Genomic DNA, 141,675 nt, shown 5'->3' on the forward strand with positions numbered 1-141,675 from the left:
CCCCACCCCCAATTTAAAATGCTAGTAGGAGAGGAAAAAGGGGGCAAGGGGTAGGGGGCAAGACCGGAAGGCAGGAGGGTAAGAAGGGCACAGTAAAGCTAAGGTGAGCAAGCTTATTAATGCACAGGGACTCAAGGCCACGAACAGAGCGGCCTTCCGGACATGTGGCAACCATATTTCCCAGACCAGCGTGGGGACATGGGATTCATAAAGAGCATTCCATTTTCTTTTAATGCCTTTAAAACACCTTTCCGAGTTGAGCCGTCTCTGGGGGAGGCTATATTTAGTTGCGTGTTTTAATAACAGCAGTTCATGAAAAATAATAAAATCAAAGTCTATGAACCTGGGACCTGGGGAGCCGCCTGTGCCTGCCCTTTACTTGAAGGCTGAGCCCCCACAGTTCCCTCGTGGAGACTGAGCCAGCCTATCCTGACAGGGTCTTGGGGGTGTGGTCAAATCCCTCATTGTCACTCATTAAAGACATTTCAGTATGTTCAAATATGGGGCTGAGTCGACGAACGACTTTGACACACAGTGACCCTGAGTTGTCCCCAGAATTGAAGGTATGTTTTAAATTTTTTTAAAAAAGTAATAATAATAGTTCACATGTAATAATTGTGTTTTCTTAATCTCATGCATGTGTGCGGATGTGCGTGTGCCATGGCACACGTGGAGTTCAGAGGACGATCTCAGGGTTTGTCGTCCACCTTGTGTGAGACGAGGTCCCCTGGCCATGTGTTGCTTCCCTTCCAGATCTCTCCTGAGGCGATTGGCACGTGCTGCTACTGTGCCTGGTTACAGATGGGTTCAGAGGATTCGAACTCGGGTTCTCAAGCTTCTGCAGCAAGTGCTCTGCGCACTAAGCCATCTCCCCGGCCTGATAGTTGTATTTATGTATAGGATACAGTGTAACCTTTGAATAGAAGTATTGTAGAAGCGATACTCCCTGGTGGTCTAGTGGTTAAGAGTCAACGCTTGGTCAGGCTTGCACACAATGTGTTCTCATCACATCAGGGTAAAATTCGCTGCCTGCTTGCCTTGGAGCAGAATTGAGCCTCCTTCTCAGAGACTGTGTAGCTCACGGAACCTAGAATAGCTACTCTCTGCCCTTGAAGGAAAAAATCCATCAACCCATGTATCCGTTTGCTTTCTTGTGGTGAGACAAAAGACCTGATGGGCACAACTTCAGGCTGGGAAGCAGGAAGGGTTTATTTGACAGGCAGTTTTAGGGTACCATCCATCATGGTGGGGAAGGCATGGCGGCAGGACCGTGAAGCGGCTGGCCTCAGCACGTCTGAAGTCAGGAAGCAGAGAGAGATGGATGCTGGGACCCCAGCCTCTGGGATGATGCTACCCACATTTGTGGGTCTCCCATCTTCAATTGAGTCTTTCTGGCAATTAAACCATAGATACCCCCCCCATGGGTGTCTCCTAAGTCCAGCCAAGTTGACAATCTTTGTTTTTTGTGTGCCCCCCAACCCCCATGCCCTGGTGATGGCCTCCATGATCATTAGTGCTGACTTGGATTCTGTCTTAATTTCAGTATAGATAAATCAACATGTAGTTAACACTGTCATTAATTAAAAACAGCCAGTAGTTGTTTGGGTATTTTTTAAAAAATGAAAATAACAAATCACTACACAACATAAAAGATGTCTTCTTGGGGCTGGAACAATGGTTTAGTGATTAAGAGTGTTTGCTGATCTTGCAGAGAGCCAAGTTTAGTTCCCAGCACCCACATCTGGTGACTCACAGGGTATCCAGTGCTCTCTCTTCTGGCCTCTGGGGGTACTGCACTCACATTCTCCTGCACACATACAAATAATAATTATAAATAAACACGTTTTAAAAGATGTCTTCCACCTGCACACCACTTTCTCTGTTCCCTTTCTAGAAGCTGCAATTACTGTTGGTTGGTTTTTGAGACAGGGTTTCTCTGCATAGCCCTGACTGTCCTGGAACTCGATGTGTAGACCAGGCTGGCCTCAAACTCAGAGATCTACTTGCCTCTACCTCCTGAGTGCTGGGCATGCTGGGTGTGTGCCACCACACCTGGTGGCTAATGTCATTGTTAAAGGTTGACTATAAACCTGGTGGTGGTGGTGCTGGTGGTGGTGGCCCACGCCTTTAATCCCAGCACTTGGGAGGCAGAGGCAGGTGGATCTCTGTGAGTTTTAGGCCAGCCTGGTCTACCTAGTGAGTTCTAGGACAGCCAGGGCTATGTAGAGAGACCCTGTCTCAAAAAAAAATGTGAAAAAAGGTTAGAAAACACTTAGGAATTGAGATCCTCCTAACTAACATTGAGTGCCACATGGGGGAACCTTATTTGGAGACAGGGTCTCAGAGTTGATTGAGTTGAAATGGAATCATTAGTTCCCCTGGAGAAAGGGCAAGGTGTGCAGAAGGAGAATGCAGTGAGATGTGGGGAGGCAGGGACGAAGATGGGAGCTAAGGAACACTAGACATTGAGCTAGGCAGTGCCCTGTGAGGAGGAGGAGAGAACCAGGAGATGTAGCTGTCTAAATGCCAGACTGCCATGTGCTGGAGCCCACTAGGTTTCCTCGTGGCTGTACCCAGCAGGACTGCATGGGAGGTTGATTGGACCACGGGCCTGAGTACCAGGTGTTTGTAAGAGTCTAGCTAGCAAGGGGGAGGTCTTTTGCTCCACCCCTTGGCATTGTTATAAATAGCCCTTTGGAATAAACCTCTCCGCCGGTGGATAAGGATCTAGACCCACCCAAGGCTATCCTGTATTTTTTATCTTTTTCTCTCCCCTCTTTATTTTTTTTTTTAGATTTATTTATTATGTATACGATGTTCTGTCTGCATGTATCCCTGCAGATCAGAAGAGGACATCAGATCTCATTATAGATGGTTGTGAGCCACCATGTGGTTGCTGGGAATTGAATTCAGGACCCCTGGGATAGCAGCCAGTGCTCTTAACCTCTGAGCCACCTCTCCAGCCCCTATTTCTTTCTTTCTTTTTTTTAAGATTTATTTATTTATTTATTTGTATACATTGTTCTGTCTGCACATATTCCTGCATGCCAGAAGAGGGCACCAGATCTCATTACAGATGGTTGTGGGCCACCATGTGGTTGCTGGGAATTGAACTCAGGCTCTCTGGAAGAGCTGCCCGCTGGTGCACTTAACCTCTGAGCCATCTCTCCAGCCCTCCCCTCTTTATTTCTAACTAAGTCTCATATTCCTCATTCCTCAAGAGTCCCTCGGGTAAATAAATGTGGGGGCTGGTCCTCCACAGCCATGGCAAACAAAGACAGCGCATGCCCTGTTTCCATGTCCTCTGCCCCTCCACTTGGAGGACAGTGGACATGACAGCCGTTGGTACTTGGTTGGCTTCTGTCTTCCCATATATCTTAGAGGTTTCCCTGTGGCCGTTCTCTAGTCGACCATCGATGCTCCTTCACCCTGCCTTGTGCCCCATCTGCATACCCCTGTCCTTGGTCAATGTGAGTTTGGATGAACATGGCCCCCATAGGTTTATATATTTGCATGGTTAGTCCACAACTGGTAAACTGTGTGGATGGATTAGAAGGTGTGTCCTTGCCGAGGTATGTCACTGGGAGCAGATGGAGGTTTCGAAAGCCCGTGGCAGGCCCAATCTCTCCTCTCTCTCTGTCTCTGTCTCTCTGTCTGTCTCTGTCACTGTCTCTGTCTCTGTCTGTCTCTCTCTCTCTCTGCCCATAGATCAGGATGTAGCTCTCGGCTACAACTCAATCACCATACCTGCTTGTGTACCACATGCTCCCTGCCATGATGATAATGGGCTAAGCCTCTGAAACTGTGGGCAAGGCACCAATTAAATGCTTTCTCTTTGTCAGAGTTGCCTTGGTCACGGTGTCTCTCCACAGCAATAGAACAGGGGCCAAGCAGGCACAAAGCCCCCAGATTCTGGTTGGATTGCGGGAATGGAGGGGAACAGGCAGACTGGACATGGCATTTAAAGCAGCCACATACCCCTCTGTAGCTCGGTGGTGACCCCATCTCTCTCCCCACAAGTCCTGGGAAACCACCCCAGCTGCCACGGCCCTGCCCTGTCCACTGCCCTTCAGAGACCCATTTGTGGGGGAGCGGACTGCTGGGCCCTGTGCTCTGGGGCGTGCTGTTTCTCCTGCTTTTAAAAACATTTTACTTATATTGTAAATAAGGTGTACATATGTGTGTCTGTGTGTAGTTTTGCACATGTCAATACCGTGCCTGTGGAGGCCAGACCAGGTTGCTGTCTCTCTCAGGTCTCTAGTGAGAAGCCTGAGATTATTTGTCCTCAGGGCCACGCCCCCTCTCAAGGCTTCTCTGCATACCTGGTCCAGTTTCTGGAGCTACCAGGCTTAGGTGACATCCACCCCATATCTGCCTCTATTTTTCCACCCAAGGAAACTTGTCAGGAGATCTAGGGCCACCCAGATCTCAGCTTAGGAGTAAGCTGACCTCACTTTTCAATCCCTTGTGACATGGCCGAATACCCTTTAACACAGGTCCCAGGGGACCAGGACAGGGGCATCTCTCAGGAGGGGCCATGCTGACCCACCACACCGCCCACATTCTAGCTCACCCCCCTGGAGATTATCTTCAGTTGAATCCCTTGGAATACCACATCTGCCTCCTGCTAACTTCACTCCAGACATAGCCACCTGGCTCCGTTCACAAACCACCCAGATGCCTGAAATATACCAGGCTGTGCCGGCAATTCGCATTCAATTAACAGCTGTTGATGACTCCACCTGGCTCCTGGTGGGGCGCATTGGGAAGATGGGTCTGATGAGGCCTCTTTGGAAGCAAAACGTGGGACAAGCAGGCTGCCTGGCTACAGATTGGAAATCAGCTGAATGTGTTTTTAAAAATTCACGAATGTGTATGTGTGTGTACATGTTTGTGTGTGGTGCATGTGTGTGCGCACATGTGTGTGTGGTGCGTGTGTGTGCACATGTATGCTGTGTGTGTGTGTGTGTGTGTGTGTGTACAAGCCAGAGGTCAGCCCCAGTGTCATCCTCAGGAAGGTGGTCCACCTCCTTTTGCAGGGTCTCTTCTGTCCTGGAGCACACTAATTAGTCTAGAATGGCTGGCCACGGAACCCCAGAGATCCATCTATCTCTGCCTTCGACCTCCCCAGCACAGGAGTTCCAAGCAGGAGCCACCCCAGCGGGCATCCGTCCATGGGTCCTGGGTGCTAACTCGGGTCCTCATCCTGGTGGGGCCAGCATTTTTCCGTCTGAGCCTTCTCCCCAGCCCCAGCAGTGACTTCTGCAGGCTCACAGTCTGATGGACACACGTCTCGTGGACACACGAGATCCTTGCACCTGGGACTTCCGCAAGGAAGATGCCGGTTCAGACACTGTGCTGGAGCTGGTCTTGGAGAGCAGAAGTGGGGTGGGTTCGGAGACAAAGATGGCTACCTCCACCAGCCAGCAGGGAGGTCCAAAGCAAAGCATCAGGCACAGCCAATCAGGACAGGTGCAATTAAAAAAAAATGAAAATCATAGAATAGGAAGTGAGAATTTGTACACACTACCCTCAGAAATACATAATGATGGGCTGGAGAGATGGCTCAGAGGTTAAGAGCACTGGCTGCTCTTCCAGAGGTGCTGAGTTCAATTCCCAGCATCCACAGGGTGGCTCACAACCATCTGTAATGAGATCCGGTGCCGCCTTCTGGCATCCAAGCATATGCCCAGGCAGAAGACTGTATACATAATAAACAACGGTTTATTTTTTTTTTTTTTAAAAAAGAGAGATACATAACGACGCAAACAGTTTGGAAAACTGTTCGCGAGTTCCTAAAGAGAGTTACGTATGACCCAGGAATCCCACCCCAGGACCGTGCCCACGAGAAATGAAAACACATGTCCACGTGAAGACACGCACACAGATGTCCTCAGCAACACACTTCACAATAGGCACGGAGTGGATCCATCTAGATGCCCTCATCTGAGGGTTGGACACACAAACATACTGGGGTCAGGCATCTAACACTAGTCAGGGGGAAAATGGAACAAAGAACGTTTGGGAAGGGACATGGGTGGAGCTTGAAAACAAGATGCCAAGGGAAATGAGCCAGGAAGGGAACACGTCCATAGAGAGGTAGATTCTAGGTTCCCAGGGGAAGAGAATGATGACAGGTGCCGGCCTTCTGTAAGAGGGGTTGAAAATGTCCTGGTCCCGTGCTTGTGTGTAATAGTTTCTGATTTTGTGTTTATAAGGTGTTTTGTGTGTGTTGGCTTCTTGTGTTTTGTCTTTGTTTTTCAATTCTAATTTGTTTGGGGGTTTTAGTTTGTTTGCCTGTTTGCTTTCTAAAGAGAGAGTGAGAAAGGGCTGAGAGTTGAGTTGGTGGGGAGGTGGGAAGGATCTGGGAGGGGTGAGGGAGGGGAAACCATGATCAAAATACATCCTACGAAAAACATTTTTTCAATAAAAATGTCCTGAGGTTGGTTGTGACGAGGATCGAAAGACTGTAAACATACTAAAGACCATCAAGAGGTACACTTTTTATTTATTTATTTAGTGTGTGGTGGGGTGCGTGCTATCACATGCACGTGGAGGGAGGTCTGAGGACAAACTTGCTGGCATTGCCTCTCTCCTCCCACTACGAGGGACCGAGGAGTAAAATTCAGGTTGTCAGGTTTGGCCACAAGCTCCTTTACCCTAAGAGCCATGTTGCCAACCAGAATCATACACGCTAAGTGGGTAAATATGTGGCATGTGAACTCTAGCTTAATAAAGTCGCCAACAGTAACAACAAAGGATATGGGGAGGTGGAGTGAAATGTCTTTTAGAAGAAAATCACAAAGGCTTTGGGGGAAGATCTGGGGTGCAGGCTGAGGCAGTGTGGCTAATGATAATAGATTTGCCCTTTCTGAAGAGAAAACGGGGGTCTCCACCTAAAACCTCCCCCACCCAAGAGCAGATCCAGCAAAGATTCCGAAGTGCATGTTAAGAACATGTTAAGAACTGAATAGTCTGACGCTCTTGGGCCCTAGGATAAAACCCGTCTAGTTGCAGCAGGCACAAGGCCCTCAGAGGCAAATCTGGCCAAGCACTCAACCCTCAGGCTGGCAGGTGAGGGGTTAAAAGCTCCCCAGACGCCGGGCGTTGGTGGCGCACGCCTTTAATCCCAGCACTCGGGAGGCAGAGCCAGGCGGATCTCTGTGAGTTCGAGGCCAGCCTGGGCTACCAAGTGAGCTCCAGGAAAGGCGCAAAGCTACACAGAGAAACCCTGTCTCGAAAAACCAAAAAAAAAAAAAAAAAAAAAGCTCCCCAGAGAGCTGTGGGATGCCCATAAGGTTGGAGTTGAAGCCCTTGGTAAGCACTATGGGGCTCTGGGTTCTCATCTGTGCCTTTCTACTTAGAACCTACATGACTTGAATCAAGCTGTTCAGCTAACTCATCAGGTCCTCGGTTCACTTGCCCACAAAACAGGGTGGTTATCGCCAACGCTCACACCCTATAACAATATCCAGGGGCACGATCAGCCATTGAGTCAGAGCCTGGCAGTTTCTCTAAGCCTCCAGTTTCTCTATCCTAAAAAGGAAGCAAGGGAGCTGGTGAGATGTCTCAGTCAATTAAAGGCCCTTGCCGCCAAGCCTGACGGTCTAAATTTGATCCCCAAGACCCACCAGGTGAACTCCTGCAAATTGTCCTCTGGCCATCACATGTGAACCTGGAACATGTTCATACACACACACACACACACACACACAATATATATATATATATATATATATGTATATATATATATATATGTATATATATACATACATATATATACATGTTCATATATATGAACATGTTCACACACACGATATATATTCATATATGCATATATATTTATATATGCACAATAAACAAATAAATGAATTTGTAAAAAGGTTTTGTTTTGGTTTTTGCTGTTTCGAAACAGGGTTTTTCTGTGTAACAGCCAGAGAACTCGCTCTGTAGACCAGGCTGGCCTCGAACTCACAGAGATCCGCCTGGCTCTGCCTCCGGAGTGCTGTGTGTGCCACCACCGTCCGGCCAACAACAACAACAAACATTTTTCTTAAGCAAAAATCCCTACTTCTTCCCAGGGGGTCATCCTGCGAGCGTTGCGCACCAGCGCCCCCTGCCGGCCTTACCAGGCATTGGCGTCTCCAGGACCCGGAGGAGAAACTGCGCCTGCGCAGAATGCAAGCGCTGCGTTCTCCCCCCCGCCCCCCTCCCTCTTGAGGGTGTGACTTCCCCGGAGAAGATCCAAGGAGGCCACACCCACTTCCGGGTGGAAACCTGGCGGAGGCCACGTGACTCGCCAAAGATGGCGGCGCCCAGTGAGGTGGCGTGAAAGTTGTGGGAAGTCGGCGTCGCGGGGTTCGGGGATCAGAACCGAGGGGGGCCCGGGAGCCATGTCGCGACTGATCGTGAAGAACCTCCCTAATGGGGTGAGCAGGAGCCGGGGGAGGGGTCCGGAAGGGAGGGCGGGAGTCCGGAGAACGAGGCCGAAGGATGGAGGTTAAAGTCTGGTGCCGGAGTGCGGAGGTCCGGAACCCAGCGGGGTGGGACCCTGTTCTGACCTCTGCAAAGCAGAGAGAGTGGCTCTTATCGTTATCATTATCGCTGTGGATTATTGCCACCGCGGGTGCCTGGCTCCAAACCCGACAGTCCGGCTGCAGGCAGATGTCAGCCTCCACCTTATGCCTCGGACCCCGGACCCCTCGATGCAGTTGTTGACCCGGGTGGATCCACGTGGGTTCTCCCTCCCACTCCCGAGACTGTTGGGGGAAACAGGATGGGAAGTGACCCTGAGGACCTGGGTGGCGGGAACGGCATTCCGTGGTTTCTCCTTCAGTGGAGACGGGGCAACCCAGCCGTGATCACAGAACCTGGCACCCGGCAGGCAGGCATTCGGTAGCTGCGTGCCATGCCGGGTAAAGGAGGAAGCCGGCTCACGTATGTGGTGATAGGCGACTAGATGGGCACTCAGAGGACCCCCCTTGTTGTGCTGGTTAACTCTGGTCAACTTAACCCAAACCGAAGTCCCATAGGAAGAGGAAACCTCAACTGATGAAGTGATTCCGTAGGGGTTGCCCCTGTGGACAAGTCTGTGAGACATTGAGGAGTGACTGACGTGGGAGGGCCCCGCCCACTGTGGGTGGTGTCACCCCTCAGCAAGTGCTCCTGGGCTGTATAAAAATTCTAGTTGAGCAAATGAGTCTGCAGAAGGTCTCTGCTTCAGTTCCTGACTTGCCTTCTTCTCTGGATGACAGGCTGTTATTGGGACCCCCTAAGCCAAATAAGCCGTTTTCCTCCCCCGAGTTGCGTTTGGTTTTGCTGTGTACGGGCAACAGCGGGAAGCAGACTAAAACACGGTGTCACTATGACAGAGCAAGCTCAGCTACGGACTCGTTTCAAAGCCAAGCGTGTTGGCACGCACCCGTTGTCAGCTTTCAGTGTGGGCTGAGGCAGAGGGTGGCAAGTTCGAGGCCAGCCTGGGTTACAGAGCAAGATGATGTGGCAAATAAGTACATACATACATAAATAAATTTATTTTGGCTGTTGGCGGGGCCATATGCCCCTAGACCAGTGGTTCTCAACCTTTCTAATGCTGCGACCCTTTAACACAGTTCCTCATGTTGTGCTGACCCCCCCAACCATAAAATTATTTCGTTGCTACTTCATAACTGTCATTTTGCTACTGTTATACATTGTAATGTAAAGATCTGATATGTGTCCTTGGGGGGGTCGCGACCCACAAGTTGAGAACCGATGCCCTAGAGCCACGTGAAAATCCGGCTGGTGTGAGGACAGTAGGAGCCAGGTGTCTACACTGTGGGACTTTTAAAGCCACATTATAGTGTAGCATGATAATTTCCCATTACTTCCTTGGTAAGGTAGTTGAAACAATGTTGGTATTTTGTTGGTGTTTTGTTTTTATCGTTTCCCCGAGGTCAACGAGACTAAGGTCAGGGTGTTGTCAGACACTGGCAGCAGGCATGGAGTGTGTAACCTTTTGACATGACAGCATCATGGCTGTGGGCTGCAAGGCTGGACCTGGCTGTCAGCCTATTTTCTTAGGTTTCTTCAGCATCTGCTGGCCATTGCATGGCTACTTCTGTTACCCACCCTTCTCCGTCCAGAAGGATTCTGATTCTTTCCCTACCGTCTTAACCCCATCTGGTCTTCCTCACTCTGAGCCTCCTACCTCACTGACGGCGTTGAAGTACCAGAAGATCCAGGATGCTCTCCCCCATTGGGATTTTAGTTTTGGAGGGTCTTTTGAAAAACAGGATCTTAGTTTGTTTGGCCAGGCTGACCTTGAACCTGCCTCACCATACCCAGCTTTCATCTTGGAATTCTTTGGTTTTTTTTGAGACAGGGTCTGGTTAGTAGCCCTGGCTGGCCTGGAACTTGACATGTAGACCAGGGTGGCCTGAGACTAAAGAAATCCGCCTGCCTAAGCCTCCAGAGTGCTAGGATTAAAGGTGCGCATCACCATGCCTGGCTTCATCACTTTTTGGATTTTCGAGACAGGGTTTTGCTGTGTAGCTTTGGAGCCTGTCCTGGAACTTGATCTTGTAGACCAGGAGGCTGGCCTTGAACTCACAGAGATCCACCTGCCTCTGCTTCTGCCTCCTGAGCACTGGGATTAAAGGCGTGTGCCACCACCACCCATCTCATCATCAGATTTTTAAGCACATCTGAAAACCCCTTTTTGAAATAAATATCTGGGTGTGGTGGAGCACGCCTGTGGGGCTGGGAAAGGAGGCAGGTGGATCTCTATTTTGAGGCCAGCCAGGGCTACATACGCCCCTTTGCAGTGTACCACAGTGCAGTCCCAGGTGCTGGGCATCAGGGTGTGAGCATCTTTAATGGGCTCCATTATTCTCTCCCATGGTTGGTAACCGTTTATGCAGTTTCCCTTATCTATCTGTTTATTTGGACAAGCCTCAGCCGCAGATGGATGCTGTAGTTGATATGGTCTTCACAGGGGACAGGATAAGATGGAGAGCATTTGAGGTGCCCTGGGGTCTCATTTCCTCACCAAAGAAGTGAGTAGCCTGCTCAGCTGGTATCCGGCTCTGAGCTGGGACCTGGCCGCCCTAAATATGTGCATACAGATAGCCATCTTTTCATCTCAGGTCAGCCTCCAGGACCTCTGGGCTTCCATCTCCTCTGTCCCTTTGCTCTGGGGACCCCCAGCTCCTCTCATGATGCCCCTTCTGCTCTAGATGAAGGAAGAGCGATTCCGGCAGCTCTTTGCCGCCTTCGGCACGCTGACCGACTGCAGCCTCAAGTTCACCAAAGATGGCAAGTTCCGCAAGTTCGGCTTTATAGGCTTCAAGTCAGAGGAGGAGGCCCAGGCGGCCCTGAGCCATTTCAACCGGAGTTTTATTGACACGTCCCGGATCACAGTGAGTCTGAGGGAGTCCCATCCCGCCTGCCCTAGAGAGCCTGCCTTACCTCAGGGCTACGCAAGCTTTCAGGTGCCCAGGCATCATTCCCGGAGAGTCTGCTACCTATTCCCTGGGCCCTCTCCAGAGTGTCTGATGAATTAAAGCATTTAAATTTCACAGTACTCTTTTCTATGATCTGACCTTTGTGCCCTGAACACGTTATAATTATGGTAGAATGGATAGAAACAGTTACTTCTGCAGGGATGCCACTGGGATAAAGTGGTTTGCTGACCAATAATAGCTTGGAATGTATGGGGGTGGCTCATGGGAGTGTCCTCCCGAGGCTGCCTCTGAGAGTGTATCTGAGGTGCCGGGGCTGAGGGATGCATCCGTTTATGCGTGGTCCCTGACATTCTTCCACACTCCCGTGGTCATCCTGTTGTCCCTGTTACCCTGGACTTGTTTTCTGCTGTGACTGAGCCTGCCTCGTGGTGAACAGTCACCCTGACAGCCATCACTCCCTGCTGCCCTGTGCCAGGCAGGCGCCACCTCCCCGACATCGTTTGTTAGCCTAGGAGGTGAATGTGTACTCCCAATCCCCATGTGCCCTGAGTTCTGTCTCTGCCCTGTCGTCACCTGCTTCCTGGGCCACCCAATCTCTGCTCTAACCTTTTGGTCTGAGCAGAGGGGACCGGAGCATTTGCTGTCCCCTTCTACCAGAGAGCACGGGAGGCAGAGCTAGTCCTCTGGAAATGGCAGTGGCCAGGATGACTCTTGGAGGACGATGTCTAGGTTGGGTGATTTTCGCTTTAAATGCACTCAGCAAGTCAGTGACCACTGCATTCTGGGAAAACCATGCTCCTGGTGCTGAAGGGGGCACACTTGCGCCTGGGTACCGCAGCAGCTGTGGAAAACAGCGCTCTTTCCCATGCAGGTGGAATTCTGCAAGTCCTTTGGAGACCCAACAAAACCCCGAGCCTGGAGCAAACATGCCCAGAAGCCAGGTCAGCCCAAGCAGCCGCCGCAAGGCTCCGCTCCCTCAGGCACTAAAAAAGTACGTAAGCGGTGCCCCCAGCCAGCCCTGTGCCCAGGGTTGGCAGGGTGGTCTCTGGCTGGCAGGGAGTTGGGAGTATCTTTTGGATGGTTTTGGAAGGTGGGTGCACCCAGGGCAGTTCACTTTGGTCTTCCCTCCCCCCGTCATCGGTGTGACCCTGTCTGCCTTCCACTTCCAGGACGACAAGAAGAAAAAGGTGCCCAGTGACCTGGCAAAGGTGAATGTTGTGCGGGTGGCGAGGGAAGGCTGTGAACATCGAGAGGGTGGCGGGCTGGAGATCGGAGCCTCCTAAGCCTCTGCCTCATCTCCCTCCTTCCTGCCCCTCCCACCCGGCTGCACTGCCACAGCTGAAGGAAGATGCCGAGTTCCAGGAGTTCCTGTCGATTCACCAGAAGAGGACCCAGGTGGCCACGTGGGCCAACGACGCTTTGGACACTGAGCTCCCAAGAGCAAAAACCAAGCCAACAAGTGACTATCTGAACTTTGACTCCGACTCTGACTCAGGGCAGGAGAGTGAGGAGGAGCCGGCTGGAGAGGAGCCTGAAGGTGAGTGTGCACCGCGGGTCCACATAGGACTTTGCTGGCCCTGACCTGATGGGCACAAGGACGCTTTGTGCGACACTCTCCGGTGACACAGGAAAGGGACAACCAGGTGCTTCCCTCTAGCCATCTTGGGGAGGAGTAGCCCACCCACAGGTGTCTCTCCCCGAGGCAGATCTGGTCACCTGACTCAGCCAGTAGTCACCGAGCATGTGCAGTGTGCCAGGCACAGCTCTGGAGACTGTGGACACCGCAGTGAGAAAAGACCCCAAGAGTCCCTGTACCCGTAGAGTGGGCCTCCCAGTAAGAGCAGAGGGACGGAGGCAGGTAGTTCCCAGTGGAGCATGTGTGGTGACGGTGTGCCAAGGAGGCAGGACAGGGCATGTGTGGGAAAACTTCCTGGAAGGGCTCCTGCAGCTCGAGGGGATAGCGGTAGGGTGTCTTGTCCTCATGGGCCCTGCTGTGCCTGGTAAATACCAATCACCATAGAGCGTAGGCCCTAAGTGCTGTGGTCCACCGTAAGAGCTGTTCTGGTTTATCGGTGAGGATGTGGGACTAACTCAGCTCAGCCTGGTAAAGTCTGCTGGGCTGAGGACTGTGGGCCTGAGGGTGGAGAGGCCCAGGAAGTAGGGGACAGACAGACAGACAGCCTTGGAAAGGCTCAAAGGAAAGGATGACCCAGGGGCTGGTTAAAGCAGAGGGAACTGGGGGGAGGGAGGTGGAACTTTTCACCCTGAGCGCTGGCAACCGCTGCAGGGTGCTGGCCAGAGCCGCGGCCCCACAGTGTGCTCAGTGGGTCATGCAGGCTGCAGTGAGGGATGGCCGTCCCTCCTCTGCTCAGGCGGGCTTTTCTTTCCTGCTCCCTCCCCCCCAACCCTTGTCATTGAGTGTGTCACACCAGGTGTCCTTTGTACTTTAGTGCAAACTGTACTGTTCACCGGGGACACCAAGAGCAAAGGACACAGTGGCAGGAGTGCAGCACAGACACACGCAGAAGCCTAGTGTCTGACAAGGACTGTAGTCAGCACTTGAGGATTTTGCTGAAACAGTAGATTATAGCGGCCTCTGCCGTGAGCTGTGTTGTGTGTATTATTTTAATACTGTTGAAAGATGAACGTAAAGGGGGGATCTTGGGGAGCTGGGGAGATTGGCTCAGCAATCGAGTGCACGTACTCCTCATCCAGATCTGAGTTCAGGTCCCAGCATCCACAACAGTGGCTCACATTTGCCTGTAACTCCAGCCCAAGGGGCTCCAGTGCCCTCATCTGGCCTCTGTGGGTACTGCACTCTTGTGCACATATCCACACACAGACACACATGTAACTAAATCTCATGGGGGAGAGGGGGCTGGAGTGGGCCAGGGGAGTGAAAGGAGTGAGCGACACAGCTCCATGTGTCACGGGCAGTGTGTGTGTGGAAAGACATGCCCAGTCGAGTGCAGCCTGATTCACCGCCAGCTGTCGCTCATCAGAGAATTGGCTGGAGTTGATTTGTGTGAGGGCCTTGGCCATGGCGGGCGCGTTGTCTCTGCCCGCTAAGGTCGCTGACCCCCTGTCTCCCCAGAGGAACAAGGCGGCCTGCAGCCAAAGGCGGCCACACAGAGGGAGCTGTCCGACATGGACTACCTGAAATCCAAGATGGTGCGGGCCGAGGAGTCCTCCGCGGACGAGGATGAAGAGGACAGTGAAGACGAGGCGGTGAACTGCGAAGAAGGCAGTGAGGCTGAGGAAGAGGAGGGCCCCCCTGCCTCCCCAGCCCAGCAGGAGAGTGGGAGCCGGGGAGCCGAGCCTGGGAGCCGGAGACCTCAGGACGCCGCTGGCAAGGTGTGTGTTGGTCTGTGAGGGCGGAGGGAGAGGCTGGGCCTGGTCAGCAGGGTCACTGCAGCCCCTTCCCTAGGGGACTGACTTGGAGGGAAGGCCACTTGCCCCCAGGGTTGTCTATGCAGCCTAGGCTTCTGAACCGGTGGGGAAGGTGCCTGTTGTCTGGAGTTGTATCTGGGTGTCGATGAGCTGGATGGGTCTTGCCGTGTGCATTAGCAACAAGACGGATAGATGTGAGGAAGCTTTCCACCGACAGCTGAGGTCGGTGAGGGCTCATTGCACGCTGGGTAACGTCCCTGGCAAGTCACTGACTGGTTCTTGTCACAGTCCTCTGTACAGGTGACGAAGCAGGTCTTGGGAGGGCCAGTGGCTCACCCACGGTGATGGCTGGGAGATGGCGGGGCCTGAAGCTGAGATTTCGAAGATGGCTGAGGCCTTGAGGATAGCCCCACAGTGTCCCACAGGAGGTCCTCTCTGCTGTAGCGACAGGCTACTTGGACACTTAAGGGGGACCACATCTCCTCCCCAGGGCATCCCGTCTCCTGCCCTGCTCTTTATCAGATCTGCAGTGGGAGGGAGAGAGGCCTCCATTCCTCATTTCATTGGCCGCCAGTTCAGACCAGCATGCCCTGTCCAGGACATGTGGCAGTGTGGAGGTCACATCCCACACTGACTCTCAGTACCTGTCACCCCTGGGTGAGACGCATCCACCCCACAGGCCTCTAATCTCCACCTCGCCTCATGGCGTGTGTCCCTGTGGTGCCAGGGTTGGGTCATTCAGATTCATGAGGATGACTATGGTGTCGTCACTATGCATGCGTCCTTCAACTGAAGCCAGGGCAGCCCTTGGGGTTCGTGTGGTGAAGGAAGTCGGGGGTACCCAGCAGCCCAGGGCAGGCATTGCCAGGAAAGGAGTTCCAGCAAGGGCAGGTTTGCGCTTCAAAGGAGAAACCAAGAGCAGAGGCTCTCTGGAGTTGTTGGAACTCCAGAGCGCTGGGCCTGATCTCAGTGCCCCTGTGGAATTGCACTGCCCAGCCGGGCACCGGAAAGTGCTGGGCAGTGTGTGTCACAGGGCAAGCTCCGCCTCAGTGGTACGTCTCGTTTTTCCTGGGGGCCAAGGCCTCTGTTGGTTTGCCGACGGCTTCCCAGGCTCTACACGCGGCCCTCGTGTCAGGTGCGGTAAAGACTCTGCAGCTGCCTCCTCCTCCACCTCCATCGCCTCCACAGCAGGCATGGATTCCCGTGGAGTTGTCCAGCTCCAGCCCAGCAGCAGGCGCCCCTTCCAGCTCCAGGTCGTCCCAGCCACCACCTGCCGTGTGGGTATCAGGTCCTCGCCCCAACCATTTTCTCTCCGTGATCACTCAGGTAGAGAAGCCGGCCGGCAAGAAGGAACCCACCACGCCCTACACCGTGAAGCTCCGGGGAGCCCCGTTCAATGTCACTGAGGTGTGTGTTCATGAAGACAGGATGCGGGGGGGTGGGGGTGGGGTGCCAGGATGAGGTGGAAGTGAGTGTGAGTGAGCTAGAAGTGGCCGTGGAGGCTGCTGAGTAACGCCCCAGGCACTGGCACGGGAAGGAGAGGGATGGCGGTGTGAAGACTGGCTCCACCCCTCACGTTGGTACGGGGGGGGGGGGGAGGGACACGGACACAGGCTGACTAGGGTCACTGTTTAAAAGGGCGGGGGCACGGGGCTGGAGGGAGAGCTCAGTGGACACAGTGCCTACTGCGCAAGCAGGAGGAACTCAGTTCAAACCCCAGGAAGGAGAAAACTAAGCCAGATCCAGGACGTTGATCCTGCCTTAGCAGGCACAATGAGACCAGTCACAGGTGCTGATTTCTCTGCTCTGAGGAACTGCGCGGGGCAAGCACTCGGCCGCTGAGCTATGTCCATGGTCTGGTTGTCAAGGTCTTGGAATCCTAAGAGAAAACATTAGAGAATTGTTAACCGTCCAGTTACTAATTGTTAATTGTCCAACGAAATATTTCATTTGTTAAAAAAAAAAAAAAAAAAGACAGAAGGGGAAACACATTTCTTTTCCTTCCAGAAAAACGTCACGGAGTTCCTGGCGCCCCTGAAGCCAGTGGCCATTCGGATAGTGAGAAATGCTCACGGGAACAAAACAGGTAAGGCAGGCCAGGCCGCACCACAGCGCCGAGGCTGCCCACCGCAGGCTGCCCACCGCAGCCTGCCTCACAGACACCCATGTCCTTTTTTGCCGTCTCTTGCCCTCAGGTCGGCATAGTTCATCTGCAAAGACCAGGGTCTCCTGTCCCTGCGTCTGGTGGCCTGGCACAGTGACTCCTTCCTGGCCGTGTCTCCCTCCCTCTCGGCCCCTACTGCACTGACAGGCTCACGTGCTCTGTTGGTCGATGCGAACGGGCCCAGGGTTGGCTGCGCTGTCCATGGGCACCTCTGACAGAGGACAGTTCTACCTTGTTGAGTGTATGTGGCGTGGAATTGGGCTGTGTCTTCCCAGGATTCCACTCTGGTCCGCCAGGGTCTCCTCCTGGCCTCAGAGCACTGGGCTGGGCCGTCATAAGGCAGAGAGTCTGGTGATCGGCCAGAGTTGGAGCTGGGGGAGGCCGGCAGGTGTGGGGCCTGCCTGCTGGCCAGGCCAGGAGGCTCGGGGAGACGGAGCAGCAGGAATGTAGCCGCATCTTGCAGAGCCACGCCAAGGCCCTGTGGGGTGGGAATCCACAGCCTTGGCAGGAAGAGGCCACCTGGGCAGAGCGCTGGGGGACAAAGTGCCCAGGTATCAGGGACAGTCAGGTCACTGTCCCGTGTCTCCCTTCTTCCCCAACGCCCCTCTTGGCTTTATCACATCTTGTACCAAGTTCTCCTCATGTTTCATGCTGAAGAGGGCAGTGGGGGGGGGGGGGGCAAAGGGGCTCCATCCCAGCTTAGCAGCCCAGGAGCCGTCCCCTCAGTCCCCGGGTGCAGTGGGCTGGGCCTGTCACCCAGGAGCGAGGAGCCGAGGGGCTGACGCCGAGAGCGGCCTCGCCAGCTCCATGAGAGCTGCTGCTGTGGGTGGTGCCCCTGGCTTACGGCACTTTAGAGACTGGGCAGGGAGCAGGGAAGAGTGTGTGTGTCACAGCCGAGAGAGCCCACTGGGTCTGCAGCTGGGAGACACCAGCCTGGAGCACGGCGCTCTCAGGGGCAGCCAGCGGGGCTGCAAAAGTGCTGGGGAGCGGGGCTCAGTGACGCAGGGACGTCAGTCAGTGTGTTCTCCAGCATAGGCCCGTGGGGTTGGGGCTGGGGACGCCATAGTGGTCCCTCAGCTGGCCTGGCAGGGTGTGGGCCAGTGCCCCCCAGAAGACTCATGAAGAGGGTGAAGTAGGTTTGTGGGTAGGTGACGTCCCTGCAGAGAACAGAAAGAATTCCTTAGGGTGCGTGTGGAAAACCCTTGGCCTTTGGGCCACGTTGTGGCATTGCCATCAGACAGCCATGTGACATCGGGCACGTGACTTAACTCCTCTAGGGAAGGGTGGCCCTGCTCTGACACCTCACAGGGTCAGGCTCCCCCTCGGGAAGGATCCCAGGCCTGGTTCTGAGCTCCAGGGACAGTGGTCGTGGAGGTGGCCCTGACTCCTGAACTGAGTCACAGCACTACCTACACCAGCACGTCTCCAGAGACTGTTCAGGGACAGGGTGGGGCCGGCACGGGCAGGAAGGCCGTGCTCTTCACTCCTGGGATCCACATCTCCATTCACAGCCAGCCCTGTGGTCTGAAGCTGCTGGGGGGTGCGGGGGCGTCTGTGTCCTGGGGAGTGACAGACAGGTTTCCCAGCTCTGCCTGTGACTCTGCTTATCGCCATCCTCTCTCAGGCTATGTCTTCGTGGATCTCAGCAGCGAGGACGACGTGAAGAAAGCTCTGAAGTGCAACCGGGAATACATGGGTAAGGGCTCGTGGGACACCAGCGTGGGCCGTCCCTAGGCCGACAGTGCGCGTTGGTGCTGAGATACTTCGGGGCCTGGGGACCCAGCAGGGAGCAGAGAGTCCACAGTCCCTCCCTCTGGAGCAGCACTGAGTGAACACAGGAAAGAGACAGGAGAAGTGGGCACATTTCTCCTGAGTGGCGTGCAGAGGGGCAGGCTGCGTTGACCTGAGCTCTGGCTCCCTGGAACAGCTTTTCGGGTCTCGAGAACAGCCTGTGACGCTGGCTGACTTGGGAGGTCACTGGCCTTACCCATCCCGGCATGGTCAAGTGGCTCAGATGCAGGGGTGGGCCACTGACAGAAGAGTCGCACTGAGGGAGGATGGGAGGGAGCCCTGTAAGCAGGTCAGGTGATGGTTCCTGATGGAGCACCCAGTGGATGAGGGCGAAGTGGGGTGGGCACCTGGCCTGAGTGGTGCATGCCATGATTCACTCGCTCAACGTCCCGGGTCGGGTTGTCATGTGAAGCCTTCCCAAGGCAGAGCAGCCAGTGGGGGGAGTGGGGAGGCCCCAGAACCCAGCTGCTGACTCCTGCGTTCTGGGATGGCCCTGCAAGCTCCTCGGGGCTGTGGCAGCCCTGCCAAGGTGAGTGAGATCCCAGTGGATCCAGCTGCAGCCTGGGGAACCGTCTACTGCAGACAGGATCATACATAGAGACAGCGGGCTCCGGACAGCAGCAGAGCAGTGGCTAACGGGACTCTCGGGAGGCTCGGCCACCCTCGGGCACCCACAGCCATGACCCCTGTCTTCATGCAGGTGGACGTTATATCGAGGTCTTCAGGGAGAAGGCCCCCACGGCCCACGGTCCCCCAAAGAGCAGCTCCGCACCCTGGCAGGGCCGCACGCTCGGGGAACATGAGGAGGAGGAGGACCTGGCTGACTCGGGGAGGCTCTTCGTGCGGAACCTGTCGTACACCAGCTCTGAGGAAGACTTGGAGAAGCTCTTCTCTGCCTATGGTGGGTACTGCCTCCAACTGGTCCTGGGTGGTATCTGCATCTGTCAGCTAGAGGCTTCTCTGTAGAACCCCAGCACCTCTACCATGTGGACGGGCCTCTCTTTACTCTCTCAGAACGTGGAGTAGATGGGAGAGTGGTGTCTCCCTCAGGCTGTTCACACTGCGGCCCTGTCCTTACGAGACACCGAGGCACCTGGCTGTCAAGTCTTTTTTTGTTGTTGTTTTAGAAACAAAATCTTAGCTATATAGCCCAGGCTGGCCTTGAATTCGCAGCAATCCTCCTGCCTCAGCCTCCTGAGCGCAGGCGTTACTAGCATGTACTACAGTGCATTTTTTTCTTCTAAGACAGGATTTCTCTATGTAGCCTTCCCTGTCCTAGAACTAGCTCTGTAGACCAGGCTGGCCTCAAACTCACAGAGATCGGCCTGCCTCTGCCTCCCCAGTGCTGGGATTAAAGGCGTGCGCCGCCACTGCCCGGCATGAGGGTGGTCTTTTTGTTGGATGTGTGATGCTGTTATTAAAGGGAGCCTTCATTTTCAAATTCTTGCCTTTAAAAGAGAATTCAGATGCAGCACACACATCTAGCAGTTGGGGGTTTAGTTAGAATAACAGGAAGCAGGAATACTACCTACCCGTTAGCAGTGAAGGGGCCAAGCCCAGCAGCAGGGGTCCTGGTCCTAGCGGACATGACTGATAGCCCCTCCTCCTCTGCTGCTCTCTCCTCCGCGCTCCCCCAGGGAGAGCACTCCCAGGAGAAGGGCACGTTCTCCTTAGAAGCCCGGATCTCAGGCTGTTGTAAGTAGATGCATTAACTATGGCCGGGCACAGAGGCACACGCCTCTAGCCTTTAATCCCAGCACTCAGGAGGCGGAGGCAGGTGGATCTCTGTGAGTTCGAGGCCAGCCTGGGCTACATGGTGAGACCTTGTCTCAAGGGGTAAAAAAGACACAAGACTATGCCAGGGAGTTAAGGTACCCCTGAACTTGAAGAGTTCACTAGGGGAAAGGTTAACACCCTCTCTACATGTGCTCCCCTTGCGAGGACACCCCCGAAGCCAGCTTGAGCTGTCTCAGCCAGTTGACCACCTATTCCATCCTCTTTTCATTGACACCCCCACCCCACCCCACTTTCAGAACCCTGAGCTGGCTCGGCTAGAGAGACCACCACTATGTTTTTTGTGTCCTGTTTTGGGGACCAGTTGGGCCGTCCCTCCCAGAGCTAACTTTGTTACTATCAGTGCTGGGGCTGGACCCAGGGCCTTGCGTGCGACAGGCAAGCACTTGGTCACCGAGCTGCACCCCAGCGCAGAGGAACTGTTCTTCCTGTTGCCGCTGTTGTGGTGAAAACTCACCGGCCAGCGGGTCGTCTGGTCACGGGGGCCGTGTTTGCCCCTGGGGTCAGGATTATTGTACAAAGGGCAGCAGGGCTCTGAATGGGGCCGAGACAATGACACCTGCAACATGCCTGAGGTAGCTCTTCCAAGGACAGCCTGAGTGTGGAGCTTCAGAGACGGGAGGACCAAGGAAGGACGAGGAGGAGGAGGACCCGAGAGTAGGCAGGGTAGTGAAACCTCCCAGTGTGCCCACAGCTGTCCTGCCAGCCATACCCTCCTGTCTCCTGCTGACACGGCCAGACTGGACAGGAGAGGGGTGGTCTAGACTGTAGGTGTCCGTTTGAGAAGACAGGCTCATGCCAAGGACATGATCGTGCCCTGTGTTCAGAGTGGGAAGCACTGCCTAGCTTGTGTGGTGATGCCATGGTCCTTCCATGCCACCACCTGTAGGAGGCACCTCTTGTGTTAGCACAGCTTACCCCACACCCGTCCTGTGAGCCAGGGGTCTTGTGGCATTTTACAGGTGAGCAAACAGTCCTGTGCATGTTAAGTGACCTGTCCATACAGGGACAAGGGAAGGCCGCGTATAGAGCAGGTAGCAGAGCAGGTCTGTAGCCCACCTCCCCTCTGAAGGTTGACACACAGAGTACCTTTAACACTGGCCTGGTAAGCAGACTGGCACTCGCCATGCTCTCTGTGGGACCCAGCCGCCTGGACTGGTCCACAATAGCCATTTGCTGATCTCACCAGTCCGGACCTTTGCCTGGCCAAGGCCCAGCACGAGTGCTCTGGCCCACGGCTGACTGATGTCTCTCCCATCTCCAGGTCCCCTGTCAGAACTCCACTATCCAATCGACAGCCTGACCAAGAAGCCCAAGGGCTTTGCCTTCGTCACCTTCATGTTCCCTGAGCATGCAGTGAAGGCCTACGCTGAGGTAGACGGGCAGGTATTCCAGGTAAGTTTGCTCAGGACTAGTCGGGCTGCTGGGCTCAAGGGAGCAGGTGTGTGTGTGTGTGTGTTTGTACACGCGCGTGCACCTGCCCTAGTCCCAGGCTGCTTGTTCGGCTTATTTGTTCATGGCTTATAGATGTCATTGTTACCTGGTTTATAGATGTCATTGTTATCAGGCTAGACCTGCGCCCACCTGTGTAGGCCTCATGTTCTCTCGCTGTGTAGGGACAGACAGACAGGACAGGATGTAGGTTTGTGGGGCTGTGGGGCTGCAGCTGTGCTTTATAAAGTAAACAGTTTGCAGAGTCGGAAAGATGGCTCAGCAGGGAAGAGCACTTCCTGGGCCCACAGCACTCAGGAGGCAAAAGCAGGTGGATCGCTATGAGTTCCAGGCCAGCCAGGGTTATATAGTGAGACCCTGTCTCAAAAGACGGGAACAAACAAAAAGAACAGAAGAGAAACGTGGACATTTCCTGCTCTTCCAGAGGACCAAAGCTCAGTTCCTAGAAGTCATGTCAAACCACACACAACCACCTGTACCTCCAGCTCCAGAAAATCTGGCGTCCTCTTCTGGCCTCCAAAGGCACCAGACACACACGGTGCACATACATACACACACTCAGGCTCAGGCACACACTCGTCTACATAAATAAAGTTACATCTTTTTAAAGGTGAACAGCGTCTCCTGCACACAGCGGCATCAGCTGGCCTCACCACAGTGGCAGGCCCCTGTGTCACGTGGCTGTCTTAAACTTATAAAGAAAGAGTTTACTGGGGGCTCCCAGCTTCAGAGCATGTCTGACCACATGGTGGGGAGCATGAGGACAGGCAGGCGTGGCACTGGACCAGTAGCTGAGAGCTTACGTCTACATCTACCAGCACGAGGCAGAGAGAGCTAACTGGAAATGGTGTGGGCTTTTCCAACCTCAGAGTCTGCCTCCTAATCCTTCCAAATAGCTCTGCAAACTGGGGACCCGATGTTGGACACTGTGAGCCTGTGTTCACATCCTCCTCCCATCCCCTCCAGGGCAGGATGCTCCATGTCCTACCTTCCACCATCAAGAAGGAAGCCAGCCAGGAGGCAGATGCCCCAGGATCCTCTTACAAGAAGAAGAAGGAAGCCATGGACAAAGCCAACAGCTCCAGGTCCTAGTCAGCCCACAGTGGCCGCTGTGCCCCAGTCCTAGGGTCCGCTGCCCATGGCCCCGTCTTTCATGTGGCGCTCTTAGTCCCTGACTTCTCAGGGCCTCAGTTTTACCATTTGCGGGGTGCAGAGAGCAGAAACAGCGTCTCCCCACCACCCAGAGCACAGTGTGGATCGTAGGAGAGAGTGTGTGCAGAGTCCCTGCCCCAGCTAGGGCTGAGACTTGGCTTGAGAGCCCGTTGGTGCCCCCCCCCCCTCAGTCTCCTAGTCTTCAGGCCTGGTGGACTTGGCCTGTGGGAGGGGATGGGAGGGCGGGGCTGCCATGTGACGTCTGTCCTGCCCCTGCTCCTCAGCTCTCACAACTGGAACACACTGTTTATGGGACCAAATGCCGTAGCTGACGCCATTGCTCAGAAGTACAATGCCACCAAGAGTCAAGTGTTTGACCACGTGAGTATTGCTGATCTCATAGCAGCTCTTTCCTGGGCCAGGTGTCAGGACCTGGACAGCTGCTGAGCTGTCCTAGGCCAGACCTGAGGTGGGAGCGCACTTGTCACCCTGACGGCAGAGGATGCCTGTTGATTTTGCTCATAGCTCCACCCCACCCCCCCTTGTCATTTCCCCGGCCCCAAGACGTGCGTCAGCACTGTCCCTGGACACTGAGCACACCACCACAGATGAGGTAGTGATGGTGTTTCAGAGAAGCAAGGGGAAGCGGGCAGGGCTCGTTTTCATGGCATCTGAAGTCAGCCTGTCTGAGGTACTGCTGTTAGAACATGTGCCCAGGATGAGAACGGCCTGAGCCGTTTTTTCCTCCTCCGTCCGCTGCGGCTGTGTATTTAACACTTGGCACGGGGCCGAATTGAGCGGGCTGCATTTTCGTGGCACTGGCCACAGCCTGACCGAAGTTAAGAGGGACCGTTGCCGTGGCTCAGATGCCAGGAGCCCAGCGGTGCCCAGGACAGAAGGGGACCAGCTCTTCTGGTGCCCTCTAGTGGAGGGAGATGCAAATGAGAGGTCGGTCATAGCCACAGTGGGCGGCTCAGCGAGGTGACAGGTGACACAAGAGGCTGGGGTAGGAGCTGGCCGAGGCTGAGGTGGGTGACTCTGAAGCCCCTGCAGGCAGTGAGCTGAGCGAAGAGCACCAGGGCATCTACCTGAGGAAAGCCAGGGAAGGAAGGGCATTGTGAGCCATGGGGACAAAGCTGGAAAAGGACCAAGGGGTCCAGGGTTTACAGCACAAGTCCCGAGGAGTCTTAGTCCTGGGAGCCTCCAGTATGGAGGACGATGGGTGTGGACCACATGCATTTTCCTCTGAGCCACCTCCTGACAGCACCAGGCCTCTTCTCCCACAGGAGACCAAGGGCAGCGTGGCTGTGCGTGTGGCTCTGGGGGAGACCCAGCTGGTCCAGGAGGTCCGCAGCTTCCTTATTGACAATGGCGTCAGCCTGGACTCTTTCAGCCAGGTGAGTCCTTAGCGCACACAGTGGGTCTCTTAATGCTCTAGCCAGTGGCTGCTGCAGAGCTGGGAAAGGGTTTCCTGGGAGGCTGGAGAGATGTGGGTGGGTCTTGTGGGTGATGGGAGCCTGAACCAGGAGGAGGCCTGAGGAGTGGCCCCTTAGAATATCCCCTCAGAGGGTAGGGTGCACCCAGCAGTGAAGATCCCCAGCTATTCCTGCCGTCCACACCTGGGCAGCAGGTCTGTGATGCCAGGAAGGAGTCTGGGCACTGAGATGTGGCTCTTGTCCTTTGGAAGCCCATGGGGCCACCCTGGGAGTGCCAGTCTGGGTTGAGGTTGGGGACTATTGGAATCAGTGTGACTTGGGGTGATTTGGGGGAGGTGTGGTCCAGGAGCTGTCTGTGGGGCATGGAGTGAGCAAGACATCAGCGTGTGAGCTCCCTCCCCCTGCCCAGCCACTCAGCTCTGCTTTCCAAGCCTGTCCACCAGGGGCCCCGATGGGGGCCCTCCCCTGGAGGCCACCGCCAACGGTCAGTGCCAAAACCATGCTGAGGTGACCGTCCTCTCGTCCCGCACACGTTCATCTCTTCTCCTCAGGCCGCAGCAGAGCGAAGTAAGACTGTGATCCTGGCTAAGAACCTCCCGGCGGGTACGCTGGCAGCGGAGCTACAGGAGATCTTTGGCCGCTTTGGCAGCTTGGGCCGTGTGCTGCTGCCTGAAGGTGGCATCACGGCCATCGTGGAGTTCCTGGAGCCCCTGGAGGCCCGCAAGGCCTTCAGGCAGCTGGCCTATTCCAAGGTATGGCCGCTGATCTTGGTGGGGCCCTAGAGAGACACCAAGAGCTGGAGTCGCCCTCAGGCTGGCGTGGGCCTGGCACACATAGACTCTGCCCAAACCCACATTCCCTCTTGGAGCTTTGCCCTGCGCTGGCCATGAGCCGGCCATCACTGCGGTACCCGAGGCTGCCTGCCTCCTGACTTCCGAGTAAAGAAACATTAGCAGGTGTGAGCTTCCCGGGCTACTGTGACAAGTGGCCACCAACTTGGTGGCATCAGACAGCCCAGTCTGGGCTCTCCAATGCTGGCAGCCAGAAGCCCAGGTCACCACACAGCAGGTTCTTTGCCTCCGCCAGCTGCAGGGCAGAGTCTGTCCCCTACTTTTCTTGCTTCTGATGGTCCTGGTGGCCCTTGGCCTGATTGTCACTCCAGTCTCACCCGGTCACCTTTGCTCATCCCATGCCTCCCTCTGGATCTTTTCTTTCCTTTTCTTTCCTTCTTTCTTTCTTTCTTTCTTTCTTTCTTTCTTTCTTTCTTTCTTTCTTTCTTTCTTTCTTTCTTTCTTTCTTTCTTTCTTTCTTTCTTTCCTCCCTCCCTCCCTCCCTCCCTCCCTCCCTCCTTTCTTTCTTTCTTTTTTTTTTTTTTTGGTTTTTCAAGACAGGGTTTCTCTGTGTAGCCCTGGCTGTCCTATAACTCGCTCTGTAGACCAGACTGGTCTCAAACTCACAGAGATCCACCACCAGCCTTGGCCTCCCGGGTCCTGGGATTATGGGTGTGTTATACACACACACACACACACACACACACACACACACACACACACACACACACACACACACCGGCAGGGACTACTTTATTAAACTTAGAGCACACCTAGATAGCACAGGACAGTCTCACTCCAGGATCTGCCTCATATTACCAAAAAGGTCACAGTCGCAGGCTTCGGGGCTCAAAGTCAAGACGTGGCCGTGTCTTGGGAAGCCACCATTCAGCCCAGGACAAGGAATTTCTGTCTGTCTGAGACCTTTATGCTTCATAGACCTCAGTGTCACATCAGTCTCTGCAGACTATACCCTGGCATCTGGCTGTATGAAGGGCTCTGTGCCTGGCTTCTGGTGGCTCTGTCACCTCTGACCCTCAGGCGCTTCTGTCAGGTGGCGCTGAGTCTCACAGCCAGCTCTGTGATGGGGACCTACAACCTGGGCACCCCTGTCTCTGCAGTTTCATCATGTCCCTCTCTACCTGGAATGGGCTCCAATTGGTGTCTTTGGTGCAGCCCCCCAGAAGAAAGATTCCCAACCTGCACAGACTGCAGAGAAAGCCGAGGCAGAGCCAGAGACGGGTAAGAGCCGAGTCTGGGGTCACCGTGCCGTGGGCAGCTGTGGGAGGAGGGCGAGGGGCAGCTGAGACCGTCATTAGGCCACTGGCCAGATGTCCTTCATTCTTCCTGCAGATAGATTGTGTCAAACGCCCTTTAAAAAGTGGACCATTGGGGTCCTGTCACACGAGGTGGCCAACTTTTAGTTTCTTGGTGGAAGGTTATGGGGACAGAATCTTTGAGTCTGTCAACCGGGATGAAAGAGGCTGTGGGAACCTTGTCTCCATCATCAAGGTGGCTGCTGGAAGAGATGATCCCTCTGTAGCCGCTTGGGTATCACAGTGCCCCCTGGTGTCCAATGGCTGCATGGTCAGGAAAGGAAAAGGCTGCGGTCCCCTTAGCTGGTGCCTCACTCCGGGGATGGAGCGGACGCATCCTTGACAGCAGGGCCAGGATAGCTCTCCCCTGCAGACTGATGGCTCAGGAGTGCCTGTCACTCTGAGAGCCCGGAGCATCCGGGTAACATCCCAGGTGCAGCCTGGGCAGTGGAGCCCGCAAGTGTGAGGACTGTTATGAGACGGCTGTGGCGGTCAAGATGTTGTGTGGAGTTTATTGTCTTTTGTTTTGACATTCGCATGTAGCTCGAGGAGGTCTCAAACCTCCCATGTAGTCGAGGATGATCTTGAGCCTCAGATCCTCCACTCCTGAGTGTCGGGACTACAGGCTGGGGTTACAGGTCTGTGCCACCACACCATTTCCCGTGGTCTTGGTATATAAACATCTGTGGGTGCAGGAATATATTGCAGCAAGAATAGGAAAGGCGGGTAACGAGGTTGGCAGACGGGGGTCCGGATCCTTGCCCAGGTCCAATGACATCTCTGCTCACTGTCCACTGAGGGTCTTCCAGAGGCTGTAGTTCCAGATGGGAAGTCACTTCTGTCTCTGCCCTTTGACCCTGACACTTTCTGGTTGTCAGGTTTGTGTAGCTGGTGAGACCTTCTACATACCCTTTCCTAGCCTCTGCTAGGAGGCAGCATGTTGTCTGTCGGACCACAGGTTCCCTGAAGCCTGCTCATGATAAGTCAAGACGTCCCTTCTCGTGGTCTCTCGTTGGTTTTCCATTACTGTTGGAGGCTGGAACCTCAGGTGGTGGATGGTCTGCAAGTGTTTAGCTTTGAGCTGCCTACCTCTGCCTGGGTTAGTTCTAACCCCACGTCACCCCAGACCTCCACTGCCTTCCCTCTTGGCTCTGTACTACACTTGAACCTGGGTACTACGTTTTGGCATAAAGCAAGCACGCATTGTCAAACATGAAACGTAGCCTAGCCAGGGCCTGGGTTCCTGAAGACACACCCTAGGAGGCCCATCTCCCGGCTGGGCAGCAGTGTCAGCCTGTGAGACCACCCAAGAAGATGTTGTGTGGCTTTGCTCACCTGTCCTGACGCAATACCCCCAAGGTGATACTGGCAAACACTGGAATTTGCACTCTGGTTCCTCCCTTTTCATTTCTATCTTGGCCAGGCTATCACTGCACTCCGGTGTTCAGCATCCCGTGCGCTCAGCATCCCGTGTGCTCAGCATCCCGTGTGCTCAGCACCCTGAGCGCTCAGCACCCCGTGCAGCCGTAGGCGTAGGGCAGGACGGCTGCAAAGATAGATGTCAAAGCAGTGAAAACTGTGGGAAGGATGCGACTCCATCCCTCTGCAGGGAGGGCTGGCTTATGGTGGTGCTTGTGTCCTGAGTCTCGGGCACACGTGAGGTTTGAAAGTGGCTTCAGGTGTTTGGTGGCCCCAGCCCGTGAGTGGTCAGTGACATTGAGGTGCGAAGGTGACTTGAGGTGATTGTGACCCGAGCCCGTGAGTGGTCAGTGGAATCCTGAGTCACAGTTACAGCAGTGGCGCTGTTCTGAGGCAGACGCACGTGCTGTCCAGTGCATGGGCAGCCCTCTGTTCCTTGCCAGGGCTGGGGGAGCGTCTCCGTTCCCTGAGCTCTGTCTTTGTGTCTGCAACGTGGGTGATGGCCGCCAGGATAACCAAGGTCACTGTTGTCACCCACACTGGGAGCCAGGTGGCATTACCCCAAGTGCTCTTGTAGCCACCTACCACAGAGCCAGCTCCCCAGAGCTTCTAGCTGGCCTGGTGTGGGGGTGGGGGTGGGGCTGAGTGGTACCCATTGGGGCCTTGGGTGCAGACATTTCTCTGGACCTAGAGCCGTTTCTTGACACCGGTGTCCAGGGTCTGGAGTTGGTGCTCTGTTGCCTTGTCCCCACCAGGCTCTGATCCTGGGAAGGGTTGGTTTCCAGGGTCACAGTCTGTGACTTGCACCAAGGTCCCCAGATCTAGGAGAAGGGCCCAGCTACCCACCCAGATCTGGACTGGGAAGCTGTACCGGGCTGAACCCCTGCCCAGACCACTGTGTCCACATCGTCCTCACTGCCACTTCCTAGAGCCGTCTTGGCCTCCTGAGGCTCTTCCTTGTTTTTCCACACAGTCCCTCTTCTGTCCCAGTCCTCTGAGTTTCGTCCTGCGCCCCCTTCCCGCCTCCTCACCCCCTGCCCGTTGCACAGTTGCACATTGTTCCTGAGCTACCACCAGCTCCCGCATCCCTGTTGGGCGGGGACCTACAGTGCTGGGGACCCAGACTAGGATTTCACAGGCTAGGAGGAGGGGGATGGGCAGGCTTTTCCCAGGCCCCCCCCCCTGCTTTTCTGCAGCGAGCTTCTGTTCCCCGCATGGGTCCCGAGGGAGAGGAACAGCGTGTTTTATCTTCCCACAACCAAGACCCTCACCTCCAGATAAAGGCCTGTGAGTCAGGGGAGGTCCCACAAAGCTGCTTGCTGCTGATAACAGGCTGTCGCTGTGGGCCTCCCAGGAGCCCGGAGTGGGGAGGGGCAGGGGAATCCTGCAGCCTGATTATAGTGACGCCCCCTGTGGCCACCCATGACTGGCTGTCATTGTAGTGACTGAGGTGGAGGCGCCCCTCTGGTCTCCGTAGCCCACCTTGCATCTAGCTTCTCACCGCGACCCCGGCCCTTGCCCAGCCTCCGCCTTTCTGACTCCTTCCCTCTCTCTGGTTCTTCTTTTTTTGTCTTTCTTTTGTCCCTCGGGGCTAAAGCATAGGCAGTGTTTAAAAAGACCTTGTTTTCATCCCCGTGGTCCTCAAGCCACCTCCAGCCCTTCCTTGGGCCCCGGCGCAGTTCACGGCAGGGCTGGTGGTTAGGCACACAAGGTGGCTGGATGAGGTCAGGTTCCCTGGATGTGTGATGCCAGCAGGCTTTCTCAGAACCCCACAGAGAGGAGACGGGGGGTGGGGGGTGTTTGTAGGGGGCTGGGGATGTCACCTCAGAATTATAGGGACTCACAGCTTTTCCTTCGGCAGCTGCAGGAGGCCCGCCAAGAAACAGTCATCTTGGATGCTTGTAGCAGGCAGATTCCCTGGTCTCCCCTTGACCTTCCTCAGACCCTTCTGCAAGCAGAGCCTCTGTTGACCCTCTTTGTAGACCCCCTTCATAGAGAAAGAGGGGAGCCCGGAGAGGTTGCAGGGCCTGGGTGATGGATGTCGCCCATGTGGATAGTGTGACTCAGAGTAGTCAGGCCAGTGTCTAAGCTTACGTCTGTGGCCCCACAGCAGCTCAGAAGCACAGTCAGCGTGGTTGCTGGCCCTGTGTTCCACAGGTGTTTTGAAAGTGGAGATCATTCTCCCAGGCCCAGCCCCACGCTTGGTGAGCTCCCCTCATACTTGAGACCCACAGACATGAACCAGAGGGGAAGGTGTTTCACAGTGGGGCCGGGACTCTGAAAAGAAGAAGGTAGAGGAGAGTGATAGAGAGCAGCTGAGTCCTTTGTAACACGGTAGGCAGGAAGAGCTCTCGGGGAGAATGCCTGTGCTGTGACCTGATGGGGATCTGGAAGAGGAACAGAGTGGGCAGGGGCAGCATGTGCAAAGGTCCCCTGGCAGATTGGGTTTGGTAGGCCTGGGAGTCACCAAAGAGGCCTGCACAGTCAGTGTGAGTGGAACAGAGAGAAGCCAGGGATGAGGCCTGAGTAGCTGATAAACCAGGGGCTAGCGCTAGGTGGGGGAGGGACCAGCACCCAGGTATCCAGTGACGATATCCAGGCATGTTGATGAGGTCATGGGCACATGTACTTCACAACAGCCCAGTGCTGGGTGCAGGCGTGTGTGCACATGTACACTGTGTGTACGTGTGTACATGTGTGCGTATATATGCATGTGTGCCCTGTGCCTGTGTACTGTGCTCAGTCTCATTAAACGCCACACTAAGACAAGGTGCTAAGGTAGGGATTCGGCCACTGGCCCCTGCACAGCTAGTGCCTGGCAGGACCAGTGTGGCCTGCACACGTCATAGCCCCAGTGTGGATCGGGATAAGCGTAGGGAGGCTGGTAGCCCTGTCTGAGCTGTGGGAAGAAGGCCTGTAGTACCAAAGCGTGTCTTGCATTTCCAGTGAGGTGTCCTTCCTGATGCTGGGGGAGGGTGTAGGTTGACTCATTGGAAGTTGGGGCGGCCATTGTAACTGTTCTGGCCAGGCCAGCTGCGCACATAGGAGTAGATGCCAGCCATTCTAAAAAGTCCTCTGCCTTCTGAGGCTGAGACCAGGAGCAGCTGGCCTGCAAGAGAGGGTCCTGCCCATCTTGGATGGTGACCACAACCTTTCTTAGCTCAGCTTGTTGCTAAAGCTGAGAGTGTCTTCCTGTGACTGTCTGAACATGCTCCGAGGCACAGGTCAGGGCAGAGTCCCAGGCACACATGCCAGGCTCCTGTCTGGATGCTGCTAAGAGCTGACTGAGACCGGACCAGGGACGGGAGGAGGGCAGGGTCAGCAGTGTGGCACAGGCCAGGGCATAGAGTATGGGGCTAGCAAACCGGTTCCTTTGCTGGCCCCAGCTGAGGGTGGAAGCCAAGTGCTGCCAATTGAAGCTGCAAGGACTGGTAAGCTGGCTTTTTAAAAACAGCTGCATTTTCTCCTTCTCGAAAACTCCACCTTTCTGATCGCACTGAGGTAACCTCCCCTAGTGTCACACATCAGCCAGTTCAAGAAGGGACACCCACTCTATAGTGGGCCACACACCTCATCTGCCCTGCCATTTTCTTCCTGCGAAAATGTCTTTCCCGACTCTGATGAGCCAACTCTGATACACCAACGTGAGGCTGCCTGGGGTTTAGGGTTCAGATGCAGACCTCCAGAATATTCTGTAGGCTCGCATGTTTCGTGATGCAACACCTCATCGAGGTCTTGGCACATGTGTTAGAGATGCCACACGCCTCTTCTTTGGGGCTGAGGCGAGCTAGCGGGTGGGACTGCCATCTCTCCAGGGTCGTGCTTCTCCTGAGTTTCCCCAGGACCTGATGTCCCCACTCCCAGTTACGAGTCACGCTTCTCCGCCGCTCTGCTTTGCAAGCCCAGGCAGCCGCTCTGTGGTGGCATTGCTGGGAGACACGCCTGTTTGCCAAGGCTTGAGCCTGGGTTCTGGGCTGGGCTCGCGGAGAGTCTCGGGCACAGCTGCCTCTCCCACTGTCGCAGAGAGGTGACAGCGTCACCGCGTCATTGCCATGCAGCGTACAGGGCTGGGTTTGTGGTGTTGACGCTCGGTTGCAACTAGTTTGAGGCTTTCAGAAAGGGTGGGAAGATGGACAGAACTGAGCACCAGGACGGAAGCCCCACCCACCAGCTGCAGCTGGACCGAGAGCTGCCAGCCTCACTGGGGCTCGAATCTCTGACATCATGCTTCTGGGGGCTTTGCGTGGAATCCCGTGGGTCCGGGGTTATTGAGAATGGTCTGTGTCACCCCCGTTCTGTAATTTTGAGAATTTTAAAATTGGATTTTAGTCTGAAAGTTCATTAAGCACCCTGGGTTTTTGTTTGTTTGTTTTTGTTTTTAAGGGAAAACAACATTTTGCTTAGGTTCATGGTTAAAGAAAATGGTTCACATAGTAATTTAAAGTGAAGTTAGTGTGGCCTGGGACTGTTGAACACTTAGTTTTGTGTTCAGTATTCTGTTCTCTCTCAAATGGGGCCAACAGCAGGGTGTCTGTGTGTCTGCTTGCCTGTCTTCTACACCTCTCCCTGCCCCCTTCTCTCCCTCCCTCTCTCTCCCCCTGCTGAAGCCCAGCAGCACCGACCGGACTCCTTTAATCTAGCAGATTCTGTGCTTTGTTTAGTCTTGGGGACTTGTGTGCCCTTGCAGTGACTCCATGTAACGCACTGATTTGTTCGTTGATGGGGCTAGGACTCGACCCAGAAAGTGAAAAGGCTTCAGGGGAAGGAGCAGAGACCCCCACAGGCAACACGGAAGAGGAAGAGGAAGATGAGGAAGAGGAGGAAAGTGTCCCAGGATGCACTTTGTTTATTAAGAACCTCAACTTCAGCACCACAGAGGAGACACTGAAGGAAGTGAGTGAGATGGGGGGGGGGGGCGGAGGGATGTGTACCCCAGTCTCCGGCATGCTGTAGCTCTTGGGCCCCCTCATCCACCTCAGGGGTGGGTCCTCACGTCAGGGAGTGGTGGCAGCTTCGGACTACCTGTCTAGAAGGCAGCTGGTGACAGGAATCTGTCTTTGCAGGTGTTTTCCAAAGTGGGGGCTGTGAAGAGCTGCACCGTGTCCAAGAAGAAGAATAAAGCAGGTATTTATCCCAACTCGGCAGGAGCACTTCCTGAAGGAGCCTGTGACAGAGGAGATGGACGGCCACCAAGGCATCTCCTCTTGGCTTTCCAAGTGTCTCCACCCTCCTGTCTGAACTGGTCCCTGGTCTGCTTCAGGCCTCCTGCTCTGGGGCAGACCCAGCTGACCACATTGGACTCTTCTCTCTCTAGAACTTTCCCTAACAGTGAGTGGCTTTGAAACAGTTCCACAGGGGCAGCAGTATGGAGCAGAAGCCTCTGCTTCCTCCTTTATTTACCTCTGTGTTCTGGAACTTTTCCAGGCATGTCAAGGAATGGCTGGCCTTGGGTTTTCCCTCCTGTTTTCCAAGGGAAATACCCAGAGACAAGTTCTAGAGCATTCTAACAACTCATTAATCCCGTGCCTCCACGGCCAGTGGGCACGTAGGCCTCATGTCTGACTTTGGCCCAAGGATTATCTCAGAGTCCCCTGGTGGTCCTCCTCCTGGCTTCCTGCAAGGCACGGGCAGGGCTAGGCCATCTCCATCCAGAGTCCCTTTGGTTAGGCAGGGTTGGTGGGGATACCATGTGGGCTGGCCCAGCATGCTCCTGGGTAGTGATGGATAGCCATGATACCCACTGCTCAGTGTCCCTCAGACAGGTCCCGAGATCCTCCCCATAGATGGCAAGCAAACCATTAGTTATAAGGTACCTGTCCCCAGAGTGACCAGATTCCCTGGGGGACTGATGAACCAGTGACTACAGCACAGTGCTGAGGACTGCGGTAGGGAGAAGCCCTGCACAGCGGTGCTCTTGACAGGCGGCACCTCAAGAGAGACAGAGCCGTCAGATGGCAGAGACCTCAGGCTCAGAGCACCGAGAACTTGTAGAGGAAGCGGTAGGAGGAGGTCTGGAAGGGTGGGCAGGGTCCAAGAAATGAGGTGACTCATGTTAGCGGGGGGGCCACTAGGGAGTAAGCGGACGTCCAGCAGAGTCAGGGGTCCGTTGCACCCTTCCGCTTAGTCACCAATGTATCATCTCATTATGGTTGAGACTGGAAAACCAAGATCAATGTGCCTGCTGGCAGGTGTGGTTCCTGTGGGGAAGGAGCTGTCCAGCCCCCCACTGTAGCTAGAGTTTTCCTGCCTGGCCCACAGTCAGGACAAATCTCTGTCACCCGCCAGTCCCACAGCCACTCAGACCCAACCAAGTAAACACAGAGACTTATATTGCTTACAAACTGTATGGCCGTGGCAGGCTTCTTGCTAACTGTTCTTATAGCTTAAATTAATCCATTTCCATAAATCTATACCTTGCCACATGGCTGGTGGCTTACCGGCATCTTCACATGCTGCTGGTCATGGCGGCGACTGCAGTGTCTCTCTGCCTCAGCCTTCTACTTCCCAGAATTCTCCTCTCTCCTTATCCCACCTACTTCCTGCCTGGCCACTGGCCAACCAGTGTTTTATTTATTGACCAATCAGAGCAATTTGACATACAGACCATCCCACAGCACCCCACTCTCCCCACCTCCCATCTCCTAGCCTGTAGGTAGCCATCTCCAGGTCCATATGGCATTTTGGTTGTGTATGCCTGTCCTGGGTTCAGCTTGTTTTTGAGGCAGGGTCTCTCCGCGTAACCCAAGCTGGCCTTGAATACACACTCCCGCTATAGCCTACCAAGTGTTGGGATTACAGGCATGGATCACGATGTCTGCCTTCTCCCCAGTTGGTAAAGGGACCCCACCTGTGCTGGATCAGGGCGCACTATGATGACCTCACTTTACTTGATTACCTCAGTCAAGCACATGTCTCAAGCAAGGTCCCGCTCAAAGGAACGTGGGCTTCCACACGAGAGCCTACGGCACCCGGTACTGCCTGCCATCCCCGTCTTCAGGGGCTTCAAACCAAGTGTGGGACACGGGCACGTACAGCGGTGTACACATACAGACGCGTGTGCTAAGGGCATGAGTCTGATAGAGTGTCCTCGAGAGCTCCTGCTACCCAACCATTGCTCCTTGTACTCTAGAACAGGAAAGAACCGTGGTCAGCCTCCCTGTCTGGACTTTGTTACCTAGGAACCAGGTGTAGTCAGATGTCAGATGCATGTAGAAGAAGAGAGGCCTCACTGTCCACAGCTGTCCTCACCTCTGCCTTAGGCATGGCGGCACCCTGGCCAGGTTGAGGCTTCGCTGCCTGTTGCAGCCATGGCCGGCCATCCCTGTTACTTCCCACTCCCTCTGAGAGGCACTCCGATTAGGAAGTTAATTCTCGTATTGGTTATCTGCGAGTTACTAGTCAAGCAGGCCCCAAGGGGCAGCCCTGTAGCCCCACTGCGATTCACCTTCCTGCCTGGTCCTAAGTCTCAGCACGAGCTGAGGTCCTCTTTTGAAGGAAGAGGGGTGTGAGAAGGGAAGAGACTCTAAGTGTGGGTCAGAGTCTTCACAAGTGGTCTGGACTGTACTGAGCTCCGCCCACACCCCCTTTCTCTCTCCCTCTTTCCCTCAGGAGTGCTACTTTCGATGGGGTTTGGGTTTGTGGAATACAAGAAGCCGGAGCAGGCCCAGAAAGCCCTCAAGCAGCTCCAGGTAAGCCGGGGATCCTGGGCCATCACGGTGAGACCATGGCCCAAGAAAGATTAAGGCCTTTCTCACCCCTCCGTGGTCACTCCGACTCATTTATTCTTTTACCGTGGTTCCAAACATACTCTCTCTAGTTTGCAGGCTCTTTATGGAATGTTCTAACCCAGCAGAGCCACCCATAAGCTAGGCTCTGACTGCAGTCCCTAGACGCAGAGCTGGCGCATTAGCAGAATGACCCTGGGAAATCCCTCAGCTATCCCAGGAAATACAGCACGTGGGGCAGTATACACACTCAGGCCGTCTGCCTATCAGATACTCTGGCGGACCATGACTGTGAACTAGACTCACTCCGTCCTCTGCTGGGAAAGACAGGCTTCTGACCTGAACGAACGTGCAGGAGCAGGGTCACAGGTACTCCGTGAAAATCCCGCCTCCCCCGGGGACTGCTTCAGAAAACACAGAGAGGGTGAGCCGATGCCTGTCCTGGCCGATGCCTGTCCTGGCCGAGCCCTCAATGCTCAGAGCTCTAGGAGGGAGCAGCTGGGAGGTGAGGCTAGGAAGTGCAGAGGCCTGAGGCGGGAGCTCCAGGTGTGATGGGGCAGGATGGGGGGCAGCGTTCTGGGGAGGAGGTGAGGAGAGAGGTGTGGAAGGCTAGACCTTCGTATAGGCCCTTTGGAGGGCTAGCATCTGGCCCAAAGGCAGTGGGAGACTGAGGCTCTGAGTTGTTTTTTAAGACAGTTTCCTGTCTGCTGTGAGGAGCATGGATAATTCGGAAGCGACTGGGGAACCCTTGCACCCCTCACAAGACATCACCCTAGCTTGGACCAAGGTGGAGTTAGGAGAAGGGCTGAGAAGTGTCTAGACGACGAAGTGGACTAGGGCCTGTGGCAGCCCTAGAGGGGCCTGAGCCTCGCTCAAGAAGACAGCCACAGGCCTAACACTCAGGAGGATCTCTGAGTTCCAGACCAGCCTGGTCTACATACCAGGTCATAGGCTAGCCCATGTAGTATCATATGCAGGTCATAAGCTAACTATATAGTATCCCTGTGTCAAAAAAAAAAAAAAGAAAAAAAAAAAGACAGCTTTCTGCATTGGCAATCATCGCAGGCCATGCAGGGTAGAGGACACAGCTCGGCATGTGCCTTGTGAAGTTTTGTGGGATTTGTTTGTTTGTTTGTTTTTTAGCTAGAAAGTCTACTTTGTTCCTGCACCCCATGTCCTCATTTAACTCACATTGAACTCTGCAAACAGTGGTCCATATTTTCTCTTTCATGTTTCTCAAGAGTTGGTAGCCGGGCATTTGTATGCATGCCGTGTGCTGGTCTGTGCACGAGCGTGTGTGCACATCACTGTCAGGGATCGTGCGTCCAGAGCCCCACACGCTATATTTCCTGGGATAGCTGAGGGATTTCCCAGGGTCATTCCGCTAATGCGCCAGCTTTGCAGCTGGGGACTGCAGTCAGAGCCTAGCTTGCACATGGCTCGGGTGGGTTAGGACGTTCCATAAAGAGCCTGCAAACAAGAGTGAGCCGTCTGCATGCTGGACCTGCAGGCTCCTCTCTGAGAACGCCACTAATGGTAGAAACGGCTCCCTGGGCCACCGGAAGATCAGAAGTGCATTAGGAGGCTGGGTCTCTGGCCACCTGCTGCGTGTCAGCCTTTCTGTTAAAGCTGTCTCTGACCTTGATCTCCACCAAACCCTCTGGGTGGCTGGAGAAGGGCAAGCATGGGTAAGTGACCAGGCCTGGTCATTTTGTGTTCTAGGGTCACGTCGTGGACGGCCATAAACTGGAAGTGCGGATCTCCGAACGAGCCACTAAGTGAGTCCTCAGGAGTCTCCTCTGTCCTTGGATGGGTGGCAGCTCTCTATGTCTGACCTTGGTGCCGATGGTTAAATGCCTCCACACACCCCAACTCCTCTACCATCTGGGGTTCTTCCCAACTGACGTTTCACTTGTCAGCTTTGCTACCACCTCCCTGCCCGACCGAACCAGTCAGTGTCCATCCCCTGGGTAGTGAGCTTAGACGTGCAGACACGTTCTTATAATTGAGGAGCGGGTGGGACCGGGAGTGTAGCTCAGGGGCAAGGTGTTAGCCCAGAAGGCACAAGGCCCCTCCCTCATGGGGTTCCTTCTCATGGTCCTCCTTATGGGACAGCAGCAGTGGGCTGCATTGATCAGGGAGCCCCAGGAGTTTGGGAGAGAAGGTGACTTCCGCCCCTGTCACCCCGAAGTGGAAGATAGGCTGACTTCCCCTGTTTCCATCATGGCCCCTTCCGTAGGCCACCTGAAGTGACGGGGAGGTGTGTTTTGTTGGGGAAGGTGGCAACAGCGGTCTAGGTATGAGCAGTTCACACCCCCCAAATAACCTGTTGTTCCTCCATCCCGCCCCAGGCCTGCCTTGACATCCACCCGTAAGAAACAGGTCTCCAAGAAGCAGACGACCTCAAAGATTCTGGTGCGGAATATCCCCTTCCAGGCCAACCAGAGGGAGATCCGGGAGCTTTTCAGGTGGGTCCACGCGCTGGGCTGTGGGCACAGCGCCCCCTGGAGGCTGGGAGGCCGCCCAGGTCCTGACGGTGCTGCTGTAGCCCAGTGGAACTTTCCAAATTGCCCTGGAAGCTTGAGTACCCTGGCCTCCTCTCTCAGAGGCAAGAGGGTGACCAGGTGTGTGCCCGCACCCCAGGGCTGTCACCAGACGTCAGGAGGGACAGCAGTCCTAGCGGCTGCAGCCTGTGCTTCCTCTGTGGGATTTACTAACGTCCCAGAGAGTCAGTGCCTTCAGAGAGGGGCGAGAGCTAACGGGACCCTCACCTCAGCTCCCAAAGGGGCCAGGAGCTGATGTCCTGACGGTAGAAAACGCTTGATCTCGGTTGCTCTCTGGCAAAAGCCATTTGGGGAAGACGTTGGATGTCCTACACACAGAACACAGACCATGGTCTCTGTTAGCATAGGAGGCCGACTTGGGGGCCAGGCAGGTGGTGAGACTTGGAGACAGACTGTCTGGGACAGAGGGGAAGCTGCAGGGCTCTTCTCTCCCGGCCATGACGCCAGGCAGGAACCTAGATTTAGTCAGGCCCATTCTGCTCATGGTTTGGAAGATTTGAGGTCTTTTCAAGTTTGAATCCCTTCTCCCCCGCCCCCGCCGTGAACTTTTTTGTTTTATGTCTGTGAGTCGCTTTCGCTTGTGAACCATGTGCATGCAGTGTTTCCAGAGGTCAGAGAAGAGCATCAGATCCCCCAGAACTAGAGTTACAGATGGTTTTGAGCTGCCATGTGTGGGGGCACTAGAAAAGAACACAGATCCTCTGGAAGAGCAATAGTGCTCTCAACCACTGAGTCATCTCCCTGACCCCCCATCAGTCTGAATTCTCACAGGGGATCCCCGGAGGACCGATGGATTCTTTAAAAACAAACCACACAGGCCTCTGGCTGCCCCCGCCCCCCATATATGCACAGTAGAGCATTTTGATTGGGAAGTTGCTTAGATGGTCCTGCACTGAACCCCAAGTTGAAGGAGACGTTTCTGTGACCCCATAAGAAGGGGGTGCTGTGTGTCTTCAGAACATCAGTGGGACGAGTTCACCCCTCCATGCAGATTGCCGAGGCTCAGCTAGGGTCTTAGGGTGCTTATGGGCCTTAAGTCCCCGTCTCATCTGCCCCGTCAGTGGCGTGCAGCCCCTGCTTGTCACTTTCTCAGGTGACGTGTCTGGTAGAGTGACCCGCCAGTGTCTCACGAGGCACAGTGGCTGCAGGCGGGAGCGCCAAGTTGGAGAGGGGTCTGACTTTGGGAGGCTTGCGTCTTTACTCTTGCTGTGAGGTTAAGAGAGAGGGATGCTGTTTGGGGACCCGGCTTCAAAACGCCTCCCTTGTCTCCGCGTTCTCCACCGTCCCCCCGGGTGGGGGCGTTCAAGCCGCGGTCAGCGTACCTTCCCTCTAATGTCGGAGCTGGGGTGCCTGGTGAGACGGGTCACAGCTGGGGGCGAGGGGGCGGTTTTCCTGAACCCTCATCCCGAGCGTCAGCCAAAAGGGGAGTGAGAGCGTTGGCTCGGTGCTTGCCTGCCGTGACTCCGCTTCTAAAAGGAGTCCAGTCTCACGGCCGCCACATCCAAAGGAGTGCTTAAGGATGGTGCGTGGTGAAGGGAACACATCCCTCGGAGATGACAGCGTCACTTGGTCCCACGGTGTATTGGGGATGACATTTATCCAGGGAAACAAAAGACGGACGGCAAAGCAGGGGAAGGGCTTTGTTTGATCTGTGCATTATACGTCTGTTTAGTAGACAGGGAATTAGTGTCTGCTGGATGTACTTACATGTGGCATCTCTTCCTCTCCGCCATTGTTCTGTCTGGGCAGTCATAAACCCTGAAGCTGGAACCCTCCTCCTCCAGGACAGGCCCTGCCCTGCTTTTGTTAGCCTCCCAGCAGACTGAGATCTGAGGCCATCGCAGTGGTGGACAGTAGGGGTCACTGTGAGCCTTCCCTGGGATGCGAGGCTTGCGCTTCAGGCCTGAGTCTAGACAAAGCCGCTGGCCAGCCAGAGGTCACTAACTGACGGAAGGCTTCGGGATTGACCTACTGTGTCGAGCAGGATTTGGGGGGCTTTTCCTGATAGGTGTGATCAAACTCACAACCCACATTCCAGGTATGTACCTGTGTGCTGGTCCCTGTGCCGGGCGCCTGCCATGCTGGATCTGCTTGGCGCTTGCAGCCCTGGACATGGGAGGGCTTCTGCTATGCCCAAAGGAAACTCAAGACACAGTCTACCCAAGGTTGCACATCTGGGCTAGCATATGACTTCCAGGACCCTGGCCCAGAACTTGTTTTTTTCGAATCTGTTGTCCGCCCAGGTCTAGGAGGATTTGTCACCCCCGGGTTGTCGTGGTGGGGATACTGTGTGGCAAATGTGTGATTATATGAGGCACCGTGCTAGATGCCAGGGAACTCAGCGGTATCAGGAGGGTCCTGAGTCTCCTCTCTCCTGCCAGGGCCTGCAGAGGACCAGGGCAGAGGCATGTGAGAACACAGGGCCAGTGTGGCAGGTCTTAGCACCATCTGCTGGGGCAGGACAGCATTTACTGGCCCCTATCTGGAGGCCCCACTGTCCCCTGGACTCCATCAGTTCCTGCAGTACCTGGGCAGGAGGCACTGTGGGGCCCCGTGCCTGTGGGAACCCCACCAGGAGTGATTTAAGAGTCATCTTCAGACTGAGCCATCAGTGGTGCCTCTCTGGTGTGCACGCTCTGGGCCTCCGTGTCTCGTCATACAATAACTGTGCCAATGCTGGTGGTGTGCATATAGTAACTGTGCCGTGTCGTAACATGTAATGATTGTCACCGTAGAGGGTACCAGGCACTGGGGCTGAACACTTCAAGTTACCAACATCCCCTGCTGCTACAGTCTGCAGTCGTTACAAGAGCATCCGTTTGTTTCCCAGGGAGAAACTGCTCCCAAGCCCAGATCTAAGCCACACACTGGTCAAGTGCCTCCAGCTGCCTCAGTTCCCTCCCCACCCAGGTGGCTTCCCCAGGGGCTGTTAGAGGCTCTGTGAGGTCACCCAGAGGCAGCAGTCACAGTGGGTGGCCCAAGCGTTGACCGGTCCAGCATCACCAGAACAGTAGGAGCAGGATTTGATTGAATCCAGGGCCTGGCTCCGGCCAGAGCCTGTGTCTTTACCCGCAGTGCAGACTCCTCGAAGGTTCTCTGTAGCTTTCTCACTGTCTCCTCCTTTCCCTGCGTCCTTGCCTCCCACACTGCCATTCCCTCTGCCCCTTCAGCCCACAGGGATGCCTGAGGGGCCCGTCTGCTGCCCCTCCACCCTGTAGACCAGTGGTTCTCAACCTTCCTAATGCTGTCACCCTCTAATGTAGTTCTTCATGTGGTGGGGACCCCCACCCATACCATTGGTTCATTGCTATTTCATAACTATAATTTTTGCAACTGTTATGAATTGTAAATACCTGATGTGCATGATATCTGATATGCAATGTTTGACACACACACCCCAAGGGGTCAAGGCCAACAGGTTGAGAACCACTGCTGTAGAAAGACTAGCAGGGCTGCTCCAGACTGTCTGTGCACCTTGTGTGTGTGCACACACTGTCGCTCAGACTTTGCAGCTGCAGCCATAGGCACAAGCTCCAAGTCCCCCATTGTCTCCCTTAGCGAGGCCTTGTCTACAGTCACCAGTTTCAGGAAAGCAAGAGTCTCCCCTCCCAGGAAGGAGGTCCTGTGGGGCTGGTCTTGTGGACACATGGCCTGCAGAGTCACATGAGGCTCCACACCCGGTTTGGTGTCTGTTGCGAAATCTGGTAAAGTGGTTTTCACGGGGCACAGGGACCTGGCAGCTGTGTGGCAGGAAGATTAGGATGTTTGGAGCCAGAGCGCAGTTTGGCAGTCAGCCGGCCTCCATTTTCTCATCCATAAGAGAGGAACCATAACTTGACTCCTGCTAAATCCCTGCTCTGGCAGCAAAGGGCATGGCCTGGGGGAGGGGTGGACAGACAGACAGGAGGGAGGGAGGGAGGGTCGCCAGTGTCATCTTCAGTCTGGTGGGCAGGTTTCAGAACTGTAGGTGGACTTTTCTGTTCCTCCAGCCAGTTCCCAAATAACCACACACAGATTTATTATTAATTATAAATGTTCAGCCAGTAGCTCAGGCTTATTACTAGCTAACTCTTACATTTAAATTAACCCATATTTTTTAATCTTTGCTCTGCCACCTGGCTCGATTCCTTTTCTCAATACAGCAAGTTCATCTGCTTCCTCTGCATCTCCTCACGACTCCCGAGACTCCTCTTCTTCTTCTTTGTGCTCTCTTTTTGTCTGCCAGTACCACCTAACCTCTACCTGTCCAGCAGTAGGCCAGTCAGCTTCTTTATTAACCCAGTCACAGTGAGATATATTCACACAGTGTAAAGGCATATTCACACACCACTGCCCCCTGGCCAAAGACTAGGCTTCCCAATGGTTCCTTTTCTCCTCCTGAGTGACTGCAGTGCCCTTGAGGCCTCAGCTCTCCTCACTTTAGGATGGAGATGGAGAGCATGTCCAGTAGAGCTACAGACCTGAGAGAGGAGCCAGAGGCTCCCCTTGGGTCACTGTGGATTTCACAAAGCCATGGCCTGAGGCTTGGGAAGACCATTGTCATGGGTCCGAGGTGGTGACACGCAGTGAGAATGTGCAGCCACAGCCTCTAACGGGCCTCCACACTGCCCATAAGTTTCCATCCTCTTTTCCGAGGTGTAGAAACAAAGCTGTCTGTTTCCTGCCCACGTCTGCTTCCTGCACTTCCGCTCTCTGCCCCTTGCACACAGGTCCTTTACTTTGCCTCCCTAGCCGTGGGGCACAGGTGGCCATCCGTGTGAGGACAGACTTAACTTCTTAAGCTGAGAGGTGTTCCCTGGAGCTGAACCCAGGCCTGCACGCTGTCTGCTTCCCTCCTGAAAGGACCAGGTGTCTTCAAAGACAGCACGCTGACGCTACAGACTGGGTAGCTAACGGGACATCTTATAGACAGGGAGCCCAAGCCTGGAGAGCCTGAGGGCCTCCCTAGTCACCAGCCAGTCACTGTAGAACTGTAGAAACTGTTGTTTCTCCCACCTCCTTCCAGCCTACCCGCCAGCTCCCCTTTGACCTCTGCCCATGTGGTTACCTCTTTATTGAACAAAACCCTCCAGACTGTAAGGTCAGGTGCCACTGGAGTCACACTGTGCATGGGAGGCTGGTACCCAGCGGGCACTCAGAAGACGCTCAGCGTATGTAGACCTACTGTGCAGAACCTCACTCTAGAATGCTGATGAAATCGAAGCTTGGGAGGCACAGAGTGGGTTAGCGGTTTGCCTAGGTCATACAGCTCCGTGGTGGTGCGGTGAGCCCACCATCCTGGAACCACCCCTGAAGGGCAGGGATGTCCGCCAGATTGGCCAGGCTCTGGCTCCAGATAGAACACAGCTTTTTTTCCCCCTGCTATTTCCTCCTCAGAGGTGTGAGCCACCTGCCAGGGTGTGAATGGGCAATTCACAACAGGTGTCCGGAGCCCTTAATTACACGCCTGGGTCTCCTGTGCCCTGCACACCTGTTGTGCTGACTCTGTGGACAGCGCAGTCCGTCCCTGTCGGCTCATTTCTTCTCACAGTCACCGTGACAGTGGAGGGAAGGCTGAGGGCAGCTGGTGGCCTCCCTCCCCTCCCCCGGCCTGGGAGCTCTGCTGCACTCGTTCCTGGGTCCCGGCAGTATTTTCTAGAAGCTTCAAGCTCTTTGAGCTGCTCTGCACAGAGTGGGTAGGGTGAGGGGAGGGGACTTCAGGTTTCCCTGGCTTTGGAAAGATGCCACACCCTGGACCAGTGGTGTCCCCACCTCACTGCTGGACCCACCTGTGCCCATCTGCACCTCATAGTGTCTGGTCCTTGCCACACGGGCCCCACGCCGGCTCCCTCTCTGTCTTGGATGATGTCTGCAGAGATCCAGTATCAGAATAAGATTGCAGGTTCTGGGCGGACGGGCATCTGGTCCAATGACCGTGCTGGAGGTTGACAGATGTGACCAGATACAGAGGTGTATGTGGATCACAAACTTAAGTGGCTGCACATCCACATCCCATGACCCCCACGTAGTTCCTGGTGCTGCCACCACCCAGCGAGAGTGGCCTGTGCGGACATGGCGTGTGAGGTACCACTTCCCACCCCTGGGCTTCCACGTTTGTCTGTGGGAGTGTGTCCATGCTGCCGTAAGGTGCGTCCGTGCTAGGTCAGTGAGCCATTGCTGGCTTGTTAATGCTGTGTCCTAGTCTGTCAGGGGCAGTGCTGCAGTGCGTCTCACTGCAGGACAGCGCAGTGTACATGGGACAGTGCTGCAGTGCATCTCACTGGAGCAGTGCGGCCTTTTGCAGGTCCTGGCTGATATGCATACTGCTTGTGGGGCACATGCCTGCTGGCTCTCTAAGTGCCACCACTGAGCAGGCTCCCGAGTAGCTCTGTCCCAGGTGCACTCAGCACCAGTGTACGAGTACTCACACCCCCCACGTACCCCACATCTGGCCAGCATACCCATGACTTGCCCACATTTGTGAGACTGTGCCTCAGTTCCCTATGGTTTTCTATTGTAGTTGTCTGACCTTTTTTCTATATGCATCCACGTGTGTCTTTGTGGGCGGGCATTTGCCCATAGGGGCCAGGAAAGGCCATTGGACCTCCTGGAGCTGGAGTTGCAGATGATTGTGAGCTGCCATGTGGGTGCTGGGAGCTGAACCCCATCCTCTGGAAGAGCAGCAAGGGCTCCTGGCCACTGAGCGCCACCCCCACCCACCCCCACCCCTGCCCCGGTTGCCTGACTATAAACTAACTTCTCTTACTAACTTTCTGATTGGCTCTGTCATTCTGTGTATTCTGGAACCGCATCCCAGGCTACATGATCGCGGTGTCTCTGTGGTGCTGTGGCAGTTCAGTGCCCGCTCACGCATCACTATCACTCAGTCGCCTCCTTCCCTGGAGTCTCTGCCTCCTCCCCGTGTTCTCCAGTGGAGCTTCCTGTGTTGGGCACAGTCCCTCTGGAGCCCACTGTACGTGGCTGAGGTAGAGGCATCACTGTTGAGTCAGCCCACCTGGCTGATAGTGATGCCCTGCCAGCCTGGCCCATCCATGCAGATCTTACACGCTTCCAGAACATTCTGGAATGTTCGTTCCCACCCACTGGGCCTTATGGTTCTCTGCACTTCCATCAGATCTCTGGATCTCATTGGCTAAGGCCATTTAAGGCCCTTTGGGAGAATGTAGCCTCTCACACACAAGTGGCCATGAAGGCCTTTTGTGTTCCCTGTACCTGTGGCTTGATCCAGCTAGCAGCTCTGGATGTGAGGTGCTGGCCACTTTGGGGTGTTCACATGGTTTTGGTGAGGGCCAGGACACAGGGGATCTAGGACAATAACAGGTACTATGCGGCCCGCAGGGTGGTGTGGTACACCCGGGGTGGAGCCAATGAGGCTGGCAGGGCCCCTCAGTCCCACCACACACTCCCTGGCTTCCATGTGCATCAAAGAGAATCTCAGCCAGGGCCGTGATCCAGAGTTGAGCCTTTTGGTTCTTCTATCCAGTACTGGCATAGGTTTGGGCTCCTGGTGAGCATTTCTGGTGGATCCGTGGGCATTAGCTGTGACGTTAACATTTGTTATGTCCCTCATCCTTACTGCCACAGGACAAGGTGCAATGGACAGTGTCTCCTGACCACAGCCCCTGCCAGGCCTGAACCAGTCTGTGCCTGGGGACCTCTTGATTCCTCTCTCTCCCTGGGAAACTGAGGCTTGCAATCTGATGGCCCCACAGCAGAGCAGGGTGCAGGGCCACACTGTCCCCCACATCTTTGTGTGATATGTTCAAGGCCAGCTGCGTGCACATCTGTGAATGACCTCAAATTTCAACTAGGAAATCAATACCCCAAACGGTGACAGATGGCAGTAGTGAGCTGCCTGTCGCAGGAGTAAGCAAGTGGCATCTGTGGCAGCTCTCTGTGGGGAAGACTTGAGAAGCTACTGAGTCATGCAGCAGCTGTCTGTGACCCAAGAAGGTCCAGGTCCAGATCAGTCACAGCCAGTCCGGTCTTTGCTCAGGAGTAAATCTCCCTCCATGGTCAACAGCCAGTGGAGAAGAAGCGGGGAGAGAGAAGTCACCCTGACTTCCACATGCTGCATAAACTTTAGTACTTAAATCTGTGCTAACGGATCTGAACCTGGCACCCTGGAGAGTTGGAAGTACCAACCCTCATTGTCTGTGGTGTGAAGGAACAAACACCGTGGGGGTCCAGGAGCGTCTCTAGACCCTCCCTGGAGGTCAGATGGGGTCTGCAGTGTTGGGTGCATATAGCCACGGTTCTAAGCCTGCCTCTCCTGGTGAGCCCCACCCCCTCAGAACTCAGGACAGTACCAAATATGGGTTCCTCTGCTGCTCCACCATGCCCAGCCCCTTGCTAAGAGGAGTGTTTGGAGGGTTATCTGGCATCCACTCAGGTATCAGAAGTTGGCTGTGAGCTTGGGAGGGAGCCAGTATGATTTTTCCGAGTCACACCACCAAGAAGGCTGAACTCCGGCCACTGCTTGACCTATCTTGACCCTCATTGGTTGAACAACTTCATGCAGTTGTTTCATCCATGGCAGAGAGCTTATGCCTTCCAAGGCAGCAAGACCCATTGGTTGTGGCTGCCTAGGATCCTGTAGTAGGGTTGTGGAGACTGCCTGGCTTTGCAGAAAGTGGCATTGCAATCGATTAGTGATGTCTGCCATGACTGCAGGAGCAGCAGCCTTGACATGTGAGCAACCACAGTTTGCACTAGAGATAATGGTGTTCATCTGCTACAAGGGTGTTTCCACCTGCCACCCTGCCAGAGCTCAGTCCCCTGCTTGTGGGGAAGCCAGCACTGGCTTGTGTCCTCTTTCTTCTCCTCCTTGCTGGAGACAGCCTTTCACTGTATCCAGGGAAGACACAGAGCTCCTTCTGAGGTGGGGTATCCTGGGCGATGGTTCCTCCCCCCGCAGGGGACAGTTGACTCACTGACTTGCCTCTGCACACAGTGGCTGTTCCAGCCGCCGCACTATCTGATCTTGCTGGTAGGTAACTGTTGGAGCCAGCACAGGGCTCAGCCTGTCTGTCTGTCTCCTGACATCCTGGGTGTGGAAGGCAGCGGGAGCCAAATGGCTTGGGGGATGTCCCCAGAGCATCTTCAGGCCCCTCCCACCTCACAGAGCTTTCAAGTGAGCACTACTCTGTGGGCCTCCATAGGGAGCCGGCCCTCACCAGGTTCATCACATGGTAGTCAGCTCTTGGAAGGGCGAGGACTGTCCTGGTTGGCCTCGTGTTTGTACAGGGTCTCTCCAGGCAGCAGACTTTGATCAAGAATAATTATAGCCAGGCAGTGGTGGCGCACACCTTTAATCCCAGCACTCGGGAGGCAGAGCCAGGTGGATCTCTGAATTCGAGGCCAGCCTGGTCTACAGATTGAGGTTCCAAAACTATACAGAGAAACCCTGTCTCAAAAACAACAAAGAATAATAGAGACTGGCCCTTCACCTTAGTCCAAATGTTCGTACAACATACTTGTTGGGTCCACTTAAGCCTGCAAGTCTCTTTTGCTGTCAGCCTGACTGGTGGTTGTGCCCGGCAGTGGGATATGGCCAGGAGGTCACCACAGAAGTCACAGGACAGGTGGCTCAGAGAGGGAGCAGGGGCCGTTAAAGCGGGCAGTGTGGGGCCATGAGCACGGTGCTGTGGGAGTGGCCACCTCAAGAACTGTGCAGTGTTCGGCCTGCACAGCCACTTAGGGCAGCCCTGGCGTGCACCAGAGCAGAGTGTCTGAATCTTGGCTCTGCCGCCTGTCTGTCTGTCTCCTTCAGAGAAGTCATGTCAGTCTCTGCCTCTCACAGTCCACACCTGTGGGACCACAGCAGTCCTCGCCAGCGCTCAGTAAGACAGTTCAAGTTCCATAGTTGCTGGTACGAGAGCCAAGGTTCTCAAACTGTGTACCCAGGAACCTTGAGTGTCACTGTGAGACTGAGTCAGCTAAGATGGGGGGCTGCTGCAGGCTAGGGGGCATCTGAGGGATCCCATGAGAACTCAGGGAGGTTCTGAGGGCATTGTGGGGTGCTCTGGAGCAAAGGGATCTGGGAGCCATGACTGAGTACACAGCCGTGTCTGATGCTGTGCTGCAGTCAGAGGTTCCCAACGTCCTCCAGAAATCTCTTTCTTTCCTGTCTTCTGCCCCCACCCTACCCCCCCACTGCTCAAACAGAACACTTGATTTCCAAACTAGGCTTTTAGGGCTTGTTATATTTCTCCCAGAAAGACTGAGTCCACTGAATGTTCCTGCTTATCTGTTCCCATCAAGGACCAGCCCCAGATGCAGGTGGAGTGTGGCTCCTCCAGGGAGCTGGCCTTGGACCCAACACTTAATATCTATCTATCTGGGACAGGCATGGAGCAGGACATTCCTGAAGAGTGCTCCGGTGCCAGGGTGGGGTGGCACTGTGCGCACGGGTTCCTCTCTCCACTGCCTCCCTGGCTTCCCCTGTGCCCATCTCCATGCAAAGGGGCCGGGGCCAGCAGAGAGACCTCAGCCGTGCTGGGCAGGGAGAGTCTTCCCTAGTGAAGGGGAAGAAAGCGTGTGTGGAAGTGGCCAGTGAGCAGACACGCAGGGCACACAAGGCGCTCGCCCGTGTGCACAGAGTAAAGAGGAGGAGAAGCATGGCCAGCAGCAGCCAATGCCGGTCCACTCTCAGGTGGCCAGGACTCCCTCCCTGTGTGCCTGCTAGGATGCTTAGTCAGGGGACAGAAAGCACTTCCTCACAGTTGACGGCTTGAATGGACCTTGAGAGCATTGCATGGATGACTGTGGTCACACCCACGGTCCGTTTTTCTCTCCGGTGGCTCTACCTTCTCTTAGCCTCACCTCTGAACTCCTGGGCCAGCCCCTTGTTCGGATTTCCTTGCTGTAAATGTAGCCAGGACGGTACCGCCCGCTGCAGTTTCTGCATGGCCCTTCACGCACTGTCGAAATTTAGATCGTTACCTGCCAACAAGTCGAAGCTTTGCTCTTAAAGGCTTTCTCCCCCATTCTAAAGCGAATCCCATCCCAAAGAGCGTGGGAAAGTGAGCAAGAGCCACAAAAGCAGCCATAGGCGGCTGTCTGCAGTGCATCATGGCACCTCCCCACTCTCTTCCCACTTGCCTCTGCGGTGGGGTCGGCATTAATATCCTCGCTTCACAGATGAGGAGCCGGTAAGGCAGAGAGGTTAAGTGACTCGCCTGAGGTCTCATAGCCGTCAAGTGCCAGAACGGGAGGCCCTGGGGCCCAGGTTCCAGTCTGTACTCGTCCCCTGGCTCCGTGGGCGAGTTTGATGGACGTAACCCCCAAACCGGCATCTCCCCGCTCGTGTGTGCTGAGAGCCTCTTGTCCTTCTTAGTGTGCGTTTAAAAGCCTCCTACCGTGGCTCGGCTCACATGGCAAGCCCCACAGACGGAGCCTGCCTTCACCGGCGCCTGCTGTTTAAAGGAGATGGGTGACACCTGCAGCTGATGGAGAACACGCGTTGTCACGCGCGTGGGGAAGAAGCACAGGCCGGGAATAAAAGCTTGTTGAGGGAGGAGAAAGCGAGCTGAGGGGAGAGATTTTAGTGCAGGCCTCGTGCCTGCCCCTCCCTGGAACCACGGCACAGTGCTGCTCGAAATAAGGTCCTCTGTGGCAGCCTTTTTCCCATCCCAGCCTCACCATGGCCCGAGCTCCTCTTAACATAGCCAGACGGCCCTGTCAGTGCAGAGCAGTTTATAAAGTAGGAAAGAAGCATCGTTGGTGCATCCCGCCGATGACAAGCAGAGGGACCCCAGCAGTAGCCAGCCCTGGCCATGGGGAAGAGGGGCCGACTCAGCCCCCAAGGGCCTCCTGCCTGCAGCCGTGAGCTCCGCCCACCCCGGGGACCCATGGAGAAGGGCCGACTGCACACTTGATCCTCCCAGGGGCTTGTCTGTGCCTTTCCTACCAAGGTGTGAGAGGCTGCCGTTGAGGGAGACGCAGGCCAGCCTAGCTGTGGGTGACGGGGGAGGCAGGCGAGCGATACTCATCCTGGGAAGCAGCCACGGCGTCCTCTTTCTTCCTGGGGTTCCAGACACGGCCCTCTACATAGCAAGTGGAAAGTACCTCATGGGTTGCCTGCACTGAAAGATTCCAGCCACATGTCAAGTATATCTGGGGTGGGGGCCAGGGGCAGGGAGTACCCCATGGTGGGGGCATCTTGGACCAGTTCTCAAGACCCTTTTGGAGGTCAAAGCACCTTTCTCAGACAGTCATCCAGGGCTAGCTATTTGGCTTCTGGTTTTTTTTGTTTTGTTTTGTTTTGTTTTGTTTTTGGTGGGTTTTTTTTTTTTTTTTTTTAAGCCAGCTTCCCTTCAGAGGCCAGAGCTGCCCTGTAGTGTTCCCTGGCCACAGCAAGGACCCGTGGGCTGCAGGACCGTCAACGCAGTCACACGCAAGGAATCACTCATTTGTATCTCATTTTCGAGTTATTATCGAGCCACTGGTTGAGAGAGTGTTTTGACAGAAGCTGTCAGCAAGGTGCAAGCGGCTGCCATCGCCTGCGATTGGCTGAAGACACCTATGGCAGTGCGCTGAATAATGCCCCAGCTCCCGCCCCCCCACCCCACCCCACCCCCCAACCAGGAGAGGCAGGGAGGAGGAAGAGCAAACATCATCGCAGAGGAGGAAAGAAAACGTGAGCTTCATTAACATGTTTCTGACTCCCACCAGAAACAGCGGCCGAAAAGGCCCCGATCGTATCTCACGTTTTATTTAATTTATTGTATTTGAGGTTTGGGGCAATGAGGGAGGTGGATGAGAGAGGCCCCTTCCAAACAACCATTTAGGCTTGTCAGAGCTCATTGACTGGATTAGCGAGGTTTCCACTCCTGGCTTCCAGCTGCCAGCGCTGTAAGCCGGTCAAACCGGGGTAGACCAGAAGCCCTGCGTCTGGGAGCCGGGGAGCCTGGGAAGGAGGAGGTGATCATGGGAGAGGGAGCCCCGCCAGTCCACCAGCCAGCCTGCTCATCTTCCCTCTCTGCATAATTGAAGCCCGGCAGAACGTGTGTGCTTTGCCATCTCTCACAGGCCTTTCTCCCTCCATGGTAGGAATCGCATCCTGCGTGTTTCTTTCCAAGCTCTGTACACCCAGTCGGGGGAATAAATAACGCTTCTCATTCGCTGCCTTTTACCCGAGCAGTTGAAAATTCCCTGTTTGTTTGGTCGTTGGGTTTGTTTTGTTTATAGGCTTGGAAAAAAAAAAAAAAAGTCAGCAGTACCAGAAGGCAGATGTGGTGATGGGGAGGCAGGCACGCTCCGCCTTGCATTGAGGACCCGTGGGGGCCGTGCTCCAGGCAGAGCACTGTAAAAGAATGTAATCTCAGTGAGCCAGACGATGGGACCATGTGTCGTCCTTTTTCCTTCCTCCAAGTCCCCAGTTCCTCTCAGACGTCCCCGTGGGGGCCAAGCCTCCCTCCCTCCCGGTTTCACCTCCTGCAGTTGGGCCTGGTGCTGACTCTTCCTCGGCTGTCGGTACTGCAGAGTTGAGAGCTATGGTCTCAGAATGTGACATTTAGCAGTGTCCAGAGCCATTGGTTTTGTCATGCCTGGCAAGGTACTGCTTGTACTAGTGAGCAGAAGCCAGAGTACCGTGTGCATCCTCCAGGGCGTCGGGCACATGAGGCTGGAGGCTGGTGTGGGATTTGCTGGGGAACAGCAGTGGATTAATAGCGGTGGTGTTGGCGCAGAGGGACAACTTGGCCTGTGCCCAAGGAGTATTCTGCGTGAGTGGGTGTCCACCCAAGACTTGCCAGTAGTGTTGATAGTCATTGTGAAAGCCCAGAGGTGCCCACACACAGGCCCTCTGGCGGCAACAGCACCCATTGAAACCTCTGTCTTTTAGTTCTTTTCTCTCTATTGCTAGTCTTGAGCTTGCCTCAGCTTTACAGATGGGAAGACAAGAGCACAATGTGATATCCCAAGGCTGCAGCTAAAAACAGGCCCCATAAGTCCTCACTGGGAGAAAGAGAAGGGGGGATGGGTGGGGAAAGGGGGGGGGGGCGATGGAAAGGAGCTTGGCAAAGATGTAATACGGAGAAGGAAGCCATTGTGCCTGGGAGGAACCTAAGTCCGTGGGGATAGCGATAAGCCTGTTTGCCTATTTGAGGCCCTGAACCTTAGACTCAGTCAGCAGCCATGGAGATGTGACCTAAAACCAGGTTATAACCACGAGATCTTGTCTCAGACAAACAAATAAATAAAACCTAGATGCCAGTCCTAACAATGCAGGCCCATTATCCCAGCTACTTGAAAGGCTGAGGCAGGAGGATCCCAAGTTCGAGGCCTGCCTGCAAAGCCTAGGGAGACACTGCCTCAGAATGTAAACAGCTGTAGTATATAGAGTTCCTTCCTTGCTCCGTCTCCAACTCTGTCCAGCTCTATATATCATCCACACAGAGTCACATCATACCCCACATCATAAACACCAGACTGCTCACTTCCAGTCCCCCACTCAGCAGTGCCCAGGCACAGCCAAGGGTAACAGGGTTCGTCCAGAGCAGAGACCGGCTGGCCGTTTCTGTGATGGACGGACAGATGGTGACAGTATTCACAGCTCCTCAAAAGCGCTGGGGACTGGGAGGGGAGGGGGTGTGGCTGTCACGGTGAGTTTTCGCGGTGGTAAAGCGATGGGAAGTCGTCGTACCTTTTTCCTATGGCACACGGTGTTCTTGTGAGATTTTTTTTTTCTTTTTCAAGTTCCCCAGTGTAAAAACTGCTTTCTTGGGGGCTGTGTGGGGACAGGTAACAGGCCTGTTGTGGCTGTCTCTGGCCACCCTTAGTCTAGGTGACAGTGGACACACAGGCGACTTCTCTAACCCTGGTTTTCGTATTGGAATTCAGCCCTTCTCTGCCCATACACTGACCCCCCGCTGTGACCTGGCCGCCCAGTGCCGGGATCACTCTGTGCTTGCGACTGTCTTCCCTCCTTTGTGCTCTCTGCAGTGCTGGGCCATCACCTCGAGGAGCCTTCCTTGCCTTGCCCTGTGTGGCCCAGCCACCCTTGCCCCCTGCCGGCAAGTGTCCTATGGTCCTCACCTCGGCACTCACCCTGAAGGCGTCCACTCCCTCCCACAGATGGGCCTCCATACCCTCAGTTCTACACCAGTTAACACATTATAGGGGTACATCTTGGGCACCCAAATATACTCGCATAAGGATAAAGAAACAGCAGAGATGTACTGAGATCCCGCTGCCCCATCTTTTTGAAATTCCCATTTGAGTCTACCAGTGTGAAAGTCAGATCTCCTGAAGCCCCTTGGCAGTGTCCTGTCGGGTGCCCGCCGGGGAAAGAGTGTCTGTCTGTCCTTCATCAAGGACAAAGGACAATCATTGATGAAAGAAAGCTCAAGAAAAGCATGCATTCCATCCCAGCCCCTGGAGCTGGTAGAGACCTTACAGGGCCCATCGGTGTCTGCCTAGCACAGGAGAAAGACCCCCTCGCAGACACAAATCATTACTTTTTTTTTTTTTTAATCTTTAAGGAGACTTGATCGTAGGTGCCTAGGTCTGTCACTGGGTCAAATGATAAAGCTGAGGGTGGATTTGAACACATGGCAGGGGAGGGACATGCTTTTTTTTCTGTTCAGAAATAGAAAAGTTACAAGAACAACCATAAAAATTCATGTTAGGTCTATTCTCTGTATGTACATACGTGTGCTAGTTTTTCTGACCCGCTAAGGCCGAAGCTCTAATATATTTGGGGGTGAACTTCATCGCTGCTTCTCCCCGCTAAGTTATTTAAGAGATCTTTCTCGTAAAAACAAAATGTTGTTAATGACCATAGTTTGTACAGTTATCAAAATCAGGCCATTCCACATGCCCTGTAACCTGAATGTAATGAGGGAATTATATCCTGACCCAATGGAACACATGTCCCCTGTCATCCTCAGCCTGGGATTCTCTTTAGATCAGGAGGACAGCCTCCTCCCCCCTTGGTTCTCACAGCTCAGGCAGCTGTGACAGACACCAGCCACTTGCTCTGGGGATGTCCCCTTGATGGAGACATTAGACAGGGCAGATCCAGATTCAAGTCCTGCACCAGCCTTTGGCAGCCTGGGCCAGTGCAAAGTCCCTGTTTGGTAAAGATACAGTGTGTGTGTGTGTGTGTGTGTGTGTGTGTGTGTGTGTGTGTGTGTGTGTGTGTGTGTGTGTGTTTTCAAAGGCCTGGAAACCAAGTCAGGCTATTTGGATACCAGCTCTGTCTCTGACCACGGTTTTGACCTTGGGTGGGTGGGTGTGTGCCCCGAACCTCAGCTTCCTCGTTCTGGAATGTCCCCACCTCATCCTGTCCACATTCTGCTACCATGAGCTCACTTGGGTGGCCTGGGGGGCTCTAGGCAATCTCTGGGGCCAGCATTCTCCAGGGACTATGGGCTGTCTTTCCCACTGTAGCAGTTAACTTTCTTTGGAGCTGAGACCACATACCTGAGAAAGGGTCGTTTGTAAAGGAAGGACCTGTTTGCCCCGTGAGAAGTTGCAGTCGGTTGCAATGGGCTGTGTGTTCACGGCTAGAGCATCTAGAAGCAGAGAAAGGGGAGTTCCAGGGCCCAGCTCGCTTTCTCCTCTTCCCCTTGCTATTCAGTCCAGAACCCCAGCTCTCAGGGACGGTGCCGCCCACATCCAGGGTGGGTCTTCCCACCTCAGTCACACCTCTCTGGAGACAGCTCCGCAGACACATCCAAAGGTGTGTCTCCCAGGAGATCCCAAATCCTGTCCCTTTAACAAGGAAGATGACCATCACAGGGGAGAACAGGGGACAGCCAGAGGCTTCTGCAATCTGTCCCTTTAGGAAAAGACATTCCAGGCTCTGGATGGGAAGAAACAGACCCAGGGCGCGGAAGATGTGGTCTCCACAGTTTTTCTAATTCACCTGTTGTTTCACACAAAAGTGATGAGGAGGGTACCCACACACACCTCTCAGGATCCTGGTGGAAAATGCTCTCATTCTTCTCCCTGGTCATGCACCTCCACTGGCCCTGAGAACGTAGATTAATTTTTGGAGGTGGGAATGTGAAGCCACATGACCCCTGTCCTCCCTCTTTCCCTCCCTCCCTCTCTCCCCACCAGATCGTTAAATTATTCCACAGGAGCCGAAGCTCTGAGGCTAAATTACCACAGTGCGTATCATGGCAACTGTCCCCATCTCAGCTTCTGCCACTTGTCTCCGCAGCCACAGCCGCAAGAAACTTGGTGAAGAGAAGTCATTATCTGTGGGGCAGGCGGGGTGGGAGGGCAGGACAAGAGCTGCCAGGCCCCTCCTGCCCCCACAAACCCATTAGATCAGCACCCCGTCGGGACAAGCCGTGTGTGTGTGTGTGTGTGTGTGTGAGAGAGAGAGAGATAAGTTGGGGGGGAGGTGGGACCTTTACAGTATGCGGGGTGCTCATATATATATAGACCACCAAATGCTCGCTGGTGCCTACAGACTGAGTAACGTTAGTGATGTTCGTGTCTGTCATGTTTTTATGAGCAAGGTAGAAGGGAGGGGCCCAATCTTTCCTGATTTTTATCTTTGTTTTTTGAGTGACTGAGCAAGTGGCAGGGCTGTGGGGACCTCGTGCTGGTCAAGACAGTGAGACCCTACAGTCAGAGCTGGCGTGTGGTGGGGCTATGGGGACCTCGGGGAGACAGTGAGACCCTGTGGTCACAGAGCTGGCATGTGGTGGGGCTGTGGGGACCTGGGGGGGGGGACAGTGAGACCCTGTGGTCACAGAGCTGGCGTGTGGTGGGACTGGGAACCTCGGGGGGACAGTGAGACCCTACAGTCAGAGCTGGCATGCAGGTAGGAAGCTAGACAGTAGATCAGGTGGCTTCCCAAAGCAGCCAGGGTCTGCAGGCTGCTGCTGAGGGGATGCCTCGAGGTGTGGCTTGGTGGCCAGGTGACGCCTCCCTGAGAGTGAGTGGTTGTTGCCCTACACTTGCAAAGACCAGGCTGGCGGAATGCCAGGGGACATGGCACAAGTGCCTGAGGCCCAGATCCTGTGACCCCAGAGAACCTGGAGCCACCTGAAAGATGTTCCCATGGCACTTACTCTGATGGGGGACAGGGAATGAGCCATCCGCCTTTCTGACTGACTGTTGAGATCTCCGCTACGAGTGCGTTCTTACTGCTTTTCAAATACAAATAACTCCTCCTGGTTTGGGTGGTGCTGGAGATGGGCCCAGAGCCCCTGAGTACCAGGCAAACACTCTGCCACTAAGCCGCGCCCCCGGCTGCCCCTTCACTTCCGTTTTTTGCTTTTTTATTGTTGGGTTGTTTGGTTTTGTTTTGTCTGGAGTTCTCCAGCACCTAGCTCTTTTCCTTCCACATAGCTGCATCCCCTGATGGTCCCCATGGAGGGTAGTCCTGTGCCACGGTGCCTGCCTTCCATCTGTCTGTGTATGCTGGGGAATAGAGACACCCTCCCCATGCTTCTGGTCATCGCAGAGCAAAGCTGGGCCGGGGTCCACTGGGGACGATGCCGGTTTAGCCCTCTCAGTGGTATCCCCGGAAACATTCTCATTAAGTAAGGCCCCTCAGGTGAATCTGGGAGGCAAGGTTGGGAGGCCTAATGAGGCTTGCTGCAAACCTCCCTAATTACAGGTTGACTGGGTCTTCCCTGGCCTCTCATCAGGCCTCATAAGTACCTGATTAAGGAAAACAAATGACTCCAGGAAGGAGGAGATGGGGAGACACCTGGGCCTCAGGGAGACCGGGCTGCACCATACCTCCAGGTGAGGCAGGGGTGCCGGGCTGTCCGTGAGGACCCAGAAGAAAGTTTTAGTGTTGGGGGTCATGTAATCCCTGTCACATGCACTGCGTGTCTGGTTTCCAATGTAATCGGAATGTCCTCAGAAGGTCAGATTTGGCCTGTGGACCGCAGCTTGCTGGCCCTGCTTTTCCCGCTTTCCCGCTCATTTAAAATGAGGGCCACTGTCTAGGCACAGAAGGACAGTAGAAACAGAGCTGCTTCTGCTCCGCCCTGTGCCTCCTGAGGCCCCTGGCCACCTGCCTGGCACCCAGCTTCCGAGACTCTCCTCCCTGGGCTGGTCACAGCCACTGTTCCGGCCAGCCTGTGTGGCCTAATGGCCTCTGTGGTCCAGCCACAGGTGTGGAGGTCCAGTGAGGTCACTGGTAGGCTCCACACAGACACTCAGCCTCAGGTTTCACCCCAACAAGGAGGGGAGTGCCACGGGCCTCTGGTCAGGGTCATGCTCATACGTCCATCCTGCCCCATGAGGGTGGGGAAAGCATTGGTTATGTCCCCCTGGCAACGCCCTCACTGCCACCCTAAAGCGCCCGTCACCACAGACCTGCCTTCACCACAGACCTGCCTTCACCACAGACCTGCCTTCACCACAGACCTGCCTTCACCACAGACCTGCCGGCAGAATCTTGTCCCTAGCTGTGCCTTGGGAAAAGCTGTGGCCACGCTTTGCCTTCTCCCGAATGGGGTGGAAGTGTAAGGGTGAGGCACACACCCACAGCCCAGCCTCTTCCTGGGCCTCGGCTCCCTCCTCGCCACCTCTGTGAAGAGTGCTGCTAGCACTGATGCCCACAGGGCCCTCCCCCTCCTGCTGATCCCCTCCTCACTTCCGCCTCAGGACCCTGAGTTTTCTTCCCACGCTCTAAATCCTGCCTGGCCCTAGCTGGATCTTTTTTTTAACATTACCTCCTTGAGCTCCTTGGACCCACCTGCTGGAAGGCAGCCCTCTGTGGGCCTGTCTCTGTCCCAGTCCTTGGTTCTCGGCCACTGATGGACCCCTACCGCTTCCCCTCCGGAACTGAGTGGAGTCCTGTGTTGGTTTGTTTGGCCCCAAATAAATGGTGCAGCTCACAGATTCATCTCCCGCTCTCCCCTTCTCTCAAAACTCACTAGCCGTCGCGCACGCGGTTGTTTATTACTGTTTTCTTTCCCAGACTTTTAAAAATAACAGTTGTCCCAGGCTGGGTGAGTTGCCCTCCCCTGTGTGCTGGCAGGCGTGATGGCATGAATCACTGCAGCTCCTCCGCCCGCCCGCCCGCCCGCCCCTGGGAAGCCTCTGAGGCTTTCCTTCCGGCTTGCTCTCCAGACGTTGCCTCTGTCAGTTTCTGCAAAGCATCTTCTCCCCAGCCTCGGCTTAGCTGTCTCAAATGCTGAAGTGGCACACCACAGGCTGTGCCCTATTGGTTTGGAAAGGTGGCTACGTCCCAGCCGTCAACCTGGCATCCCCAGGACTTCCTAAAGGCTTCCTTACAACCCTGAGCTGGGCTGGGTGGGCTTTGGAAGCCCTCCTGTGCCATGGGGGTGGGGGTTCTGGAGCATTTCTCCTAGGTCAGTTGTCAGAAGAAGCATCTAGAAGGCCAGAGCTCTTCAGACTGTCCCCCAGAGCTGCTCCCTCCTCTGCCTCTGCCTCTTCCACTTCTTCCTCTGTTTGCTTGCTGGCTTCCCAGGGTCTGGTGGCCCCAGCTAGACACTCAGGAGCAGACTCTTGCAACTATGTCTAGAGTTGGGGTGGGGCGCGGTTGGTAAAGCAAAGTAGGAAGTCGGGAACTTCACAGCAAGCCCCAGGCAGTGTCACCCTGCTGCCCCAGAGGGTCACTCTGGCCCCGAAGGGAGGGGCTAACTCCCGTGTTAGGACCTGGTCATGATGGGGGAGCAGGGGGCAGAGAAGCCAGGGAGAGCCAAGCATATGCAAATGTGTGGCTTCCTCAGCTGTCAGCACATGCTTTCTCCAGAAGGTGCCCCTGCCTTTGGCACCGTCCAGGCATCAGCAGGGAGGCACAGGATAGACAGGTAGAAGGGAGACTTCCTAGATTATAGTCAGAACATGGAGGAAGAGAACCAGTCAGGGTGGTCCACAGATGCCAGCCCCTTGCATGTGTTCATGGAGGCCACCCTGGGGTGGTAGCCCACCCTGTACTCTGCTCCCTTAGCTGCCTATCGACCAGGGTGAAAGGTCATATGTTTGCTCAGAAAGTCTCCAGATGAATGGGAAGCTGGCTGGCTCAGGGCTCCAGGGGCCAGCACCCCTGCTCAGAGCGGGCATGCCCAGCCCAGCTTGTCGCTCAAGACTGTAGGGGAGAAGTTTCCTTGGAAGTGCCTGCCACCCTCTGAGATTCTGAAAATCTCAGCCTTTGATAGAGACTGTCCTGAACTCCACCCCCAGCCCTTCCCTGCATGTCCCTGGAACTTCTAGGTTGTACAGCGCAGGGGAACTACCACCCCTATGCCACAGAGCCCCCCATGCCATGTTTTTCCAGTGTTTTAATAAAGTTTTATCAGCAGTCACCCATGTCTGCATACTTACAGTCCTGGCTGCTTTCCAGGTACAGGGAGAGCTGAGTAGTCACAACGCCAAAGCCAGTTACAGTCTGACCTTTCTAGAGAATGTGTGTGCACCCCACTGTAACGGCGGCTGCCAGCTGTCACTTCCTAAAGCCTTTTGGAATCCGCCACTGTTAACCCTGTGCCCTTGTCAGCCACTCTGGAAAAAGGAAGGAGGGTGGGAAGGGTCTGACTGGGCATCTGTCCTTCCATCTGGAGTCTCTGGGTTCTACATGAAGGAAGGCTGCCATCCTGTGCCACCGTGGGAGTTGGACCACAGTGACAGCAAGTGACTGTCCTTCCTTCCCTCTTGGCCTGACTCACACTCATTGTGAGCGTTCCTAGAGGTTCTGCTTCCCTGCATCACACAGCAGGGCTTCCTGCCACTGTGAGAGTCTGTTTCCTAGAGACAATGTCAGGAAGCCATAGAGACCTTTCTGAGTCTTGGGGTACATCACTTTGTACCCCTGCAGAGAAGACAGCACCAGGTAGTCAAACGCCTCTTCCATGCCCCGGCTCCTTCCTCACTGTCAAGTGTTGGGTGACAGAGGGGACCTGGCTGTCACTCTCAGTGAGGCACCTTCCACCTGCCCAGGAAGACCTGCCTCTCTCCTTTCCCTTCCCGCCCTCCTGGCCTCCATCCCTGGTCAGGATCCAGGTTGCCCGAAGGCTCCTCCTTTCCCTTAACTTGAGACATGAGGATAGGCAGTGACCAGTTCTGGAGAAGAGCGTAGGGCCTGTGAGAAGCAGCTTCGCAGTGCCGTGGTTGGTGGCGTACAACCATCGTTATGTTTTGAGTGTCAGAGTGGATCCTCAAAGTGACTGACGGGGCCTGGCAGAGAGCCGGGGCAGAAAGTGGGGGTGTGGGAGGTGCGGACACTCAGGCCGAGTGGCCAGCCAAAGCCCACTGCGACCCGGTCCAAGCAGTGTGAACAGCAGAACTGTGCATGAACAGTCTTAATTGGTATGGCTGGGTGCCAGCAGGTGTGGTGGCTACGCCCAAGCTTTGGTGAGCCCGTCAGTGCAGCTGTGGGCCAGTGACAGGATCGTCTTCCTGCTCAGTGCCCTGGGTTTACCTTGTGGGTCCCAGCCCCTGCTCACCCCATCTTCCCCTCTTCCCACTCCCCACCATGGCTCCCAGGGAAGCCTGGAGATCCCGCTCCTCATGAGCACCCAGGGACAGTGTAGTGCGAGCTGGAGGTTCTGAACTCAGCAGTGGTGTGCCCTGGAGCCCAGCATTCATCCTTGGGGTCATTCTAAAAAAGAGCAGGATGAGAGGTGGCAGAGCAGGTCGTCATAAACAATGCCTGGACCTCTGAGGTGTCCTCGAGTTGGGGTAGAAAGAACAGAAAAAGAAAAAAGAAAAAAAGAAAAGCCTTGCTGGTTTCAGCCAGTAAGAAAGGCCAGGTCTTTTTTTTTTTTTTTTTCCTGGCTGTCTCTTTAAACGTCTGTCCTCCCTTTCTGTCCCTTCCTGTCTTGAGGATAATGACAACGGAGGGTGCTGAACTGGCTCTGGGCGTCCACCTCTGGCCGCTGCACGCTTGTAACGATTTCATTAACCTAAATTATCCACTTTATTTTCTCGTAATGGGATTAGCTGTTCTCCAGGCAGCTGAAGACCAGAGGGGAGAGGGCTGGTGTGCTCCATTACTGCGCCGGGTGGAGGGCAGGGCCGGCTGAGTGTGCACCCTGGACCGGAGGGGGCTCCTCTCCGTCCCTCTCCCTAGAAGAGGGACCTGCTCTCCAGATGGGCTCATCCGACCCAGGGAACGCAGAGGCGCTGGGCCACCTTCTTGGTGACACTTGTTCACGGCGTCTTTAACATTGGGGAGGCCTATGCTAAGATGGAGAGAGACCTGCGCATTTGAGGCTGTGAGGAGTGACGAAGCCCCGCCTGCTGTCTCGGCTCTCTTGGGCGTACTTGGTCCCCAGGGAGGCCCTCACTTGCGTGGCGCCAGCACAGACGTGGGTGGCACTCACCACAGCTCTCACTTGGCTCGGTTCCTGACACGGCCATGGATTCGACAGCCCCGGGAGGCGTGGTGACGGACTGAGCCTCAGAAATGTGACGGTGGGTGTGGTGGCGGGTGCAGGGCTGGCACCTGGTTCCAGATCTCCCCCCGAGGCGTTAGGTGCTTCTCCCATCAGGACTGGACCCGCTGCCGAGGGACCCACTGTGTAGCCCCTGGAGGTTCAGAGTTGTCATCTGGATATCAGGATCAAGCCTCCTCCCCCGGGCCCATCTGTGCCTGAGCTGACGGGCATCTCATCCACCACAGCTCCCCGGGTCTGCGGCTCCTGTGTCCTGAGAGACGCTAGTGGTGATGACCCGGAGGTACCAGGGATTGGAACCCCCGGCCTCACCCAGGCTGTGCAGGTGCTCGGCTGCTGTATGCCCAGCCTTCTTATCACTTCTCACGCGTGCTTTCACTAGGCTACGCTCAGCTGGCTTTAAACTCAGTGGCCCAGGCTGGCCTTAAACTCACTCAATAGCCCAGCCTAGCCTGGAGCTTGGAGTTCTGCTCCTGCCCAGCTTCCTGTGTATCTGGGATTGCGGGGATGCGCTACCACATCCCACGAGGTTTGGTTTGGTTTGTTTTTTCCATTTGGGCAAAGGGAAAAAACAAAACAGGGCTTGGTGGCCACGTGAGTTTGAGAAGCACCACATCCGTTCACCCTCCGGACACACTCTTCGTGTCCCTGTGTAAAAGGCACCGGCAGGGCCTGCCGCGGAGACGGTGGCCACGCTCTGCCAATACTGACTCAGTCCCTGCAGGAGAGCTTGGAACAGCACTGGCTGACAAGGGCACCGCCTTGCTTTTGACCTCTCTCTCTCTCTCTCTGATGTGTGCACAGCAAGTGAGTCGTGCAGGGCCTCCATGTGAGCCCTGCTGAGCCCTGCCTGCCTCCCCACCTGATGATAGTCCTGTGTGCTTTGGCAGATCCGTTAAACAACTTAGAAGGCCCCATGTTCTGCCATGCGGTGCCTTCAAGGACTTCGTATGGCAATACCCAGGGTACACTCTGTGACCTCTGTGGCTAAAAACATACCTGGTGGTATAGTCAGAGAAGGAATTCATTTCTGTGTCCTTTATATGTTTCTAGTTTGTATGTGCATGTGTGGTGGGCAGAGGTTAACCCCCAGTCTCCTCAGTTGCTCTCCACCTTATTTTTCAGACACAATCTCTCACTTTTCCGTGAGGCTCTCCAAGGGGGCTGGTCAGTGAGTCCAGGGACCTGCTGGTCTCCGCCCCACAGGCTCGGATTACAGAAGCGTTTCTTTGGGTTGTGGGATCCAAACTCAAGTCCTCTTCACCCAAGAGAGCAAAGACCGCAAACCACAAACTTCCTGCAGCACCTGGCGGGGGTCAAAGCAGAGCTCAGTCTACTGAGAGAGCACAGGGGGGTGTTGGCCAGGGGCATGTGAGGCCCACAGGACCCAAACCCAAGGGCTCCGTAGGATTCCCCGAGAATGTCACGTTAGCTCTGAAGCCTGAAGGGTGGCGAGGGCAACTCACTGAATGGACCGGCTACAGGTGGATCTGCGGCTGGGGCAGACCCTGTGTGTCCTCATGGAACGTGGGGTTGCCAAGAACCTCTCTTGTATAAACGTCAACTCCTGTAAGGCCGTGAAGGCCCAGACTCAGGTGACGGGGACGGGTGGGAACCTTTCTTCAGGAGGTGGGCCAGCCCTTCAGGATTCTTTGGACCGAATCAGATCAAAAAGGAACAAAAGGAAGAAGAGAATAGCCGTGAAAACGTTAGGTCAGGGTGTAGCCTGGCAGGGGAAGTAGCGGGTGGGCTGAATTTATCAGGCAGAGGCACTCAAACTTGGAGGCAGTGCTGGCATCTGAAGTATCTAGCGAAGCTCTCTCTGCTAATGGCATTTTGGCTTTGTTGACATCATTTCCATCTCTCAGACTCTGAGTCGCCAGCTACCTTTCCTACAAGGGAAGCATGGCCAGCCTGTAGTCCAAGTGTCCACCCGGAGGCCAAGGCTGGGCTAAGTGGACCCTGCCTGCCCTGGTGGAACAGTGGCCTTGGACATGCACAAGCTCCCATTCATTCAGAAGCTTGGTGACCACCCCATGGCTGGTTCAGAAAGATGGTGAGGGACTCACACCTCTGTGAGTCTCAGGGAACGTGGGGGCTACGCCCTCAGTGACCTGGTGGGGTGTGGGGGCCGCTCGCTCAGTGACCTGGTGGGGTGTGGGGGCCGCTCGCTCAGTGACCTGGTGGGGATGGACCTTTGGCCACCAGCTGCTCCTCACCCAGGACTCCTCGTGGACTTATCCCACTCCGACATCTGCCTGGCCTGGGAGTCATGAATTTGGGTGTGACCAGGCAGTGGTTTACCCACAGTCACCCCCGGAGGTGCGATCAGGCCAAGGGCCACCTTCCAGCGGCCCCTCCTCTGTGGAGATGCTCAGGAGAGACCCTGAGTTCCACCTGGAACTCAGCCCCAGCTTAGATGCAGAGGCTCCGTTTAACCACTCAGCCCTGGATCTCTCATCTAGAAAATACAGAGGCCGCACCTGCCTGGCAAGGGCCCTGTGAAAGGCTATTGAGAGACGCTAAACGCTGCCCTCCGCTCCTCTCGCTTGCCTGGAAACCAGGCCATTTTTCAGCCTTCAAGAGACAAAAATGAAAGGGAGTGTTGGCTGATGGCGACTGGGTAACCTTTTTACATCGGCTCTCACCAGGCCGGAGCGCCGGGTAATTGGAAGGGCTCCGTGTAAAAGGCACTCTTTAAAGAGCCAGCGCGAGGACAAAGAGGGAAAGATTCCATTAACCAACCCTGCGCCATCGCTTCGGCGGAACAGGCCATGCGCATGCGCGCACTCGCTTGCCCACACTTGCTGGGCCGTGGTTCTGTGGGAGTGGATGTGTCCCACGGAGGCGTCACACCCAACCCACGTCATCTTTGGAGGGACCGCCTCTTCTCTCTCCAGCTAACCGGGGGAAATAGTTGGGAAGGTCATTGTCTGGGGACCAGCTCCATAACAAGTGTGGGGCAGGCCCCTCTCCCCTGCTGTGACTCTGTCGCTGGATTCAGAGAGTAGAGGTGAGTCCTTGTGATAACTTTTGAGCCGCCTTACACCAAGGGCATCCAGCGTCCTAAGACTCGGTGTTCTGCCTGCACGTGTGACTGCCTAAGTGGACAGTGGGTAGGGCTGTGCTTAACACTCCGAACGTGCAGTGTTGACGCGGCCACTAGAGAGAGGCGGAGGTGTCCCTCGGACTCAGCTGAGTGACATGACCCTGCCATGTCGGAGTGTGCTCTCTATTTCTAGCTGAGAAGAAGGAGGTCGATCGGCTATTCAGATACTGATCAGTCTTCTCAGTGGCCAGCAGGGTAGAGGGGGCATTAGGGGCAGGGGCAGAATTTGAGCTGAGAAGATAATAGAGAGGTAAGGTAGAGGGAGGAGACATCCGGGTCAGTGGGGGTTTAAGTGATGGACGGGGCCAGCTGGTACAAAGGTCCTGGGGTTGGTGCAGACTTTTGAGTGGGAAAACCACTGTTAACCGGTAAGAAGGGGCAGGGAAGGAGCTGATTGGATGACAAGGGAGGTGAAGGTCAGCACTGAGGCTGTGGGTCTGGCACACAGACATGAGGTCCGTGGCAGACGTGGCCCCCAAATCTGCTATGGAGTGTGCATGGCCTTCAGCTTATTTGCAAGGTTAGAGATCAGACAAGGTAAGGTGGACACACCCTCCTGGAGGCTGGGGTTTCGTGCACCCCAGCAAAAGTGGGCTCTTTGGATGCTCACCCTGGGTTCGGCCATGGACACCGTTAGCCAGGCTGCAGGTCTAGGGACCAGATGCCCATCATGAACCCGGCTCCATTCCTTGTCACCTAAGAGGACCAAGACCTCCCAGGTGACCAGCCTGGGTCTCCTCCCTCTGTAAAGCAGAAACGATAGCAGTGCCTTGCTCTCCGGGGCCATGTGAGTCCATAGCCCAGGCTGCCCCGCACACTGCAGAGCACACAGGGCTGAATGTGCTGGTCACCGCTTGCTGTGTGTGTGCTGGGGACGCATTTGAAGGACTTTTTCATGGCAAGAAGACGCCTGCCGTTTACCTCTGTCACTTCTTGCTCATACCGCAGTGCTGCTGCTCTCTGGGTCCCTTGGGTGGCAGCAGACTCTTGCCCAGCAATGCCTTGAGCGCAGGCGGGGAAAGAACCACCAGTGAATTTCCCGCCTGACTCCACACTCAGCTGGGGAGTCTGAGCTCCAAGAAGCAATGAGGATTTGGACCCCAGGAACCATTGGGATCAGGATGTACCCCAACCACTCCTTTGTGGTAGCATGGCCCACTTCCCAGCCTACCCACTCGTCCACGCCAGGCTCTAGAGTGGCTGTCACTCAGCTCGCCATCTACCCAGGGTCCTTTTCTCGCCTACGCTACCTGTTCCTTCCCCCGAGCCCATCTTCTTGGCTAGGATTATGCAAGCTGAGTCTCGGGGAAGGGGGTGCAGCCTATATGGGGAGGGGACACACAGGGAGAGGGCACATAGCTCGGCCTGTGTATGCAAACATGCCTTGCACACCTAACCAGATATAATTGGCCCATGGGTGCCTGCTCCCACCCCACACACCTGAAGAAGTCAGAACCACCCACAACAGACTCCAGTTGTCATCGAAAACCCACAGACCCGGCCACCAATCCTGGCGGTGGCAGCATGGCGGAGGGGGTGGGGCCGCAGTGCAGGAGTAATTGGCGAACCCGGGGTGAATGAAATAATTGGAAAAGTGAGGTGTGAGTTTGTTAGGGAAGTGTGAGCGTGTGGGGGAGGGGAGGAGGGCTGTGTTTAAAAGCCCGCTCTGGCCTCTTTATTCACAGCTTCTGATACAGTAATTGCTATTTTGTGGTTTCTATTATCTACACAGTGGGGAGCGTGCGCAGCGCCGTCCCCCAGTGTGCCGGGCTGGGGACGAGTCCCTGGGTGCTGCAGTCCCCCTCTCTCCCTCCCTGGCCCCTGGTGGCCCTGCCCAGCCTCTCCCCACTGACCGTGGCCTTGGCACCCCGGAGACAGGGTTCATGTGGATGTCCCTTCAAAGGCCTCTTTTAAAAACTGGCCTCACAGACCTGGCCAGCAGATAAGAACCTTCATAATGGCTGGCATTTATATGTCGCTTATCTCCTTGGAACGAAAGGTACCTCATTGATTTTTCCTTCCCTCCCCCAGCGTCTCTTTTCTCTTTAATTCTCTTCAGCCATCTCTCTGCGGTCCTTGGTGTTGGCCTCCCACGTTCCCACATCACACAGGCACCCTGAGCCAGTCTCTTGCGAGCCCTCTCCCCCAGCACCGAGGGCAGGGGCTCACCTCGGACCCGAGTCACTTTGGCCCTCTGCCCCTTGGTTTTCTCGTCCGTCAAGCAGAGGTGGGGACGGTATCGACCCCAGCATTGTCCCATCGGGAGTGGCAGGTCTCAGAGGCCTGGCAGGGAGCTGGTAGACCCTCCTTTGTAGCTGGGGTGTTGGCAGCAATGACGGTGTCCTGAAGCCTCCCCTGGACATTTCTAGAAACGTCCACAGATACTGGGAAGTTCTTCGGAAGATCTAACCCTGACTCTCCAGCTCCTCTTCGGTCTGGCTCTCTTGCCCTTTTCTTAGAAGTCGCTTTCCATGGGAGCCATTTTCCTGAAGCTCCTGGGGTCTTCAGGCACATGTTCCCTTGGCCATTCAGTTGGCGGTCTAGAAACCCCAAGCCAGCATTTTGGACACCCTCAAAGGCTGCCAGCTCCCAGCCCCGCCCCAGTTCCACAGTGGCTCCGAATTGTCATGGCTCCCTCACCACTCTCAGATGCACGTCCTCAGACCACAGCAGCTCATCCCCTTCCGCCTCCTCACCAGCTTCTTTCTCCACCTTTTAATTATTTTCCTTGCTTCCTCCGGCCCCTCGGCTGCTTACCATGCACCAAGCATCCACGGCTCACAGCACGCTGCAGAGGGGAGGAATTAACCTCACCAGTACCCCCTCCTCTGCCTCCCTTCCCCATCCCCCTGACATAGAGCAGACAGACAGAAAGGAGGTGCACATGGTCCTCCCTCCCTCCCCCGCACCCCATGATCCTGGGTGGATCGCTAGGGCCCTGGATTCTGTGCAGGCCAGCTACCACCACACAAAACACATACACACACACACACACACACACACACACACACGCACGCACGCACGCACGCACGCACGTTCACGCGTGTGTGGTTATGTTTTGGGAAGAAAGAAAGAAGCCCCACTTATGGAAGTGGCTGGTACCTGTGGGGGACAGGACAGGCTTGAACTATCCTGTGGCAGAGCCAGGGAGCTCACCCCCTGCTCGGTCCCCCCCAGAACCAGGCTGCTTCCCCTGAACTCTGTTGGTTTGTAAACAGGTCAGGCTTCTCGTCTGACCTGTTCAGACTCAGGACACCCCCCCCCCCCCCCCCCGCGTCAGGACTTGAGGTGATGAACCCCATGGCTCCTTCCTGGCCGCCCCACCTCTCCAGGCTGTCTCCCGTTGTTGGCTCATTCTGGAAGAGACTCCAGCAGCACCCTGTGCAGGGCAAGCATAGGGCTCCAGGCTGCAGCCACAGCCACAGCCACAAGCGTGATCAGTGTGGTTTCTTCCACTGTTGAAGTAACACAGCCCCCCTCTCCCACGCGCACACTCCCCTACAGGGACTGGCTGGGACACAGTGGGTGGTGGCATTGTGACGGTGGGGTGGCTAACAGGTGTGCTGGAGGGCCAGGTGTCCTCCACTGTCGCCTGTCAGAGACAACTGGCCTAGTTGCCCCACACTTTCTAGCCTTCTTACATTGCTAGGGTGTAAAGCCCTGGGACCTGGGCCCTCAATGTCCCCAGAGGTGTCATTGCCAGCAACAGTGACCCAGAGGATGGGTGACCGATGAGCCATTTCTGTGGACCAGCCTGGGAGCAAGCCTGTGCATCCTGGCTCTCCCTATCCCAGGCAGCCCCGCAGACGCACTGGGACTGGTCGAGGGACCAAAGGCCATGTCATGGGATGTGTAGGCCTTTAGGTGGCAGAATAAAGCAGGGTTTGTCGGCTGCATGCCTCTCTCGGCTCTCCAGGCTTCCTGTCTGACCTGCTCAGACTCAGGACCCCCTCCAAATCAGCTGAGAGCTCCCTCTCAGCAAAGAATCTGGCCAGGCTCCCCTCTGCCGCCTTCCCATCCTGGGGAGGCTGGCCTTGTCCCCAGCTTCATTCCCAGCGGCCTGCGTGGGGGTGGGGGTGGGGGGGCTGCCGGGGAGAGCTGGACGTGCCGATTCATTTTGAGGCTTCATAATGCTGCATTTACACACCGTCCTGCCTTCAGAAATGGGGCCAGCAGATGCCAGCTCATGCTGTCAGGGCTGCGGGTTAACGCCTCAGATTTAACTTATATCATTTGGCGAGTGCTTACGGCCTGCGCCGTGTTCTTTACCCAATCGGTCCTTGGCCTGGAGCATCCCAGACTATGGCGTGTGGATGTGTGGACCTAGCAGCCACCAGAGAGTGTAGATTTTCAAATAAAAATAACACCTCTCTTCAGATGCCGAGCACATTAAATATTTATCAGTGGCAGTGCGCTCGTACATATTTGATAAATGGACCTTACGAAGGGATTGGGGTTGGGGCGTGCGGCCAGGGGACCCCCGAGGAAGCCCATTCCTTTTGTCCCAGAGTCTTTCAAAGGTCAGTTTGGTGAAGAGGAGAGGGGCCACCCCAAGGGTGGTCCAGGCCACAGTCCCCTGGTCAGTCTGCTCCAGAATGCTGCGTGACCAGCTGTAGCAGGTATCAGAAGGGATATTTGTGGAGGGCATGGGGCTAGAAGGAGCTGTGTGTCTTCCGAGCACTGAGCCCTCAGGCATCTCCAGACCTCAATCCTAGGTTGACAGAAAGGATTCCGTGGCTTGGGGTCGGTGAGCTTAGGCTTGGCATACACCTGGCTTCAGGTGTGGAGGCTACCTGGGAAAGGTCGGGGGAACCCACCAGCATCCTGAACCTTGACTCTCAAGCACAAGCCCCTTGCTATAGCTGGGGCCTTCCCTGGCCTGGCACAATGTGTGCAAGACTCATCCCATGGGGAAAGGACAGGTGTCCAGGTGTCCCCCAGGTGGCAGGAGAGGCACCAAAAATTTTCCAGCCTGATGGTACCCTCCCTCCCCCACTTGGTGGCCAGCAGGGAGAAGGAAGCCACGCCTGCGGAGTGAGGGCTGGCGGTGGGGAAGTGGGAAGCCACATGAGTGTGCCTGGGCAGTGGGAGTTCCTGAAGCCAGCCATCTCTGGTAACCTGCAGGGATTGGCTCCTGAGTCTCAGTCCAGAACCCCTGCCTCCCTGGCAGGCCTCGGTCTCTGATGTCGGCCTTTTGTCTTCTAGCACCTTTGGGGAACTGAAGACCGTGCGCCTGCCGAAGAAGATGACGGGGACAGGCGCACACAGGGGCTTCGGCTTTGTGGACTTCGTCACCAAGCAGGACGCAAAGGTGAGTGCTGCCCCCGAGAAGCACCGAGTCTCTGAGCCAGGGAAGAGTGTCTCTGCCTCCTGCTGCCGACTCTTCCCCTGACTCTGCTAATTTACCCAGGATCCTTGGAGGGGAACACTGGGTCTGGGGTTTGGAGGGCCGGGTAGTGTGTGTTGGTGTGTCCATCACGCATACGCAGGAGCCGAGGTTTCCCTATTTCTCAGGCTGCTCTGTGGCAGGGGAAAGACCCTGGGGCTGAGCATGGTAGACAGCACTGTTTAAAACAGACTGGGCAGGAATGGAAAGGGTGTCCAGAAAACAGTGCGTGGGATGGGACCTGGATCCCTCCTCAGCCCTCCAGCTGTGGCCGGTTCCATTCTAAGCTGTGACACCACAGGCCGCTCCTGCAGCACACATGCACGTGTGTAGCTATTTCCCTAGTTGTGCAGAGGGCGGCACAGCCTTGGGGGTTGTGCTTAGTTTTGCTTATTTGTTATATATGTGTTTGGTACGTATGCGTGAGTGTGCGCATGCGCGTGCAAATGTGGAGCTCAGAGGACAACTTGCAGGAATTGGGTCTCTCCTACCCATAAGTACTGGGGACTGAACTCAGGTCATCAGGCAAGCACCCTTACCCAATGAGCCATCCTGCCATAACCCTGTAACTGCCACCGCCACCGCCACCGCCACCGCCACCACTACCACTCTCCCCTCTCCCCACCCAGGCTCTGACTTCGGGCCCAGGATAGCAGCCAGGCTGTCATCCTGCCAACGTCTAGGAACCACTCTCAGGGCCTCAAGCTCCAAAAGGCCGGGTTGTACAGACAGGGCAGCTGGGCCGTCCTGTACCCTGTGCTGAGCGCTGCCCGGGCAGCCGTGGCCTTCCATCGCCTCGGCTTTCCTCCATGGAAAACAGCATCCGGGACGATTCCCAAATGGCCAGGGCTCCTCCACCCCAAGGGCCATCCTGCCGAAGAGCAGAGTGGCTCTGAGCGCCAACTGTGGTGTTACAGGAGGCCACAGGGAGCGGCATGGAGCAGCAGGGGCGGCGTGGGATATAACCACTGCCAAGACAGCCTGGGCATCCCACGGGCACAGGGTTCCAGTCCCCAGGGCATGGCAGCCGCCCGCATCTCCGCGACCCCACTCCAGGTGCCTGCTTCACTGCCTAGACATTGGTCCTCTCTCCTCAGCTGGCAGCCCTGATGGAGGTGACAGGAGGGGCAGCACACTGCAAGCTCTAGGTCTTGGCAACCAGAGAAACCCTGTGACTGAAGGCAGTTTGGCCTTCCCTGGCCTTGCCTTGTGCCTGGGTCTCCTTGTCGTGAAATGGGTTGATGGTGGTACCCCTGCTCCTGGTTGTGACAGATGGACCTATGAGGCCGGCTCGCTGGCCCATGGCAAATGCTCAGAACGACTTGGTTCTCATTGCCATAACCCGGGGGCCCTGAGTCATCCATCCCTCGGGTCTGTGCACACCTGTGATGTCCGGTCAGCAGAGCAGCAGTATGCGTGCACACATCAGCAGATAGCGTGTGCAATGCATCCTGAACTCCGCCCCTGACAGAGGTCTCTCACCCCCCGACTTGGCTCACCATCTGTGAAGCCAGCGTGCCTTCTTCCCCTCGGAGCGACCTTGGAAAAGTGACTCACCCTCCCTGCACCTCTCACCTCTGACAGGGCTGCTGGGGTGATGCTCTGAGACCAGGGCCTGGCCCTGCCAGCTCCTTGTGCAGCCCTTGTGTGTGTGTGGGGGGGGGCTGTGACAAGTGGGGGTTCAGTGCCGGCCCCCTAACCAGAAGCCCTCCTTCTGCACAGTGACTGCCCTGCCCAAGGTCAGCGTCACAGCTGACCTGGCACATAGCCTCGAGGGACAGGCCGGGGGTAGATGTCCACACCCCCACTTCTGTCCTACAGCACAGTCCCGAGTCCCCGGGGCCCAGGGCACGCTACACCCAAGTGGCCCACATGGCACCCAGGCCCGATCGATGTCCCTCCTAATCCCAAGTCAGCCCCTCAGCAGTGAGGTGGCGGCTTCTCCCCTCCTTCCCTTTCCATTCTTGGCTCCTGGCGGAGAGAGGGCAGCCGAGGACAGCGAGGGCTCCACCCACAGCCCTGGAGACTGTCTGTGCCCTCCCCTCAGCGGGGCTATTTCGGGCCTCTCCGGCCTTGCCGCCGTCCCCCTGCCCTGCCCTCTGCCAGGACTCACGCCCTTTTGTCCCCCAGTAAGGTCATCTTGATGACAGTGGCACCGGCCTGCAGCCCTCCTCCCACAATAGTCCCTTGCTCTTGTTTCCCGGGGCAGCTGCGTCTCTCTCCCTGATCCCCTCCGTCTGTCTGCCGAGTGGCACTGTGCGTACTTTTCACCCGCCATAACTGCATGCTCCCGGCCCACAGTGTGGCCACGCTCTGAACATGGAATCATTCACTGAATACGGCTTGGGGATGGGGATTACTCCGCAGTGGAGAAAGAGTGGAACCCACCTGAGCTGGAAGGGGGCCTGTCGGGCCCCTACCTCTCGGAACATGTTCCCCTGAGCCTCCATTTCGCACAGGATGTTTTAGAGAAGGCAGGCCCATTTAGAAACACCTGGGTCTCCCAATGGTCTCTGACCCTGTGGAATGCCTTCTCCTACCTGGACCAGACCCTTCTCCATGCAGAACAGCAGCTTGTCACTGGGTCTGCAACCTTGTACGCTAGGAGGCCTCCTCAGGCCATCCTCAGACATAGAAGGAAAACCAGAAGGGAAGAGAGCTGGAAGAAGTGACAGCCACTAGGGCTGAGGCAGGAGGCTGCCGCATTCATTGCTAAATGGAGGACGGTGAGGCCGGAAGGCCCAGAGAGACTAACGCCTGCCCGGAGGGGTGGGCAACCAGCCTCCACTTGCCCCCACCCCACCACATCTCAGCTCCTGGTATCAGGCTCTTGCCCTGGCCACACCCCACAGAGGTCCACCGAGGCCAGCCGAGCCCTGCACCAGTGCCCACTCCTTATCCTGGAATGAGGAGTTGGGTTCTGTCTCCAGGCCGTCCCTCATTCCTCACATTCTCAGGGACCCAGCAGACCCCTTCTGAGTCAAGTACACAACAGTGCGGGAGAGCAAACCCAGCAGGAGGCTCCGTGAAGGCCGCATGGCGGAACCCAGAGGACCCAGGCACCCAACGGTAATAGGCAGGGGCTCCTGAGGAGGGCACCACCCGTACAAGAGACGTGTCTAGCACAGGCCCATCGCCTGCCCCAGCCCAGTGCACCACATCAGGCGGAGATTAGCCCAGAAGCTCCCTCTCCTGACCTTGCACATCTGCACAGCCCCGGGCCCGCCCCTGGCTGATGCTGACTTGCTCAGGCAAATGGGGGAGGCCTGGGCTACCTGCCCAGTCACAGGCACCGGTGGCCTGAGCCTTGCCTACTCACAGGAAATAGCTCGGCATGCAGGCGAATTCTCCCTGTCTAGGACATTCGATCAGGCCCGTGTTCTAGGCAGTAAATGCTGGTCCTGCTGAAGGTACCCACATTATCTCCACCTCCACGTTTCTCAGGGAACCTAGCCCTGCACCAAAGAGGGGAGCCATGGGGCAGGGAGTCAGCCTGGCACACATCCTACCTACCTGTCACCACTCCCACACCCTTCCCTGGGCCTCTGGGTACCTCGGATGATAAAGCCCTTCTGATGCCCCGTCTTTGAAGTGCCCCCCGGGTACTGGTGGAGTGTCTGACGGGGGGGGGGGGGGGGGGGGGACGGGACAGCTCAGTGTTACACAGCCAGGCTCCTCCCTCCTGTTAGGCACTGGTTTACCAAAGTGCTATCCTTCCTCTAGCCCCGCCCCTCCCATGCATCCCTGCTACCCAGCTTCAGCGCCTCACCCTGGAGAGGGCTCTCTGGGTAGAGACACACAGAGCCTCTGAAGGGCCGCTGCCTTCTGCACTGCTGGGCTCCCCCCAGCTCCCCCTCCCCCGGCTCGTGGTGTGGCCCTCTCACCTGAACTGGCAGTGGGGGGTCCTAGGCAGGTGGATTTGGTCCCCATTGGCTAGACAGCCACCAATAGGCACTGGGCTTCCATTCAGGCCCCACCTTCCTTTTCTTACATACATAGCCCAGGCTGGCCCTGGAGGAAGGGAGGGGAAGGAGGGGAGGAGCAGACAGACCCCCCAGAACCCAGAATATTAACTGTTCCCCACACGAGGTGCCTTTAATTCTCCCTCCCGAGCCACGCTCCTTTGTACTTTTGTGGTTGCAGCTGTTTTAGCCACCGACACTGTTGTTTTAAAAGGCCTATTTTCACATAGAATGTTATCCAATTAGCAGAGCAATGTGTTGGCTTAAATAAACACTCGGGGGGAGCCGGCAGCCGGAGCTGCGATGGCGGCTGGCGTTGGCAGGCAGAGCTCTGCTGTGATAAACAACCGTCGCTTTAATTGTAGGGCCACATGCATCTCCTCCCTCTCTCCCACTTCTCCACCATGGTGGGTGGACGCCCAGGGAGCGAGCGACAGGATGCATGGCCTGAGCTCATGCTGGCTGGTGATGCCATGTGGTGCAGCGGGCCCTTCAGTGAGACGTGGGGTGGTGGGATTGGTGATGAGCGGCAGGACAGAGCTTCAGTCACATGCGCTTAACACACAGCTGCGTGATGGTGTGCAAGGGGGAAGAACGAGGTGTCAGGACAGCGGGGTGTGCCGGGGATGACCCCCGAGGAAACACTCCTGTTCCAACCAAGCAATGCCAAATAGGATCAGAGTGGCCCATGACGTCAAAGCTGCCTTCCTGTTCCCCATGTGGGTCCCCGAGCCCAGGTGACCCTGCCCCGCGGCAGGAGCTGGTGACATTGCCCTCCGGGAGTGGCAGAGCATTGAGAGAACAGATGGTGTGGTGCATGTGCTGGGGGACGGGGCGGCAGCTGAGTCCTCTGGGCCCCAAGGTTCCCCACTGCATTGAATCCTGCATTGACCAGTTCTGTGTCTGCCAGAGCTAACTCACGCAGGCATCGGGGTTCCATCCCCCTTTCCTGTTTGCATGTGTGTTCATGTTGTGTGCAAGATCACACTGGCATTTGAATGGTGCTTCTTTGCCAGGCTTCTGTCACCACCGTGCAAGAGTACAAATTCTAGCCAAGCTTGCATTTCAAGGCAAGGACTCGGGCTCAGCCAGCACATGTGAGCTAAGACCCTACAGTCAGGTGCTGCCCGGTTCACCGCCGAGGCATAAGCAGGATCACACTGCCATGCTGCCAACTGCAGCCCTGCAGACCTCCGTGGGGACCGAGGCCTGCCAGGCACCTTGTAGACCCAGGCAAAGACTTGGCTTTCAGAGCTGTCAGGTACAATGTGAGTCAGGGGAAGGTAGAAACCCAGCCACGAGGCATGCTCGGGGCCAAGGAGCAGCCACTGTGTTGCTTAGGTCACCGGCTGCCCTTAGAGTTCACAGGTCGTCACACTGAGTTGAGAAAGTGAAACAGCAGGGACTTAGAGCAGGTTACTGGACAGTGCAGGGCCCAGCCCGGTCAGCACTGCCTGTCACCTCTTACCCTGGCCACCTGACACCTGCCCTTCCGAGGTGCTTTAGACCTGTGGAGACAGTGGAGCCCTCCCTGCCTCACCCCGCTCCACTTTAGCGTTTTGTCATTTGAGCCCGGGCAGTGTCCTCAGGGGTCAGGTTGACTGGACTGAGCTGATGGAATGACTAGGGGTGCCTCTCTTCGTGTCACAGACTCAGGTGCAGTCTGCAAGTGGGCCTGTGGCTGTTAGTCCTGGCCCTCCACTCCTCAGTGTCTGGTGGTTTGAATAAGGATGGTCCCCATAGGTTCCCGGGAGTGGGACTGTTTGAAAGGATTAGAAGGACTGGGAGGTGTGGCCTTGCTGGAGGAAGTGTGTCACTAGAGGTGGACCTTGAGGTTTCAAAAGCCCATGCCACACACACATTCATAGTGTGTGTGTGTGTGTGTGTGTGTGTGTGTGTGTGTGTGTGTGTGTGCGCCTGCAGATCAGGATGTAGCTCTCAGGTACTGCTCCAACACCATGCTCCCCACCATGATGATAATGGTCTAAGCCTCTGAAACTAAGCAAGCCCCCAGTTAAATGCTTTCTTTTATAAGAGTTGCCTTGATCATGGTGTCTCTCCACAGAAACAGAACAGTGACTAAGACAGTGTCACTTCTCAGAATGGACTGTGGAAGTCACTCCATATTACACAAAGAGCTAGGACACACTCTGGGCAGGCCAGAAGCTGCTGGCTGCTGGCAAGGTGTGCTGACCCATCGTACAGGCCACTGGGAAGCAATGCAAAGCACCATGAGAGGCAGACTACCCAGTGTTTCTTCCAAGCCTGATAGGACTTGGCTCCTCTTCCCCTTCCCCTTCAGGTTTTGGGCACAGAAGTTTAGGGCAGGTTGGTGGTGTCAATGTTTGGATGCCTTTAGCGTCTGCAGCCCTCTGGCTCTGCCAGGGATGGTACCCAAAGAGCCAGGGGGACAGGGCCAGGAGGCTGCTGACATCTAATGTCAGGTCCATCCTAGCCTCTGCCTACAGCTGGAGATCAGCCAGGCCTCTGTAACCACATGGGGCTGGAGTCCTGCCAAGGGCACAAAATGGTTTTGGTTCCTGGGAGAAATTTTGTCTTCAGGGAAACTGCATAAAGGTCGGACCCAACCTGCACTAGCAGCATTCCAGAACCTTCCATGGTCTTAAAAGATGACCACCAGGTCCAGCCTCATTGCAACCTGTATTGGTTCCCCACTTTGCCTGTGCAGACTGACTTCTAGGTAGGATCAGGACAAGGAAGCAGGAGGCCGTGGCCTTGGACCTGGGGACTGAGGCTTCAATCACAGGGCATCCAAGCCAGAGATATGGAGGGTGGTAGCCTGGGCCTGGAGTAGATGCTCACAACTTTCAAAAGGAGCTGCCTGAGACAGAGCCCCACCAATGGGAGTTGGGGTCCAGCAGGTCCACCCCAGAGTAAAGACATTTATACCCCAGGAACTGAGGAGTCACCGTGAACAGTGATCTCCCCAGGATCAGATGGTGGGGGAAACATCACCTCACTCAGGATAGAGGCTCTTAGGAAGAAGGGTGAGGCCCATGCTGCCTGCCATCTGGAGGCTGGGGTGGGAAGGAATCCCACCTCCCACCTCTCATCTCCCAGCAAGCCTCCCACCTGCTTCCCTCTGCAGATAGGGAGACAGTGCTGGCTGGGGCCAGGGAAGAGGCTCCCAAGGTGCCCAGGATGGAGCTCAGGGTAGCCGGTGGGGTAGCCGGTGATAGCCACCAGGAAGTGGCAGGGTGTGGCTCTTCCTTGGCATTCCCTGTATCAACCCTGAGTCAGTCCCTTGAGTTGTACTCGGGGCCATAGGGCTTCCCAGCAGGCCAAGGTGAAGGTTGACATGTCTCTCCTGTGCCAGCAGGTGGGTTGCTGTGTCCATTCAGCGGGGACCCAAAGCCATGGGTGCTAGGTGCAGAGCCAGACCAAGTCCATGTCACCATCAGGTGTGTGGTGACCTAAGCTGTGCTCTCACTGTGTCTTTGTGTTCAGAAACGCAGGGTTGAAAAGCTGATGGGATATTTAAGGCAAAGCCGTGCTGACCATCCACCCACGGGGGAGACATGTTCTCAAGATCCTCAGTGAAGGGGATTCTGGTTTACTGAGAGCAGTGTCCCAGCTAAGGAAGGGATAGGGCACCTTTGCTCCGAGGTTCAGGGTGTGCAGGGCACAGGGTGGCAGAGCCTTCCCGGACTAGGCCGCTGCTTCAGTGTGAGGAGATGGAACACACAGCAGACCCTCAGTTACCTCATGTGAAGTGGGAAGCCCTGGGCCACACCAAGAAGACTGTTGGTCTCAGTGATGACAGAAAGCAGCCACAGGATTCCATGTTCCACAAGGGACAAGCCCCCAGGCTGTTTTGGCAAAGGCGAGTTCCCTGAGCGTGGTAGCCTCTGGGAAGATGGTGAGGTGGTTTCTCTGGGGTAGGTATAGGGGAGAAGCTTCGGCAGCTTTCATTCTTCCCGTTCAAGTGCCTAGAATCTTCCATGCATCTCAGGTGTGTCCTCACTCCAGCCCAAAAGCCCCTCAAAAGTGAACCTGCCCCCCTCCTCCCTCCCTCCCTCCCTTCCTCCCTCCCTAAGAAGCCTCAGGCAGACAGGCCTCTTCATGAAGCATGTGCTCTGCGTTCCCCAAGGCTGGCTTTAGCCCCCAGTCACTGTTCGTACCCCATGAGGAAAGTTTGAGGACACCACACTCAGCTCAGGAAGTGAGCACATGGAGGAGCATGACCTGGTCACTACCATCCCTCAGCAGTCAGGGCTGGGATGGCTCTGCTGTTTTTAGAGAACCCCATACTGTGTTCCAGAAAAAACAAGAGCTTTTGCATGTGGGCTCTGCTGTTCCCACCCTGGTTACAGCACACATCTTACAGCATTGCCGCAGGGCAGTGCTCTAAACTGTGATGACGAAACGGTTCCCTGGATCCCCCACTCCCCACCCCCTGGCCTTGCTGCTGCTTCATCCAGATGTGATGAGGCCTGGATGCAGAGGCCCTAAGCAGCTCGGCCAGCGTCCCACAGCTTGGAAGTGGTAGAGCAGGGATTTGAACTGAGGTAGCCTAGCTGCCGAGCCACAGCCCCCCACACCTCTGAGTACCGAAAGCCCTTCTGATGAGCTAATAAAGTGCCCGAGGGGTACAGAGAGGGAGAACCAGGGAGAGGCTATTAGCAACTCCTACAGTGAACAGAAACATCGCCAGGCCTTCTGAGGCCCAAGAAAGCAGAAATAGATTGCAAAAAAAAAAAAAAAAAAAAAAAAAAAAAATGAGGAAGAAACCGACGGCTGGGCCTCCCCGCCAGGGTCTCTTTCTGCTTTCTAAGTGCGGGCGGGCGGAGTAGTCACCAGCTGCAGCCTTGGCTGTCCCAGACTGCCGTGTCCCCAGGATGCAGCTCCTCGGGGACCCTCACCAGACTCCCTACCAGTTCCTCTCTCCGTCTTGAGGGGCGGACTCCCCCAGTCCCACCGTCTCCCTGCCTTGCCAGCTGAGCGCCCGCGCTTCGGAGCTCCGAATGAGCCATTTCGGCTCGGGGGCCAGATGCATTTTTATATCTGCCTGGGAAAAAATGGCAGGGGTTCTGCTGGCAGTCGGAAGAGGCTTCTAAATTAAACTTAAAAAAAAAGTGTTGGGGGTTGGGGGGGCGGGCTGCACCTGGCCCTTCTCAAGACTGCAGAGAACAAAGCGTGGAGACCTTCCCTCTCTCCGTGAGACTCTTTAATGCCTCCTCTCCCACCCCACCCCACCCCACCTGCCCCCAAGCCCTCCCGTCCTTCCAGATTCTGTTTGTCTTGAGTGGCCACTGGGTGCCGCCTTCACAGCTTGCTCTAAGTCCTGTAGCCTTTCCAAGATGGGGCATGTGACCCCGCTAGGGCAGTGACTAGCCCAGGGCCGTGGCCTTATTTCCCACACCCTGAAGCTTAAGACGACCCAAGCGGACTCCCTGGCAGTTCCCGGGCCCAACACCCAGACAGTGTGGGCTGAAGTGTGACTGGCGCCTCCCTCCCATTTGCTGACCACAGCTGGCGGTGCTTGTGTTGGATGGTTGTTTGGTAGACTCGCCTCCTCAGGCCCTGTCTCCGTCTCCACGTGGTGCTGTGCCTGAGCCTGACACTAGTCCGCCTCACTCCAGTGTGACCTGGTTCCTCCAACCACTCTTTTCCAGCACGGTCACCTCCCAAGGTGCCCAAGGCCAGGCCCCGATGCATCTTCTAGGGGACACATTCCAACCACAGCGGTCACGTCACGGGCAAGGGGCAGTGGCCGGCTCCGGGCCTCGCTGTACTGGTTACTGGGTGCTGTAGGCGTCAGCACAATGAGAGGGGCAGACTCACGGCTCTTCTTCTGCCCCTGTGTCACCGTCCTCCCGCTGTGAGCCAGGGTGCTCTCCATCCCCTCCCTTCCCCCCCCCCCACCCCCGGGAGCTCCGAGAGCATCCTCTACACCTTAGGGCTCTGTGGAGAGAAGACAGCTGCAAGGGGAATTTGTCTGCGAGCACAGGAGATGGGTACACATGCTGTGGACCCCACACTGAATCTCGCATATCCTCCAGGGTCCCAGATCTGGGTGTATTCACGCTTCCACTTCAGGATGCTGAGCCCGGAGGGTTCACTTAACCTGCCTAAGCTCTTAAAAAAAAGGAAGCCCAGAGTCTGCCTCGCTCCAGACATGAACACTCTAGAGTCGAAAGACGTCTTGGCCACTTGGTCTTGTGTTAGTGGTCTCTGTGAGCTGGGAGAAGAGTCGGGGGACCTGAGGAGTGACAGCCCAGGTGTATGTTTCTCTTGAGATGGTGGTGGAATGTTCTGGAATCCATATGCTGATGGCTGCATATGCATACACGCACTATGGATGGATTGTATCTCAGTTTAGTGTTTAAGGGAGGAGGGGCGGGGTGCAGGGAACTAGGCAGAGCAAGGAGGAAGAGCCGGTTCGAGGGACCAGTAAGGAGACGCCAGAACCAGACAGGACAGATTCAGACAAGAGACGGGGGATAGGGCAGAGGGCCAGCAGCAGAAAGGGGCCTCTAGTAGCCCTGAGGGACTGTCCTCTGACAACCTGACAGCTGGGTGAGAGGAGAGCCCGTCGTTGGGGTCGCCCTCCACAGATAAGAGGGCACATGGGGAACAGGTGACCCACCTGTGTTGACTGCTCAGTAGCTCTTTCCCCTGAAACATAGCTTGGTAATTAAGTAGGTGGGCCCCCAGCACCCCAACGCCTTGGCAGACACCCCTGGTCACGGGGGGGGGGGGGGGGAGGCCGTGTGCAGCGCCCACATCTCACATGCTGCTCTTTCTTGCCCCCTCCAGAAAGCCTTCAATGCGCTCTGCCACAGCACCCACTTGTACGGCCGCAGGCTGGTCCTGGAATGGGCAGACTCGGAGGTGACGGTCCAGGCCCTGCGGAGGAAGACAGCCAGGCACTTCCAAGGTAGGAGTGGCCTGGTGCTCGCCTGGCCGACTGGGGGGCTTCTGGGATTGGGAGCCGGGGCAGGGGCTGCCTGCGGAGCCGCCCTCGCTTGGGTCCAGCCCCCCCACCCCCCGAGGCCTCTTGTCACCAACCTGCCTTGTATCAGCACGGCCACCTTGTCGCCTTGCGTGCGGGTAGGGCGGTGGGGGCCAGGCAAGCAAGAAGGGCAAGGCAGTTGTCACCTCGGTCCCTACTGTGGTCCTCGATCCAGGTTCCAAAAGTGCTCCCTCGAGCCCAGGGATGCCGGCAATGGGTCCTGGAGGCTGGCCCCAGGAACCCCAGGGTCACCAGGATCATCAGCTTCCCATATGCCTTTCTTCAGGGTTGTCCTCTTCCTGCCTGAGCTCAGTGCTCACAGAGCTGACTCACCAAGGTGACACTCTATGGCCTTAAAGACTATAGAGCTGATGACCAGGAACTCCTGAGCCCGGCTGCCCTCATGCTTGGGTCATCAGAGTGACTAAGCAGGGCCATGGGCACAGGTGAAGGGGCTGGCCACTTCCCTTTGCGGGTAGCCCAGGCTGAAGGTCCCCAAAGGTGAGAAACAGGAGGCCCATTGTGCCTGATGCTAGGGGACAAAGACAGGGGGAGCCGGGGGGGGGGGGGGGGGCTAGAGTCTATGGGGCTGGAGTCAGTGGGCCTCATCTCTAATAGGTGTGCACCCCTCACTAGGATGTCAAGGCTTGAACTTAAAGCCCACCTTCCTTGACAGTACCCTCATTGTGGTCCTCAGGAAGTGGAGCAAGGCAGCTACCATTGTCTGCTGGCTTTAGGTCCATTGGTTTCGTGAGTCTCTCAGCTGGGAACAGGTCCCCTCCTCCCTCTTGCCGGCAAAGCCGGGTTCTGGGTCAGGCTGGGACATGCCTGTCTGCAGTAGCCCTGATGCTGCGGTCAAGAGGCAGGCAGTTTCTTCCTACCTGGTCATCCTAGCGTCAGGGCCCTCAGGGATCCTCGTAGCTAGTGGGGCTCAGAGACCACTGTTGTCCCTGAAGTGTTTGCTGTGAGCTCTGGGTCTACGGGGCTGGGGTCAGGAGCCATCTGTCCCTGCTCCTTGCCAGGGATGGTGGGAGGACCAGAAGGGGACGTTGTCCTGGGGGATTATGAGCAATCCAGCAAGATTGTCCCTGGCCAGTGTGCTAAAAACCGCAGAGGCAGCTTGGGGCCACTGACCAAAGCCTTGGAACACAGACCCTGGTCCTCCATTGGTCTTCTACCTAGAGCCATGCCACCTTTCTACAGCTGTGGTTCTCAACCTTCCTAGTGCTGTGACCCTTTAATACAGTTCCTCATGCTGTGGTGACTGCCACCCAACCATAAAATTATTTTCATGGCTACTTTACAACTGTAATTTTGCCACTGTTATGAAATGTAATGCAAATATCTGATTTGCAGGATATCTGATATGTGACCCCCGTGAAAGGGTCATCCGACCTTCTAAAGGGGCTGCGACCTACAGGTTGAGAGCCTCTGTCCTACAGAGTTGGTTGGTTGTCCCCCAGCTCAAGGCGGGGCCTCGTGCGCTCACACATGCTGTTCCCTATTAACACAGCACCTTTCTCTCTGCTTTTGTTTGTGCTGTGAGTGGTATGGAGAGCCACCCCCTCCCTGCCCTGCCCTCTGGGTATCAGGCGTCAGTCATCGCCTGTCTTCTGCCCCTCTGTGCCTCCGCCCCTGTACGCTCTTGGTTTTTTACCGTCTTACATTCTGGTCAGGCCACCGTCGCCGCTGCCGTCACCACTGCCGCTGCCGCCCCCACCCATGGCAACTGTGGTGTGCTGTGTGCTTGTATCTGGACTGGTCGGTTCCTATCTGGTGCCCCTGTTTAGTTCAGCTCTGAGGGGTGCCAGGCTTTCCATCCAGGGCTGGGGAGCGTTCCAGCCCAAGCAAATGCAGAGCCGGAGAAACGGGAGATTGCATACTCAGTGGTGGGCTCACAACTCAATAAGATCCCAAGTCCTGATGGGCAGACAAAACCTGTCTGCATCGACAGGCATCGACAGGCCCAAATGCACCCGTCGGCAAATGTTTGTGGAAGGCACTCTCCCGGGACCAAGGCGGGCCCGCCTCCCCTGTGGTCACCCCACCACCCAGCCCAGGCCTGGGAGAGTGCAGACTCAGCACTTCTGCTTTGCACAGATAGAAGCCCCTTCGATAAATTGAGCTCTGAAGCCAGCAGCCTCTCCTCCCAGGTGAGAGGATGCAGCAGAAGGCAGGCCTTGGTGTGGACAGGCGTCTCCATGGCGGCCCACAGCCGCTGGGCCCCAGTAGGCAGGCATAGCAATGAAACTGATAAAGATACCTCTCCAGCAGATCCGAGGTGGCCATAAGGACCGCCTCAGGCGTGGCTGTGACTCCCATCAGGCCTTGCCCTGCAGGCCCTGGGGCAGGTGCAAGGCTGCAGATGTGCAGATGCCCTGGAAACAGTGTGCGGTCCACTTTCCACCTTGTCCTGCACGTGTGTGCAGCAGCCAGAGTCCTCCGAACAGGGCTGCGGGCCTCAGAGCCTGCCCGGGCCTCCTTTTTCCCCTGCCCTTTTCCCTGCCGTGAAAAGTACTGGCTCATTTGTGTCGGAGTCCACATTGTTCTGAGCATCCAGGGTCCAGGCCGGAGCTGGGCACGAGTCCCACTTGCCCTTGGGCTCTGCCAGGAAGGCACTCAGACCTCAGGTGGAGGCCTTGAAGTGCTGGCCACCACAAAGGCTCCCTGAGGGCTGCAGACCATGCCATCAGAGGCGGGGCCCGGCCACAAGCTCGCCGGCGACACCATGGCCTGAGCCGTTCTCAGGGCTAGCGATGGGTAGCCAGAGCCGCTGCACCGGCGTTTTGGCACTGGCCAGCACAGGCAGTGGGAGTCTCCCTGCCCTTGGGTTATACCTTGCCCACAGCCCCGCCGCTGTCATGGGAGGGATGGTGGAGACACGCGGTCCTGGGTGGAGGAGACCCCTGAGCTGTAGCTCAGGCTCCCTGACACAGCCCCCACCACTGTGCCACTCTTCTCCTGCCGGGCCTTGCCGGGAATCAGACGTAGCTACCGGCTGCCTTGTTCTTAATCCTGCAGGACTCGGGTAGATACTGTCATTGACCCATTTAGCAGATCAGGAAACTGAGACTCAGAGAGGGCAAGTAGCGTATTCATGGTCACCCAGCTACCTGTAGCATAGCTAGAACTCAAACCTGAGTTTCCAGCCACTCTCCCGACCAAGCCTTTGCATCGGCTGATCCGGCTGGCACCCTTATGTTGACTCAGTGATCCGGCTGGCACCCATATGTCGACTCAGTGTGTGTGTGCGTGTCCTGCTACCCACTCTGTGGCCCCTGGTGAGTCTCAGCCTCAGCTTTGCCATCTGTACAGTGGGCACAAGGTGCCAGCACCTAGGGGCCCTGTGGCTCCAGGGAGCTGACACGTGGCTTGGTCTTGCCACTCTCCCAGGCCCAGGCTAGCGCACTGAGGAGGACGTGACTGGGTAGAGAAGAGGGAGAGCCTGGTGCTCCTGAGTCCCCGGCCAGGGGGCAGTGCCTGGCACACACATGGAAGGAGGGGCCCAGGCGCCACCCACCACGGGCTCCCACTGACTGGTGTCCAAAGGAGGTTTGCTTTAACACCCCACCCCCCGTCCGTCCCATGGGACACTCCTCGCGCTCCTCTGTCCCTGGGTGACGGCAGAGCACTGCAGTGCCCCCTGCTAACTGGTGCTTGGGAGGCACCTGGCAAGCTAACAACACAGGCCGGGCCTCTGGACCTGGCTGGGAAGAGTCACCCTGAGGGAGGTGCCATGCGGGGAGGGGGGCTACTGTCCTCCCCTTGGTTCCCTACTTGATTTCCCCTCTCCTGTCCTCTCGCACTCTACACACACACACACACACACACACACACACACACACACATACACACACACACACACACACACACACACACACTCACACATATACACATATACACACACATACACGTACACACACATAGAGACATACACACACACACACATACACACACACACACACACACACATACTCACATACACACACAGACACACTCACACATACACGTACACACACATAGAGAGACACACATATAGACACACTCACACATACACACACATACACATACACACACACTCACAAATACACACACACACACACACTCTCTCTCTCTCTCTCTCTCTCTCTCTCTCTCTCCCTCTCTCTCTCTCTCTCTCTCTCTCTCTCTCTCTCCTGGACTATCCCAATCTGCTCCTTTCCCCACTCCCACCCCCCCAGCTCCTGTCCTCCCCCTGCTCTCTGCCTCCCAACCCCTCCCTGGTCAGGAGTCAGATCTCCGATCTCCAGCCCCGGGCCCTGTGGTAGGTGAAGTGTTATTCTTCTCTGCCTGGCATGCGGGATGTGAAAAGAGGGCACAAGGGGGGACGAAAGAAGAAAGCCTGCCCCTGGCTGTGTCCTTTCTTCCTGAGCATGTTAGAAACCAGCAGGGTTGCGGCATCGCGAAGCTTTCAGGGCTTGGCAGGCCACGGTCACCACGAGCACAGGCGACAGAATAAAATGGCCTGGAAGCCATCCGCCGCCCAGCCCCGGCTTAAGCGCTCACAGCCAGGGAGGCCTGGCACATGGGCTTTTATTTGGCCGGGAGCACGGCTCGGCTTCCCTCTGTTGTCTTATTCCAGCTGGGGAGGCTTTGATGGGCTGTGGTTAGCGGCTGCAACTCTCACCTCCAGAGCAGGCACGCAGGCATGAGCGGCATGGCAAGTGGCTGGCGGTGGCGCATTCTCTCCACTCGCCCCCACCCCTGCCTTATCCCCTGCCCACTGGGCCCGGCGGCGCTGGCCAGCGCGGAATGCAGATAGGAAGTGCGCGCTCACAACAAGAGCCCCTGGGCACAGATGGGGATAGACCTGGCCCGTCAGCCACTAGCCTGGCTCTCTGAGCCAGCCTCCTCCGTCACAGGGCAGGGGCAGAGCCCCCAGACCCCCGTCCCATCAGCCCACCACCAGGCCTCAGTCCAGACATGCCGTGTTCCTCCCCATGCCATTTTTCCTCGGTGCCTTGACCCTCTCCCGCCTCCCCCTGCCTGTGTCCTCCAGGGGACACAGCCCCCTCCCCGTGTCCTGACTTACCTTGCACCGAGCATAAAGCTGGCTTCGTGACTGTCCACAGAGCAGACGAATGAGCCCCGATAAAAACCAGTCGTGGGTGTGGCTGATGTTAGCTGAGCATCTAGCATGGGCCGGGCCCCACGTGGTGCTGATTGCAGCCACCTCCACGTTAGGGGTGGGCACCCCGGCTCTGCACAGCCAGCCGGTGACCCCAGCCCGGGGTTATTTAGACTTGAAACATGCAGACAGGGCCCTGTTGGGAGCCTGATTTTCTCACCTTGTTCCTCAAGCCCCATGCATCTGCAGAGACACCGCTTCTGAAAGATGAGGTCAGCCACAGGAAGCCAGAGAGCTTTGCTAGGGGCTTTTGTGCGGCCTCAACACTCATGCAGTTTTGCACACAGTTTAAAAACCCGGTGGCACTTCAGCCTAACACACTCAGAGAGAGACACTTCCCGTGTTACTAGTGCAGACGGGCCCAGAGAGGTCTGTTGACTTTCCTAAAAGCACAGAGCGTTTCCTCCCACCCTACATTCCCCACAGTTCCTGAGTCCCAAGTGGTATGCACACACACCCTAGCCAGCAACCTCAATGTAAGCTTTCCTGGGAGGAAAGGCATGTGGCTTCATCTCTCGCTTCATTCCCTCACGGAGGTGGCGTTTGAGTCCTAGGGAGGGATGGTTACCAGCAAATAGAAGGATTGGAGTTCTGGCGGTTTTCTGAAGAAAATTAGAGTGGATGGTATGGCGGACCTCAAGGGGAGGGGTGCGTCTAATGTGGCAGCTAGAGAAAGCCTTCCACGGGATCAGCGTTCCTGTGTGATTGCAAGGGAGCAGCCAGCCAGAGACCTAGGGGAGAAACAGTCCAGGCCCCGGGAGCCACGGGTGCAAAGGCCCTGGGGCAGAAGTGTGTTCAGGGCTGGAGCTCCAGGGTGGAGAGTGGAGAACAGACAGGAGAAGGAAGCCCTGGAAGACCGGAGGGGAAGGCGACCGTCAAACTAACCTCATCAGGCTACCCCACTGCTGCTGCGTGGGGTACAGTGGGTAGCGCCGGAAGCAGCGCTGAGGAGCAAGCACATTGTGGTCATCCAAAAATGGTGGCCAGGGCCACAGCCAAAGGCTGCAGGTGGAGAGCAGCTGGGAGACTGGTTGTTCAGGGAGAAGGGAGAGCTGGCTAGGTTTACACAGAGAAGACAGAGAAGTCAAGGGTGGCGCCTCGGCGGTCAGCAAACCTGGGAAGCCAAGGGCCGGTACAGAGGCAGGAGGCCATTTGTCTGACGTCAGCCAGAATGTCCGAGGGATATGATATCGGCACATAGATGGATGAGTTCGGAGCTCAGGGGCCAAGGCTGAGTTGTGATATAAATTTGAAGTTATCAGCATACAGATGATATTTAAAGCCTGCCACCATTCCCACAAACCCCCATTCCACACCTCCATCATCATCAGAATGGCACGCTTTCAAAAGACCAGGGACCACGAGAGCCCCTTATCCCCCCATCAGCCCCTGCAAATGGGCCTCCTTGATCTTAGCCGTGAAGACATAATCATCAGGCTTTCAAAATCACAGGCAGAAAGTTCAAGCAAGTATGTGGAGTCACAGAATTTATTATTCAAAATATCCCCTGGTCTCGCTTCCTTCAGCTCCCTGGAGATGGGGGTTTTGTGTAAGCTCCACATCTCAGCCCTTCATCTGGGCCCCTCCCACTCTTCATAAGACCTGGTTGTGTCAGCCCTTTCTCTGGACACCCCGGACTGTCACTGAGGGTCCCGGGAGGGCATGGCATGAACAAGAGGGCTTTCATCCTGGCTCCTGGTAGCATGTGTGTCTCGTGCCAGGGGAGGTCAGGGAGCCAGCCACCAGGACTCTTTCTCGCTCACCTCTGATTGCCACAGCTGGTGAACGGAATGGGACCCTGTGGGTCCAGGCAGCTCCTGGCCAGGATGCAGATGATTAGGGGATGCGGAGGGGCCTCTAGACAGCAACCTCATCTCCCCATCAAGGTGCACTGGGAGCCTGCAGGTCCTTGGGACCAGCTGGGGCAGGTGTCACCCGACCACACCCCCTGCCTCCCTCTCACCCCCCACACACCAGATCCTCCCACTCCAAGTGATTTGACAATATCCTGTACACTCGGCCGCCCTCCCCTGGGAGCGGCTGTCCGTGCGAGGAAGGGACCTGCTCCCAATCCCACTAAATTGTTATTGACTTGTGTTCTGTGCGTTCTGCAAACATTTCACTCAGCCGTCGCCGGCAAGCCCACGAATCCCTGCTAGGGCTAACGGGGAAGCCAGCTGTGCTGGGCCATCTCGCCTGCTCCTTCCCATCGATCACAGAATTAAACTGACGGGAGCGCCGCAGGGCGGTGTGGGAGAGGCAGGGCCCGGCCACCGTCCTGGGCGGGGCTGGAGGCCCGGGGACCAGAGGGTCCACGCTGGCCGGCCGTGTACCTGACTGTGCAGCTTGGCCCAACCGGAGGAAGCCAGGGAAAACAGCTTCCCCAGCTGCCGGTGATAGGCGGTGGGGAGCACGTAGACCAGAGGCCACTAACTGAGCCATGGGTGCCTTGCCCGTGACACGCGAACACAAAACAGTATTGGATTCGTCATTGTTTGGCCCCTGCAAGATCTGACCTGGAAATCAGTTTCAAGCCAGCCACTCTTAGGAAATCAAGCCTTGCCACCCTGGTCCCACGTCCCACGGCGAGGCCTGCGGAACCACTGTGCATTTACGTGATGCGTGCGCTCCCTGTGGATTCAGTCATGCAGTGTGACTGACTCCCTGATGGCTCCACCTGACCCTTACACTGGCACATCCCTCCATGTCCCCTCTGCTTGGACCCAGGAAGAAGAGAGGGAGATAATGGAGACCGAGGCCTCCAGGCCAAGCAGGGCTGCAGGCGCCTCCCGCCAGCCTCCCTCGTCCTGTGCTCGCTCTCTCTGCAGTAGGTCTCCCTGCCTCGACACTTGCTGCTCTCCCCAGACTGCACAGGGTCCCCCCACCCACATAGACCAAGCACAGAGGACCCCAGGCTAGCGTGTACCCCTTCCTTATCTTGGGATAAGTCCACCATGGTCCAGGAAGATGCCCAGGATGGGCCACTTGGAGAGAGGTTAGCCTGTGGCCTCACCACAACCTCCCACCACCTAGGTCCCTCACTTTGGGCTAATAACAGTGGGGATGTATCTATGATGAGTAAGCTTCAGTGCCCACAGGGGCCATTTGAATACAGCCCCCTAGAGTAGGGTCCACATTCCTGCTCCTCGAGGTGGGTCTTTTCGGCTTTGAGTCAGTGTCTGCGTGAATGTTGCCCTGTGGCTGGCTCTGCTCCCATGTGGAGACCCTCAGAGGGTGGATCCACTGCAGGGCAAGTGTCCATGGGACCTTGGGCTTGGCTGTGGTATGAGATAAAGGCCCCCAGAGTGAGCTGAGCCCCATAATGGAGAGCCTGTACCCAGAGGACTTCCCCCAGAGCCCAGGGAGCATGTACTCAGCTTGTGGGATTTCTAGAGGAAAGATCCACGCTCGGCCTGCTGCAGCAAGCCCACGGGTGCCTAGAGCCCCATCCCTGCCTGTCTACCAGCTTTCCCTTGGCAGCCCAGACCCGGTGATTGCCAGGTGCTAGGTGCCATAAACACTTGATACTATATTTATCACTTCTTGTCCATCTTGGCTCATGCCTTCAGGCAACTGAGTGTTCATCCTTGTGCTAGGCAAAGTCTTGAATGCCTTGTGGCTAGTCACTTTTTGCACTTTGAAATGGGATCTCTCCGTTATGCAGGCTGGCCTCACACCACCAGGTTCAGGCCATCTTCCTGTGCCAGCCTCCCTGGTGCTGGGGTTCCAGGCATGGCCAGCAGCTTAGAAACTGTGCTCCTAAGCAGCTTTGTCTTCATTCAGTAACTGAGCCCAGACAGGGACCGCAACCGGCCTGCTGGCTTCCCATCCTGGGCTTCCCATCCTGGGCTCTCTCCGTCTTGCCTCTTCTTCACAGGCCCCTTGCAGCATCCTTTCTCCCTGACAGCCGCGCTCTCATCCCCAGCCTGCCTCTCCTCCCATGAAGCGCTTTCTCTTGTCCTCCCACAGGCCCCCGCCCGCCCGCGCGCCGCCTTCCACGCAGGCGACATTGCCAGCCAGGGAAGGGAGAGATGCAGGCTGGCATTCTGTCAAGGAATTAATTGAAAAATAAAACCATTAGGTGGGAACTGGAGAAATGCAGAAGTGGTGTTTGGAGGTTGGGGGGAGGGGGCAGGGCTGGGGGGCTGTTGGGGGCCGGCCGAGCTTTTTGTCAAGTTCATTTCTCGGTATTGATGTCTGGTGACAGTCACATGTTGTTTATCTTCAGGCGCAGCTGCGCCGTGGCAAGAAAATGCACGGCTTGTTTCGTTTATTTATTTCACACCTTCCCCGGGTTCTGCTTTGTGTTTGTTTGGTGAGGACCCACCGAGGCTTCCAGTGTGGGGAAGTGGGGTTTCCACAGCTGTTCCTGCCAGTCCAGCCGGCGCTGCGTGTGGAGGCAGGCCAGTGGGGGGCTGGGTGGCGGCAGCCAAGACGCGGGGCCCAGCGTGCCCGTCCTACGGGATGGAATGGGGGTTCCCACCCCAACCCCTGGCTGTGGACTTGAGCCAGACCCACAGCAAGGTGCACCTTTTGACTCCCTCGTCCTCACGGCTGCCCCAGGAGGTGGCAGAGAACAGTGACATGCTCTGGGTGACTCGGCCGCTGATGGTGGAGTCTGTTGGGCTGGGGGCCTAGAGTTGTGGTCACTGCCTGGTCCCTGTGTCCCAGGCCCCCAGCACCTCCCTGGACAACTCGTTTTCTAACCCGCAGCTGAAGGAGTGGCTGGTTGGTCCCCAAGCCCTGGGCTCCTCTTACTGGCTCTGCAGGTGGCAGCTGGTCCATCATTCACACTGGGCCAAGCAGAGTGTCACCAGACGCTGAGGTCACAGTCACTTCCTAGGGAGAGGCCAGGCCTTTGTGGAGGCTGGTTCTCTGTTGTGGGGACTCTGAGACCTCTAGAAGGAACCTGGTCTTAAACTGCCACCTCCACCTCCCTAGAAGTCTGAGTGTGAGCAGAGTGGCACATACGCAGGGCTTTCCCAAGTGTGATTAGTGCCAGTGAGCAAAAGGAGCGCCCATGGGCTCCAGGGGCTGTGGGGGTGAGGGTCGCACGTCACAAACAGCCCATTGCTCCCTAGAGGCAGAGCGTGGAACAACCACTGCCCAGTAGGAGACTTGATGGCTAGGAATAGCCCCAGGCAAGATGTTCCCTGCACCTGAGTGCTTGAGAGAGCAGCTATTCAGAAAGGACAGAGCCCTGGGCGAGTTAGAGACTCGGTCTTTCTGGTGCCCTGAGCCCAGGCTAAGGGCAGTGGGTGCCATGAAGCTGTCCCCAAGGCTCGCTGCCCTAGGACTGTTAGCAGGGAACTGTTCAGAGGCCCCCGGAGTCAGCTGGATTCTGACCGTGCCTCCAGAAGCAAGAGTTGCCCAGGTCTCTGTAGTGTGAGAGAAGTCGGTGGGAAAAAAATTCACGGAAAGCGTTCTTGGCCTCGTACATCCTTCCTTCTGCCCCTCATGCCATAGCCTGATCCCTGCCATCCCCTACCGTCCCCTGGCCATCTTCAGTCCGTCCGTCACTCAGCAGACATTTACTGAGGGCTGCCAGGTACCAGGACAGCCCCAGCAAGAGATACAAACAGCAGTGAAGCCGGAAGGTCATGTGGGTGCTGTGGGGGGCCAGGGAAGCTTCACCTCAGATCCGAGGCCCCTGAGCAGTTCAGAAGAGCGTCCTAGACAGGTCATGGCAGTGCAAAGGCCCTGGGGTGAGAGGAATGGGGACCGGGATCCGGAATTGGATGACCAGCTCCCGTGGACCACTCGCCAACAGGATGACAGCTTCGGCTTCCCCCAGGGACAGGGCACGGCGGAGGGGCGGCAGAGCAGGAGGTGGACTCTGGCATTGGTTCAGCAGTCTCTCTGGTTGCCTCTGGTTCAGCGGGAGGGGTGTCAGACGCCCAGGCTGGGAACCTGCTCTGTTGTTGTCGTCTATTTCCAGCCCTATTACCTGCCCACGATTCAATTTCCTGAGGCCATTGTGCAGTGGGGATGAGATGCAGAGGAGAAGAGGACACCGCAGGGAGCCCGGCCGTCTCCTCGCCTTTCCACAGTCGGCCATCATGGGCATGGCTGCCAGACCTTGGCTCCCAGCCAGTGTCCTCTCCCCCCCTCCCCCCCCACCCCCGCCCCGTCCTCTCCCCACAGCACAGCCTCCACCCCAGCCCCGGGCTCTGTTCACGCATCTCCCACTTGGATGCCCCATGGGAGCCCCAGCCAGGGACAGTGTCCCACACAGAAGGGCCTGTTGCATGATGGGAAAGAGGAAGCCCAGGCTGCGGCCAGGGAGACCAGGACGTGGGCTCTGCAGGCCTGAGGCTGATTCCGAACGCAGTATGGCACATGCAGAGGGAGGCCGCCGGGCTCAGGCCCCCTCAGGGGGCGGCAGCAGCTCATGTGTGCAGGAGCCCCCAGGGAAAGGCAAAGTTGATAGGGTGGGTTTGAGGGTGACTGGTGTGAGGACCGCCGTGGAGGAGGTGGGCTGGGTCCACATCCCCATAGCGTGGGAGACATGAGATGGGGGAAGGGATTCCAGGACCCACTCCCTCCCCCAGGAGGGAGCCAAGGTCATCCATGTCTGAGCCAGGCACAGTGCTCACATCTGCTGCCACGTAGAAGTGGGGTGAGTGTGCCCAGGGTGGGGGCGGGAGGCTTCACACAAGGAGTCGGAGTCTCCTGAAGGCAGGGGTTTGGGTGGGCAGCCTCTTTATAAATTAGGCCTTCGCTAGTGAATGGACGGTTAGACTAGCAGAGCGACTGACTGGTGGTGCAGGCAGCTCAGAGCCAGCCTCCCTCTTTCCTTGTCTGTATGTCTAAATCCGCCCTTGCCCCTTCCTCGGAAAACTCCTCTGCACTCATCAAAGCCCAAATCAAATAACCCCTCTCCTGCAAAGCCACCCTCATTGTTATGGTCCCCAGGCCTCTCTAGATTCCTTGGGCACTGCAGCTGCGCACCTAACCTTGAGCTGCTGACAGCCAAGCAGCCACACCCTCGGGGTCCCTGGCTGCCACAGAAGCAGCTGGCTCCTGCTTGTCTGCCCAGCTGTTGCCTGGGTTGGCCAGGCCTCTGGCCGGTGGGAAGGAGGCAGCTCCCAGGTGGCCACTGGCTCCCTAAAGTGGGCCCTTTGCTCCGTGGCGAGGATGGGAGAGGGCGCAGAGGTGGCCAGCAGCAGTGCGGGGCTGGAGAGAGGCGCCTGGCTGAGGCTGGACTAACCAGGGTCCTGTTTGGTCTCGCGTCCTTCTCCCATCCCCCACTCGTGTGCTCCCTATGCCCGCCCCGCACACCTCTGCCTCCCCCCTCACTGTTTAACCCTCTCTGGGTCCTTCTCTCCTCTCTGCCATCTGCCACAGAGCCCCCGAAGAAAAAGCGGTCTGCGGTGTTGGATGGGATCCTGGAGCAGCTGGAAGATGGGGACGACGATGGTGACAGTGAGCAAGCTCTCCAGCTGTGAGCTAGCGCCGCCAGGGTGTGTGGCACCACCAGGGTGTGTGGCTCCGGGGCCCTGGGGCCAGGCAGGGCTCGGCAGTCGGTCTCTCTCGGGTCAGGGTCAAGGGAGACAAAAGCCTGTACCTGGGTACGAGAACATCAGCTCTGCAAACTCCTCACCGGTGTCGTGTTCAGCGGCTGCTGCCCGGGCACCTGCACTGGGTAACCCACGTGAGGTGGCTCCTTATGGGGACACCGACCTGGCATCCTCCTCTGAGATGGTGCTCTCCCCACACACACCCGGCTCCTTGTCCCCGAGGAGCAGAGGCTCTGGGATGGATGACGGTGTACACACAGCCGGCGTAGAGCCTGTGGAAGGAGCAAAGCTCCTGTCTGGGAGGGGACTGGCAGCTCAGCCCCGTTCACCAGCCGCCCAGGCCCCAACCAGCCAGGCTCCTGCAGCCGTCTCGCCCTCTGCAGGACTTGCTGGCCGAAGATGGAGCTAGGGACTCCAGCTCATCACCTAGGGCCCTTCCCAGACCTCCTGAAGCATCACATTCCTAGCCCGGATGCCAGGTTCGCAGGCTGAACTGTGTGCCGTCACCACAGCATCTCAAGGCGGAGGCCCTGGGAGCTCTGTCAAGGCCTCACCCCGAGCCAGAGGCATCGCAAGCTCATCGTTGGCCGGGTACCCTAGTACAGCCTCTCCATGAATGTCGATGCGCCAACAGCCAGAGGAGGACATGGCATCAATCGGGGGGCCGGAGCCACGGCCCTTTAACCCCTGTCCAGCCCCAGCACCACCACATCCGAGCGTGCAGCTGAAGACCCACATCATTTTGAGTTCAGTGCAGGTGACTGGCATGGTGGCCTCGGCCAGCCACACCGTGTTCAGCCATCCAACCCAGGAAGACCTGAGAAGACTCTCATCCCGCTTCTGAGCTGTCCTCACCACGGGCTGTGGGTGCTGGGCTGGACTCTGAGCCAGGGCGCCAGGCCTTCCGACTTTTGTGAGAATCTCGGCCTGTGCGGTTTGGGGGGAAATGAGATCCTGCTTTTCAGAGTGGCCTGTGCCAAAGCTGGGACCTCACCCTGTGGGTGGGACGGGCACTTTGTTACAGTCCGAGGGCACTGAGAATTCAGCAATAAAAGTCAGAGCCTAGAGTGGCTCGGCCCCCTCTACCACACATCTCAGATGTCACCCTGCGCCAGCCTCCACCACTGGTGCTGCGCAGAGGGGTCACATTGATGCTTGCCACGCCAAGGCTGGACCATCAGGAACCACGGCCCATGTCGCTATGGGTCATTAAAAGACAGGCTGGGAATTGTCCCTGCCCCACCATTGAAGGTGTGCCCACATGTGACAGATAGCCTAGGGCAGAAAGCTGCAGTCTCTGTCACCACCAGCATAAACTTCCCAAAACAGGGTCCACAGGGACCTGGGCACCTATGCTTGGCCAGCCCGGCCTCTGTGACAGTGACCCTCTGAGTCCTGGAGCTCAGCAGGCAACTTTTGAGTCCTCCAGCCTCCTGAGTTCAGGTGCCCAGCACCCATGCAGAAGCCAGACAAGGTGTCATCCCTGATTTTATGGGCTAGAGACAGGCGGGTCGTTAGGGCTTGATGGACAGCCAGCCTGGCCAATCAGTGAACTCCAGGTTGAGTAAGAGACCCGAGTTCCAAAGGGGGGAAAAAAATGGTGGACAGCATTAAGGAAGACACAGTGAACACACACACACACACACACACACACACACACACACACACACACACACACACACACGAGCTTGTGGAAGGCCAGTGCCCCGCACAGCTGGAGATCCCAGAAGAGGTGAGTGGAACAAGCCTGGGACCTCACTGAGCCTCACCAGATAGGAGTCTGGGGGTCCAGCAAGGGCCTGGAGGAGATGGTTTCTGGTCAGCAGCCAAGGGGCAGGAGACCAGACTCATCCCCCACACTGTGGTTCTTCACGCAGAGTCAGGCTGTGGTGGCTGGGACATGAATACCCTCATGTTGCTGTCTGTCCCTAGGCCTTAGAGTCCTTCCAAGAGCCCAGCTGGGATTCCTGGGCCAGCGTGGAGTTCTGAGATGGAGCATGCCGCTGCCCTGAGCACAGGTTCCGACACCAGCACCCTGGCTCTGAAGGGCGCCAGCATGTTGTTGCATTCCAGTAGGGGACAGACATCAAAACAGCCATCCTATAGCGGATGGGGACATGCCAGAAGCTGGAGAGAAGAGTCAACAGTACCTGACCCACATTCATGCATCAGTCATCAAACCCATCCTAGACCTGAGGACAAACCCAGGTGCCTCCGTGTCTCTCTTGAGACATGGCATTCCTTGCTGGGTGGACTCCAGAGGCTGTCCCAAGCCTTGAGGTGCACACACACAGGGTGCTAGAGAGATGGTTCAGCAGTTAAAAGAGTGTGCGGCTCTTCCAGGGGACTCAAGTTCGATTCCCAGCAGCCACCCGAAATGAGCCACACTCATAAGTGCCTACAGCTGCAGCTGCGGAGGATCCGGTGCCCTCTTCCGGCTTCCGCGGGCCCTTGTACTCACGTGGCACATAAAAAGAGACACAGATACACATTAATAAAAATAAGTAATTTGCCGGGCGGTGGTGGTGCACGCCTTTAATCCCAGCACTCGGGAGGCAGAGGCAGGCGGATCTCTGTGAGTTCGAGGCCAGCCTGGGCTACCAAGCGAGTTCCAGGAAAGGCGCAAAGCTACACAGAGAAACCCTGTCTCGAAAAACCAAAAAAAAAAAAAAAAAAAAAAGTAATTTAAGAGATGCTCCCATCAGGTGCCAGACAGCCCATCCCCCACGTGTCCCCTCACCTCGGCCACCCCCCTGTCCTGATGCAGGGGATCCACGCTCCCCACAGTCCACAGGCCGCCGCTGCTGCTCAGGATAGCCGGGGCAGGATCAGCTGGGGCTGCGCACTCAGGCTTTGCCCAACAGAGCCGAGCTCGGGCTCAACATCTAATTCAATTTGTTCTGCCGAGATTGAAATATGAAATGGTTGCCAGTCAAAAACGTTCAAAGGACGGGGAAGGGGGCGGGAGAGAGCGCCTGCTGGAATTTAAATTTTAATGAAAATGACTTTAACCCTTTGGTAAGGCCTGGAGGAAATGGAGCCCGCGCTCGGGTCCTGGGAATGAAGCCTCCAGGGTTCTGTCTGCCTGTTCCCTCTCTCTGTCTCACCAGGAGTAGCTAGGCATCCCCCATCACCACCGCCACCCCTGCAGAAACGCCTTTTAAAGCCTATTGGGATGCTTGCTTCCTGGTAATATATTCACCCCTGCTGCCAGGGGTCCCATTGACATGAGCACCTTCAACTGCCCCCCCCCACGTTTCCCACCCCCTTCGGGACACATCAGCCCCACCAGAGCTTATGACACTGTGTTCCTCTTTATTGTCCAGGCTAGTCCTGTACTCCTGGGCTGTTGTGACCCCACCCGCCCACCCACCCCAGCCTCCAAGTACAGGTCCCCGTGCCCACGCCTTGCTCCGGTCAAAGCAGGAGCCCTTGGGACTTAGTGTTTGAAGTGGAGAGGAGAGGTCCCCGGTTTCTCTCTCAGAACCTCCTAGAGGTGGGTGACATCCCCCCAAGGTACCAATGCTGCACAGAGGGTTGACGCCAGCTCCATCACGGATTGGAATCAGGCAGGCTTCAGGGTCACCATCCAGACAGAGCCCTAAGACCCAGACTCGAGGGAGCAGAGTAGGCTCCATCTAGTAGTAACTAACCTGCAGTGACTGCAGAAGGGAGCCCAGGAGGAGGTGGCAGAGGCTGGACCAATGAGAGCTGGGGGACCAACACGCTCTGCAGCCATGTGACTCTGGAAGGTCACGGCTCTGCCAATGATCCGGGAAGGAAGTGGGAGAGAGTGGTTAGTGGGCAGGCCTCCAGGGACCCATGGGCTGGGTTTTCAGTAGCTGGAGGTAGAGGTGACCATGGACACCATGAAGAAGCAGAGAGGCCTCAGAACGTGTCAGCGAACAGGAGGTACAGCCCAAGGTCCTGTCCTGTGGTGGCTCACAAGTATCAGATGCCTTTTGTCCTGGGGTTCTTTGTGGGGTGGTGGTATTTAGTTGATTGTCATTCTGTTTACGGTGGTACGTTTGGGGGTGCTAGATATCAAACCTGAGACCTCATACTTGCTTGGCAGGTGCTTTACCACTGAGCCACACCCCAACCCCTCAAGTTCGCATCAAAGCCACATCAAGTATTGTGGCTCTCTTGGCCAACCAACTCCCCCTTCAAATAAAAGTCTTTTGTTTTGTTTTTTTTGAGACCGGGTTTCTCTGTGTAGCCCTGGCTGCCCTGGAACTTGCTCTGTAGACCAGGCTGGCCTCGATCTCAGAGATCTGCCTGCCTCTGCCTCCCAAGTGCTGGGATTAAAGGTGCGTGCCACCACCGCCCGGCTCAAATGAAAGTCTTGTGCAGAAACCAAACAGTGAGAGCTGCTGAGCCCAAAGCTGGGTTGTAGAGCCATCTCCCGCGCCCCCGGCACCTCCATGGTTGGGAAAAGACCAAACTGAAACCAGGCCCAGAAACAGGAAGTGTGGGCTCGAGGCAAGGGGAAGACATCAAGAGTCCACACTTCCTTCAGTTTTCAATTCATAATTCATTCTCAGGCAGTTGCCACAACAGATCCACAGGTTTTTCCAAGATCTCCAGAATACTAACGAGGGGCCAGCGAGACAGCTCATTAGGTAAAGGTGTTTGCCTCGAAGCCTGACAATCTGAGTTCAATTCCTGAGACCCACATGATAGACAGCAGGAACTAAGCCCCACAACTTGCCTTCCGACCTTCACACACACGTCCTGTGGCATTCATAACATGGCACTGCCCACCCTACAGTACATGCAAAATTATTAAATAAATATGGCATTATTTTAAATAAAAACAATGTCAGTCTAAGGGCCAAATCCAGACACTGTGTTCACATAAAGTTTTATGCAAACATCACCGTGCCAGCTGAGACCACGCATCATCTACACAGATTGCTATAGTAGAGATGAGTCATCATGACCGATTTTATGGCCACTCTTGCCTAGTCACCAGCATAGACCACCAGAGCTGAGTCTCAGCTCTATCACATACAGAGTCTATGACTTGGTACTGATTGGTTTCCTGGTGTCTCAGTGTCCTTCCAGGCAATAGCAGGACAGACACAGGTGGATGGGATGCCATCTTAGTGGTTTCTGTTGCTGCAATGAAATTCCATGACCAAGGTCAACTTGGAGGAAAGGGTCTACTTGGCCTATATTTCCATGTCGTTCGTCATCAAAGGAAGTCACGGGGCAGGAACCTGGAGGCAGGGGCTGTTGGAGAGGTCATGGAGGGGTGCTGCTTACTGGCTTGCTCATCATGGCTTGCTCAGCTTGCTTTCTTATAGAACCCAGGACCACCAGCTCAGGAGTGGTCCCCACCCACCATGGGCTGGGCCCTCCTCCCCCATCAATCACTAATTAAGAAAATGCTCTATGGGCTTGCCTACCGCCCTATCAAACGGAGGCATTTTCTCTGTTGGGGTTCCCCACCTCTCAGATGACTCTAGCTTGTGTCACAGTGACATAAAATTAGCCAGTACAGACTCGTAAGTCGTGACATGCCGAGAGCTGGGAAAAGGTCCCCAACACACACGCACTATAAAAACCTCTTCTGTTGTTATCCCACTGCCCAGTGCAAAGACAGTGTTCTCATCCTGCACACCTGGCAGGCTCCCCCCACTTCCTAGAAGCCCTGGGCTGAGGTCGTCCCCACGAGTGACAAAATAAAAGGACCTACAAGTTCATTATAGCATCGCCAGGCACCCAGGATGCCTTTGCCTCTGGCTTCCTCAATAGACCCCACTTCCCCTTAATCGCAGCCTTCCTGACAGTGATCCGCTCGGGCCGTGGCACCCCTGCCCTAGGCTCGAACCAACAACAAACACATCCATCTGTGCAGATCCACACAGCGGCAGCTCCTGCCTCCTCCTGGGAGCACTCGAGAGTCCTCCCTTTCCCACAACTCCGGCTGGAATCACCACCTCCCTGGACATCTGCAGTGCACAGAGTGACTCACCGGAATCATAGGCGGGAACTGTCACATGAGGGGAAACTGAGGCTGGAGAGATGAGCCAAGCCACTTGTGATGAACATTCCTCTCGGGTCCCACCTCACGGTTGGCTGGATGTTTCCCAGCTTCCCAGAATAGTTCCTCAGAGGAAGGAAGGTAGGTGTTCCGTGGGCATGGGGCTGTTCAATTAATGGCAAGACCACCTTCAGGTCACCATATCTGGGCCAGGCTTTACAAACCAAGTGGCCTTCACAGCAACCTGAAGAGATGAGGCTGTGGCCCCACTTGATGGATGAGGAAACTGAGGCTCACACAGGTGGCGAGCCTTGGCCGGGGTCAGAGGGTGTTGAACCTCAGCTACACCTCAACCTACACCAGAAACACCCAAATGTGTGTCTCCCATGAGAGTCCAAATCCTGCCAAGTTGACATGGAGGATGCATAACAAGAGCTTTTTCTAGAGAAGTCTAGTCCCCTATGAATCCCCGACGACATCAGCTCCGCGCCCCTTCCTGAACCACTTAGCCACTGCCACGAAAGTGCATAGAGATCACCAAGCCCAGTGGCTCAAGACACAGCATGTAGTGGAGGGCTGCGGTGGCCTGTCCTTATCTCAGGTTCATCTTACGTGCCTCTGCCTTTGGCTGCGGGTTCGTCAGCTGGCGCTGCAGATCTTGCCTGGCCTCTTCCCCATGTCAGGCTCATTGCTTGTCTGAGCTGACTCGGGGTGACCCGGTCCCTCCAGCAGGCCAGCCAGGGGGAAGTCAGAACGCAAGAGCTTGCTTTAAAACCTCTCGGGTCGAGTATGCTGTTGCCCATAAGTCCCAGGGGAAGACCCAGAGTCAGCAGGAGGGGCCCGGGGAGAGGACTCAGCGGCAGAGTGCTTGCCTCAAATGCACAGGGCTCTAGGTTCAATCTCCAGCATTACTTCAAAAAGAAAAGATTTCAGAGTCAGTGGAAAGGGCTGTGTCCACAGGCGGGCGTGGATATGGGGGAGGAAAGACACGAACATTGAGGTCACGAGTGCCCTCAGTCTCCCACACATTTTAGAGCACCTTTTGCCTATGTCTCTCCTTGAGCACTGCCCTGGAACCAGACCCACTCTGTGGCTCTCCTGTTCACCCCCACCCTTCCCCAGTTGCAGCCCGTCTGCCATTCACATGTAGACACCACTTCAGAGCAGTGTTCACTGGCCCCGACCACCTCACCTGACCCCTCGCCACACCATGGTCTGGGGACCCCATCATCTGGCTGTGAGCCCTTTGTAGGACAAAGATGGTGTCTTCTTGCCCCTGCCGTCTCAGGGGCCCCCCACTGCCTTCTGCTGGCACCAAGGCAGATTTCTTACTTACCAATCTGAGGCTTGCCATGCCCAGCCCAGGAAGGTGTTGGCTAGGCAAGTGGCTTATCTCTCAACTTTAGAAGGAGGAGCATTGGTAGGGACCCAGTGGGTGCTCCTCAAGCCCCTGGGGTGTGGGTGGACTTTCCAGCTAATGCTCTCCACTGGCAAGGCCTGGGTTCTGTCTTCCCTTGGCAGTTCATGGGAAAGGGGGGCCATCATCCCTACCAGGGTGGCCCGTAAACAGAGCCCTTGCTCTTGGCTCCCCGGGGCAGCTGAGGGTGGCAAATGGTGCCAATCCCTGGTTGAGAAGGTGCCCAGGGACCCCACCAGCCAGATCCAGTTCATCTTATTCCCCCAGACTTGTCCTTTTAGACCCAAAATCCCCCCCCCCCCCCAGGGAAAGCTTTGAATTTAAAAAAGCTTCGTCTGGGATGTGGCCTCATTTCTCTGAGTTCTGATTTTTTTTTTTTTTTTGCGATTCCCCCAGGCCTGGCCGCCCTCACTCTGGAGCCTGACTCAGAAACAGAGGGCCCCCACTTTGCCTGTCTCCCTGATGCCGTGGCCTCGTTTCAGAGGGGGGGGGGACCCTTGAAGGAGCCAGCATCTCCCAGCAGGCTGGGTCTGAAAAGCAGTCTCAGCTCTGCCACCTCCTCGCCCTGCTAGGTGAGCATCGGCTGGCCTTTGCCCTGTACCTGCTGGCTCCCAAAGTTCACAGGGTAGTGGATGCTAGGGCAGAGGCAGTTGGTGTTGATTTTCAGGGTTTTGTAGGTTTGTTTGTTTGGTTTTGGTTTTTTTCTGTCCAGTGTTTTCTTATATTCTGACTGGGAGAGTGTCAGTTTCTGGAGCAAGCGTCATCCTCTCTCTCAAGAGGAGGCCACACCCAAGAATCCCCATCCTCAGGTTGTGGAGTTAAGGGCCACACACCACTCACCACAGTGCAGGCTGGAATCCCCACACTGCCTAGACTCTGATAAGAAGGTCCCCCAGATCCGCCTCTGCTCCCGCACTTGAAGACAGGGAGAGGACCACTCCTTCCAGATGGTTCCAAGGACCCAGAGGATGTTTATCAAGCCAGAACCAAGTATCAGGTCCAAGGGAAACGTGGCAGCCTTCTCTTCTGCAGAGTTTTGCTGATCGCTGCCCAAAACTAGGCAGTGGACAGTAAGCCAGGGGAAGAAGTCCAGATTCCCCATGTCCTCATCCCCGGAGACTAGGGAACTAAGTGACAGATGACACCTGTGTGGCATGTGCCAGGACAGTGTGGCAAGCATGCACAATGGGGGAGGCCAGCTCCGTGGTGGATCGTTGATTCTGAATTCCAGCCCTGATCCCCAGTAAAAGGAAAAGAACAGTGGAAGACCTGGATAGGGTGGGAGGGCTGAGCCACCTCTAAAGCAGGGAAAGAGGGGCCACTGATGGGAGGCCATGGCTGCCCAGCCCTCTTGGTCATTCTGGCTGGAAGCCCTGGTGCCACCCCCCAGGTCCTGGCCACTGCAGAGATAGTATGCTGTCATCAGCCAGGGACCGCTCCCAAGACACCACTGTCCCCCATCTGAGGACTGTGGCAGTGTTTCAGGGATGCGCGGATCCCCCTGTCATCCTGCAGGCCAGGAGCAGTCACGTGGCAGCTGGCTGAGGCCTCAGACGTGTCGGCTCATGAATATCAATCAGGCCAAGTAATTCACAGAAAGAGGAGTCCAGATTGGCTAATAAGCAATGCTTTCACCCCAAACCGGGCCTGGGGAAGCAGAGCTACAGCGGCGGGCAGGTGTGGGCATGATACGGCCGGAATTGGAAAGCCAGACCGCGGAGCTGTAGGCAGGGGTAGGTAGGGGGCCGCCGGGAAGCCTGAGGAGAGGGTGTCCCTCACAGGCAGCAGGCTGGGGGCCCCAGCCTAGAGCATTCATAGCTAGAGATGTGAGGAACTGGGTCTGTGCTGGGGAGGGGGTGGGGCTGTGGCCTTCCAGGTGTGTGTGTGTGTGTGTGTGTGGTGTATGTGTGTGGTGTGTGTGTGTGTGTGTATGTGTGGTGTGTGTGTATATGTGTGTGTGTGTGTGTGGTGTGTGTGTGTGTGTGTGTGTGTGTGTGTGTGTGTGTGTGGTATTTTGGAGACTGAACCGAGGCCATGTTCCCAGCATCCAGTTAGCATCAGTCATGGGGGAGACTCCCCAGGTCACCTCTTCCCTAACTGAAAGCCAGGGCCACTGACTCCAAGGCCCCTGGCCACAGTTATGGCATCCACTTGTGTCCCTGAGAAAGAGATGGGTCATCTGGGCAGGCTGTTCCAGCAGGCAGGACCTTCACCAAGGGAGGAGGGCAAGGCCGTGGGAGGGTGCTGTCAGAGCCCAGATCCCTGAGGGTTACCCACCCTCAAACTGCTCTGAGCACTTCCTGTGACCCTGGAGCCCCAGGTTCTCACCAAAACCAGGACCCTTGGAGACTCTGTGATCTGATTCACTAGAGGTTTAGTCCTGTTGCTTACAAAACTCTGACCCTAGGAAAGTTACTGGGTTATCACGTGCCTCAGTTTGTTATGATGTAAATGGGGTCAGAAACACCTCCCCCCTAGACTGAGTGAGCCTGAATGAGGTAAGCCACCAAGTTATGTGCGTCACCAAGCCTCTCTGAACCAAGTCTCCATGTGTAGGGCAGGCTCCAGACACGAGGATGAGACATCTAAAGCCCCCGGCACATCATAGGCACTGGATGATGCCACCTCCCTCCACCTCTCCCACTAGAGACAAGGCTCTTCCACGTCCTTACATGACATCATCACTGTGTACATACATGTCAGCCCTTTTCATAAACAGCACCCCATGAACAGGCGCTATACATGCTTTTATCCTCAGCTCCAGTGACAAATCAGAAAACAGAGAGGCTAGGGGATTTGCCGGAGACCACACAGCTCGCAAGTCAGCCGGAGTTGGGAGCAGACAGCAGTTACATTTTCCATTGTGTACTTCCCTCCTCCCCGCCCCAGACAGCCTCTGTCTGGCACCTTAAAGACCCAGGAATGACACCCTGGGAAAGCATTTGGGAAAGCAGGGGCGAGGCTCTGGGAGCTAGAACCTTCTTTCCTAGTGTACACAGGGAAGGGTATGGCTTCGCTAGGCAGAAATGGTGGAACCAGTCTTTCATCTATCGGGGTGCGGTCTGGGTCGGTGGCCCCAGCCCCGCATTGCGGGGATGAAAGCTATCTCCAGCAGCAGCATGGATGTCCCACCTGCGAGTCCTCACAGAGGATGGTGGGAACCAAAGCAGGCTCAAATAACGGGGGGATTTATGGATGTGACCCAGCTCTGAGACGCAGCGTAGAGGAGACAGAAAGCAAAGTCCCGCCGTGTTCCAGTGGGCGCGGGGAGACGGACTTTCTCAAAGTGAAACCATTGCATTGGGCTGGGAGACACCCTGGAGGTCAGAGCAAGGGGAGGGCGCTGCAGGGCCAGGCTTTCCCATGGGGCTGTGCATGATGGCCTCACTGATGTGGGACGGTGGCAACTCTGACCTCTTTGGGCTCTATGAGTACAGACAAAGGTGAAGCGTCTGGGGGACCCACAGGAACACAGCAGGCGCTCACTAAAGGAACCAGCAGTGCCCAGCTGGCCACCACGGCTTGCTTTTATCTTGCACCTGCAATGAACCTGTGACCTCGGTGCCTTGGGAATATGGTGGGGACAGCAAGCACCTCTGCCTCTAGTCTGAAGCCTCTGGTCCCGTCCCCCGTCCCCCCGCACCCCCGCGTCTGTCTGTCTATCCAGCTAGCAGCTGGAGAGGCCTTGCTCGGCAGGCCTGGCCGCTGCCACCCGTGAAACCCCGCAGTTTCTCATTTTCCCCTTGAGTGGTTTCTCGGCCTGGCTGGACCCACAGCAGAGGCTGGGATGGAGACCCAGGCCTGGGGAAGAGGTAATCAAGCCACCTCCCCCGCCCACTCTCTCCGCCCCGCCCCTCCCCCAGGACAAATGGCCGAACAGTCAGGAAGGGTTGAGGGAGAGGAATGTACAGGGGCTCACCCTGACTCGTCCCCAGAGCAGCCACGTTGCCCAGTGAGACACAGGCCGGAAACATGGGCTCCGGTCCCTTGTCTTTGAAAGCATTTTGGTTCATTTTTCTAAACTCGCGTTTGGTCTCCTAATTCTTGCATTGTTGGGATGCTCAGGTAACCCGGTGAGGCTGACCCTGTGACCCTGTGACCCCAGAGGCCTTGATGCCCACAGCCTACCTGTCCTTGACTCTTCCATGAGGTTCATAGGCTCAGAGAGGTATATAGCTTTGCCCAGGGTCACACAGCTTAGGAAGGGCAGGGTCAGATCTGCTGGACTCCACATCCAGTGCTCTTTTCTCGAAGATGCTGTGTCAGGTGTGAGGGAGTGATAGACGGCACTGACTTTTCATTTGGTCTCTCCGGGTCGCTTTGTAGCTTCACGGCGGACTGGTGTAGCCACAGAGCATTCCTGCCTCTGCTGGCTCACATCTGCTGGACCAGTCAGATCACAGTGGAGTAATTCCTGGTCCTGCCACCCACACCCTGCTCCACTCAGGGCTCGTAGCGTTGGCCCCGGGCATCCAAGCTAGGCTTTGGCTGTCTCTTGGAATCTCACATCCTCAAAGACATTCAGTCTACGCCGTCCCTGCCAGCCCTGCCCCTCATCCTCCAGCCTCATGAGAACTAGCATGCTGAGGTTGGAACCCAGGGCCTCCTGGCTGACAGACCCATGATGCACTAAGCCCTACCCAGCCTGATTCTCCACTCCGTCTTAGCCATGGGGTCATCTTGATGGCCCCCCTCACCCCCACACACAGCTTGGACTTAGCCTCACTGTACATCTGTCAAAGACCCTCCGCTCCAATGTGCCTCCGAGGGAGTCCCACCCTGCAGAATGGGAAGCATGGTCCCCATACCCTATAACTCCAACTGGGTCACTGTCTCCGAGCACCTACCAACCTCACACATACTGTAATTTACTGCCCATTCTTCCTCTTCTCTCGTGTCCCATAAAGACAGTGTCTGCTCCCGTGGTCACTACTGACACCATGGTGCCCAACCCAGGTGCACAGATGGGGAGTGGATGGATGGGTGTGTGTGTGTGTGTGTGTGTGTGTGTGTGTGTGTGTGTGTGTAGGGTCTTTCTTCATCGTGTACCTCTTGCCCCCACTTCAAAGATGGGAACACTGAGGCCTGAAGACCGTCACACAGCTCACGGGTGCAAAGCTATATATATATATATATATATATATATATATATATATATATATATATATATATATATATATATATATCCTTGACACCAAGTGGCCACCCTGATCCAGACGCCAAGAGCTTGTGCCTCACCCTCGGGTGGTACCAGCTTGGCAGGAATCTCTCCACCAAGGAGGGAAACTTAGGACAAGTTGGAGACCTGGGTTTGAGTCCCCGCAGGGCAGCCACCACTGCGGGCCCTGAGCAAGTGTCAGGGCCTGGGTCTGGCTGCGATAGCTTCGTTAGAATGCAACCCTCAGATCGGCTTCTCTCTGATGGCTGCGAGTGATTGACACTTACAAATTACCCCGCCGAAAGTGTGGAGTCTTTGACCCCTGAGTAACATCTTTGGCAAGCCTGAGGTTCGCCAGCATTCTGTCATCTAATTACTACAAATCCCTGGAAACTTCTCTGGCCGCTGAATTTTTAATGCGGGGCAATTTCAACGTGCAGCCTGGCCCAGATGGGTTCCACACTCCTCCCTTCTCTCCTACCCTCCTGACTTCACTTATTTTTTTTTTCCTTAGCTCTCACCAGCTCCTAGATGGGCAGGGGGGCTCACCCCAAGAATGCCCAGATCAGTGAGGGGTGTGTGGCGACCTTCCGGCCTCCCAGATCTGATCTGTAACCATGCTATGAGCTCCTGTCTCCTCCTACCCAGCCTGACTAGCCTAACGGGCAGGGTGGCGATGGACCAGGCTCCTTGGGGACACAGGGCGTGAGTGTGTGAGTGGCTGATCTGCTCACCACTCGGCAGGTGGCAACCTGCAGGGTGGTCACCTTCACAGGACAAGCCAGCAGAGCAAGCGTTTCTCAAGGTGACCTCTTCCCTAGCTCTTGACGCCCTTGGAGGATGGTGCCCAGCTTAGCGGGTGGCACAACCCACCGACTCATTCTCCCGCAGTGACCCTGCTTTCTCTAACCCCAAGGGAGGCCACACTTCTCAGATCACTGTCCCCTGTGTTACAGGATGGACTCGGGTCCGCCACCCAGCGGAAGCCAGGCCGCCCCCACTTAGACCCCCTCATCCAGGAGCCCAAAAGACCTGGAAGTCTTCACGTGAAGATGGGGTTCAGTGGTGCACGCCCATTGTCTCAGCACTTGGGAGGCTGAAACAAGAGGAGTGTTCAAAGACAGCCTGGGCTACGTGGTCAGGCTCTGCACAGACCAAACACAAGTAATGTTAAATGATGGAGAAAATGGCCTGTCTCGGAAGAGTCTCCCTCCCAATATTGCGTGGCTTTCAAATCTTTCTTTCTCATTCCTTCCTCCCTCCCTTCCTTCTGCTCTTTCTTTTCTTTTAACTCTCTCTCTCTCTCTCTCTCTCTCTCTCTCTCTCTCTCTCTCTCTCTCTCTCTCTCTCTCTCTCTCCCCTGTCCTGTCCTGTCCTCTCTTCTCCTCTCTCTTGGCAAGGTCTTACTTTGTATTCTTGACTACCCTGGAATTCCCTCTGTAGGTCAGGCTGGCCTTGAACTTGTGGCAATTCTCCTGCGTCAGCTTCCCCAGAGCTGGGGTTGCAGGAACACACCACCACACCCGGCCTCTGCTTTGAAGTGTTCACTTTCCCTTTTCACCTTTTATATATGAACACACACACACACACACACACACACACACACACACACACACACGTATATACACATGTATATATTATATATCCCCAAAACGCCTTTTAACCCTTGTTCCCAGACGGCCTCCAAGTGGCCATCTTCCCTGGTGACCCTTCTCAGTGTGGGGAGCCAGTACCTGGGGTGGAAATAAATTCCCTTCCATCCCACCACCCCTCCCACTTGCCCCTTCTCAGGAGAACGAGGCTTGGCTTTTCAGGCCTGTTTTTTCTTACACATGTACACGGCTGATAAAATATTCCACCTCGCCCCTCGTCCCTGTGGGACCCGCTGTCTTACGGGGACAGGGTTTGTATGACAGCGAACCGCAACAGACACCGTGTCGCCTGGAAACCGTGGGGTGGAGGTGGGGCACTGCTGCTCCTTATTCAAATTCCCTCTTTGATAACGGCAGCAGCGTGTTGCTGGAGAGGGGAGAACCCCGCCTTCCTCTCTCTGTGGGCTCCGCTGGGCTGGAGGGTCCCCTCTTGTCTCCTAGAGGAAGATGATGCTCTCTGGATCTGCCCTGGCCCCCTCCACGGGATTCCTGGGGGGGGGGGCTGAAGACTTGTAACCTGTGCTTCTATAGTGCTCGGTGACCAGCAGGCATCTGGCTGGCGGGGCCAGGCGTGAGTACGCCCTCGCTGGAGGACCCCAGAAGCCAAGCAGGGCTTGCCAGGAGGCTGCCCAGAGGCCGTTGTGACTATGGACACAGTGCGGTCACCACACAAGGCTCATGGCCCAAGGTGGTCCATGGAGGAGGGAGATGCAGGGGACCCGTGAGTTTGACCCAGGGAGCCTTGGAGGGAGTTCCGCAGGACACCTTCCTAGTAGAGACCTGGCCTCACTTCCGTTTCTGACCCCTCACTTCTCTCATGGCTCCAGACCAGAATATTCTAGAATGGAGTATGGAGCACAAGGAGGCTTGTGGAGGGGGCAGCAGGACCTGGGACCTCCCAGCTGCTGTCTCACCTCCTTTCCCAAGAACACCAGGTGGTCACACTCAGGGTCCACAGGGCAGGGATGGCCAAGCACCCTGAAGAGCCAGGTCCCCCAGAGCCACAGACCCTATGCTTGAAGGAGCTTTGAGGACATGCATGAATGAAATCCACCCCAGGGGAGAGGGAGAGATGCACTGTATGAAGAAGATGAGCAGAAAGGTGTCCACGCCGGAGGCAGCAGCAGCTAGCAAATACTCCGGGTGCTGTGCCTACCCTGCAGGCCTCACTAGGAATGACCTTGACCAAGAGGCAGTCTCTCAGAAGAAGCTGTCAAGGGGGGGGGGAGCTGCCAGGGTGACCCAGGGTCAACCATGGTGAGTGACCTTCCCACAGGCCCTGAGACTCTCTCTGGCTGGGCAGGGCTGGGAGGTTTGTGTCCCAGCCTATTTGAAAGACACCCATGGGTGATGTGTGTAAGTGACAGTCAAATCCCTCCCCATGGTTAGGTCATCATGGGCTTGTAACACCAGGTCTACATCGAAAGGTCCTCCCCATCATACCTACTTTATTTGGAGTGGTGTGTGTGTGTGTGTGTGTGTGTGCTCTTATGCCCATATCCAAGCACATGCCCCCTGCTTCTACCAAGGAAGCTGCGATAGCCATTTAAAGTTCCAAGTCTCTTTCAATAGTTATATTACATTCTATTTATTTATTATGAGACACAGCTATGCTTAGGTCAGAGGACTATTTGCAGAAATCACTTCTGTCTTTCCACTATGTATAGCTCGGGTTGGAAGATCTAGCATCATGGTGCTCCATCCTGCTGGGTCTAATACCCCACAGGGTCTCGGGCAGGCTGGGGGGCGGGCACATCATCATAAAGAACAGGTAGTAGCACACAGCCCTTTGGAAACTGAGGCAGGATCAGGCCAGCCTAGGCTACATAGAGAGACTGTATTGGCTGGTTCTGTGTCAACTGGACACAAGCTGGAGTCATCAGAGAGGAAGGAGCCTCAGCTGAGGAAATGCCTCCAAGAGATCCAGCTGTAAAGCATCTTCTCAATTAGTAATCAATGGGAGAGGACCCAGCCCACTGTGAGCCATCCCAGGCCATCCAGGGTGGGCAGGGCCACCAGCCATCCCTGGGCTGGAGGTCCTGGGTTCTATAAGAAAGCAGGCTGAGCAAGCCTGTGAGCAGCACCCCTCCATAGCCTCTTCATCAGCTCCGTGCCTCCAGGTTCCTGCCCTGCTTGAGTTCCCATCCTGACTTCCTTCGGGGATGAACAATGATATGGAAGTATAAGCCAAATAAACCCTTTCCTCCCCAACTTGCTTTTTTGGTCATGGTGTTTCCTCGAAGCCATAGAAACCCTAATTGAGACAGAGGCCATAAAAAATAAATAAACAGTGCACCTTATATAATGCGTTCAGCTTCAAAACCAGGATGGACGCAGATAGACATCTGGATGTGCCACCCAGTCTAGAAACAGGTACTGACTCAGCAGCACCACCTGGAGGGCCTCTTCCAAACTCCCAGTTCAGCCTCGCCCTTGAGATTGAGAAGCCCATGCGCTGGATGCTGGTACCCAAGGCATCTCCTCATATAAGTTCATGGGGTGACCGAGATGGAGAATGGCCACTCGTTATTTTGCTGGGTTTGAGTGTTATATTTTCTGTTTCCAGGCCGGGTCTCACTATGCAGCCCAGGCTGGACCAGAACTCACAACCCTTCTTCCTCTGTCTCCTGCGGGCTGGGATGACCGGCTTGTGCCACACCCCTTGCAGCCCAGAGTCCCTGCTCACTTGAGACAGCCTACGGCTCTCTATGAAGTCCTCAGTTCCCAAACTGTTCTGGGTCCTGAGACTTCTCCCCAAGGGTAAGCCTCCCCCCTCTCTCCCTACGAGGAGGCACAAAAATCTCAGAAATAATTAAAGGTTGGGGTCACTTTTACTTCCAAGAAACCTCAAGAAAGAGGTGGGTGGGCAGGACCTGGCATCAGGAAAGAGAAGCCTTGGTGCTGAGGCCAGGCGTCTTTAGCCAGGGTTTCTGTTGCTGTGGACCGAGGCAACTCTTCTAAAGGGAAACACTTAGTGAGGGCTGGCTTACTCTTTCAGAGGTTTAGTTCATTCTTATCAGGGAGGGGAATATGGCGACACACAGGCAGATGAGGTGCTGGAGAAGGAGCTGAGAGTCCTACATCTGTAGGCAGCTGGAAGAGAGAGAAAGTCCCTGGGGTTGGCTTGGGCTTCTGAAACCTCAACACTGCCCCCCTGCCCGCCGCCCGCCCCCCCCCCCCCCCCCGCCGCCAGTGTCCAACAAGGCCACGCTTCCTAATCCTTCTCAAGTAGTTCCACTCTCTGATGACTAAGGATTCCGATATAAGAGCCTATGGAGCCATTCTTCTTCAGACCACCGCCCCCCACGCCTCAAGTCAGACGCTTCCAACTCAAGCAGACGAATGAAAGGCTAAGCGTTCCAGGTTGGAACGGCCTACAGGGGAGCCAAGAGGCAGGCTGTTCTCGGCAGTGTGAGGAGAACTCACCATCCTTGCCACCCAGCCAGGAGCCCTCCCCCCACCCCCCGCCCCGACTCCTGGCGCATCGATGCTAAAAAACACCATGAGCATCACTTTCAAAGTTGCCTCAGGGCAGACGGTAAGTGGCCGGCTGAGGTGTGTGTGCATGCACGTGCCCTCTCGTGTGTGTGTGTGTGTGTGTGTGTGTGTGTGTGTACAGGAGCATTTTTAAAACCACACTGTTCGCACAAGATGTGGTGATGTGCACCTGTCCTTCCAGCACTCGGGGGGACTGAAGCAGGAGAGGGCCATGAGTTCAAGCCCAGCCTGGTCTATATATGCAGGCAGTACCATTTTTGCCTGCTGACTTGCTGCATGGAACCCGTGAATATGGCACTGTGTGTGTGTGTGGTGGTGGTGGGGGGGGTGTAGAGAGAGAAGAGAATTTTCCAGAAAGCCCCAGGCTTAGGCCAAGTTTTGGGGTGTAGTAGAATGGAGAACTCGGTCATCCTGGGGTGTGACTGGAGGTTCAGGACTGTTGTTGCCTTTCCCCAAGCCTGCCATGTGTGCACCCACATATGGTGCCCCCAGAAAAATCTGCAGGTGCCTCTAACCACTGGAAGCCGCTGTAGGCGCAGGCCTAGCCCCCCCGGGGTGCTTGGCACCATCTGCAAGTGTGAGCACCCCCACTGCATCCCCCTGAGTTCACACGATGGGAGATTCTCATTTTCGCCCCGAGACAGCCTGTCTAGTAGAGAGCTCGGAGCCTACTTCTATTTTTTTTTTCCCCTGAATGATAATTTCCCCCCTCTTTTTTTTTTTTTTTTTTTGTAGCTAAAAATCACCCAGGCTTGTCCAGACGCGAGGGCAGAAAATGATGCGGCAAAGGAAAAGGGAGATAATTTCTTCGGGTCACAGGCGTTCTCGCTTGTCATCCGTCTGCAGGGGAAGTAGGGAGGGAGGGAGAAAATGAGGCCCAGCCGGAATCCATCACTGTCCTCCTCGTCTCTCCCTGGGGTGTGCGTCGGGGATGGGGGGGGTGAGCCTCAGAGGGAGAGGAGGAACAGAGGGAGCCGGCATGAAGCAGCGGGAGGCAGGATCCAGTCCCTGTGAGCCCTGGCTTGTTATCCCACAGCCAGACTTAGTTTCCCTTCTGAGGAAATGGGCTTCCTGGCTGCCCGAGCCCTCCTGCTGTGGGGTGGCATGGGGTGGGAGGGCACTGCGTAGGTGGCCGCCGCTAGACATGAGACCTGCAGGCTGAGGACCTGAAGGCGCCAGAGCCGAATCCCAGAGCTGTCCTCGGGAATACAAGAACGTCACAGCTTGGCTGGACCTCAGGTTCGCCTCAGAGCGTAGAACTGTATCAATGCCACCCAGCTCACGGGTTTAGTGCGTCTGGCATGCTGTACCTGCTCAGTGGCAAAATGACAGACACCAGTAATCGGGGCTGGCTGATGACTCAGTCCATGAGGCGCTTGCCTGGCAAATGTGAGGGACCTGAATTCGGATCCCCAGGAGTCACATAAAAGAAAGTGGGCTTGTGGCATGAGCCTGATGTCTTGGCTGGGGCGGGGGGGAGAAAGAGATAGGCCAGTCCCTGGAAGTCATGGTCCAGCCTGCCTGGATATATGATGAAGTCCCAGGCCAATGAGAGACCCTGTCTCAAATAAAAAGTGGAAGGTGCCTGGAGACAGACGCCCAAGGTTGTCCTCCGACCTCCATATGCACGTGCACACACACACACACACACACACACACACACACACACACACACACAAGATATCATGGGGCCAGGCAGATGGCTTGGTGGGCACAGTGCTTGCTGTGGGAGGCCGGGGATCTGGAGAATTCAAATTCCTAGAACCCACATAAAAATTGATGCCTAGTGTTCTAGGGGGAGGCGGGAGGAGTCCCGTGCTCATAGCCCCCCCCTCACCTGGCAAGTGCCGAGGAGGACAAAGGACCCCCCTCAAACAGAGTGGAAATGGGAACTAACACCAACGTTGTCCTTTGACCCCCCCCCATGCACACTGTGGCATAGAAAGCCCACATTCACACACATGAGTACACACACACACACACACACACACACACACACACACACATCACAAAACAATAAGAGCTCAATCAAATCCTCTCCCCACCCTCCTCATCAAGCCAACCCTGTGAGCTCCCAGGAACCTCGATTTCTCATGCCTGAAAAAGTTCACAAATGTTCCGAGCAGGGGAGAAAATTCCAGAATCCAACACATCCAGCTTGAGTCTTGGCTCCACCACCAGGTTGTGAGCTGGACAAATCAGTTTCTCTCCATCGACCTCAGTTTCCCCGTCTGCACAGAATGGCTTGTAAGGTTTACCAGAGTTACTGGGAGGACCTGGGAAAGTGTTTGTGAAAGGCCCAGCAAGTGCTAAGCCCAGGTTCTAGAGCCCCTCTGGAAGACACAGATGGAACATGGTTTGAGGTTAATCAGAGAGCTCTGTGGAAGGTCAACTGAAAACAAGCTGCAGACTCTATCAAACCCAGGAACCATCCTGTATGAAGACACACCCCCAGACCTGAGCTGCAGGGAGCCCAGTTCACCTGCTGATGGGCTTGTGCATCTGTATCTGGGGTTGAGCCACATCCTCAGGCCAACGCTGGATGTCCTGTCATTTCTCAAAGTGCATACCTGATGTTACTCCCTGCAGACCTCACATCATCTCTGGGCCCTTTTCCAAAACCTTGTTCCTTGAAATTTTCTCTGGTGGAAATGTCTTTACCTAGCTGGTCAGTTTGGAGCCAGCCTTCAAGAAATGGTTCAAGTACAGGCTTGAAATCTTTAAGAACCAGAGCAGTACCTACAGCAACAGGGCAAACATACAGTACACATTATGCAAGTGCTGTGCCTGTGCCAGAGCAGACATTACTAATCAATCAAATCAATCTTGCCTACTTCAGACAGCCATTAAATCAGTCACCTTTGAGAGAAAATCTAATTTCCATCCAGGATAGTGTCTGTGTGTCTATATGTGTCTCTCTGTGTGTCTTTATGTCTGTATGTGTGTGTGTGAATTGGGGTCTGGGATAAAGTATGAAATTCTTGTCCTGGTATGAGATTTAGCCTAGAAGCCTGGTAGGATGGGAGTTTAGTAGTTACTGGCCCCATGCAGGCTTCCACTAGCCCTTTTAAGAAAATTTGTGCCTAGATGACAGTGACGGGGTCTCACACTGAGAGAAATCAGAGGTCAGTCTTGGATGTCATTCTCTAAGAGCTGTTCACCTTGGGTTTTTTGTCCCATCATTTGTTTTGGAGACAAGGGAGCCATGTCCGCCTGGAACTCACTGTGTAGACCAGGCTGACCTTGAACTCACAGAGACCTGCCTGCCTTTGTCTCCCGAGTGCTGGCATTAAAAGAGTGTACCACCACACCCAGTCACTTGGGCCTTTTGTTTGGTTGGTTTGGACGCTCACTGGCCTGGAACTCACCACTTAGGCTAGACTAGCTGCCAGGAAGCCCCAGGGATCTGGTTATCTCTGTTTCTCCAGTGCTGGAGTTATAAGCACCAGCCATGACGTCTGACTTCTTCCCAGATGGCTTCTGGGAGTTGAACTGAGGTCCTCACATTTTCATGGTAGACACTTTGGTGACTGAGCCATCTTCTCAGGCTATATATCCCTGCCAGGGGTCATCAGAATCCCCTTGTCACTTGGAAAGAAATAAAAGAATGAACGCACGTTCCTTCTGGCTTTTCTTCATTTACTGATTGCCATGCAGCCTCTTGCTGCAGGGCCTTGGCGCCTGCTGTTCCCTGTCCCTGAAATGCCTCTCTCTGCTCTCTTCACCCAGTGTAATGTCCTATGCATCACACACCTTCCCGCACAGCCCTGGTCTCTCACCTCTTCATTATTTCTTCCCAAACGCTCTCCCCCATAAGCACGAGGAGGGGCTGTGTGTGTTCGTTGATCTGTTCGTTCAGGGTACATGTTTTTTGAGAGCCTGACATGTTCCTGATTGGAGAGTTGGGAGGACCAGGGACAAGCGAGGCAATAAAGGAGAGGACTAGGTGAGGGTGGATTTCATAGGTAAGCTAAAGGTAGGATATAGCAGTCAGCAAACGCTGCTGTGAAACAAACATCCCCAGTAGCTTCAGACCATAAGCCTTATATAACACAAGTCTCCTGGTTTTGACCCTTCACTCGGGGCATCTCTGGTCAGTGATGGGTTGCTGGGTCGCTCTGTTGATCTAGGCTGGCTTGTCTCTCAGATTTAAGCATCAACAGGCTGACAGCTGCTTCTAGCATGGCCTCCGCTGTGGGGAAGGTGGCTTGAGCGGATCAAGTCCTTGCTTTACTCTCAGAGTGGGAACCAGAAGCCCTGGAGCTCAGAGGAGCGCATCGGCCTTCCCCACGTTTTGTTGGCCACATCAGGTCACGTGGCCAGCTTAGCCAGGACCCGACACATAGATCCTTCTCTGCAGTGGAAAAAGCCCAGCATCAACGGCGGCTAATTAGACGACGGGTCAAGGGCAGGGAAACTGATTCTGCCCTTTGGTGGGAGGGACTCAGACTCAAGGGGTGGGAAACAGACTCCACCCTTTAGTGGGAGGGGCTTTAACGTGCCAATGGAATGCCACAACCACATCCCGCAGGGCTTTCCCTAGCTACTGCTGAGGATGGACAAGGGGCAGATGACAGGCAGGGAGGGGCGGAGTCTGGTCCTCCCTGTATCACACATGCCAGGCCCTCGGTCCCCAGAGGCTGGAAGTGAGGCCGAAGGTGATGGGTGGGGTCTGCACCTGGCCCCTCCAGGCTCCACCCCCTCCTCTCCAGCTGCGATGAAGCCAGAGCGCGGAGCCGCAGCTTTTCCAAAGTTTAATTAAGTGATCTGCCTGGCAGCCTAATCCTGTTATCACTGCCCAGCGCTGACCACAGGGGAACCGTGTAAAATGTCACTGTCTGCAGGGTCTGGCGGGACCTGAATGCCTCTGGAATTCAGGACAGCAGGAGCGGGGCGGAAGCCAGGGCCCCCAGGAGGCATCTTCTCCCGGGACACAAAGCTCTGTTCAGTCCACCCCAGGTCGGGCCACTAAGAAGTTTCTGTGGACTCCGCCGGGGTTGCTGCCCACAGGGCCCCACATTCCAGAGCAGAGCCTCCAGCTGCCCATATCCTGTCTCTTTCCAAGACTCCACCCCTACCACCCCACCCATCCACCCACCCCCTTCCCCCGGGACAGAAGAGCAAATGAACCAGCGCAGGGCTGAATTTGCTGGGATTCTAACCTGTCTCCTGTGTGGCTTGGGGCAAATGACCTAAGGTCTCTGAGCCTCTGTTGTACCAGGGGGTTGTGAGACCCACCGACAGTGTGACTCAGAAGACTGAAAAAAATACCTAGAGCTGAGCCTTGCACACAGTAGGTGCTCCTTTTCCTGTTACTACACTTCCATACGGAGTGGGTGTCTTTGTCCTCACGCATCCATGGACTCCCAGGGAGCAAGGACTGTGTTAAATACGGGCCACTTTGAGGGTCCCCCAAGGGTGTTAGCCGTTTGCTGCTCACTCCAGCCAGCCGCAAGCCCAGAGCTTGCAATGCCTCAGCCCTTTGCACACGTTGATTCATCCATCAACACAGACCCTCTGAACCTCCTCTTTTATAAAGTGGGGTGTGGGACCCTTGGCCACACAGCTCCTCATTGCTCTCTACCACGTGACTTCCGTGGTATGCACGGGAATGCTCCATTTTCTCCAGAAGTCATTCACTCCCTTGTCTGCCCCCTGACGGAGATCCTGGCCTCGGGACTCAGGCCGCATGTAGGATGGAACAGCATCTTAGGAATGGGGCTGTTTTGGGGAAAGGCTTGGGAGCTGAAGGCAGACTGGAGTTGGGTGGAGGACAGAAGAGCCTGGGAAGGGGCGGACATACAGTGTGGCCTGAAATGACCCTGGGGTTGTCACTGTGTCCACACGCCATCCTTAGCTCATTCCATCGTCGTCGTCCAGACAGACAAAGCTCCTGTGTGGCTGTGTGGCTGAGGACACATGGCAGGTTTATCCGTGACTGCCTGTCAGCCAGACTCCAAGTTCATAGCAGCCTGTGCTCGAACCTCTCTGTCCCACAGCTCGTCTCCCGCCTCAGTTTCCCTTCCTGCCACGGGATTGCCAGACCCCTCAAGGCAGACGGAGCAAGGGTATGCCGAGGAGCCTTCCTCCAGGTTCTGCTTTCCCGGCCGCCCAGACACAGCGCCCATCACAGAAGTGGAAAGCTCGGCTTTCTTGGCACAAAGCCTCTGCCACCAGGAGCACGGGAAGAGGCAGGGCCACCGTGGTCTTGGGAAGTCACATGGGAACGGCAACCCCAAAGCAGTCCATAAAATCCAAGTGTAGTGAAGTCCGACTTTCCAGGAGAGTAATTAGCACTTCCCAGAGAGCGTGAAACCAAATGTCAGCTAATGCCCAGGCCGTTAGCCTCGTGATCTCCCCGGCTCCTGACCACTGCTGCTGGGTGGGCTCCGCGTCCCCACTGACCTTGAAGTCCCAGAGCAGCAAAACTGGAAAGGCTGCCCAAGCTTGGGGAGCAGAGGTGGCCTTTATATTCTCCAAATCCCCGAGAGTGGCAGCCCCCCCCCATTCCTGGTCTCCCTACATGCTAAATGAGTATGTCTGCCTACAGGGTCACAGGAAGTGTTTGGAAGTATCTCCAGATTGAGACAGGGTCTCCACGTAGCCCAGGTTGGCCCTGAACTCCCTCTGTAGCTGAGGATAACCTCAAACGTCTAATCTTCCTGCCTTCACCTTCTGGGGGCTGAGATCACAGATGTGCACCATAACTCCAGGTTTAGGCAGTACTGGGCATCGAACCCAGGGCCTTGTGCAACTGTGCCAGGCATGTCTCTAGACTTGGACATGAAGAGCCCCGTTGGTGCAGGAGATTAAATCCCATGGCTGAGGTGCACAGGCATAGGGCAGGTGTGGGGATGCCCTGGTGGCCCTACCCATCACACACACACACACGCACACACACACACACACACACACACACACACACACACACACACACACACACACACACACCCTCTACTGTGCTGTAACTGTTTCTGTAGGCTCTTGGGCTTTGGTGAAGTCCAGGCTGTGTGAATGATCACTGGTTGAGCTACCCAACTGCTCCAGGCAGCCACTGCCTGGTTAGCACAGGGTCCAAAATGCCAGCCCCTGACTCTGAGTGGTGAGTGTGGCTGGGGGGTGGGGGAGGACCAGGCTAAGGCTGGCCTAAGAGCCACCTATTTCCCAAATCCTTCCCTCTCCACCCACCCCACCTCCCCATCATCCCACAGGCTTCCGCCAGCCTGGCCTCTGACAAGAACTGCGTGACACTCTTACACAGAGGTCGTTAGGTGTTCAGTAGTAACTCGTAAAAGCCACGGTTTGTCCACTACACCACAAAATGGGTCTGAGGCAGGGGAGGCAGGTGGCGTGCCCGAGGCAGGGGCTGGAGGAAGTGTCAGCTCTTACAGTTATGAAAATGCCCAGCCCTGCAGACCCAGAACCACTTCAGAACTGATCTGCGGGGTATCAGCTACGGGGCTGGGAAGATGGTTCTTGATGCTGACCCTGAGGAGATGAGTTCGATCCCCAGAACCCGCCCCTGCAACTTGTCCTCTGCTCTATGAATGTGCACACACTCACACAAGTAAATAAATGGTCAGAAGAAGAAGAACAACAACAACAACCAGCAACGTATAACAAAACAGGCTGCAAGCAGCCAGAAGGTCATAGTTCTTCGGAGGTAGACATGGGCCTGAGTTCAAATCCCAGCTCTGCCACGTGACTGGCTTTGCCACATCCCTCACTTTTCTCCTCCACATTCCCCAACCACGACAGCTGCTTTTTGTTGTATTCTCTTGAGAGAGTCCCAATAGGTAGCCCAGGCTAGCCCCAGTCTCCGAGCAGCTGGGCTGAGAGGCCCGTACACCCCACTCTGGTTTGAATCTGATTGTCACACACACACACACACACACACACACACACACACACACACACACACACGGTGAATCTTAACATAGCTGTACCAGGAGGCGAGACCTTTAAGATGTGGGCTCTAAGGGAGGTCATGAGGTAGACTGGTGGCCATGGTCACTGACTCTCAGCACCTCCCACATTCCCCCACCTGACACCATCCACCAAGAGGCCCTCACAGAGCCAAGCCGGCACCATGCTCTGGTGCCAACAGTACTGGAAACTCAATAACCTCTTTTCTTTATAAGGTGCCCAACCTCGGGTGCGCTGTTATAGCCACTGAAGACAGAACCGGAAAGAGCAGGCACTGTGGCAGCCTTTGAGAGCACTGGGAACAGTCTGCGGAAGTGGCTGAAGACAAGATGGCTTCTGTTCTGTTCTGTAGTCCTGCCCCTGCCTGGTGGGTCCGGGTAACAGGTGACTGCGTGGTGAAGGGAATCTTTTTTTATTTTTGAGATTTATTTATTTATGTAATATATGTAATATGTGTATATATACACATATGTAATATGTATGTATATATTATTTATGTTATATATGTACCTATATTGTTTATTTATGTAATATATATATATACACATATATGGGTTTTGTCTGTATGTACATTTGCACACCAGAACAGGGCATTGGAGCCCATGGGACTACAGTTACAGATGGTTGTGAGCCACCATGTGGTTGCTGGGAATTGAACCAAGTCCTTTCAAAGGACAATCAGTGCTCCTAAATGCTGAGCCCTCTCTCCAGCCTGAAGGGAATCTTTTGATGGGGGTATGATAAAGCGCAGTGTGCATGTGGCAGACTTTTTCACTGCTGTGACATAAACAACTTAGGGAGTAAAGATTTCTTCTGCTAGCCAGGCTTGTGTTAGCAGCTACATGTAGCTGGGGTTCACGAGTTCAAGGCCTGCCTGGGCAACTTAGTGGGACCTCGTCTTAAAAAGAAAAGTAAAGGAGGTGGGGCTGGAGGTCTAGTTCCGTAGCAGCATGAAAAACACTCATACAATAAAAATAACAATGAATCTAAAACAATACACAGAGGGAGCTGAGGATGTGCCTGTCAGGTAAACAAGCCCTTGGTCTGTTCCCAGCATCTCCCAAAGCCCGAGTGAGGGCACATGCCTGTGGTCCCAGTGGGACAAGAGGATCAGAAGTTCAAGTTCATCCTCAGTTACATTCTGAGTTCAAGGATAGTCTGTACTACATGAGACCCTGTCTCAAAGACAGACAGACAGACAGATAGATAGATGTTGAGTTCAAGGATAGCCTGGACTACATAGGATCCTATCTCAAAGATAGATAGATAGATAGATAGATAGATAGATAGATAGATAGATAGATAGATACATAGATAGATAGATACATAGATACATAGATAGATACATAGATAGATACATACATAGATAGATAGATAGATAGATAGATAGATAGATACATAGATACATAGATAGATAGATAGATAGATAGATAGATAGATAGATAGATAGATAGATAGATAGATAGATAGATAGATAGGTAGATATACACATACATATATACATGCATGCATACGTAAATGGTAGATTCAGGACTGCTGCAGGCTGCAGGCTCTGGGGCAGAAGTGTCTGCCCTTGCCGCTCAGTTCTGTCACTCACCCACTGTGTGACTCTGCACCCACTCTGAGCTTTCCACACTGAGAAGAGAGAGATGCATCGGGAGACAGGCTGTCTGGGCCCAACCCCAAACCTCCATTCCAGCTGTGTTGACGCCGGACCCCCGGCTCACCCTTCTGTACCTCGTTTCCTGGGCTGCAGGGTGAAGCCACAACGGAATGTGACAGACATATAAGGGGGGGGGGGAGCCAAGACGGCTTAATGTATTAAGGAGCAGCCACCAAGCCGGAATTTATTTACAGGCACTCGAAGCATGCGGCTGCCGTGGCTGCCCCTTCTGGGGATCATAGCATGGCAGCATTAGAAGCAATATTAGAGCGAGGCGGGAGTCAGCTTATGTCACGCAGTGTGCGGGGGGTGGGGGGGTGGGGGGTTGAGGGGGGGTGAGACATCAGACCCTCTCTTCTGATGTGCTTCCGGACGGAGTCTGCTGACTGACCCACCCCAATTAGGTGACTCTTGTGTTAATATTGACACACAAAGGGGCCAGCTGGTGACCTCTGACCTCCTCTCACTTGGGATCACAGGCTGATTTCGGCCCTAGCCCTCAGCTCCAAGAGCCGGGGATTCATAATCCTCTTTGTCACCAGAACAAGTTGGCCTCCCCCTGACCTTTGCTCCCTGCTTCTCTGATTTCCGGTGTTCCTGGGCCTGATGGTGGATGGAGTGGACGGAGCCGGGACTGAGTGGAAGGCCAGCCTGGATGGGCCAGTGGCTGCTGTGTGGAGGAGGGACAGGTCAGGACAACTGTCCCCAGCTATTCTAGGGCGCAAGGAAGGAGTGTCCTGTCTGCTCCACCTCCCCAGGGACTGGGCACTGGTATCTCTGCATCTCCACCGCAAGCTCTACCAGCCTCAGCCCTGCCTGCCCCCCAACCCTGAACTCAGGAACTGGGTGATGCCCAGAAGGGGTTGCTATGGCAACTGATGTGCTGCTGCCAAGGGTGGGGGGGTGGGGGGGTTGGGGGGGGTAGTTTTACTGACCAGTGCCTAGCCCTCCGATGCTGGGGACATGAACTACATCCTGCCCTGTGGTGCTGGGCTCTGCACATCCACCCAAGGCAAGGGTTGCCCGTGAATGTAGCCGTGGAGGAGTTGGGGTCCTCAGCTCGCCGGCTCTTCCAGACTTCTCTGTGATGTCTGTGATCTTGGTCCTTTCCACCTCTGTTTCTGCTTCAGACTCTCTGCCTCTGGTTGGTGCTGAGCCAAAGCTGCATCCTGTGAACATACCTGGGCTCACGAATGGTTCTGAAGTAGGAAGAAGAGGCACTGAAAAAGAGGAGGGGGGGAATCGAGGTTAAAAGCAAGGGTCCAGGATCCAGACTGCTTGGGTTTCACCCTGCCTCTGCTGCTTGCTGCTGTGTGACTTTGAACCAGTTGCTGACCATCTCTGGGCCTCGCCTTCTCAGCTGCTAACTGGGACTGACCATGGGCACTTTTTTTTTTTTTTTTTTTTTGAGACAGGGTTTCTCTGTGTAGCTTTGCGCCTTTTCCTGGAACTCACTTGGTAGTCCAGGCTGGCCTCGAACTCACAGAGATCTGCCTGCCTCTGCCTCCCGAATGCTGGGATTAAAGGCGTGAGCCACCACCGCCCGGCCCCATGGGCACTTCTTTATGGGCTTGTGGTAAAACTAAAAAACTCTTGGAATAGGACCTGGTAGGAATAAATACTCAAGTCACAGACTCCTCCCTGCACCAGAACCCCCATCCCTGGGAATAAGGGACACATTTCTGCCCCAGAGCCACAGACTGTAAACTGGGTACAGTGAAGCCCACCTGTAATCTCAGCAGTCAGGAGGATCTGAAATTCAAGGTCAGCCTTAGCCACAGCATGCCCAAGGCCAGCCTGGGCTACATATGATCCTGTCTCAAAATATCATAAGGCCTGGGGAGATGGCTCAGTGGGTAAGAGTGCGTGTGGACCTGAGGACCTGAGTTCAAAGCCTAGACCTGTCTAAAAAGCCAGGCACGGCCATGCATGCCTGTGATCCCAGCACTAAAGGGCAGAGACAGGGGGACCCCAAGAGCCAGCTAGCCTAGCCAAAAACACGAGCTTGGGGCTGAGAGGCCGTGTTTCCGGGTAACAAGGCGGAGAGCAATGGCTTCTTGCTTTGGCGTTCACACGTGTGTGCACATCCACACAATCACATGCATTCAACACACAGGAGCGCGCACACACACACACACACACACACACACACACACACACACACAATGTTCAGTTCCCAGCACCCACATGGCAGCACACAGCCATCTGTAACTCACGTTCCAGGGGTTCCAACACCCTCTTCGGGCCTCTGTGCGCACTACACATTAGTGGCACACAGACATACATGCAGGTAGACAGACACTCATGCTCATAACTTTTTATTAAAAAATGGATGACTGGGAGTTGGGCATTTGGAGAGTTAAAATGATGGCTGCTTTAAAACAGAAAATGCAGTAAATGACGTGCTTCGGGGTGACTGCCGGCACCTGTGCCTTCTCTGCCTCAGTTTCCCTTCGTCTCTAGCACCGCCAGGTACAACTCTTCTCTCCAGAGCCTGAAAGTGTCACCACCTATAGGAGACCCCGTCTGTTCAGTTAGTGTTCTAATGGGTAACGGCATTTGCCACTGAGCTCGATGACCTGAGTTCAATCCCCAGGACCAGAGGTCACTCTGCGAGGTCAGCGCTGGAGAGGCAGCCGAAGCTGCACCATAACAAGCAGGGCGTGCTTCCTGAAGGACATGGTGGGTGGGGAGACATGCAAGGTGGGGTGACTAGATGAATCGGGAAGCCTTGTGGTCACCATTAGTCTTCTTTCTTTCGTTTCTTACTTGTTTGTTTTGTTTTTGTTTTTCGAGACGGAGGTCTCTCTGTGCAGCCCTGGCTGTCCTAGATCTCGCTCTGTAGACCAGGCTGGCCTCGAACTCACAGAGATCCACCTGGCTCTGACTCCCGAGTGCTGGGATTAAAGGTGTGCGCCACCGCCGCCCAGCAGCTTCTTCCTTTCTTCCCTGCACCTTGGGTCATGGAAGATGTCTGAGTTATATTTAACATTTCCTCAGCTCTTGAGGAGTCAGGACCAAAGCAGGGAGTCCAGTCCAGGGGGGCTTGGGACTTAAAGCATGGTGTATATATAAGCTAGGGACATCGGTGGCAGAGCCTGGCTCTAACCTTAGTTCTCGGGACCCCCCAGGGCTACTCCAGGCTGTTTGGTCCCTTGTTTGGAATGCAGCGTGCAGATACCTATTATAAATATTAGACACTTGGATAACAGGGTCTAATACTTCTTTGCTGAAAAGTTTTGGGAGTTAAAGGCAGCTTGGAGCTAACACAGCCCCTCACAGCTGGATTCTCCTTCCAAGCCGGAAGTTGAAAACCCCAACTCCTTGGGTGAGCCAACTACCATTGGGGGGGGGGTTCCCAAGACTATAAAGAAAGCCCTGTGCAGACCTGGCTTTGCTTGTAAGAATGGTCTCCCAGGGCTTGGCCCTGCGAAATAGATACTGCCACGGTCCTCATGTCACAGATGAGGGAACTGAGGCACAGAGGGAATGACCCCCAACTGGACCACTAATGGTCATGAGCTGGGGGTGCAGCTTTCATGAGACCCTGTACCCAAGGGTGGAGTCAGCCAGCCTGCTAGCGCCTTACCGTAGGCAGAAGGAGTACATCTCTGCCAGGGAGCCGAGGGCAAGGCATCAGAGTCTTGGACCCCAGCCCTCCCACACACACTTTAGCCATCTCCCTGCAGCAGGACAGAGCCCTGCCCCACCCACTTGCTCTGAGGGCTGTGGGGGCCAGGAGTTGATGAGGGAAGGAGCCTGGGCGAGAGAGAGGGACAGGACTCGTCAAATCAATCATATTTAAACAAAAGCCTCTCCAGCCCAAGGGCCCTTTTAAAAGCTGCTTATTTAATTAAAAGCACCATTTTCCATATTTATGGCCCTTATTCAGTTAAATATTAACCGCTGGGGCCAGGGCTGGTGTGTGCTTTTCCAGTGCGGAGCGGGAAGGTTCATTACCACGGCCGGGATTTATCAGAGGCAGCCGGGGTGGCGATCAATGCCCTCGCCCTGGACAAACACGCTCACACTGGAGGGCAGGACAGCCACTGCGTCTCTGTCTCTCCATGTCTATCCTGCCGTATCCTGGCCCTGAGGGTCAGTCACACGCTCAGAGACAGAGACACCGGGACACTGAGGGGCACGGAGCTTGTTCCAAGGGAGATAGGCAGTGAGAAACACTCTTCTTGAGGCCAAGTGAGGATGTAGGGGGTCCCTCACTCCAAGTGGGGTTCTGTGCATTCCTACATGAATGTTTTTTCAACCATAAAGAACCAAGTTACATCATTCACAGAAAAAAAACGGCTACAACTAAATGTGATCCTATGAAGAGAATTTAGCCTGTCTCAGAAAGACAAATATGTCCTCTCTCCCATCTCTGGCTCCTAGATTTTATAGACACATAAAATCATGAGTGAATGTATATTTTAAAGTTGAAGTAAGACTGTCTGGGGGAGGGACAAGGGGGACTTATGGGGGGAGGGAGGGGGGAGGGAGGGGGGAGGGAAGGGTAGGAGGGTGGGGATGCGTTCAACATACAGCGTACTCACAGACAAAGCCTTAAAAAGGAGTTTAATAGAAAAAAGAAAAGTGACTGAGTTTCTTGTACCCATGACCGTATTGCCCACTTGGTCCAGGGCAGTACACCCCCATCTCGATTCATCTGCTCCTGGATCTGGGGTGGCCGACGTGCCAGGCGTGGTGGGAGTGTGGGAAGTCTCTGATACCCTCAGAGGACCAGAGAAGGCCAGAGTCTCTGGCGGATCTGATCCCATAGGCTGAGGGCCAGTGAGGCCAATACCTGGGGTTCCTCAGGGGTCACCACATGGCCAGAGGCAGGGCCTGAAAAAAAGGAGCCACAGTGGCGGGGCGGGGGTGGGGAGGGCAGACATCTGGGTCACAGTGGATGCTCATGCTGGCCACACCATTCTCAACCTCAGAGTCTTGTCCCAGGCTGCCCTGAGCCAGGCACCTACAGCTACCATACATGATTAACCATTAAGCAATCTCACTTCCCATCATTTTGGTGCCTGTTTTGTACTTGGGGGAAACTAAGGCTCCAGTGGGTCATGTACTGAGCTCAGGGTCTCTAGCCAGTGAAGGGCAGAGCTGGGACTCTGGCCTGCTGGCTCCATAACACACAGAAGTCTCCTATCACTCAGATCTGCCTCAAGTTCCCCACCCTCTCTGGGACTCAGTTTCCCCACCTATAACAAAAGGGAGAAGGGGTACTGAATCTAACTTTGGAGCAGCTCTTCCCTCTTGATGAGGACACTGTCTCTCAGGGTCAAAGACAAACTGAGCCATCCCGCCCGTCCTGGGAGACAGGAGAATGGGAATTTATACCATACAGCCTCTCAGGCTCCTTGGCTCCGCCATTTACTGAGACCACAAACTTGGGTTCCTTGTATCTCTGTCTGAACCTTGGTTTTTCCATCAGCAAGATGGAGGTAGGAGCTCTTCTAGAAGTCCAGGCTTGAAGGACCTTGTCCCTGTGGCCAAAACCTTCAGCCTGGGCCTTGGTCGTGTTCCCTTTGGGAGACAGCGTGGCTTCCGCCCGCACCCTACATCTTGCCAGTCTGCTGAGTGGCCTGGCAGAGACACATGCAGGCTCCAGTGCCACTTCTGGGTCCTTTTGTGACCAGGGACCATGCACAAGCTGCCTCTGTGGCTCCTCAAACCTCGGCTGACCCGACTATGGAATGGTGGGGAGACTGGATTTTGGGATGTCTCTCGGGGCCATTTTCAGGGTGAAGCAGGATATGGAAGAGTTGGGACTGAATGAGACATCATGGGCAAATGGGAGGCCAGGGACAGGTAGGCACCAACAGCCAGGGTGGGGACAGCACCTCCTGCGTCACACACACACACACACACACACACATGAGCAAATACACATGCACACACAGGTATATATGTGTATGCGCACCCACATGTGTACACACTCCCCGCACACGCATGAATGACCCTCCCCCCCCCATGTCCCAGCTCTGCCTCCTTTAGGGGCTCCCTCCCTCCCAGCACACTTCCCTCTCCACAAAGGGAGAGAAGTCTGCAAGGGGCAGATTAGAACTTCACACCGCATCACCCAGAAAAATCTATGTCTCATTTTCCTATCTAGTAAAATAAAGTGACATGGAGCACTCTGGCCCCTGGAGGGGAGCGCGTGTGCGGAAGATGAGGGCGGAGACCTCCTCCTGGAGCGGGGAGCCCCAGGCCTGGGGAGAGGTGGGGATGGCATGGCTGGCAGCTCTCCTCTGGGGGGGGGCTGCAGGACTTGGGGGGGAGGTCCTGGGAAAGGGTCTCACCGGGAGAAATGCAATGTTGGGTATGGTGATGAGAGAGAGAGAGAGAGAGAGAGAGAGAGAGAGAGAGAGAGAGAGAGAGAGAGAGAGAGGAGAGAGAGACCAGGTTATCAGAGGAGTGTGAAGACAATAACGCAATCTGACATTTCTGAAACAAGACCCCCCGGTTGCCATGGCAACGACTCATGTGGGAGCAGCTCCCAGGAGACGGCTTCGAGATGTACTATAAATGATGTTTGATTAGAATTTAAATCATTTAGGCAGAGAGAAGATAGGCCTTTTGTCAGCAAGGGGGCCTGGGGGGGGGAGGGGCGGGCGGGCAGGGGGAGGGGCGCGGGTCCTGGTGCCGGCGGTGGAGCCCAGTGAGGTCGTCCGGGTTGATTACTTTTGCCCTGGGCTTCATTCCCGTTTACTGTAACCTTTCCGCGGTGGCCTCGGGGACAAGAAGGGCAGGAGAGGGGAGGCCTGGGGGGACCCAGGGGTGCGAGGGGAGGAAGAGAGGGAAGGGGATGGGAGAGACTGAGAGATGTGGGGAAAGGTGGGCAGAAGGTGAGAGGGAAAAGGGAAGAGAGGAGAGAAAAAAGAAAGGGAGAGAGAGAAGGAAGAGGAGAGAAGAAATAGAGAAGAGAGAAGACGGGATAGGAGGGGAGGGGAGGGGCGAGGGAAGGAGACAGAGAGGGTCCAGGAGACGCGGAGTCACAGTCAGGGGAGAGCAGAACCGACTACCCCATCATCACTTCCCAGCCTCTGAAAGCACTTCAGGTTTGGGGGTGCCCGGAAGCTGAGGCATCTGCACTAGGGGCACACTCAGCCTCCACCTCCCTCTCTCTGGCTCCCCAGCAGGGAAAGACCCAGGCCTGAGACTCCCAGCAACATCATGGGGATGGGGATGGAGGGGAGACCCTGAAGGGAGACACCTCGGTTTCAGTCATCCGAACTGCCCGGTAAAACCTTAAACCAACCTCTTGGCCGAACTGGAGCCTCCGTTTCCCCGTTTCTCAAAGAAGAAGTGACCAGGCAGAGGGACACATGTCTGTAAACCCCCCAGCACTCAAGAGGCAGAGGCAGGAGTGTTACCGCAGATTTGAAGCCAGTCTGGTTGACAGAGAGATTTTCGAGCCAACCGGGGCTACATAGCGAGACTTCTCAAAAAAACATAAACAAAGACATAAATTAATAAATTAATAAAAATAAAGCAAGACGTGTGAGCTACTGCTGTTTGTGTGTAGTCAGTCAAGTCCCCCCTCCACCATCTAGATGTGTGTGTGTGTGTGTGTGTGTGTGTGTGTGTGTGTGTGTGTGTGCATGCGCGCGCGCGCGTGCGCGTGATTTATTTGCTGGCCTTTGGAAACCGAAAGATACCATGGAAATATTAATATTTAATCTCTGGGTTCTTTTTTTTAATGATAGGTAGCCCTCTGCCTGCGACCCTTATTTCTCATGGCAGCCATGTGCCAAACATGAAGAGTGGTCACCCTTTCCAACAAAGCACAAGGTCTCTGGTTTACACCGGTCCCCACTGTGCCCTGTTACCTCACACCACTCTTCACTTCCATGTGCCTCCTGCCTGCCCACGATGGGCTTTGAACCCACAAACTCTGCAAATGACCTGCAACTTCTCATGACACTCGTAATCCACTCACGTGGATTGGGGCGGGGAGGGGGGGAACGGCTCCCTCGGTCACCACGGTGTAAGACAGGGTACCTACGGTCTGTGCAAAGGATACAGCCACACTCGGGTACACAGCAGGTGCTCAATGGATGCTTAATGGATACAGGAAGAAGAGCTAACATGGTCAGGGAGACTGAATGACTGAATGGGAACCATGATGGGATGGTCAGGCTAGTACCCGTGTGAGAGGAAAACATGCACCACCAGGATTAAAATGACCTGACTGGGCCTGAAGAGATGGCTCAGTGGTTAAGAGCATGGGCTGCTCTTGCAAAGGACATGAGCTCCATTTCCAGCACCCACATGGCAGCTCACAACCGACTGTGACTCCAGGTCCATGACATCTATCGCCCCCTTCTGGTCTCCATGGGTATCTGCACAAAGTGGTGCACAGACATGCAACAATCATGCACACTAAACAAAATAAAAAATTTAAAAGTGTTCTTCCAAGAAATATCTTAAAAATGATTTGCTCGGGAGGTGGTGGTGGCGCACGCCTTTAATCCCAGCACTTAGGAGGCAGAGTCAAGTGGATCTCTGTGAGTTCGAGGCCAGCCTGGCCTACAAAGTGACATCCAGGACAGGCACCAAAACTACACAAAGAAACCCTGTCTTGAAAAACCAAACAAAAAAAAAAAAAAAAAAAAGAAGAAAAAAGATTTGCTTAGAAAGTCAAGGAGATGACTTGAAAAGTGTTTGCCATGCAAGCTTGAGGACCTGAGTTCAAATCCCCAGAACCACTGTGAAAGGCCAGACATGGTGGTGTGTGCTTGTAATCTCAGCCCCCAGGCAGCAGAGACAGGATGATCCTGGAGCCTGTTGGCCAACCAGCCTAGCCTAATTCGTGAGCCCCAGGTCCCAGTGAGAGCCCCTGCCTCAAAAAATAAGGGTGGTGGTGGCGCCCACCTTTAATCCCAGCACTCGGGAGGCAGAGCCAGGCGGATCTCTGTGAGTTCCGAGGCCAACCTGGTCTACAGAGCAAGATACATTACAGGCACTAAAACTACATAGAGAAACCCTGTCTCAGTATATGGGATGATGTGATGGCTCTGTATGTAAAGTGCTTGGCACACACTTACCAGATGACCCAAGTTCAATTCCCAGAACCCATGTAAGTTAGAAGAGTCGTTGTCCTCTGACCTACACACACACACACACACACACACACACACACACACACACACACACACACAATCTGCTGGAAGAATCTAGGCACCAGATGGAAGATATTTATGAGAAAGGGCCTTGCTGCTATGGGAGAGATGGCCAGAAGTTCCTGTCTCAGCCTCCTTCCAGCGCCCACCATCTCCTTCACCATCTGTATGCCTGATGTTTATCGGAACGCATGCTTGGTGTCTCCTTCCCCAGGACACTGTGACATCTGTGAAGAGAGACATCGCATCTGGTGTAGTAAGGGCTTTAGCTCCAGCATGCAGACATACTGAGTGCTTGGAGAATAACCCCTGATGTGTGCGTGGACGATTGTGACCTCCGTCTTGGCTCACACATTCCTCCCGTCTCCCACTTCTGCTCAGAGTTCTATGAGGCTCCCAAGAACAACCTGTGTTGTTATGTTCAGGCAGCTTGCTGTTGCATTTTGTTCAGACCTCTTCCTGGCATAAACAGTAGGTGATCAATAAATGGGATGGCCAGTTCATATACAGGAAGTAGCTATAGTGATTATGGAGCCTTTTGGCCCTCACTGAGCCTACTATATTGGCCACATCTACACAAACCCTCTTGTTAAGGAAAGATGCTTCAGCCTGCCCAGATTTAGTGAGCAAGGATGTCATGATTGATTAGTGATGCCTGCTATGGGCATCACTGGGTGGAATGGCATATCATCCCGAGACCAACGCTTCAAGCAGGGGTGGGCACCAGCCAGTGAGCAGTGTTGTGGTGTGTGGATGTCCGTAGACAATTCTGGAAACCTCTGCATTCCACAGCAGGTTCCAGAGACTCTCCACGAGTGTAGCGATAAACCCAGCAACAAGCTTTTAGCTGACAGGTTAGTCCTTGACACCTGATCCTTGTCTCAAGCTCTGCTTCCAGGTGAACTCGAGCTAAGACAGTGCTTCCATAGTAATTGATGCCTGGGACAAAGCAGCTTGAGCAAAAACGATGTGTTTCCTCATTGGCTGAAAAGTTCATAGTCTTACCGACAACTAGCTGCACTTCAGGGGATCCTGCTGGGTCCAGGCTCTAAAGCAGCAGTGTGCTTTCCTGGAGTGGCTTTGTTCATATGGTTGTCTTCTCATTCACTGGAGGAGCTGGAACCCCCACCCGCCTCACATCCAGGTGGCATTAATCAAAGCAAAAGAGGAGAACAGCGCTAACCCAGTAAAGTCAGCAAAAGCTCCAGGTGCCGTCAGCTCTGATTGGCTCATCTTGGGTCGTGTGGCTGAGGGGTGGGGGGCAGCAGGAATGCATTGGGTCCCTTCCTGTCCCAGCACCTGGGAGTGGAACCAGCCCCATCAAGGGCATGTGGTCTACAGAGAGTGAGTCGTGGTTCCCCTAAATAAATTTGGGGTGCTTTGAACCCAAGAGGGGGATAAAAAGGGGGAGCCCAGACTACTGTAGGCAACAGAGGCTGCCCAGCAGATGGGGCCTGGATCTGGATGCAAGGAACACCAGGCGGGCTGCCTGCCAGTCAGCGGCACCAACCCGCCCCCCCGCTGGGGAGGGGGAGGAATCCATGGGATCGGAAATCTTCAGTCAGGGAGCTTGTCTAAATTTTTGCAATTTCTATTTTCTTGGCTGCGGAGCCGAGGGAAAGCCAAACGGAAATAAAGTCCCTCTCAAACAACGCCAGCCTGTCGGCACCTCGTGACATGCCGCGGGAAGAGAGAAAGAGTCTTTTGTTGAAGGTGGTGGAGAAAGCAGGGGTGGGGGGCTGGCAGCCAAGGAAATGTAGGGGACTCCCCCCCCCATACACACACACACCGTGGAAAGAGATGAACAGGGGAGGGAGAGGGGCTTACCATGCCGGCGGGGACCCAGGGCAGATGTGAGGACTGGAAATCCCAGCTCTGTCACTGTCTAGCCGTGTGGCTTAGGTGTGTCCTCAAACTTCCCGAGCTTTAGGTTTTTGTAGCTATGGAATGGGGATAATTACATTTTATAACGCTCACACCCAATGACAGCTATGAAGCCATTAGCCCCGGGGTGCAAGGCCCCGGGCCGAGGGATGGAGAACTATTAGCTCTCATTAAGATGGGGTGCCCAACAGATTCCTGGCACTTGTCAACAGGTGCGGGTACTCGTCACAAGGGTCACGTATTTCCAGCTTGAGGAACAGCGGTGGGCTGAGTCCTCCCAAGCAGCACCAGACACCCCTTGCTGCTGTAGGGAGTGGCCATGAACTGGTGACCCACATTATGCCCTGGAGTTCCCTCCCAGTGGTGGCGGTCTCAGGCCCTCTGGTCAGGGAGTCAGCTGGCTCCTTCAGGAGCTCGAAGGGGGAATCCGTTTCCCCATCTTTGACCGCTGCCAGAGGCCACCCACATCTCTTGACTTGCGGTCTCCTCCCTCCTTCTCAAGATCGGCAACACTGCTTCTTCTGATCTCTCTGCCTCCATTGGTACATCCCTCGCTCTGGCCCTGCTCCTCCTCCCCCTCCTCCCTCTCCTCCTCCCCCTCCTCCCCTCCTCCCTCTCTTCTCTTCCTTCCTCTCTTCCCCCTCCTCTTTTCTTCTCCTTTTCTTTTTCCTTCTTCTTTGGAAGCCAAAGTCTCAGTGTGTAGCCCAGGCTGCCCCCAACTCACAATCCTCCTGCCTCAGCTTCCCGGTGCTGGGATTCTACCCCCACTTCCCTCCTTCCTCCTGTGAGGACTTCCGGTGGTAGTGGACCCTCCTGTATACATCAAGATCATCTCCTTATCTCAAGACTTGAAACCTGGTCACATCCACAAAGTCCCCTCTGTGTGTCGGGTGACGTCTTTGCAGGCTCTAGGAGCAAGGCTGGGGTGATGTTAGGGGATCAACCTGGGCAACAGGAAGGATGCTTGAGTCACCGAGGTTGGTCTCAGGGAGACAACTGGAGAAGCACAGCGATGCCATGGCTTGCCCAAGGTCACCCAGACTGTGAGTGGCAGAGTTGGAGCTGAGCCATATGCCTGAGCTCTGGTACCTCTGGGTACAGAAGACCCATGGGAAGAGATGGCTGGCCAGCGTTAGGCTATGACAGATGAGGCTACACACTAGAGGTGCACAACCCTGGTGCACACCCTGGTCCACAGACATTGGCCTCCACATCCTTGGTGTCAACTACTGACCAAATGCCAAGCTGACTCAGCCTCCCAGGGTCCATCTCCTTAGAGGTGGGGGATCCCCTGTAGTGTATCTAGAACTGGAGGGGGGGCATTCGCATCACTGTAAAGGCAGGAGGGCAGCTGTGAGGAGACCCGCACAGACCACTTTTCCTGGGAGTCCAAGCTCTTCCTTCTCCCAACTGCCCCTGCCTCCCCTGCACCCAGGCTTTCTGCACTTTGTTCTGGACAACACAAGAGCCTTCTCTAGGGTCCTGTCTGCCCTTCTCATCCCCCGCAGCCACCAGACAGTTCTTGTGGGAGCAATCTGAATCAGTAGCTACCACCCCCAACGCTCCCCACCACAAGACCCCCACCTCCATCATCTGAAAAGCCCAAGAGCTATTGAGCTTCTGCCTGAGGCCTCCCTGGCCTGCCCTGCCCCACTCTGTGCCCTGGGCACCTGAGCACCCTCCCTCCCCTCAGGTCCGTCCCCTGTCCACCCCCAGCCTGGCCACCCATCTTCAGAAATCCCCCCATTGGACTCTCAATGTGTGCAAGTGGCCTCTTGTGTCCCTCTGCAAGAAACCTCTTTAATGCTTTGCCACCAGGTCATATAAATACACGGTGTTTTTTTTTTTTTCCTTCATGTTGTAATACCCAGTGGACATGACACAGTGTATCTTGTGTTTATTCCCAACAGGCTGGCGCCTCCCTGAGGGCGGGACCTCTGTCCAAGTGCTTCCACAGTGTCTATGTTCTTACTCGGTACCCAACGTTGGTATGTGGTAGCTGCTCAGTCAGTGTGCTTTGAGCTGAAAGAATGAACTTATTAATGAATGGGTGAATGAATGAGTGGATGAGGGCAGTCATCCCTGGGCCACTCCTCTGGGGTGGGAAAATGGCTTACCTAGATTGTCTGTGGACTGAGGCACGGGAAAGATGGCCTCTAACTGAATAGTATCTACATGGATGGGCCTTCTCTTCATAGCCCCCAACCCTCTTCCACCATGCAATCCATGAATAACTGGACAACATCAGCTCTGTCTGGAACGTTCTCTGAAATGGATTCTCTAAGCCGTGGAAATGCCTTCTGGGTGCCAATGACCAGGTGGCCAGTGAAGTGGCCAGACTCTCTGCATGGTGTGTTGACCATCAGGAAGCCATGGTGCCTATGCAGAGAAGACAGGGGTCTACATCTGTGCCTGGGCTCTGCCATCTACCAGCCACCACGATCACTGGGAGGTGCTTAGCCTCCCTGAGTCTCAGTTTCTTTATCTGCAGGCTAATTCTCCAGTGAGAAGTACACCATAAGCAGGTGCAAAGGGTTGCTAAACAGTGAAAACAGGCCCGCAAGGTCTTGGTTAAATATGAACTCCCCTGATTTTTAAGCACCGCAACATTTAGACTAAAGGTGTGAAGCCTGCCTGTGAGCAACCCTTAACATCCAAGAGTGCACAGGATGGTTATTTTAAGCCCTTGAAAGTAAATAACTGCCAACTGAGAAAAACTATCTTTTAAAATTGGTGGAGAAATAAGGACATTTAAAGACAAACTAGGCAGTTCATTGCCAACAAGACAACATGGCAGAAGATTCTCAGAGAAATATTATATACACAGCAGAGCAAGAAAGTCTCTTAACAGGAAAGCACAGGAAAAAAATAAATCTCAAGGGAAGACTGAAGAGAAGAGAGCTCAGGAGGAATCCATGATGGCCAACACAGAAAACCAGAGAAACCCTGATGCTCATAGGGAGAAATTGAAGAACAAATAACAATCCAACCAGAAAAAGCAACCAACAAGATAATTGGAAGGATAAACAGCTCTCAAAATAATCCTAAATGTAAAGAGACATGGACTGGTTGACTGGAGTGACAAAAATAGATCCAGTTTGATGTGGCCTCTAGGAAACATACCTCACTAGCAAAGGCACTCACAGACTGGGAGCCAACAAATGGGAGCCAATCCTTCAAGCAAATGGAAGCTGGGAACAAGTTGGCATTCTGTTCAGATAGTGGGTAAAGTTGATTTCCGCCAAACTGGGCAGAAGAGATAAAGAAGATGGCTGCATATATTCATAAATAATATATAGTAGGCTTAAACATCTATGTGCCAAACACTGGAGCTCCCAACTTCATAAAATGAACACTAATGGGCATAAAAGATCACACGGGACCTGACATAGTAATAGTGGGTGATTTCAATACCCCATGCTCATCTCTAGATCAGGCATATGAACTAAAAATCAACAAAGAAACCTCAGAGTTAAACTACAGCACAGACCAAACTGTTTTGTTCTAGATGGGAACAGAATATTCCATCCAACGGCAATAGAATTCCTCTCAGCAGCTCATGGAATCCTCTCTAAAGTAGATCACGTTCTAGACCATAAACTTAAGTTGTAGCAAATAGGAAAGAATAAAAGCAATCTCTCACAGCTTATCAAGTCATACTCTAAGAAAACAAATGAAAAAAATCAACAGCAAGAAAAGCAATGACTACACAGAGGCTGAATAATGCTCTCTTGAGGGACCCATAGTCATGGAAGAAATCAAGAATCAAATGAAAGCAAAGGCTTTTGGATACAGCTAGGGTGGTTCCAAGAGGATCTCAAACAAATAACCTAATGATGCACCTCAAGGGCTTAGAAAAACAAGAATGAGCCACACCCCAAAGGACTAGATGGTAAGAAACAATATATATAAGGGCAGAAGTTTTGAAATGGAAATGCAATAATATATTCAACAGAGAGTTGACATTAGAAAAATAAGTAAGATTGACAAATTCTTAGCCAAACTAACCCAAAGAGAAGGAACAGATGAATAAAATTAGAGATGAAAAAAGGAGAGGTTATTACTTGTGCCAATGAAATCCAGAGAATAGTTAGAGAAAACTTTGAAAGGTTTATATCCCTAAAATCTAGAAAATCTGAAAGAAATGGATAAATTCCCAGACACACATGACCTCCTAAAGTTGAATCAAATAGCTCAGATGGAGCCAAAATGATCAATGAGATTGAGCCAATAACAAACACTCTCCCAATCAAAACCAGTCCAAGATCAGATGGATTTACTACCAAGTTCTACCAAACCTTTAAAGAAAAGTTAAAACTTGTTGTCCACAATCTGTTCCATAAAATGGAAATGGAAGTAAAACTATCCAAACCTTTCTACAAAGTCAGAATTTCCCGCATACCAAAACTGGAGAGGTGGCTCATTGGTTAAAAGTACTGGCTACTCTTGCAGAGGACCTGAGTTCAGTTCCCAGCACCCACATGGCTGCTCACAACAACCTGTAACTTCAGTTCCAGGGGATCTGACACCCTCTTCTGAGCTCTAAAGCAGGGGGTCTCAACCTGTGGGTTGAGAACAGGTTACAGTTATGAGGTAGCAATGGTTGGGGGTTACCACAACATGGGGAACTGTATTAAAGAGCCACAAAATTAGGAAGATTGAGGACCACTGCTAAAGGCCCTGCATTCAGGTGGTGTACAGACACAGATGTAGGCAAACACACACACACACAAAATAACTTTTCATTAAAAATAACTGGTTAAGGACACAACAAAGAAAGACAACCCTAGACAAGTTTCCCTGATGAATATAGACACAATGCTCAAATCAATTCTTAGAAGTTGAACTCAAGAACAAACGAGATTCAGCACTTTGACCAAGTGAGTCTCATTCCAGGAATGCAAGGTTGGCTCAAAATACACAAATCACTACGTGTGATTCAGCACATAACTCAACCTCAAGAGAGAGAGAGCAAGCCCATGTGACTGTCTCAGTTGATGCATAAAAAGCCTTCAGTGAAGTTCAACCTATGTCATGGTAAAAGCCCCGTAGAAACCAAGACTAGCAAAGCACACCTCAACAGAATAAAGGCTATATGGATGGCAAACCCATAGCCAACATTATACAAAATGTGGGGCAATGGACCGTTTTCTCTACAGTCTGAAAAGGGACAAGGATGGTCCACGCTCTCTGCTCTTATACCGTGCTTGAAGTCTTGGTGAGATCCATAAGACAAGAGAAAGAAACAAAAGGGTTGTAAATGGGAGAAGAGAAGTCACATTATTCCCATCTCCAGATAACATGACCCTAAAGATTCCCTGGGAAAACCCTTAGGGCTGACAACACTCTTAGCAAAGTAGCAGGACACAAAACCGGCACACAAGAGTGAGCAGCTTTCCTAAAGGCCAAGAATGAACTCAAAGAGGAAGAAGTGTGTGTGTGTGTGTGGGGGGGGGGGTGTCTCATTCTCAGGACCTTAGAAACAAATCTAGACATAAACCTAACTCAGGAGGTGAAAGACACCTATGAGGTAAAGTAGGACACAAAAGAAAGAATTTGAGGATTCCAGAATATGGAAAGGCTTCCCGTGCTCATGGATAGGCAGGATTCATGTTGTGCTATCATTGACCCCAGAAAAGTCACTCAACCCCTTCATGTCTCTGCCTTCCATTCTAAATGGAGACAATGATCACTCAGTTGGGGCTCCCATGTTGACTGAATGAGAAAACCCGGGGAGGTGTTGAGCGCCTCATGACTAGTATGGAGCAAGCATTGGGTGAAGGGCATCAGGTGGTGAGGCGGCCTGGGGTAGAGAGGAAAGGTAATCCAGGCAGCCGCGACAGGTACAAAGCCTGAAGGACAGACCAGAACGATGGATTTAGGCAGCAGCTGGATCCTTCAGGCTAGTGCCCAGAGGACAGCCAGTCCTAACCCAGTCTGGGTCACAGCCCAAGCTGGGAAAACCCATAATTTTAAAAAAAAAATTGCACGTACTCGGGGCTGGAGAGATGGCTCAGAGGTTAAGAGCACAGACTGCTCTTCCAGAGGTCCTGAGTTCAATTCCCGGCAACCACATGGTGGCTCACAGCCATAATGAGATCTTCTGGTATGTGGGCATACATGCAGGCAGAACACTGTATACATAATAAATAAATTTAAAAAAATGCACGTACTCACCCAGTTCATACCTGGCTCCAGAGGGGTCGTGGACCACAGATTCTCACTCGTGGCACCATCGACATCCATCGTGGAGGACGGCCTGCACACTATAGGGGTTGAAGGAGCACCCTGGCACCACTCACTGCCAAGGACGTGTCCTGCCCAAGTGGTGATACCAGAATGCCTCCGGGCACTGTCAGGCACCGTCGTTTCTAGAAACTTGGTCTGACTCAGGATGGGTCTGTGTGGCTGCAGCAAGCCACGCTGGTACCCGCTTCATAATCTCCCTCGGGCGCTGCTGGCTGGGAGTCTCAGCCCCATTTGTATTGCAAGACAGGCAGCGAACCCTGGGCCTTGGGTCGAGGCCTCCAGCATCTTGTATCCTTCAACTTTGAAATAACTGGGAGCCCTTTGGGTCCCCAGGATTGCTTGCCCGAAGCAGAGCTGAAACTTGCACCCAGGGGACCAATCTCCAGGCAGCATTCAGTACCATCCATCCCTGACTACCCCAGGATCAGTTGACGCTGACTGTCAAGAGATGATGCCATAGGAAGGGACCCTTGTTTTGTTCTTTGCTTTTCTTTGGACACTTCCCAACCAGACTCCCTGAGGCCACGGAGGCTGACTCCCATCTACGGTGTGGTACCTGTCATGCTGTGGGGATGGGGTTTCTTCCTCCTTTGTCTTTCTTTTTTCATGTGGTGTTGAGGCTCTCACATGCCAGGCGAGCATTCCACCACTGAGTGACGGCCCCAGCCTTCTTTTTTATTTCCTATTTTGAGAAACGGTCTGTGTCGCTCAGGCAGGTCTTAAACTTAGGATCCCCAAACCCCAGCCTCCAAAGCAGCAGGGGTGACAGGCTTGCACCCCCAGGCTGACTTATCACCTCCGTGGGTCATGGCCCAGGGGCCCTGGCCAAACAGGAGCCCCCGGAGACAGTGTCTTCTGGAAGCGCTGCAGCCACGCTCATGGTCCCCGCGGCCCCAGGGATACAGGAGGCTGTTTGACTGAACCACGCTGTCTTCCCTCCCCCACAGGACAGACACACTGGTGACAGCTGGGGGAGGAAGTGGAGCTTGAGATCCACTTCAGTGACACCTTGATGGACCTATATATCACCCAGTATAAATGGAGCCACTCCGAGGAGTATCGACAGTGGACGAGCATCGGTGCACGTGTGGATGGCTGGCTGATTCATCAGACCCCACTGCTACCCAGATCTGGGACCGCTGTGGGCCCCAAGTCATGCTCCAGCGGAGCACTGTCCCCTCTGCCGCCACCGCCGGTTTAGAGATCAGATCTGATAGTCTGTCCTCTTCTGTCTGTGACCCTTCTGTCTTGGGGTGAGGACAGCAAGGACGCTTACAGTCTTGATGGCCGAGAGGGGTGCTGGGTGGGGCTGGCAGGGGTGGCGGGCGGACAGGTCAGGGCCATCCATGGTCATTACAGAGGATAAGATCTAGATGGGTCCAAGACAGATGGCTGTGGAGGAGGCAGTTCTGCTCCTGAGAGCCCCGGGCTGGAGCCTGGGGACTGGCTGGATGCAGCTGGCATGGACAACGGCGGTGTGTGACTTAGGGGAGGGTTCGAGGCAGGACCAGAGGGCCCTGTCACACGGCTCCTCTTCACTCACTTCTAGCCTTCCCCTCTCCTCCCTCCCTTCCCCTCCTTCCTTCTCCTTCTGTTCCTCTCTGACCCCCTCTCTTCTCTCTACTTCCTGACTCTGTCTGACTCTCTCATACCTTCTCTTCTGTTTCCTTCTCCTTCAGTCCTCCTGTCCCCCCACCCCCCCGCTGGGTTCTTCCCCTGTTCTCCCTCAGGTGGGTGTCTCTGACTAGCCTCCATCCCTGCTCCTCTCCCACACTCCCCTTCTGCTCTTCTAGAGTCATGGTGAGCATTGGGACTATTTCACACTCAGGATGTCGCCTGACACTCTTTTGGGACATCTGCCACTGTGGTGCTGTCCTCACGTGGGAGGGAGGGATGGAGGGAGGGATGGAGGGAGGGATGGAGGGAGGGATGGAGGGAGGGAGGGAAGGAGAGAGGGAGGAGGAGGGAGGGAGGGGGGGAAGAGGGGAGGGAGGGAGGGGGGGAAGAGGGGAGGGAGGGAGAAAGGGAAGGAAGAAGGGTGAGGGAGGGAGAAGGAGGGAGAGGGAGGGAGGGGGAGGGAGGGAGGGAGAGGGAGGGAGAGAGGGAGGGAGGGAGGGAAGGAAGGAGGGAGAGGGAGGGAAGGGGGGAGGGAGGGAGAGGGAGGGAGGAGAGAGGGAAGGAAGAGGGAAGGAGGGAGGGAGGAAAGGGGGAGGAAGGGGAGATGAGGAAGGGAGGGAGGGAAGGAGGGAGGGAGAAATCCTAACCATTTGTACCTATGGGCAGAATAAATGCTCAGTTCTGGGTTGGGGCAAATAGATTTCCTGGTTTCTGTGTTTGCTGCTTCCTGCATGGTCCACACATCGGCCCCAAGAGGAATGCAGTCTCAGGCCACGCACCACACCCAAGATCTACCAGATTATGTTCCACACTCACAGGAGAATCATTTCACACTTGCCTAAGTCTCAGTTCCCTCCTCTGGAAAGTAAAAGGTGAAAAAGTCCTTATGGCTTCATCATAGTCCTGGTGGGAGAGCAGACGACTGGATTCGAACTCTGCGGGGCTGTGCATGTCAGATGCCACCAGGGTCTTCGCAGGTGGCTGGAGGTTTATGAGACGAGGCCTGTGTCAGCCTCCTTCCACCTAGCCGGTCCTCCCTGCTTCTCCACCCCTAAATCCGGCCCTTCTCCCACTCCCACCTCCCTCCCTCCCCCTGCCAAGCACCACTGCCCAGATGTTTGTTTTTGTGACTTGAACTCACATATCATGGGTCTGTCTGGAACAGAATGAGTGAGAACTACTTGGATGTGAAGGTGGGACCACTTCAGACAGGCTCATGTCATCCACACGTAGATTTTTGTCTCGCTGCAAATGACCGTTGGATGCAGACTTCTTGATCAAACACATCCCTGAGCTGGGAGGTGTGGGAACCAGAGAAAGAAATTCACATTTTTTTTTTCTCTCCACCAGAGCTAGCCTGCATCCTAAACTGCCTCTTCTATGGGCCCCCTGTGGGGATCACATCCAATTACAGATGGACCTCAAAGTCCAGCGTCCGCTGTCACAAGCCTGCATGGCTCTGGAGGCCCCCACAGGAGTGCGTCGGCGTTCCATGGATGTTTGCCACGTACCGAGTGTGCACTGGGCACTTGACAAACATTTTTATGGGGTGA

The 141,675-nt window shown here is 55.1% G+C and overlaps 1 protein-coding gene across 1 annotated transcript; it reads left to right on the forward strand.

Annotated features, from left to right (window-relative positions):
• Positions 1-8,272: 8,272 nt before the first annotated feature.
• Rbm19 (RNA binding motif protein 19) lies at positions 8,273-95,024 on the forward strand. The gene is made up of 24 exons (XM_006970795.4): positions 8,273-8,429; positions 11,217-11,399; positions 12,316-12,435; positions 12,614-12,652; positions 12,783-12,981; positions 14,539-14,798; positions 16,161-16,241; positions 16,842-16,920; positions 18,623-18,694; positions 19,490-19,690; positions 21,848-21,978; positions 23,002-23,120; positions 23,472-23,568; positions 24,474-24,584; positions 25,175-25,375; positions 26,575-26,695; positions 32,918-33,081; positions 33,252-33,312; positions 35,797-35,876; positions 37,635-37,690; positions 38,264-38,380; positions 70,133-70,238; positions 81,056-81,176; positions 93,766-95,024. The coding sequence occupies exons 1-24, from the start codon at positions 8,394-8,396 to the stop codon at positions 93,864-93,866; spliced, it is 2,856 nt and encodes a 951-aa protein (XP_006970857.2). The 5' UTR covers positions 8,273-8,393; the 3' UTR covers positions 93,867-95,024.
• The last annotated feature ends 46,651 nt before the right edge of the window (positions 95,025-141,675 follow it).

The sequence above is a fragment of the Peromyscus maniculatus genome, chromosome 23 (genome assembly GCF_049852395.1).
Source record: "Peromyscus maniculatus bairdii isolate BWxNUB_F1_BW_parent chromosome 23, HU_Pman_BW_mat_3.1, whole genome shotgun sequence".
NCBI classification, from domain to species: domain Eukaryota; kingdom Metazoa; phylum Chordata; class Mammalia; order Rodentia; family Cricetidae; genus Peromyscus; species Peromyscus maniculatus.

Coding starts and splice junctions, on each gene's coding strand:
- Rbm19 (XM_006970795.4), top strand. CDS start 8,394: ATGTCGCGACTGATCGTGAAGAACCTCCCTAATGGG. Junction 16,921..18,622: donor TGCTCACGGGAACAAAACAG/GTAAGGCAGGCC, acceptor ATCCTCTCTCAG/GCTATGTCTTCGTGGATCTC. Junction 81,177..93,765: donor GACAGCCAGGCACTTCCAAG/GTAGGAGTGGCC, acceptor CATCTGCCACAG/AGCCCCCGAAGAAAAAGCGG.